The sequence below is a fragment of the Abrus precatorius genome, unplaced genomic scaffold (genome assembly GCF_003935025.1).
Source record: "Abrus precatorius isolate BTA unplaced genomic scaffold, Abrus_2018 Scaffold8, whole genome shotgun sequence".
Classification (NCBI taxonomy): Eukaryota; Viridiplantae; Streptophyta; class Magnoliopsida; order Fabales; family Fabaceae; genus Abrus; species Abrus precatorius.
In genome coordinates, this window is record NW_020874428.1 from 217294 (window position 1) to 359058 (window position 141765).

The 141765-nt window shown below is 31.2% G+C and overlaps 18 protein-coding genes across 29 annotated transcripts in view; 10 read left to right on the forward strand and 8 right to left on the reverse strand.

Annotated features, from left to right (window-relative positions):
* The first annotated feature begins 1216 nt into the window (after positions 1–1216).
* Positions 1217–4178, forward strand: LOC113847940 (protein ABIL2-like). The gene is made up of 9 exons (XM_027477275.1): positions 1217–1312; positions 1469–1551; positions 1664–1814; positions 2411–2510; positions 2897–2989; positions 3086–3128; positions 3242–3327; positions 3717–3865; positions 3991–4178. Exons 1-9 carry the CDS (start codon positions 1217–1219, stop codon positions 4156–4158), a joined length of 969 nt encoding a protein of 322 aa, XP_027333076.1. The 3' UTR covers positions 4159–4178.
* Positions 4179–8315: 4137 nt separating this feature from the next.
* LOC113847338 (calumenin-A) lies at positions 8316–11380 on the reverse strand. Its single transcript, XM_027476369.1, is given in 8 exon segments — positions 8316–8438; positions 8651–8747; positions 8905–9060; positions 9364–9429; positions 9567–9669; positions 10337–10909; positions 10912–11019; positions 11377–11380. Coding segments are annotated over 8 exon segments (1230 nt in total).
* Positions 11381–12805: 1425 nt separating this feature from the next.
* Positions 12806–16378, reverse strand: LOC113848254 (oligopeptide transporter 6-like). Its single transcript, XM_027477696.1, has 6 exons — positions 15935–16378; positions 15465–15562; positions 14780–15349; positions 14280–14538; positions 14005–14187; positions 12806–13414 (listed from the first exon to the last, which is right to left on the reverse strand). The coding sequence occupies exons 1-6, from the start codon at positions 16376–16378 to the stop codon at positions 12806–12808; spliced, it is 2163 nt and encodes a 720-aa protein (XP_027333497.1).
* A 3116-nt stretch (positions 16379–19494) lies between these two features.
* Positions 19495–23705, reverse strand: LOC113846503 (GTPase-activating protein gyp7-like). Of its 3 annotated transcripts, none has more exons than XM_027474862.1 (6): positions 23346–23559; positions 23056–23190; positions 22064–22199; positions 21924–21973; positions 21371–21424; positions 19495–21216 (listed from the first exon to the last, which is right to left on the reverse strand). In XM_027474862.1, the coding sequence occupies exons 1-6, from the start codon at positions 23546–23548 to the stop codon at positions 19971–19973; spliced, it is 1824 nt and encodes a 607-aa protein (XP_027330663.1). In that variant the 5' UTR covers positions 23549–23559; the 3' UTR covers positions 19495–19970. The 3 variants fall into 3 exon arrangements, with proteins under 3 accessions (XP_027330663.1, XP_027330664.1, XP_027330665.1); XM_027474863.1 differs by having other exon boundaries at positions 19496–21216; positions 23056–23229; positions 23346–23419; XM_027474864.1 differs by lacking the exon at positions 23056–23190 and having other exon boundaries at positions 19498–21216; positions 23346–23705.
* A 3842-nt stretch (positions 23706–27547) lies between these two features.
* Positions 27548–32423, reverse strand: LOC113847345 (pentatricopeptide repeat-containing protein At2g13600-like). Its single transcript, XM_027476380.1, has one exon. The coding sequence runs from the start codon at positions 32421–32423 to the stop codon at positions 29892–29894; it is 2532 nt and encodes an 843-aa protein (XP_027332181.1). The 3' UTR covers positions 27548–29891.
* LOC113847430 (protein yippee-like At4g27745) lies at positions 27640–29651 on the forward strand. The gene is made up of 3 exons (XM_027476531.1): positions 27640–27721; positions 27876–28006; positions 29283–29651. The coding sequence occupies exons 2-3, from the start codon at positions 27914–27916 to the stop codon at positions 29508–29510; spliced, it is 321 nt and encodes a 106-aa protein (XP_027332332.1). The 5' UTR covers positions 27640–27721; positions 27876–27913; the 3' UTR covers positions 29511–29651.
* A 2330-nt stretch (positions 32424–34753) lies between the features above and the next one.
* On the reverse strand, positions 34754–38613 carry LOC113848056 (40S ribosomal protein S15a-5). 2 transcript variants are annotated; one of them, XM_027477422.1, is made up of 4 exons: positions 38496–38613; positions 36558–36701; positions 35299–35459; positions 34754–35133 (listed from the first exon to the last, which is right to left on the reverse strand). In XM_027477422.1, exons 2-4 carry the CDS (start codon positions 36685–36687, stop codon positions 35035–35037), a joined length of 390 nt encoding a protein of 129 aa, XP_027333223.1. In that variant the 5' UTR covers positions 36688–36701; positions 38496–38613; the 3' UTR covers positions 34754–35034. The 2 variants fall into 2 exon arrangements, with proteins under 2 accessions (XP_027333223.1, XP_027333224.1); XM_027477423.1 differs by having other exon boundaries at positions 34942–35133; positions 36558–36735; positions 38496–38559.
* A 2934-nt stretch (positions 38614–41547) lies between these two features.
* LOC113847601 (dof zinc finger protein DOF4.6-like) lies at positions 41548–43113 on the forward strand. Its single transcript, XM_027476800.1, has 2 exons — positions 41548–41644; positions 42157–43113. The coding sequence occupies exons 1-2, from the start codon at positions 41621–41623 to the stop codon at positions 43009–43011; spliced, it is 879 nt and encodes a 292-aa protein (XP_027332601.1). The 5' UTR covers positions 41548–41620; the 3' UTR covers positions 43012–43113.
* Positions 43114–48579: 5466 nt separating this feature from the next.
* On the forward strand, positions 48580–52164 carry LOC113847427 (pentatricopeptide repeat-containing protein At3g24000, mitochondrial). 2 transcript variants are annotated; one of them, XM_027476528.1, is made up of 2 exons: positions 48580–48813; positions 48924–52164. In XM_027476528.1, exons 1-2 carry the CDS (start codon positions 48804–48806, stop codon positions 50840–50842), a joined length of 1929 nt encoding a protein of 642 aa, XP_027332329.1. In that variant the 5' UTR covers positions 48580–48803; the 3' UTR covers positions 50843–52164. The 2 variants fall into 2 exon arrangements, with proteins under 2 accessions (XP_027332329.1, XP_027332327.1); XM_027476526.1 differs by having other exon boundaries at positions 48771–48838; positions 48937–52164.
* A 5475-nt stretch (positions 52165–57639) lies between these two features.
* Positions 57640–60165, forward strand: LOC113847400 (rhodanese-like domain-containing protein 14, chloroplastic). Of its 2 annotated transcripts, none has more exons than XM_027476493.1 (6): positions 57640–58003; positions 58118–58164; positions 58879–58971; positions 59061–59199; positions 59285–59387; positions 60041–60165. In XM_027476493.1, the coding sequence occupies exons 1-6, from the start codon at positions 57784–57786 to the stop codon at positions 60153–60155; spliced, it is 717 nt and encodes a 238-aa protein (XP_027332294.1). In that variant the 5' UTR covers positions 57640–57783; the 3' UTR covers positions 60156–60165. The 2 variants fall into 2 exon arrangements, with proteins under 2 accessions (XP_027332294.1, XP_027332295.1); XM_027476494.1 differs by having other exon boundaries at positions 57725–58003; positions 59303–59387.
* A 7267-nt stretch (positions 60166–67432) lies between these two features.
* LOC113847016 (ATPase family AAA domain-containing protein 1-like) lies at positions 67433–73083 on the reverse strand. Its single transcript, XM_027475839.1, has 6 exons — positions 73079–73083; positions 72354–72581; positions 71526–71826; positions 68898–69056; positions 68431–68726; positions 67433–67918 (listed from the first exon to the last, which is right to left on the reverse strand). Exons 2-6 carry the CDS (start codon positions 72549–72551, stop codon positions 67700–67702), a joined length of 1173 nt encoding a protein of 390 aa, XP_027331640.1. The 5' UTR covers positions 72552–72581; positions 73079–73083; the 3' UTR covers positions 67433–67699.
* Positions 73084–80050: 6967 nt separating this feature from the next.
* On the forward strand, positions 80051–83543 carry LOC113847689 (metal-nicotianamine transporter YSL3-like). 2 transcript variants are annotated; one of them, XM_027476930.1, is made up of 7 exons: positions 80051–80420; positions 80551–80720; positions 80916–81013; positions 81095–81229; positions 81320–81509; positions 81607–81721; positions 82606–83543. In XM_027476930.1, exons 1-7 carry the CDS (start codon positions 80051–80053, stop codon positions 83541–83543), a joined length of 2016 nt encoding a protein of 671 aa, XP_027332731.1. The 2 variants fall into 2 exon arrangements, with proteins under 2 accessions (XP_027332731.1, XP_027332732.1); XM_027476931.1 differs by having other exon boundaries at positions 82618–83543.
* Positions 83544–86251: 2708 nt separating this feature from the next.
* On the forward strand, positions 86252–91684 carry LOC113847645. Its single transcript, XM_027476873.1, has 7 exons — positions 86252–86493; positions 86575–86677; positions 86885–87895; positions 88014–88076; positions 88161–88378; positions 89815–89933; positions 91518–91684. Exons 2-7 carry the CDS (start codon positions 86644–86646, stop codon positions 91612–91614), a joined length of 1542 nt encoding a protein of 513 aa, XP_027332674.1. The 5' UTR covers positions 86252–86493; positions 86575–86643; the 3' UTR covers positions 91615–91684.
* A 2464-nt stretch (positions 91685–94148) lies between these two features.
* LOC113874967 (protein FAM135B-like) lies at positions 94149–108435 on the reverse strand. Of its 5 annotated transcripts, XM_027513308.1 has the most exons (17): positions 108367–108428; positions 107164–107343; positions 106987–107072; positions 106311–106465; positions 104365–104429; positions 103547–103741; positions 103342–103396; positions 101975–102223; positions 101742–101875; positions 100118–100307; positions 99927–99986; positions 99618–99848; positions 96749–97007; positions 96465–96670; positions 95587–95637; positions 94678–94931; positions 94298–94561 (listed from the first exon to the last, which is right to left on the reverse strand). In XM_027513308.1, exons 2-17 carry the CDS (start codon positions 107232–107234, stop codon positions 94489–94491), a joined length of 2334 nt encoding a protein of 777 aa, XP_027369109.1. In that variant the 5' UTR covers positions 107235–107343; positions 108367–108428; the 3' UTR covers positions 94298–94488. The 5 variants fall into 5 exon arrangements, with proteins under 5 accessions (XP_027369110.1, XP_027369111.1, XP_027369109.1 ...); XM_027513309.1 differs by having other exon boundaries at positions 94149–94931; positions 107164–107542; positions 108367–108417; XM_027513312.1 differs by lacking the exon at positions 103547–103741.
* An 8902-nt stretch (positions 108436–117337) lies between these two features.
* Positions 117338–121052, forward strand: LOC113846377 (amino acid permease 6-like). Its single transcript, XM_027474553.1, has 7 exons — positions 117338–117474; positions 117733–117966; positions 118533–118626; positions 118713–118927; positions 119026–119168; positions 120238–120465; positions 120582–121052. The coding sequence occupies exons 1-7, from the start codon at positions 117390–117392 to the stop codon at positions 121005–121007; spliced, it is 1425 nt and encodes a 474-aa protein (XP_027330354.1). The 5' UTR covers positions 117338–117389; the 3' UTR covers positions 121008–121052.
* Positions 121053–124083: 3031 nt separating this feature from the next.
* Positions 124084–128658, forward strand: LOC113874993 (RNA polymerase sigma factor sigC-like). Of its 2 annotated transcripts, XM_027513369.1 has the most exons (7): positions 124084–124295; positions 124395–124534; positions 124993–125556; positions 125632–125862; positions 126707–126847; positions 126953–127153; positions 127733–128658. In XM_027513369.1, the coding sequence occupies exons 1-7, from the start codon at positions 124208–124210 to the stop codon at positions 128012–128014; spliced, it is 1647 nt and encodes a 548-aa protein (XP_027369170.1). In that variant the 5' UTR covers positions 124084–124207; the 3' UTR covers positions 128015–128658. The 2 variants fall into 2 exon arrangements, with proteins under 2 accessions (XP_027369170.1, XP_027369169.1); XM_027513368.1 differs by having other exon boundaries at positions 124115–124534; positions 127733–128557.
* A 633-nt stretch (positions 128659–129291) lies between these two features.
* Positions 129292–132415, forward strand: LOC113847714 (early nodulin-93-like). Its single transcript, XM_027476962.1, has 4 exons — positions 129292–129502; positions 130638–130699; positions 131701–131776; positions 132125–132415. Exons 1-4 carry the CDS (start codon positions 129388–129390, stop codon positions 132220–132222), a joined length of 351 nt encoding a protein of 116 aa, XP_027332763.1. The 5' UTR covers positions 129292–129387; the 3' UTR covers positions 132223–132415.
* A 3943-nt stretch (positions 132416–136358) lies between these two features.
* LOC113846833 (endoribonuclease YBEY, chloroplastic) overlaps positions 136359–141765 on the reverse strand; it is a 10816-nt gene continuing 5409 nt past the window's right edge. The window contains exons 11-13 of the mRNA XM_027475513.1: positions 137609–137797; positions 136864–137018; positions 136359–136514 (exon numbers count right to left, since the gene is read on the reverse strand). Of these exons, the coding sequence (XP_027331314.1) occupies positions 136475–136514; positions 136864–137018; positions 137609–137797 (384 nt within the window). The 3' untranslated portion in view covers positions 136359–136474. The remainder of the gene's footprint in view (positions 136515–136863; positions 137019–137608; positions 137798–141765) is intronic.

Consider the following 141765-nt stretch of genomic DNA (forward strand, 5'->3'; position numbering starts at 1 on the left):
ACAAGTTTCTCATAAATTTTTTTCTTTTCTATACGATTTCTTTATTAGCAAATTATTACTTTTTTCTAGTACTTACTTGTTTAATTAACTTGACTCAAATAATATGACATAAAGTTGATTGGATAATAGTGTCATTTACAATCTTCATTCTTTTTATAATTTCAAATATCAATTTCAAAAGTCCTAACATTATAAATTAAAATTTTATTTAAAAATACAAAAAATAGTATTATTATTGACACATCTCATTCATATTATATTTCAGTTAAAATATATGAATCATCTCAAATATATAAACAAATAATGATATAAATTAATAAATTACTAAGAAAGAGATCAAATAAAAATAATTTTTTTTGAGGGTGTAGATTAAAAAAAATTAAAAGGAGAAACCAAATAAAAATCATGAATGTTTTCTCTTAGTTATTTTTTAAAATTTTAATGTTATCTTTTATTAATAGATATTCTTAATGTCTTTGAATTAATCAATTAATGTAAATATTTTATTTAAAAAGTGAATACAATAATGCGGATGAACAACTTTAAAGTATTTCTTTTTTCCATTCTTTATGTAAATGGTTTATTATTTGCATGATTTCTGTCCCCTTAGCTCCATCCACTTTGGTTGAAAAGAAGTCAAAAACGCCCGTAAAGGTGAAAAGTAGACACTAGTGTGTACTAATCATTCCATTTTCAGAAATCAACGATAAGAAGCCATTCATAAAACTGCAGAAATTTGGAAAAATTCACAGAAAAGGACCCACAAGACAACAACAAAGAAAACCGAACTAATATTCTAGTTTCTGAGGATGTATCCCAACGTGATTTGCGCTCACTTCTCTGTGTTTTCTTTATCTTAATTCCGCAATTCTCTCTATGAGGTGTCACTTTCCATCTCCACCTTAGTGAAAAATCTGGTACCAAACCATTCAGGTGAGTGCTGGAATGAAAGAAAGGGTGGTCCACAACGTGCTCACTCTCTCTGACATTTTCAAATGGAAAGTGCTTTCACCTCTCTCATTCTATTTCCAACCAAGCTGAAAAACAAGCCTACCGAATCAGGTAACTGCTTTCCTCGCATGCCCAGTTTGTTTGAAGTAAACAAACTGTTTCTTCATCAACTCTTTCTTGTTTACAGTGGTCTCTATCCCTTCTTGAGCTGTGATTTGTTCATGATAAAAATAGGTACCTACACCTAGTTCCATTTCCTTCATTCATGGGGAAGATAGCAACGGAGCCTTTATCTCGAGAGCCTTCCAATTATGATGAGGTTTACATGCAGCAGAGCTTGCTCTTTGATGATAGTCTAAAGGTAACTTTGGTCTAATACTTCCTCTCTAATTTATCCTACACTCCAAAAATTGTTGTCTAATGCAACTGTTACTTTGATTTATATATAATAAAATTTGTGGGCTTCAGTAATGTTGTGTTTTGATAGCTTATTTTCTACTTCAATCTATATTGCAAGGATTTGAAAAATCTGAGAACACAATTATACTCAGCAGCTGAATATTTTGAACTCTCATACAACAATGATGACCAAAAACAGATGTGAGTTAGTTACCTTGCTTTACTTGCTGTATATTTATGCTAATATCATTATATCCTTTAAACCCTTTCCTTGTTTACTTTTCATTTTCTCTTACTCTCTTTAAGTTTTCAGAGTGGTTGAAACATTGAAGGATTATGCCATTAAAGCTCTAATTAATACGGTCGACCACTTAGGTTCTGTGACTTATAAGGTGAATGACTTGTTAGATGAGAAGATTGTTGAAGCTTCTGAAGCAGAGCTACGCTTATCATGTATTGAACAGGTATACTTAATCATTTCCATTCAGCGTCATAAAAGGAGAATCTGTTAAAGGAATGTTGTGTATAATTGCAAAGATAAATAATTGATCAATTTACTGCTAAGTTATAGGCACCATCAGCATGACTAATTAGGAGGAGACGTAATTGTTTGATAAATAAAAACTCGTTGGCTGACTCTTTTCCTCCTTTGTTGAGTGGCAGCATGTTTACAAAACATTAAATGTCACCAATTAGCGGCGTTGTACTTCACCAATGAGAAATTATTTTCTGAAAGATTTCAGCATGATATACTTATTGGAGAGCGTTGAATTCATTATCACGAAATAAAAAGGATAAAAAAAAACACTGAGATGGTTTATTTTCTATGGTTCCCAGTTTTGTCATGTCAGTATTAATAAATGAACTTGACAGTCTAAGGAAATTGTTTTTGATTTTGATTTTTCTTAAAGTATAGCAAGTATATTAGCATTCAGCTATAAGATGCTTTTTAGCGAGTAATGTAAATAAAATTGGGCCATGTTAGTTTGGTGAATGTCCCTTTGGAAAATAAAATTTTGTGAAGATCGTAACATTGTTTTTCCTTAATGTGGAACATTAGAGAATAAGGACGTGCCAAGCATTCATGGATCATGAAGGGCGTACTCAGCAGTCATTGGTGATTGGTACTCCAAAATATCATAAGCGTTATATTTTGCCAGGCAAGATTTCAAAAACATTATCTCCACCTCTATCTTAGAATTTTAAGTTATATTTAGATATCTAATGATGTATCAAATGGAAATATGGAATGTATGAAAGTTACCATTCTTTTCTTCGGATATTTTATGATGAAATGATAAAAATAATAGTTTCACCCCTTAGATGGAATTGAATTGAATGAGTGCCATCAGCTTCCATTCTATTTTAAACGATCCAAATAATGGAACTTGGTATCATTTTTTCCATTATACCCTTTTTCATCAATCTAAACATAATATAAGGGTAAGTTTTTTTAATTTTTCTTTGTTATATTATTTTATTCATACTACTTTTCGGAAAGCATGTCTAAGATGTTAAATGACGACTCTTAAATTGATAAATTCAGTTGGGGAGACCATGAGAGGGACGAGCTTCACAAAATCAAAATATATGGGATGCAGCCTAGATGATGAAGATGACTGGCATCACTTCAGAAATGGTATCTCGTTTCTCTTCCCTATTTTATTTCCACTTATTTAAGGTAAAATCTTAAACATAAGTCAATATATGTCTTATTCTGATTTGTATCCCAAAGCTGTTCGAGCTACAATTCGAGAAACGCCAACATCTACAGTAAGGTAATTGCAAATTCTGCATAATATTATAAGGTTAATCTGGTCAATGCTAACGTGGGTTTCCTAAGCTACAAAATCTTCTTGATACAGTTTTTTAATTCTTTATATCTATGCAGTAAAGGGCGTTCCCCATCACCCTCTGTACAACCTCAGAGACCTGGGGCTTTTTCATTCACTTCAACCATGCCAAAGAAAGATTTAGGTAATATGCACTTCAATAATTTTATATTTTATTGTTACTCTAACTTCTACTGTGTTCTTCCTTATTCCTTCTATTATGAATACAAAGGAGATTGATCTAGCTGTTGGTAGTGGGTTTGTGTTGGCACCTTAGGGCTTAGACAGCAAGTATTGATGATAAGTTATTAGACCTTGCATTATAGGACATAGGAGTATAGCAATTGAGAGGCCTCATCGTTAGTAGTAAATGAGTAGCATGGAATTAGGACATGATTTGGGATATTGTTCTCTTACCTCGAATCAGAGAACAATGTCCCAAATTCCCATTCCTATCAGTTTCATAAATTTTTTTCATTGGCACATTAAGGTCTAAGATATTATTATTTGAGCTACAATTCACATGTAATGCAGAGAAACGGACAGTTTCACCATACAGATTTCCACTTTTACGTACTGGATCTCTGTCAAGTAGGCCTACAACACCAAAGACTAGTAGGCCAACTACTCCAAACTCAATGAGGAGACCAACCACACCAGGTCCTTCTGATGAAAGATTAAGGGTAAGTTGAAGTTAATTTCTTCAAACATTGCAATAAGATGACATGAACCATGCTTCTTTTCTCTGTATATTGCCCCATAAACTCTCTAGTTTCTCTAATTGTGTCTACATTATGTTTTTCCCCAGTACCCTTCAGAGCCGCGCAAATCAGCTTCAATGAGATTACCTGTTGAGAGAGACATCAAAGATATAGAACAACACCCCAGTAAAAGTAAACGTCTCCTGAAGGCATTACTTAGCAAGCGCAAGTCTAAGAAGGATGAAATGCTATACACTTACTTAGACGAATATTGATCATAGTTTGATACAAACAGTTGCCTGCAGAAAGCAATGAGAAGAATTCATGGACGCGTTTTGCTTGCCAATTTTGCCTATTCCATTTCAGAGTGCTCTTCTTTGTTGCCTACTTATTTCATTCCTTTTTTTTTCTTTCCCTTTCCATTTTTTAAATTTCCATTTCTTTGTCATTGAATGATTATTTGGTATTCTTTTTTATCTTCTTTTCATTATTTTATCGGAATCTCCCACTGTTATCTTGTGTGATGACATAATGCAATTAGGAAGAACGTTGTCAACGCACTCACACTCTTAGACATATTTGTTTTGATCGGTCAACTTTTAAAAGGGTCGAAATTTTTTTTAAAAGCGTAAATCACGTGTAATCCTTAATAATATTTAAACAGTGATAATTTTATTTAATAATAAATTATATATAATAATAAATGTTTTTTATAACTTGTCACTTTTTTTTCTATTGGTACAAATTTGTGGATATGATATTCATAAAAAAGATTTTCGTGTCCCACAACACACTTCTTAAAAAAGAATAAATTTATGATACAATCAATTTAACCTTTTTAAAAATGGACCAATTATTTATAGTGTATTCTTAAAATTTTATTTATTTATTTTGTGTTTCATTTTTTTAAAAGAAAAGATAATATTGTTTTGTAATCAACCCAATTGGGTTCATTTATCCTTCATGCTTTAACCAGAAAAAACAAGTTTAACTTAATCGAAAATATCTGTGAAATTGAAGGGATGTTTACCTCTGCCGTTGACCTAGGCTCTTATGAATAGCTGAGCTCATATTTAGTTATTTACTTAGTATTATCATTCTTGATATTATTTGTAATTCTGTTTTAGCTTTCTTTAATCGTTTCTGTATGTATCGGTAGTTCTTTTATTTTTTCAGAAGAGAAGAAATAAAAGAAGAATCGATTTCACCTTCTTTCCAATTTTCTTATCATTTGGAGAGCTTAGTTTAATTTTCATCGTTATCATTGGGAAATATTTTATTAACTACAGTATTCTATGCTGCAACATGATGAAAATCATAGTACATTTTAATTGTTGATTCCTTTTACATACAAACAAGTACATAAATACATATACATAGAGAGAGTGATTCGTTTTAATAAAATCATTGCACATTTTAATTGTGACTGTAAAATATTTATTATCACTTTTCTTTAAATATTTTTATTGGTTAATTAAATTAATTATAAAAAATATTTAAATAAAAAACTTAAATAGAGAGTAGCAATAGATATATGTGACTAGTAAAAGAAACTCAAAATTATATCAAATATTGACTGAATAAAATATCCCTATGATCTACTTGCTAATCTATACAAGTGAAGCAATAGCCTTAAATTGTCACATGAATTGCTTTTTCAATTCTTATTTAACGCTATGTAAGCAATTTAAAATACTATTTTGGAAGGTTAATAGCAAAGTGAAGCTCTTTCTTGTTCACGTACCTTGTCCATTAGCGATGATAGTTGTTGGGTATTTATAATGGGAAAAGAGAAAGTGGTTGGTCAAAACTAGTTTGCAGAAAATAAATGCTTTTAGTGATTGTTCTAAAAGCTGTAGATGATGGTTTAATTGTGAAGGGTGAATAAAGGGTAGAGTTATAAAAAAATAATTACTTAGTCCAAAACGTTATATTAAAAAATTAGCTAAGTTGAGAGACAAGAAAAGTCAGAAAAAATTTGATTTGAAAAAATATTGAGATCTATTTACTATTTAGCTATAAATTTTAAAAAATTTCAGGCTGGTGCTTACAAAATGACCAAAATGTCCCTATTAACTTTTATAATGCAAATTCAGCCTTTACTGAATAACTTATACTAATAAAAGTAAAATTTGTGTCTTGAAAATGAAAATAATAATACAATACCATATTTAAATGTTTCTAAAAAAATAAAAATTTATTTAGTCATTTTTATTTATTAATACATAACACTTTTAACTGATGGTATTAATATTTAATAATTTCTAAAATATTAGTAAAATATTGTCAAATATCTCAATAAATTTATTTTTATATTCGAATTACATTTTAAAATTTATTTTTGTATTTTACTATAAGTATTAGTCCATATGCTATATATTAATGTGCAGTGTAGAACTCTTAAAAAGGAGTAAAAGTCAATAAAATTCTTTAAAATCATTATATATATATGAAATATGCTTGTTAGTAATATAAATAGAGATAATTAATTTGAGGTTAATTATATAAAGAAGTTAACAGTCTAGGATTAAGAGCTTTATATGTAGAGAAAAATAATCATGAAAAAGTAATTATGATGTAGTCAAACTTCCACCACATTGAGGAAAATGGAACCAAATTCTATAAAAGAAAAAATGATTTTTTTATGAGAAAAAAATTAAATACTTAAATATAGAATTTTAAAAATTGATAAAAAAATTATAAAAAAATTTTAATGATGTTTTTTAGTATTTTAAATTTTTTAATATTTAAAAAACTATTGCTGTTTATTTATTTTTAAATATTTTTTAAAAAAATTCGCTGATAATAGTTTTTAACATTTAATTTTTTTATATTTTTAGTTGTTGAATTTTTAAATCTCTTTAACTTATACTAAAAATCAGCGTTAATAGTAGTTTTTTTGAAATATTATATTTTCATAATTTTTATTCAAAATTCTAAAATATATATTATTTTTAAATATCGTGTATAAATAAAAAAAAATCAGGCAAACGTTGATCTTTTCCTCCTCCACCTCCATTTGGCTGAATTGCTCCGGCCTCCAAGACTCCGTTTCCCTCCATCTTGGTTCTATTTCCAAACTCATCTCCATCTTTTCTTCTTCTCTATCTCTAGTGGAGAGAGTATGACAAGCTCCATTTCCCTATTTTCTCACCATTCTTTTTGGTTATTCTCATGCTCTAGGTGAGAAATTTTATTTCTTGTGAGATTTGAAGCTTGTGGATTGAAACATGGTGTATTTGGAAGAAATCCAAAGAAAGAGTTTGACGCCCTTATGCCACCTCCCTCTCTCTCTCTTAGTGGAAATCAATTCTAAGGTAAGGGGAGAGCTTCTGCTTGTGAATACAGCGAGGTTGGATTCTTAGGGAGAGGTTCTTACCTTAGGAACCACTTGAGGTGATTGTTCATGAAGAAAATTTCATCATTAGATGTTAGGGTTTATGGAGAAAACAACTTTCTTTCGTATTTTGATTTTGCATAGAGCAAGAATGTTTGAGCTTGGTGCTTTATATATGGAGCTGAAGAAAATTTTGATTTTAAGAGGAGGAGAGAAAGAGATTTATTTGGTTCATTGGTTGCCCCTACTTGTTATCTAGATTTATTTTGGAACTGTACTTGCCCTTGTGCATGTTAGGACTCAATCATTATTGCCGGATATGGGTTTATTTTGGTATGACACTTGTAAACTATTCAACGGTCACCTTATACAATGTAGTATAGAACACGTTGAATATTGGTAGATAAGGTATAAATTGGCATGAAATGTGCATTATACATTGTTGAGTCAATCACTAGTTCTATTTGAAAAGGAAGGTTTGACAAGTTAATTCTCATCTACTGCTATATTTTGGTTCAAGTGTATGTGTTTGACTGTATGTGTTTGACTGTATGGGTGTTTATTTTGGTAATAAAAATAAAATATTAACTTGAAGTCGTCCATTAGAAGTGAGGACAATATAATAAAAGGAAAAAAAAAGTCTTTTCGCTATAAAGGAAACATGTTTCACTTGGTGCATACACTGAGACATAATTAATAATATCCTTATAAATTCCAAAAATGCAAAAATGATGCGAAAACAAATTAAATAGAATGGGTAAAATATTTGTGAACTAAAGCTAAGAAATCAAGGATACAGTTGTCAAAATTTATATTTAGGGATTACACAAAACAAATCCAAAACGCAAAGCTTAAAAATATAATCATGTAATACATTGTCATTTGTTGCACGTTTCTTTGAGGATCGACTATTTCATCAAATCGCCGGTGAATGCAAAACACCCAATGACTACCTTAAAATGTTAATTAGATGTACTTTTAAGAAGGGAGAAAATATTTCATTTTGGATAGCTGCTTGTGTTCTATATTTTACAAAACCAAAATTCAAAGAATAACTTTTCATGTTAAACTTTTCATGTTAACTAGGTTCAATCATCAAAGCTCATCATGATCATCATCGCTTTCTTGGTGGCCATCTGCATGAACTGTGTTGTAGAAATTATATTCATGATTAAGCATCTCTTCGAGTGACAACTTTTGGTCTTCATTATCATCGGCCTGAATCAAACAACCATCGATTTCACATATTCAAAACTACCATTATATATTTATGGGCATGTTGAGCTATAAAAGGAGTACAACTGCATAGTATAATTCACAATATTCAAATATGTTGCATTCTTTGGTACATCCTTAGTCTCATATCACTCCAATTTGGAGTCAAATCATGCAGCACACACACCCTTGCAATTCATATAAAAATAACTAACCTCATTTATTAAATAGTTCGTGAAATATTTAGCGTAGGCCAGCTCTCCAGGATATAGATAAGAAAGTATTGGTAGCAATTCTTCCGGCGACAAAAATCTGGCAAATACAAAATAATGTTAAATTTGGATCAACAAAAACAATTCCTTAACACTACACCATTGATAGCGTGAATCAAAGAATAAACATTTAGTTTAGAATTGTAAATTCTTTGGACAAACATAATTTTGACGCTGAAATTTAAAGAAAAACTTACAGGTCTTTGTTTACATCAAGCTCAGCAAATATATCGTTTGGAGTAGGTACATCCCCACCATTGGTTTCAAAGTCCTTATAACTTTCATATGTACTATATACATGGTCTTCAAATTCATTGAAATCCAGTTTCCCATCGACTTCATCGTCCATGCGCCTATATCATAAACGAAGCAATACATATGCTAAGCCAATTTACCCATGTATGTGGTTCTACAGGAAATTAGGAACTTAATCTACATAATGAGAATTGCATTTCCCACTTTACCACAAATCTAGTCCCTCCCCTTCTTCACAGTAAATGCGAATTTAAACTATGTGGTCTAGATAAATTAGTTACTCTCCGCTATTGCAATAATATTTCTTCTCTTCCCAAATTCCAAAGTAGTTCTAAGGAAAGGACAAAAATTACATGCATAGCACAAGTGATTTCTGTTTCATTTTTTGTAAGAAAGCTTACTTTAGTCTATCCCTCAACATCCATTTCAGCATTTCCTGATTTGTGCTGTCTTCTGGGTGCAAAAAACTACAAGGAGTGATGAATTTGTTGCATCAATTTCAGTACACCAAAAAAACAATTTCATTAAGATGGAACTAAAAAAAAGTATTGAAAACCAAAGAGAAAGGAGAAAGAAGATTAAAAGGTGATCAATTATTTATTACTCTTTAAGCTCAGTGAAGTTAAGAAGCCCATTGTGATCAGTGTCTGCAATATCAAATCTTTCCATCCACCATCCTGCATCGCCGTGCCCCATTTCTTTCTTCTCTGTTTTAGCATATACTTCTATTGTCAATTTGATGTCCAATTTATACACACTAACAATTGAATAACAAATTTATCATTGTAGACAACAACAGCATCAACCCATCCCAAAATATAGGGGAAAAGGAAAGAAATGAATCTACAAACTTTATGAGGAAGCAATTTTCAAATGTATGATTAATTTGAGAAAAAAAATGTCATTTGATAATTCATACTAAACATTAATTATAGCTCTAAAATCGGTATTACAAGTCAATATGATCCTTAATATTAAATTTAATTTGCCTCGGATAATTATCAACCAATTTGATCTAGCGAAGCATTATGAAAAAACAATTTAGTCTTTACTTTGTTGATTATTATTCAATTTGTTTCATAAATGCTAAGGAACAAATTGAGTGGTAATTATATTTAAAGACTAAATTGACTGATTTAGAAATGTTACAAACTGAATTTTACGTTGGTACCTCTTTGAGATTAAATTAATTGAAGCTTATCAAAGTTGGTGAGTATATTTGCTTTTATAATATGAGTGATCATTTAATAAAATATTTTACCTATAACAAACTACAGGTTTGATTATCTTTCAATGAATTTCTCTCCAGGAATCTAATCGACAACAGCATGGTTCAATTAGGAAAAGAGAAATCCAATGAAGGAAAGATATTACCTATATCCTTTTTTGAAAACTGAGGAAGGTACTCGCTAAAAGAGATGGCCAAATCCCCATTCTTGTCCTTGGAATGAAGCTCAGCTTGCGTGACATAATCTAATCTCTCTCTAGCTCGTTGAGTAATCCAAGCCTCTAACTCATTGAAATCAATAACCCCATCTTTTGGTTCTCTATCTAGCAAAGGGAACAAAATGATCAACCTTAATGTCGTGTTCAATTTACCAGCGGAGGTAAGATATTGATATGTCTCCGCAACATCACCAACTAATGTGGACATGCTACGAGGAGCAGCAGGCTCATGATGATGATGATGATGAATCTCATTCCCAACCTCTCTCTCAATATTTGTGACAACCGGATCAAAATTTGGTGCTCGCCCAAGTAGTTCATACCCAAACCTACGATTAAGGCGACCCTTTGGTTCCTCAAGGTTCAACGGCGATAAGAATATGAACAATAATATGGCGGTGGCTATTAGGGTATAAACCACCGCCTTTGACATCTTAAGACCGTTTCTTTGAGTTTTGAGGCTCAAAGAAGAAGGAAATATGGAGAGGAACCAAGAAATACTGAGAGAGAAGCATGAGAGGGAAAAACGGTTATTGATGGTTGGCGTTTAATTACAGATTCATAGGGCACTGCCCCAATATATATATCACAACACCTGTTATTGTCATTTTCTGTAATGTTTATTTATATTACAAATTCACATGGATGGCTCTAAATCCATTAGCTTGCATTAGCAATGTCACGTCTCCAACTTCAACATTTCACAGATTTTTTTTATCCACGCGCGTGTCAATATGTAATCCAATTCTCCTCCCTAATTTTATTTTTAATTTTCTAATACTTTTTTTAAGACTACCTAATCTTTTTATAATTCGCAATAATAATTTGTGCACTATATCATACATTTTCTTATATCAAACATAATTGAGTTGTTATTAAAAGCCATACACACGTTGATTTTTGTACATATAGATCTAAAATTAGAATCATATGATACCCAGCAGGTATTTAACTTCATATGTAATTACCCATTTTAAACTTAATATGTAATTTTCATCGGTAATTAACTTCATACAAATTGAAATATCAACTGTTGCTACTCTTCAAATTATAAATAGAGCAATTAGAAATTTTTATTTCTAGCAAAATGTTCAAGTAAATGATTCAAAATATAACAAACAGAAAAGTTAAAAGAAAAAGGAACATAACAAAAAGTAGAAGGGAAAGAAAAGAAGAAAATAAAAAGACTTAAGAAAACGTCTTGCAAAATACACTTGAGAGTAATGTTGAAAAACTCAAGGCTCCATTAATGGTTTGATAGATTCTAACTCAGTTTGTTTTATACCCTTCACATGTTCCTTTTTTTCCCTATATCTCACCACACATTTTCTTAATCATGGCCACATTATAACTATTAAAAATATCTTTTGATTCCTGCGTTGTATAGTGGAGACATGTCTAATAAGCAAGGCTATTATGTGTTTTCTGTAAGGAGAGCTGAGTAATTTATAAGCAAGTCTATGATGTCCACACAAAACATTTTAGAGGATGATGACAAGAGACTTTGTTTGGTTTAAGACTTAATTTCAAAAAATTTAAGACGCTATAATTGGGTTATGTTTAGTTGCTGTTACATACTTACTTAGATAATAAAAGATGAATTTTTTTTTTGTGCTCTTAAAAGTCCTTCAATTTTAGATTACCAACTTTTTATTTCTTAGGACAAGCAATGTTTACAAATAGAGAAGCTAAATATTTGGGCCCAATTGAAAATTTTACTAAAAGGATTAATAGTTAAATTAAAAGAATAAATATTTCATTATATAAAAACAAAATAATCATTGCAGATATTTAAATTATAAGGATGAGTAAATGAGTTTTTATTATTCACCATGAAAAAATTGAGTACCAAAAGTAACCAAATATATTTATTAAAAAAGTAACTAAATGAATAACCGATATCAAGGTACAATGCATGCGAATAAATAAAAGGAATACCAACACATCTCATTCGAGCATCTTTTGTATAACAATGTTTTCACACTGTTGTGCATTGACTAGGTATATATATACCACACAAAAGTTGAAATTTTACTCAAAAGTATATTTTAACCAAAAACTGTAATATATATTAAATTATTCATAAGGTTGTTGCCTTTGATAAATTTGATAAGCTAGATTTTCAACAAAGAAAAGGAGGATAACCATAATCTTTGACAACAATGGCACAAATATTTCCATTAAAAAATAGCATTTCGTTGACCACTAACAATATTAAGAAATTAAAACAGCTAATAATGACCTTATATGAAAAAGTAAAGCGTAAACGAACTTTAATAGTACTAATAGAAGTCAAATTTATCCTAAAGAAAAGTAGAAAAGCCAAATTGTTGTCAATAGGTTAACAAAACCCCAAGGTATCTATATGTACAGAATTGAAGGTAGTTGTGATGATGATCAGAAAACTGGGCAACCATCAACAACAATGCCTTTGGCAGTGGGACAAGAAGCCAAGGGGCACCCTTCTCCATTATTTCCCCACCAGCGAATGCTAGTGGATCCCAAAACAAAGAACAACAAGATTGCCATGAATGAAGTTCCAGCATCAAGACCACCAGACATGACATAGTTATAGCGTTTCCACCACTCTGGTTTGTATCTATATGCCACAAACCCTGAGAGAAACCCAACAAATATCCAACTTGTGAAGTTCACTGCAGTTGCAGGAGGCATAACTGCTGTGGAACTCAACAATACAGGCATGTGAATGAGGCGTATCCATTTTTGACTTGGAAATGCCTTGTGAGCAAGCCACACTAGAAGCGGTGCTATGGCACCACCAAGGAAGAACCAATTCACATTGCTATATTCACCTTGGTCTCCAAAGATTTTGCGTGGCCCAAGAAGACCCCAGATAACAGATGCATCATAGAACACATGGTCCATTGGGCAAGTCCAAGGGCTATTAGGTGGCAGTTTCGAGACATCACACAGGTGAGGAACTGACCCCATCAACCACCATGCTGTTACTGTGTATACAATCACTGCTACGATGGTTCCCACCACCTGCAATGCACCCAGTGAGCCAAGTTTAGTTTTTCTAAACATAGAACTGGTTTTCAATTTGAAAAACATTAATCCTCCTTTGCTATATGTTGGATTAAGGAAAGTAATAAATAATTCATGGATTCAGAAAAGTAATAAACAATTGAGTTTTCGTATATCTTCCTATTTGTCTTTTTAATAATCTTATTATTAATTTATTTTATTAAACAAACAAATATATGCATTTGTTATCTTAAAAACATAAAATATATTTAACATTTCCTTCGTTTAGTAATATCGATTAAGAGGACTTATAAAAATAGAAGTTAAGAGGATTTAGAGTTGTTCTAAATAATTTAATCTGTATAAAAATTATATTGAATTTTACTCAGAATAATTAGTCGTGTCACTGAGGCAGTGTATTTACAATATTAACTATTGAAATGAAGAAAGTTAAAATCCATTCCATTAATTGTTTAGGGGGAAAAGGTTAAATGTTTCGTTAGTATTTTAAAGCGTCAGTTAATATGGAAAAAAATATATATTTTTCTTAAAAATGACAATTGGTTTGAAACAAAGGGAGTAAGATAATATAATTGAACATAAATAACCTGTGCCATAAACATTATTCTTGGCGGAATCTTCATATAGTGACCAAGTTTGAAGTCTTGCAAGAATGTTAGTGCTTGACTCATGCTGATGTAACCATACACCTTGAAGCACATGTTGGCTACAGGGCGCTCTGGATACATGTAACCAATGATGTATTCTGTTATGACGTTCAAACCTGGTTGCTGTTAAAGCAGCAAGAGAAAAACACTTAGAAAACAATCTTTATCATCAATGTAAAATCAACATGCATTTTTAAGTTAATTGTTTAACATACCTGATTTGTAGTGGCTGTAATTATGCCAATTGGAAGAGTAAAGGAAACGGAAATCGCACAAGATAGTAATACACCCCACCAAGGCAACTGAAACGATGCCTTGTAGTACTCACAAGTAAACAAGATAAGAGCAATGTTCACCACCAAGATTATGAGAAACCACCACGTGGGGACCGATTTGTACCTCTTCATAAGTCTTGTGTGTACGTCCATTCTTTTACTGCCCCCAAAGGCACTTTTGCTTTGCTTCCATATATCACTGCATTGGGGGGGGGGGGTTTGCAATTGTAAATGGAATTAAATTAACCTTTTGCGGTGGAAGCAAAGAGAGATAATAGAATTAGACAACAAATGGTATTTGGGAGATTTTGCTAAGTTCATTCAACATGAAAAGTAACATCCTTAATTATTTGGAAGAAACCAAAATACTAATATATTTAGAAAGAAAACATATATATTTGTTAAAACCTATTAAAGTTTTAGAGTAGTGTAGTTAGTACCTTCCATTAAAGAGAAGAACATGCATGACAGTAGCAGAAAGGGTAGCAAATCCAAGACCATATGTCATTGCAAAGAAAGTGCTGAGATGTACAGGCCCAATGTTGGAATAAGCATCTCTATTAAGATGGAAGTTGGAATCAACAATGCGGGAAATGTCATATACAGATCCATTTGCCATGAACAGCTTGCTTGAAAATAGTGGGAAAGACTTGGCATTATAGGTATTTCTCCAATAACTTATGGGTATCATTACATACATTATAAGAAGAAACCCAGCAGTAATATTGGCTGTGGCAAACCATGGGCTAGCTAGAGGGCTCCCAAGGTAAGAGGTAATTGTTGTCCAATCCAACCCAAAAGAACCAATTCCAAGACCCTTCATGCCAGAACCCAATTGTTGGACAAGTATAGACTTGGAGCCAATCCAACACACCCAAGACACTGTTGACAATATGTTGAAAATATAGGTTGGAAAGACACAATAAGCAAAACTAGAGAACAAGACAAGGATGAAAAATTGAGTTCGGGTTGTGCTGCCTTTTACTCTTTCTTCCTTCTCATGTAGAGCCCTGAATTAATTTAAACATGAATCAGCACGTTATATATATATATATTATGATGCTATTTAAAAAATGTTATAAGATTTTGTTTGTTAAAGTGAAATAGAGGTATAAATTAAATTACCCAAATAAGGAGACTTGAACCAGATTAGAAGGCCACCACATTTCCCCTGGCTCGACCAGATACTTTCTAAAAAGCCCAGCCCAACCAAAACCTAGCATCTGCACAAATGCAACAATTTATTAAGCATCACAGATATTAATATAGAGGTATTTGACCCCAAAAAAAATATTAATAGAGGTAGAAACAGTTTGTGTAGATGTCTGCTGTTTGTCGATAAGAAAAAAAGATTAATGGAATTTATCATTGAAAATCGAACCTGTCGATGAATACGGTTCTTGTTAGTTTATGAAAAGAAATTGTAAGCAATATATTAATAAAAAAAAAGGTGGAGGAAGAGTTTAACCTCCTAACAAAGGATGGATGATAGTAATTAATATTAAAAAGTATGGTAGAATAATTACATCCTAAATTTAGTGAGACAAAAATTGTAAAAATGAAAGAAAATTAAAAAAAAAAAAATAAGGGGGAACCTGCGTGGTGAGCATAATAAGGAAAGCAGGAAAAAAGGCTAGAGGCCTTCTATAGAGCAACTTGACAGCAGTCAAAATATGAGTGGCGTAAACGGTTCCAGCACCGGCATTGGCAAATATGGTTATCAAAACATGTTCCTTGACATTAAAAGGCCCTGGATTCAACGTGAACTCAAACCTCGTGTTCTTGAAGAACAAACGTGTTGGCAATGTTCTTGCCATTAGATGGCCAATGGGTACTACGGCAATTTGCACTGCTATTGGACCCACACTTAAAGGCTGCGTTCTGTACCAAAAGAATTGATTCACGAAAGACAATGCCACACATGCAATGATTCCCAGAACCCACATTCTGAATGTGAGTATAGGCATGTTCGGATCATCGGTTTTGGGCACCGTTAGCTCCACTTGCTTTATTGGACACTCGTCGTTAACCTCGTCCATAGCTATGTGCTGTCGTACAAAGATGCTAAACTATCAAAAGAAAACTCATTGAGGTTACAAATATAGCATTTGTTTTCTTTTCATTATATATAAAAATACAAGAGAGAGGTGCCCAACCTAAGAGGGTGACAACTATAGTAGAAGAGAGAGTGTAAAAAGCAGTGGATAAAGAATACTTGGAAGTAAATCCTAAACCCTAAACTCAAGAAAAATATTATCTTCCTTTGTTTGTTAAAGAAGTTAGTTTATTTAATTTTTTATGGATTGGGTTGTTTTTCAATTGTAGAATCTGTTGTTTTCAGTTGAGGGAAACAAGATCTTTCTGTTGTGTTTTGAATGTTGTTGAAGCCCAGGTCATTCAAAACAGCCAAAAACATCTATAAGTTGAAACATCAAATGTAGCTTTTATAGATCTCAGTTTAACAGCAAAGCAACTTTATTTTTCTTTTGACCATTGTAGTTATCCCTCCTACTCCTTCAACGTGCCTCACTTTCACTCACTTCAATAATCAAAAGACAAGGTTGATTTAATGAAAGTTGACGTCGGTGAAATGTTCTTAGAACGAAATAAGTTAACCAAGGTTTTCTCCTCGACCTCGAGTAAGCAAATTTCTTCTTAATAATAACTATTTTTATTATCAATGATAAATATTTTGAAATACTAAAAAGTAATAATCCCTTTAAAAACCAGTACAGTTTCTCTTACATTGAAAGATTATTATAAAATTTCAATAACATTTTCAAATATATTATAAATATTTTACAATTTAATAACTAATAAAATTTAAAACAAATAAATATTTAATTTAAAAAATAAATATCTGATTATATTAACTAATATTAAAGTAGATCTAATATCTATTAGTGCTAAAACTTGTACTCTCTCTGCAATAGGATTTAGATGCAAACAGTCGTAAAAACAATATTTGAGATAATTCTTCTTGAAGTCAATAATATGCTACAAAGCTTAGTGTCAAGTTTATTATAATTTCTTTAAAATGGGTTAAAGGAGTAGGCCAAGAAAATTTTTCAATATAATGGTATTTTATTTTATTTGTTAAATATATTTTTCATTACATTTGCTCGATTTGGAATAATAAAAAAAAAAAGAGTGGATTTATGTTAAAAATGTAATGCAAAAACTCTCATTTTTTTCAAAAACGAATATTTCAACCTTAAGGAAGAATAATTATATATTGCATTCTTAGATGATTTAACTAAACTTTGCTTACGAAGTGTTATAAATAAATTTCACAAAATTTCCCAACTGCATAGGAGATAAGGGATAAGTAATTCCCTGTGATATTTTACGTCATAGAAAACCAAAGAATAATGCACGATTTTAGAGGTTCTAGGTGTTTTCATGATTTGGTATGAGCATGAGAATTTGATTACTCTATATAAAAATGTTTACTGTTTGTTATGTTCAGCTTTTAATAGAGTTTTATTATTAAGAAGAGTTTGTCAATTTAAGATCTTAAATGTATTTGGTACTTTAACATTACAATAAAATCGATAATTTTCAAACTTATAATAACAGTTTGTTAAAAAATAATAATAATACTTATTAATAATAAATTTAAGGAAAGGTCAATAATTACACTATCTTATTTACATTATTTTAAACTTTAGAGATTGATTGGAACATTTAAAATATTAAGAAAGAAATTTATTATTAAATCTTACAAAATGTGGACAACCAATGAGAATTATAACGATGAAGTTTATCTCGATCAAGTGTTTTTTTAATTAGACAAAACCATTTATATTATTTTTAAATAAATTACTTATAAAATTTTCAAAAAAAACCCATGCTTCCTAGGAGTTGACATCTAGCTTTATTATGTTGCAAGGTAGCTCAGATTGACTTATCGGCCACTACATCAGAAAAGATTTGATTACGAATGAAAAAGACAAACAAGATATGAATTTTAATAATACACAAAGGGTTAAAATCATACAATTTCCAAAAACTATAGCAAGTTACCATATGCGTTCAAAATCTTTACGTTGTTGATGTTTGTATTTCATTTCTTTCCTTTCTCAAAGAAAAGAAAAACATTTTTTTGTCTAGCAGTGATTTAACTCAAATACTTGTAATAATATTTGACAAACGACCTTATATTTATACAATTTTTGTGTTATAATTTGAAATTTTTTGGCTTCCAATCATTAAATTTTGTTTAAAACGATACCTTTTGAAATATAAAATTTAATATTTAATATATTTATAACAATTGACATATATTGACGTCATTTAGACTTATAAAACGATTATAATAAATTCAACATTGTATATAATTATTTATATTGAAAATTAATCATTAATAAAAATATAAACTCAATCCTTTTAAACTTCATATAAAAAAGGACTTTGTTAGTATACACTATTTTTATAAAAATATATTTTAATAAGCTGTAACTATAATTTCTTTAAAATACACTAAAAGCATAATTTACCAACATATTTTATCTAAGTGTATATTATTATTCATAGTTGCTAATATATACACTTATTTTTTAGAAGTATATGTTCCCTAGTAATACTTCAATTTTTTTTTTAAATACACTTAAGATATAAATTGCTAAAATACTCCTATAAAAAATTATTTATAAACTTACAACTTGCTGAAAATAAATAAACCAAGCATATTTTCACTATTTTTAATTTCCAAAAATAAGCAATTAGGTACCAAAATAAATATGTTTTGCTTTCAAAATGCATGAAAATGAAAACAATTTCAAAAACAAAAAATAAACGACACCTTAATCGGAAAAGTGTTATTACTTAGGTGGGGATACATTAATTACTTTGGTAGAAAGATATTAAGATGATGAAGTTCACATAATTTTAAGGATAATAATAAAAATTACGGACAATTTTTTTTTTACAATCAACTGCATTTTTTAATCCCTGTTAATTATTTAAGGGGTTCTGTAGACAAAGGGAAATGTTACAAGAGTAGTCATTTTCAAAATTAAAAAAGCAAATTTAATAGTGTTCTTGAGGTTCTTCAGAAAGAGTAGCGAGAGAATAAAAAGTTCAAAGATAATTTTTCCTACTATTCGTTACAATAATTTTTGAGAGACGCATGTTAAACACTTAAACCAACAATAAAAAAGGTGTTAACGCAATTAATTGATCCCACGAAAAACTCAAACTTACAGTTACTAATTCAATCGAATGCTAAAATAACATCGATTCCAGAATCAATTCAGTAAAAGTTCAACCATTTAGAATGTGATCTCTTCACTTACCCTTAGAAAAATAAGCATTCTGGTCAAGCGATAAATGGTTCGAAGACAATCAAAAGACATGCGAGTTTGCAGAGCCTAAGAGTAAAAGATCTCGTGACTTGAGTCAAAAAAACGACGACATTCGCAATTGTTGATAACATCCTCACATTAGCCACCATATTATCAACTCAAAATCAACAAATAAGCAGTGGCAAGTTTAAGCAACAGACCTTGGAATAATAAGCAATAGCCCTTGCAGCTCCAGTGCTTATTTTAGATGTAGAGGAGAAATCTGGTAGCCTAAGATAATATATATTTTTATGATAATATTGTAAACCAGTTTGCTATTTGCCTGTCATGATAATGATGTCTCTATTTTGTCATGAAGGTTGACAACTAAGTTATGTGCATCATCAAGCAGTTTCCAAATATCAAGCTGTCCTGACATGCTATTGCATTCCTTAATGATCTCATCCATACTGCTGTACTTCTCAATGATCAATTTCCTTCTCTGCAATACTGAAGCTGCAATTGCATAGAGCAATAAATCATCTGTTGGTGGAGCACGCTGCCTAATTCTGCTCCATGCAGATTTCCCAATACCTGCCCTGATTGCTGCTTGATCTGCCCACATTACTTCCCATAGGCAAAGAGTCTGTTCAAATGTCAATTCCCTTCGAAACATCACCACCACCATCCTATAGACAAAAAAGCAATCCTCAGCTTGAAGCTTCTCCAAATGCCTAAAGAGGTGGGCATCCTTAAACTTGATTATTTTTGCAACTATATCCAGCTGTCTACGAATACCCACCTCATCAAGCCTAAAATTTTGCCGTGCCTTCTTCATGAATCCAACAAAACACCAGAAAGCCTCATGATCCTCTGATATAACACTAAGTATAGGAGATAGCAGGTCACTCATACCCTGGCAGTAGCCAATTTCGGAGTCATATAGTGCATACGCTTCTAGAATAGCAACTAGTCGTGCAGCATGGAAGATTCTGCCAGCCTCTAGGTGACCATAATCCTTCAAGCCAACAACCTCAGCAGTACGACGAGCCCTACTGTCTGATACCACAGCTTGAGAGGGGTAGTATGCCATCCATTCTGCATTGGCACGTACCGCATCAAGTCGGATTATCCGTTGCCAGGTGGAAAAATCTTCTGAGGTTGGTAACTTTGACAAGACTTTTTCTTGGGGTGGAGAATAGGCTTCCTCTGAATCTTTGTTGGGATTTTTATCTTCCTGAACATCATCAGAAGGAACTGTTTGAATTACTTCAGGACCTTCTGACGAGTCTGAATCAGAGGAATCAGTATCCAGTGTAGAGACATCAGTGTTGTTGACATTAGCAACATCATCTCCTTCCAACAGGGAACTGGTTGGATTATCTGAATGTTCAACATCAGGGCTCCTATCTTCACTAGAAAGAGATTCCCTAGCACTGGCTGCATCATCAGAACTAGAAGAACCTGAATCTTTAAAAAGAGTTCCATCGTCTCCTTCGTAGCTGATTTCACCAACTTCATTTAACTTGTTGCCTTCATTGCTTTGCTTGAAGAGTTTCCGGCATTGCCTGCGAAGTTTCTCGTATTGCTTTCTGCGTATAAATATTTTCCCCATAAAATCAATATTATGTTAGCATTAAAAATAAAGGATATAAATCTGAAGTATAGGGAAACACAATGGATAGAGCACGAATAAAAAAATAAATCAATCACTTCGAGATTAAATCATTAAACTAGCATGCCCACCTATTTTGGATTCTTTTAACATCTCTTTCGTCTCTGGTGCTGTCCAAGTCATATCTGTTTATAAGAACAAGTATAATCAGTAGCCATATAAATGTTTTTTTAATTGAACAACTAAATATGTGCATAAAAAGAAAGTAAATAAAAAGCGAACCAATTCTAAGTTGGGCTGGAACGAGAACCTAGATGGGAAAGGGGGGGGGTTTACAAAAAAAAATACTTTGATGTAGATGTTATACTTTTTGAAATGTAGGGAAGATATCTTTAGTTAATTGTTCAAGGCTAATTTCTTTAAAGCAAATAAATTAACGAAATAAATATATATTTTTTCATAGTCAATGTGCTCAAAGAAGTTAATTATCTATTAATTCCTGACTCTAAATATTCTTAAATAAAGACAGAACAAGGCAATTGTTATCCTTCATAATGTGTGTGTATATATATATACCATGGAGCAAAACACCAGATTGAGCCATTAATTTAAAAGATAAATAGGATTCATCGTAAGTAAGCAAATAAATAAATCGTAAAGATCATCAGAAGACGAATAGCTTACGCTCCAAGCAGGAATGGCCAAACCTCAGCCCTAATACTAGGATCAACACCCTGCATCAGATATTGATAATGTAATCGATGCTGGAAAGAAACATGAGAAACACAATTTTAAAATACAAATAAAAGAATTGGTAAACTCACTCCACTGCGCACTCTTTTAAGGAGCTTAATTCCACCATCACAGAGTCTACCATCTTCTGTAAAGAAGCTTTTCCATTGATGAGGAGAAAGGGCATTTTTTCGCTTCCTATGTGACCATGGCGATTTAAGCCGACCCCTAAATATAAAAGCATAAGAAAAAGAAAATCAATTACTATTTCCAATACATAAACAAGCTTTAGAATAGAGAATAAGCATTCAACAATGATGAGAGCTGCAAAAAAGTACACGCAGGCAATTGTGTCCAAAAAGAAGTACACAAAACGATATTCTTCCATATTGAAAACGTAAACAGCACTGCTCTAGCAGAAACCAGGAACATGTATAAGCCAGTTATCGTTTTTCTTCTTTCCCAATTGAAGAACTTGACAAGCATCTCCAAATTTTAGCATTTTAGAAAATCTAGATGGAATACAGTTATCTTGTCAGAGATTCCACACATTTACTCTCTTAGTGTTTGTTGATTTTTGAGAGAAATGCTTTATGTAAAACTGTCTTAACTCCTTAATGATAGAGCCTTAAATGCATCCAGTGCCACATCCATTCAACTTGTGCAACTAACATTGACTTTATATGATGCTAAACAATAGTCTAAATTTATGATTGAAACTCCTATCAGTAGTGTAACCTCAGCATATTTCTTTTTATCAATTTTTAGTATAACTTGATTTTTGTGAAGGAAGGAGGTAGGAACCCATGTTCTCTACGTTTATAGGAGCGTGAAGATATTGCGAAAAAGAAGCGAACATAAACCATTAAGATTGCAATTTAACATAAATCAACGAAAGCAATCATAACTGGTGATCACGTTGCTTGATTTGAAATGGATCAGAGTAGAGCTGAAAAAGAGAATTAATTTATTCAACTATTTGAACAGTGAAGGGAAAATGGGGAGAGATCTGGCACGAAATAACACACACAGAGCAATTGAAGAATCTGAGTGGAAACGCAGCGTCTAGAGGAGAGGAACTCACCGATCAGAGGGTGAACGAGAGGAAGAAGCCGGTGAGGAAGAGGTAACAACAAATAGAACCGAACGCAAATGGGTCCACGAGGACGTCGTTGGAGAAGAAGGAGGAGAGGAATTCGAAGATGGATTACGACTTCGTCTACGAGTACGATGATTCATCTATAATAACAATTCCTATCTATATAATAAATAATTAACAAATATAACTGTACACATACAACCTTTCCCTTTTGGCTTAGTGAAACAGAATCAGAGTTAAGGTTATCGGAAGCTCTAATGTTTTTTCCGTTTTACCTACTGGCACCGTAGAAAATCACAGCCACAAGGGCCACGCCGGCGAGGGCGGTGAACAGAACCACCGGAGTGGAGGGCGACGCCGCGGCGGCCATTAACGAGAACGTGCACCTGGCAGCGCCACCGGCGGAGAGAATGGTGGTGTCGCTGTTGGTGTTGGTGTTGGTGTTGGTGTTGATGTTAAAGTGGGAGGATGTGAACATGGAGGATGGAGGAGGAAGAGGAGAGAGATGGAAATTACGGCGATGCCCTTTCTCTCTTATTCATACTCTGTTTCTTTGTGGTTAAGTGGAACGAACAGAGGAAAGGCGAGTTGTGTTGGGTTTTTGTCTCTGTTTGGTGACAAGACAAGAGATAGACGGATTGGAGATGAAAGGACTCTGTAATAATACAATCATAACATGTTACCCATACAATACAATTCTTAATCATTGTTTATATCATCTCCACTCACTATTCAATTTTTAAATCGTTTAAATAACGATCCAAACATTAAATTTACATTGGAAAATTACGTGTAAGATATATTTTGAGTTATAAAATACTAATTTATTCTTCATTTTAAAATAATGGTCAAAGGTTGAGATATACTCTTGCTAATATATTGAATACGGAAATAAATATATATAATTTAAATGCGGTATTATAAATCTAAACATATAGTGTACTCAATTAAATTTGGTATTCTTCTTTGTACACATACTTTTTTTAATGAAAATTCTAAATTATACGAAAATAGTAAGAAAAGTAAATTGTTAACACTATCTTTCAAAGCTTCTATTAAAGTTAAATTTAATACTCACATCAGTTAAGATGATTTTTTTTATTATATAAATTATAATTTTAATAAAATTATCATAACTGCTGAGTTTCAAATGATAGAATAATACTAATTTATTATTTTCAATAGTTCTTAATATTCCTACTTAATCTTAAAATTCTAAATTAATGCAAGAAGCATTAATTGAACTTTAATAAGCTCCGTTAAAGTACTTAAGGAACTATTTTTGTTGAAAACTAAAAAATTAAAACTACCATTATCAAGATCAAAACTACTATTATCTTTTATATTGTAAGGCAAAGAAAGAATCCTAAGGACACAAATACCTAAACTACATAAATTTTGCATTTATCATTTAATAATACACTATAAAATTAATTTTTTTTTTGTCCATCTAAACTATTTCATCCTTTGTTTCGATAAGGAATAGAGAATATCCTATGAAATTTTTTCCACAAAGATTTTGCACCAACACAACGTAAACTACATTAGTTGTGAATAAGTGGTGGCAAAAATCAAGTTTAAGGCCAACAACTTCAAACAAATGGATATTTATGTGCAAATGGAACTACCAAAAAGAAATCACCATTTTGAAAGGTGAAGAAGATGATGATGATGACGAAGTCAATGGTTTAACTAAAAAAAAGTCTTAACTATCTCCCAATTAATTGTTAAAAAAGGTTAAAGTTTTTAATTCAATGAAACTAAAATCTATTGAAAAAATGATCCAAAAATGATCATTACTATCAAAACAGTTAATACTACATAGGTCATGATCAAAAAGAGAACAAAGATCACTTGTTGCAAAAAAAAAATGTCTTCAAAAGCAATAGACAACTCTCAAACATCTTGAAGTGTTTGCTTTTACCGATACAATTCCAACACCAAACACTTACTTCACCTCCACAAATTCATCATTATTATCTCTTTCCATTGAATAAAACTTAAGAAGACCAACTGCCCAAAATATTGTTTGGAGCAAATAATGCCCAATCCTTATTTGTAAATGAAAAATTATTAAACTTCCTTCACTTTTTCATTAAATCATTGATGCATAAGAAGTGTTGAAAAGGTTGAGGTAGTGTTTGAATAGAATGAATGAATGAAAAAGTTCATCAAGCTTTTGAATAAACATTAGGGAGATGCATCATTAGACTGTCTACTAGTTTACTTATTGCTCTAGATTATCTGATTTCACATCCTTCACTTTTTATTCCTAATAAAGGCAAAAAAGTTAAACAATACTACACTCAACACTCTATGAAATCATACCATATTTATTAACTATTAACAAATAAAGGTTGCTTTGGTCTAAGCTCGATGCTCACGAAACTAATGTCAAACTTGTCACAATTAACTATATGGCTTGAATGATGGTTGAAGTGTCTTCTTCTCGCCTTTGTAGATAAACTAACTATAGATTTTTACTCTTCTCTCTATACATTTTATTCTATTCATTCTTTTAATTATTTTGTTTGTACTTTACCACTTATAAAAATCTACAAATGTTTTTATCTTGTTAGTTTTTGTAGCTAATATTTTCTTTTTGTTATTATTCTCTAGCTACCACAAATTGTACATATAAAATATATTTGTGTTTGTTCCTATGCATCTCCATCATCAATTCTTATCACCCTCAAACTCCAATCGTTTGTTGGAGGCAATTTTTGGAAGTTAGAGTTGATCATATAAAGCAACTCTCTCACAACCAACAAATTGTCACTAAAGACTTATTTGCTCATGTTTTAAAGTTGGAGTCTCTCATCTTACATAGACAATAACGACATATTCTTAAGGAATCTTTAAAGGAGAAAAAATATATAATTTTTTCTTTAATGTGATCTTTCTTTTCAACAGTAATTTATGAATATCCACATGATACATCAATAAAATATTCTCTGACTCTCATATCTATTGATCTAATAATCATACATATAAAGTTGATTCATACTATTTTCATATAGCTTATAACAATTACTATTTTTGCTCTAATTTAAAATATTTTGATAATTTAGGACTTTGATAAAGACAATAGTTTCAATATAAGTATTCTCTTGTAACGATTACTTTGATATAAAGACTAATTAGCTTTGATGTATTGTTTATCTAACATGATCAAATATTATTCATTAAAGAATAAAAAAAGTTGTCATAGTAAAAATAGGAAAGATTATTAATGCAAAGTTGTCTATGTTTTGATGAATGAAAAGCATTTTAACTAAGATGAACTTTCTAGTAATTTGCTTGTTTAAATATACTTGTAGCATTGGTAAGACAATACGACTAAACAATTAGTAAAAATCATATTTATAAGATGACATAAGATCAAATTAGTTAAACAATTCATGTCATTTATAAGATGATTTAGAAGACACTTCACATATTAAGACTTATTCAAAAACAAGTTAGTTCAAGTAAAAATTTGCATGTACAAAAATTGAAGTATTCAAAATAAATTTAAAATAATACTAAAACTTAAGAGTTGTTATTAAACATAAAACTATTATACATAATTTTCCTACTAGAGAAACATTAGTCTTCAGATTTCTGCTCTGAAACGGTGACATTCTTCTTACTGTTGCTGACGTGGCCTAACGTGAGAAGGGTACCTGCAAAAGGCACTCTGATGCTAAAGTCAGGATTTGGTTCTGAGTAATAAATGTTATTTAATATTGAAAAGTCAATATTTTACCTATACTTCTTACCTTTCTTTTATAGGTATTGTTATGGGCTAATGGGCTTGCTAAGTCAGCCTTGGTTTTAGCCCTTTAATTAAAGTAAATAATATTCTGATTATTACTCTCAATTGAGTTAATTACCTTCTAACCTAACAAGAGATGTTCGGTTATATTAGACCGAAGGGATACTCGGTTTCCTTCTTCTACGAGTAGGACCGAATAAAGCCTTATTCAGTACACATAATATTACGTTTATTTATAAAAAATAAAAATAAAATTTTCTTCTCATCCCTACAACTTCCACAAAAAAAAAAAATAAGTATTTAAAAGATAAGAAGTGTTTAGACATATAAAAGTCTTTACACACATCGTAAAACTGTTTAATAAATAAATCTTGTAAGACTAATGGACATGATAGTGTTTAACATAAATCTTGAGTACAATATAAAAAAAAAGTTATTGTAGAGTATATTTTTAATTTTGAAAATATTTGAAGTTAATAATATTTCATATAATGCAGGAAAAAATACTACAAAATAGAATTAAGATGTCTTTTAAAATTAATCTTAACTATTTTTATTAAAATTCTGAAAATCTAATTATTATATTATAAAACAAATAAATACTAAACAATTTTCTTTCCTATTCTTTTCACAGTTTCACTTCTTTCACCGCATCGAATCGACGGGACGGGGGATTCTCTTCTATAAAGATTGAATTAGCTTTATATATTTTTTATTATTCTATTTTGTTTTATAAAATTAATCTTCTACGTTTAGGATATTATTCCACTGTTTTGCAGAACTTCTCTTTTTCTATCTTTCTTTTTTTAATGTTTGTTCATTTCTCAAAATTTGCAATTAATGCTAGATCAATTTATATTTGCAGATCGTTGGGTCATCATTTGTTTGTTGTGGGTAAAGAAATTTTACTACTATCCCATTAACATCCCAATTTTTATTTATTGCAGGCTTTCTTCTAACCCTTTTGGGATTAGTATCTGATCTAAACCTCTTGTTGTGTGCTTTCCTCAGTCCTCTGTAACTGAGATTTTATTGTTTAATTTTTCAGAGCTGCGACGAGTTTAGTTTGAAATTGTTGACAAATTAATGGGGGAAATGATAGTGCCCCGTTTGTATTGTTGTTGTAATTGTAGAAACCAAGTGTCACATCACGATGATATAATTGCTAAAACCTTTCAGGTTCGTGTATCGTTCTTTTTTTATTATAATTCTTTTTGGGTTTATAAATTTGTGGAGTTTGGATGAGAATGCTAATTATTCTTAGATGATGGAATTTCAGGCGCTTTATTTTCTGGGTAGTTTGCTATCCTTCTAGTCCTAATAAAATGGTACTAGAAAATCTCGTCTTGGTTGTGCTTTGTTTTATTTTTGCTTTCCATCTTCAAACCTTGCTCCTCCATTTCTCAAGATTAAGTTGTATTGCGTTAAATAAGGGTTAAATGAAAATTTTAGGATTTTTTTTTGTTTTGTTTTGTGCGGGATGGAGTGGAAGTCAAGTTTTGCAAATGGAGGAAAGCAGGGTACGCTTGTTTTTTCAGTCATCATTGTGAGTGGATCCTGCTTCCAAAGCCAAGCATGTACATTTATTAAAAGGTGTTTGGTCTTACAGGGAGTTTATTTGGGGTTATGGAAATAGTTTAAGGAATTAAGCGCCTATTCAATAAGTTATTTTGAAATTATATTTATGACATAAATTTAACCTCGAAACTTTTTGAAATAAGTTAGAAATAATTGTTTTAGTAAGTTATACCAAGAAACTTAAAAGAAAAAGCTAAAAAGAGTCTATGAAAGTCATAAGTTATTTCTATAGGTAACTGCAAACTCTTCTAAATGGGCAATGAGACTACTATAAGCCCTTCTTAACTTATTTTGATAAGTTTATAGGTAAAACTTATCAAATAAGCTCTTAAGTTATTCGAATAAGTCTTATGGTCAAATTTATGGTTTGAGCTCTTCGTGTGTGACTGGGTGTACAAGTTTATGTAGCAAATGTTTGATTAAGGAATGCAGACGGTGTTCAAATTTGTGAAGTAAATAACATTTTGCTTTTTATTTTATGGTTGAAAGTTGGACTTCTCATTCTTTTTCTCTATATTAGATCGATACTACATACAGATATTGATGAATTTATTATGTATCCAAGTTCAATGCTGATTCATTGTAATAATAGATGAAAATGCCTAGTTCTAGGGGGTAGTGAGTTTCATTGATACCTGATTTATATGTTGGCAAGTGTTAAGAGTGAGGCTTGTGGTAATTGCGGCAATTCAGGTTGTGTATGCTGAAGACACATTTTTACCATCAATTTGCTGAAAAGGGCGTTTTCATATTTGAACTTTTACGTGTTCTTTAACCTTGGGTTTTTGGTTGATGAAACTTGCCTTTGTTTTAAGAGGAATATAAGTTTTTCCCGATCTTAGTCTGATATTCCTTTCATGCAAAATTTTATGAGCAGGGAAGAAATGGCCGAGGTTTTCTGTTCTCCCATGCAGTGAATATTGTGGTAGGTCCAAAAGAAGACAGGCATCTCACGACTGGCCTCCACACTGTTGCTGATGTTTATTGTGGTGACTGCCATGAAGTGTTGGGTTGGAAATATGAAAAAGCTTATGAAGCATCACAGAAGTACAAGGAAGGAAAATTCATACTTGAAAAATCAAAAATTGTAAAGGAAAACTGGTAGCATTCCCTTATAATTCTCTTTATTCCATTCATTCCAGTCTCGATGTTTGTTCATTCATACTTTTATAATGTACAGGAGGGTCTTGTCTTACCTTTCTAAAATTTGTCATTGTCTCTTAAATTTCCTTATTAATATTACTTGGAATTGCTTGAAGTGAGGTTGTAAGATAAGCATTAAGCTGTTTATTCCCAGTTCGTAAAATTGTGTATTCCTTGACTAATAGCTCATCTTGTTTCCCATTTTTAAAATTGGAAGTTTGTCTAGACTGTAACTCTTATTATATGATGAATTTTATATATGTAATGTTATTATGTCTATATAAGAAGCTACTGCATTTCTATAGTTGATCCAATTATGTTGGATATCCAATATTTGCTCATGTTATAAATGACTCGTATGCTTTATTCTAATCAAATTAGTCAAACTGTCCAGAAAAGAATATATCTCGTCTGTTCTTTTGTGAGCTTTATCACTAGCAAGAAACACATGAACCCCATCTCTATCTTCTATCCAACTGCATCCTGGACTCTTCTGCATTCCCATATCCTTCAATAATTGTCTAGTTTGGGCAAGATAATACCATTTCCCTGCAGAAGCATACAAGTTTGCTAACATAACATAGTTTCCAGTGTTATAAGGCTCCAATTCTATGAGCCTTTTTGCTGCAATTTCACCTAAGGCTACGTCATTATGAATAAAACAACCACCAAGCAGAGCACTCCAGGTCACTGCATCAGCTTCCATTGGCATGTTCTTGATAAGTTCATATGCTTCGTCAAGCTTGCCTGCACGACTCAAGAGGTCAACCATACATGTGTAATGCTTCAATGTGGGCGTCACATTGTAAGTTACCATCAAATCTAAGCATTCATGGCCAATCTCAATTGATCCAGCATGAACACAGGAAGAAAGAACTGATAGGAAAGTCACATGGTCTGGTTTAACTTTGCCAGCTAACATTTTGTGAAAAAGGGCAATTCCTTCTTCCCCATGTCCATGCATGGCATATGCAGTGAGCATAGCATTGTGGGACACCACATTCGGATTCGATATCCTGTTATAGGCATGATAGCAGTGCCTAATATCCCCACATTTTGCATACATGTCTACCAGAGCAGCTCCAATGTGAACATCTGAGTCATGCCCGGTTCTTATGGAATACGCATGGACCTGCTTTCCCCGTTGGATTGTAGCCAACTTCGAACATGCTGCTAAAATTATTCCAATTGTGTATATGTCAGGCCTTAAACTTTCAATCTGCATTTCAGAGAACAATTTCATTGCTGAATCATACCGTTTATGTTCCACATAGCCAGCTATAATACCATTACATGTATACACGTTTGGTTCAAAACCATCCCCTTTCATTTTCTGGAGAAGTTCTCCAATCTTTTCAGTTTGATCAATGTGGGCATACCCTGATATCAAAGCATTCCAAGTTGGAACATCTCTTTCACTTACATCATCAAATGCCATTTGAGCAGCTACTATGTCCTGGCATTTTGAGTACATTTCTACCAAAGCTCCACCCACAAAACTATTGGACTGCATACCTTTGACAATGGCCAGGGAATGAATCTCTTTCCCTCGTCGAATAGAAACCATATCAGTGCAGCCAGTAAGGACACTTCCAAGAGTGAAAGAGTCCGGTTCAATCCCTTCCTTCAGCAAATCTTGAAACAAGCTAAAGGCTTCATCAAGCAGGAAACTGTCCACATACCCTGATATCATTGCATTCCATGATATTCTATCCCTCTTTACCCCTTCTTGATACATCTGATCAAACAACTCCTTGGCCCTCAAGACATTGCCGTTTTCACAATAACCAACTATCATAGTATTGTAAGCTGCGGCACATTTCCTGGAAAACTTGGTAAACACTTTGAAAGCACTTTTCATATCACCACACCTCCTATACATATCCACTAACCCATTCACAACAAAAGCATTGGAGAAGAACTCATGTCTAACAACATAGCCATGCAGCTCTTTCCCAAGGCTTAGGCATCGCATCCTCGCACAAGCCGGAAGAACACTCGCCAGCGTTCGAGCATTCGGTCTCATCCCTGCATCTACTACCATTCTTGCAAGTAGTTCAATTGACTCAACATCATAACCGTTTTGCGCGAATCCGCCGATAACCGCACTCCAAGAAACAAGATTGGGTGCTAAACCACTCTCCCCCGCAGACATATTTTGCAAGAGATCTAATGCCTCATATACCAACCCATTAGCAACACAAGCAGTGATAATAGAATTCCACGAGACACAATCCCTTTGGGGCATTCTTTCTAGAACTTTCTTAGCCTCACCTAAGCTCCCACATTTACCATACATATCTATCAAAGCATTGCCCACATAAACATTCTTAAAAACCTCACGTTTCAACACCAACCCATGTAATTGCCTACCCAACCCCAAATCACCACCAAGGCCAAAACAAATCTTCAACACCACAGGGAACACGAAAAACTCCATTTCCTCTGGCACCCCTTCGTAAAGCAGTTGTTCAAATAAAGAAAACGCTTCCTCAAAGAGCCCCAGCTCAACGTGAACACGCAGGAGTGCGGTCCAAGAATGCAAGTTTTTAAGAGGCATTGTGTCGAACACGTGGCACGCGTTCTCAAGAGAGCCGTTACTGGCGTACATTTGTAGCAACTTGGTTGCAACGAACTGGTGGTCGTGAAAACCGGATTTGATGGCGTGGGCGTGAACCTGTTTTCCCAAAGTGGGGGACCAACAACATTCGAGAATCGAAGCGTAGGTTGTGGAACTTGGTGGGTCCTCGTAGAGGAGGGTCACGTGAGGGTGGTGGTGACGGGTGAGGCTTAGTGGTTTCGTTCGGTTGGTGGACGCGCGAATTGTTGGGTTTGGGAGTGGGTGAGTGAGGAGTTCCAGAAGCACAGCCTGCATGTTGAGATGATACAAACAATACAACACGCACCAAAACAACACTCTTTCATGGAGGAGACACAAAACTCACCCCTTTTCTTGGTTTTTTCTGAGCAGTATGAGCGTAGACACCACTACACAGTACTATATACTGTGTCGAGTGATCTTGTTATGTTGCTCATGCTATATTTATTCTATCCGCATTTAAATCACTTACAGACAAAGCGTAGAGTGATCTTGTGGTCCTATATATTGGCTCGACTTAAAATCGCTCATCTAACCAAGGTTATGGTCCTTTGTTTCAGCTTTTTAAAAAAGTGATTTTAAGGATTTATATGTAAAAGGGGATTTATTTTAATCTTCTTCTTTTTTTTTTAATAAATATCAGAAGTTGCATATTCTTTGTTACCATTATAAAAAGTACATTTTTAGAGTGCAGTTATAATTTCAGCTTTTTTTTGTCAAAGCTGTTCAAAACTTTTTAAAATAAGCTAAAATCAGACTAATTTCCACTTCTGATTTACCAATAATCTTAAACAAATAATCTAAAAAATTAAAGTGATTATTATAAAAAATGGCTTTATCGAGCAAAAATCTTAAAAATAAACGGGCCCATAATTGATGGTAACAATCTAGCGTAACCATATTGAAGTCCTTAGCTTCTCGAGCTCATTATTTTCTGTCACGACTATCTTTGCAAAGTCCTTTTTATGATTCAGTTTGTTATGCCTTCCCTCTTACGAAGCTATGTACAAATGTAAATATCATTATTTCTTCCTAAATCCTGAAGTTGTTATCAATGATAAACTTCTTTCGGTTGCTTTGATTTAAAAAAGGGTATTTGACAAATGAAAGCTGATTTTAATCACATTGATTGTTCTTTTGCTAATGATTTGACATCACATTTCACCTCTAAACTGTGTCCAGAGAGGAAGGGATGCTAAAAAAAATCATTTTCTCAGCCTGCATTTTGGTTTTTGCTAATTGATTTTTTACGTCATAACAGCCAATGCTGCCCCCAACAGCTCAGAATTATAGATTTTACTTATAGTCAAAATAACTGACAGAACTAAACATTCATTTACATAAAGATACAGAGGCCTTGGACGTTTACGCTTTAGGCCATAAAAAATAAAAAAAAACCTTTTATTAGTAAATCTACTAAAGAAAAATTTATTAAGCATCAACAAGATTAAGCACTCATCCTGCACCTTGCAACTATTGTCACCAATGAATCAATCCTGCCCTTATTGACACAACTCTTCAGTTCATAAATGCCTTCGTTGACTTTAAGGTCTGATATAACAATAATATCAAACCTTAAAGTAGTTATAATATCAATATAAGCGATGTTTGTTCGTCCGGAAAATTATGAATGCTGGTTCAGTTTGTTCAGTTGCAGCATAAAATGAGGCCAAGATATTAACTATATTTGCTTTAATCATAATTTGATTTTCTCTTACATACACTTTAATCTCTTTGATCCAAGTTACTGTCAGTGAAAAGAAGCATGGCTTTCATTTCATAGCAAGAAAATTAGATAATTAACAAGCATTTTACAGTCAAGAATAAAATGTCTAATATTCTAAAACTAGGATGATCTTGTATTATATTCCCAAGACATAGATGATGCTTGTGTTAGTTGCTAACTTATACTCTGAGATTAACTTCTTTGATTCCATTATGTGCTTTTGTATTCAGATTTGGGGTTTATCTTTCTGGGATATTATCGGTGGTTGCTATCAAATTTGAATTCTCCATTATAATTATCATTGTCATTCAAAGCAAAAGCAAATATTGTTTTGTGCTATTATTAACACGTTTTCTTTTCTTTCGAAGTCGCATGAAGAGCCTAGAAGGTTTCGGTTAAGGTGATTCCAAACTAGCAAGATATAGTGGATTTGTCCCAGACTTAGATGCTGACATTGTTTCTTCAACAGAAATGAATAATGTTAAGTGATTCATATAGGGATCAAATTGTTAGTGCTAAATTTAGGAATTAGTATATATTAATAATATTTATTTATTTTTTATACAAGTTGTCGGCTTCTAAGTACTCCAACAAATGTTGTTTGATGTATACATATTTTTATCAACTAAATCATGTTAACTTGTATTCATCATATATTATTACCTTCCATTGGTTTCTAAACCATTTAGGCCAGTAACTGCATGCTCAAATAGGAAATTAATAACGGAAAAAAAAAAATTAAATACATAATTCCACCAGCACAAAATTTTTTTTTTGGTAATTTTCTATCTAAAAGTAATTTTACTTTATCTTGTCCAAACAAGATCAACCCTTTTCTATTTACTTCTAAAATATCACGTCCAAACACAAATTAATTATACTAAAATCAATTCTTCTAAGCTTTAAACCAAATGGGCTCATAACATCCATTCATGTCTATTATACTATTTAACGAAAACAGGACTAATTTCCACAAAGCATGAAAGCAAATCCACCATACTCATTTGGCATGAACTAATGTAAAATTCTACAAGGAAAAAACAATAATAGAAGACAAGACATCCTTTGCTGAATAAAACATCGTCATCGAGTTCATCGAATGTTTATGAGGAAATATAGCTGACTGCAATAGCTGATCAAAATGACATGGTGATGATTATTTTAGTGAAAATAACCAAGAACCTGTCCACCTACGTTCCTTTTAATGGCTTCTTCATGATCCACAATACCATCAGGAGTTGTGACCACAACATAACCCCACTGCACAAAGAGAAAGAGAATGGCATGATTATCCTTTTCAATTTTTCTTTTCTCTTTATGGTCTTGAAACAAATTTAAAAAGCTAGCATCCGAAACAAACAGCATTTGGCATTCTTATATAAATTTTTAAATTTTATGAATGCTAAACATAAAAAACTAACCAACCTGATGTGTTGGAAGAGTACGCAATCTGTAGGATTCAATATCCCTTGCCTTGATGTCTTGTCGGTATGTAAGGGCCTTGCAATCGTTTATCCTACCATGCAGTTCAACTGTTATCCTCCCCACTCTATGCGGATCATAGACTTGAAAGTCTTTGATATATCCTATCAGGAGTTACCAAATTAGCTACAATTGTGCATTGTAGTGTTATCAGAACGTTAGAGGACCCTAGTTAAGTTTCGGGTTTTTCGTTTTCATCCTTCTAGGTAAGGAGATATTTCACATGCTGAACGTAAGATGTTCCTCTAAACGATAACTTTTGGAAAAAAAAATTTACCAGACCGGCGATGGAAGTCCTCTAAACACAAATTGAGCAGAGAAAAGGAATATATTATGGGATACAAAAGTTTCAGAGAGGACAGACATTTTTTTGTCATTGGCACTTTAAAATCACAAATCCGAGCAGTACTAACATCAATATCACACCCAGTAAAAATAAAGAAACACTTTGACAGTTAGAAAGGGAATTCATTCATTGTTGCCTCCAGAAATGGATAAGAAAAGTGATTTAAAATACCCAGGCAGTCAAAGGGGTTTGATAAAGCCCAAGCTAAGAGGCCCACAACTAAGTAAATGTATAGGAGACGGAAATATAGATGCAAATCACCTAATCAAAACCTGTAGGAAAGAGTAAGAATAGCTGCCCAGGTGCCAGTGGCATGTAGCACATCACACATGAGATCCTTAGTGAGGTAAATGTAAATAGGGCAAGTAGGCTGTAATTGGGACTGGAATAGTTCCAAGAATTGAGGTAAAAGATGATCATTATTCAAGAAAGAATTATGTTCTGCCTAGAAAGACTCTTTCTTGCAGAGTTAGAACACAAAAAGATGGTCTCCAACTAGTTCAATGCAATTCGAGAGGCACTCATTCTTTCCTGACTTCTCAATGGTTCTCTCTCTCACCCTCTACATATAGTCCATTTATACATTATTGCAATCAGACTGGACTTGCCCTTGGGAGAGCAGAGCACTCTCAAATTGCTCATTTCCTTTCTTTTGTATTTCCATGTTGTAAACACTGCTATAGTTTTGTGATCTCTGACAGGAAATATATGTAAATAATATTATCAAGTTATTGGCTTATGTTCATGTCTTGAATATTATTAGGTTCCAAATTTCAGGAAAAAGAATACAAATTTAAAAAGAGAGCCTAAATCCTTCAAACGAAAACCAAGTGTAGAGGAATGGAAAGCAAATTACCATGGTGCTTCATGATATGGAGAAAGGAAGAAATGACAGTGGAGATGGGCTTGAGCTCCACTGTAGCTTTCCCTCTCCTATCTGCGTTCACAATAGTCCTCAAAGCATCATTCAGTATCCTCCTCCCCATCCCTCTCAGACTCTCTGTAAGAATTTATAACAAAGTGTCATCAAATTCCTAATAGTCAAATGGAAGATAGGTGGACTATCAGTAAACATAAGAACAAGAATAAAATTAAGAAATGTCAAATGAATAACAAATATGATACATTGATCTTACAAATTCAAGCTTAAGAGAAAATTGACCGCTGAGAAGAGGAATCCTTCTACCCAATAGCTTCCAATCTCAGTGCAAAAAATACAAGCTGATATCCTCTCCACTTTTCTATAATTACAAGGTGAATACTCACTCTTATTATTATTATGTAAGTTATATGAATTGCTCTCGATGAGTAAAAGTTTAAAACTGAAAAAGAAAAAAGCCAACTTTTTCTCCCTTATGAATTCATGCAGAACCATGGGTATCAACAGAGCACAATACAACTATTTGACTCATCAAAATTAGAAATTGAAAATATATTAAGCAATTAGATAATTATTCCCAACACAAACTACAAAATTTTAGGGGAATCTGCAACAGAAGAGTAACTATGCAGACAATACAATTACAGTAATTATTGCATTCCTACCCAGTAATAAGCTTGAATAGTGATTCTTCACATGAATTTGAAAACAGTATTGCCAAGAATAAAGAGGAAGCAGATATCCCTGAATCATACACAATAATGAATCTATCATCCCAATATACAATTCGACAACATCACAAACAAAAATTAAAGGATGATAAAGAGGCCTCCTCTGTGTACATCATACACACATGCAGCAAACACAGAAAGTGATCTACTGGGTAAAATAGGAAAACTTTCATTTCAGAAGCACACTCTAATTATATGCACAGTTTAGTTAACGCATCTGAATATTCTGACTAAGTTGCCAATCAATTATAAACATGCATTATCCAGCTGACTTTACAAACAGAAAAGAGAGCAGAAAAAACTTCCACATATATAGTGGCATCCCTACCAATATGACTCTCACAGTTGAAGAAATTGCAACAGCATTCAGAAAACACAGATAAAAACTGCAAAAATTAAAATAAACAACTCTACGGCTGAAAGTACAGAACAGACAAGTGCAATCTCGCTCTAGTTGGAACTCAAATCAGTTTTCCTTACCTTAAAAACCTAACAATCCTTTTAGAACTTAAGACATCTACCTCAGACTCTCGGTCAATCATTGAGGATGTCTATGCTCTTTACTGTCCCTATCAACTACCCTGATTGGGTCATCAGCATTGTTCTGTCAACTGCTACACTTGTAGATTGTCCCACATCCTCCAACCATGAACAAGCTATCGGATTGATCAGTCCCATTAACCTATATGACCTAGGCAGACCTTTGCCAACTCATTCCAAACAGACTCACACGTGTCAACTCAAGTAACTACTCGTTCAGCTCAGGACTATCCTTCTAAATCACACTCACAGTTCAGTGGGACTGAGTTACTCAGATACCAAAAAGGTAACGCCCAATTTTAAGGTAGGTGTTACTTGTCTTTATTATCTAAAATATGATATCAATCCACACACATCCAGCTCAAAGGAACTTACAGAATAGCAATGCACAAATTTAAACATTTTTCAAATAAGGTCATATGTGTACTAATTCTAATCACAGGTACAAAACTAGGGGTAACTGGAATTGGCTTCGGTCTCAGTCGCAGAACACGGGGAAATGAAAAGTCGAACCAACGGCAGCAGGAACATATAGTTTATAATCATTTCAACAAATTATTGGGATTCGAAAACTCTACCCCATCGAAGATTCTCACTAAATAGAGACAAATCTTTACGAATGAAGAAGAATAGCTATACTCACCAGTAAAGGACTGAACCTCCGCGAGAAAACCTCACCGCCTCTCTCTCTCTCTCTCTCTCTCTCTCTGTGTGTGTATTACAATCTGTGTTTTACGCCAAAGCGCCTCCTTATTTTTTTTGCTCGTGACAAGAACTACGCAGTGTGTTTTTTAACAAGGCGATTCTGTTATCTATAATATTAAGAATTTATTTCAACTATTTAAAAATAATAATTTTTTATTAGAAACTATAAGTGTTTATTGTAATTTTATATTTATAATATAATAAATATTGTGAATAAAAAATATTATATTTTGATGTTTAAACTTAACTTTTAAGAGATAAAGTTAACAAAAGTGTTAATATTGTAATTCAATCAAAATTGAAAATATATCTTGTAATTTGTAGTAGTATTAAATATGTTATTTATTAAGATAAAATTTTAATTTTACTTATTTTTTAATTTTATTTAGATAAATGCTAATTCATTCTCTAAGAGCACTAGTTACAGAATTAAAAATATAATTTTTTGTTAAAAAAATATAATTAATAAACTTTCTTCGTAATTTCTAATCATTCAAAATACAAACGTACTTTTAAAGAATTTTTTAATTTTAATTTCTTAAGTAGTTCTATCAGCATTTTTTATTTACAAAATCCTTTTGATTAAAGGATTTTGTTATAATGGAGGAATTAATTAATAATAAATTTTTATTACAAATAATATTAAGATGCATTGAAAAATACAAGAGTAAATGCATTTTTATGTTTTAATAAATAAAATTATGCTTTTAATTATTTTACAATATTTTTACAGGTACTTGTTAGAATTTTTCTTAATTAAATCATACATATTAAAAAAAATTAAAATAATTAATATTAGTATTTTAAAAAATAATCACATTTCAAGTTTATCTCTTTTTAAAGTCAAATTTTATTATCATATCAATTGTAGAGTAGTTAGAAAAATTCAAGTTTATGAAAGGTAAAAATGTAAAAAAATAATAAATAACTCTAAAACTTTGAAAAAGCTCTGATATTAAGTACTACTAAAAAAAATTTTAAATCATCTTTTAAAAAATTAGAGAAATAAAAAGTAATGCTAAAAATATCTAAAGCATTATCTTTTTTTTTTCATAACTAGGATTTAACTCATAAATTGTACAAATTATATTTTAATTTTTTTTTAGTTTTAATATGATTAGGGACATAGAATAGTATTATTTTATAGTTTAAATATTAATGCATAACTAAATATTTTTACATAATTTATTTATTAATTGCAATAAGAAATGACTTGTTCAATTAGGAAAAAGTAGCATTAACCCTAATTGTTATGTGATAATTAATTTTTTATTTAATTTAAAATTTAGCTGTTGGTTTCATCTTGTTAGGGTATCCGACACTAGATTATTTTTGAAATTAGCATCGGATTAGCCAACATCAAATTGAGAAAAATCTACACTTGATTAGTAAATAAAAAAAATGAAAAAAATGGTGTCATATTGGATTGGCCAAACCACCAACAAAAAATATGTTATAATTGGTTGATTTGGTCATTGTTAGCATCGATCAAGCAAATGCTACGTCGTTTAGCATCAGCCTGACTTATGCTAATGGTTTGACAGATAACACAAAAACGTATTTTGATTGGTTCCAAATTTTTAGGGTAAGTTATCTATTTGTATTTGTTAATTAGTAAGTAATTTTATTATATACTATTCTGAATAAAAGTTGAGAGTAATTAATTACTTTTTGCAAGACCACACACTTCTTGGAATTATCATGATGAGGGGCATACTAGGAAGGCGTTTAAGAAGAAAGAGTCCAAATATTTTTCTAATATGTTGATATAGATGAGGGTAAAGGGAACAAGACCTAGCTGAATTGGGAATGAAGCTTGAAATGGTCTTAATTGTTGCACATTGAGCTAGTTATTATGACTTCTAAAGGGTATTTGCCTAAAACAAAACTCCAAATTTTTATTAGATATAGATTAATTCACTCTATTGCTAGTGTTGCTCAGAGTAAGGTAGCACTTTAAAAGGTACATATTTAATTCATCAAATTTTTGTTCATACAGCACCTATATGTGTTATGAACTTGTTTTCATATTTGCAAGCTCGGAATCACCTAAACTCCTCTTAAATATGATAAAAATGGGTTTTAATGTTTCACAAAATTTGTTAATAGTAAAACAATCTCAAGGACAATGACAGTTTTTACATTGTCAATTGGCATAGTATTTTACATTGGACAAATTAAGTTAAAGATAAGCAGATAAATAGTTAAAATATAAAACAAATAAATGACAAGTATAATTGCTCTATAATTCACTAACTTTATCTTGATTAGCAGTTAGCAAACAATGAACAAGAAGTTTATAATTTTTAAAAGATTACGTAATCCTTTTAAGTGATCGTGTAATTTTAAAAATATTTTAATTTATCATTTATGTGTAACATACATTCATTGTATTTCATATTAAGCATCAAACTTTATAAAATGCTATTTTATCATTGTACCACTTTATTTTAATTTAAATGCATGATATGTTATTTAATGTTTAAGTAACTATATACTGATAGATAATATACTTAAGAATGTATATTTCTTGGAAAATTTCACATAGCTTGTTGAGAATATCTCATGATTTGATGATTAGTTGGATAAAATTATTTTTATAAAAAATTAGTAAACATGTCCTTTTATAATATAAGTTTGACATTATATATATACATATATTAAAAAGAGAGGAGGTTAAAAGAGCAGACAATAGTTGATGGAAAATAAGAGGGAGGATATAATCAGCGGTTTCACAACATCTGTGATAAAAGAATCAACCGACTTTCCACTGTTATTGAACACAAAGACATTAAGGAAGAATATTGTTGACTTTGGTAAAATACTTTATTCTTAGTAGCCTTACATGCATGTACGCAATTTTCCCATTCTGTAATATTTTAGATTGAGTGCCATCAAAAGACTGTGCTACCCCTGTATATGCAATATAGCCAGCTAGTTGGCAAACACATGGAACCACCACTATGATCAAACTCTCTAAGCTTTCCACGCTTCCTCTTATGACCATCCTCTAAAGTTGGTGTTTTTCGTCTCCTAAAGACACTATTGCCTTTTTCTCTTTCCATGGACACAGCTCAGTGGGCACAGGTATTACAAGCCTTCTTTTGTTTTCTTTCCATATAATCATGAAACTTCTTCTGGGGTTGTGATTTTCAAACATAATTTGGAGTATTATGTTTTGGATTTCGTAAACCATCTTGATTAATTATTTCAAATTTTAAGAGAAATCGTACTTCTCTCATAACTTTTCAGCTTCCATGAGATGGTGTTCAGTTCAACATCTCCACAAAAATTCAATTTTAGTTGCTGTCTTGTAAAGATCTCTTACTGATTTATTTTTTATTTATTTTTCTGTTATCGAAAGCACTGCACCTTTCTTTTTCTCCTTTTTTTGCCCTTTCCACCATTGGATAAAGGAGTAAAGTACCCGAAGGAAAGTTACATAAATTTGTTCGCATTGAAGAATCTATGTTTCCTTGTCTTTTTTGTTTCCCTTACTCCTCCTCATGGTGCTTTCTTTTCCCTTAAGATTTTGAGTTTAGTTATGGTCTTTTCCTCTCTTTTTGTTTATATTATTTTCAATTTTGGTTATATTTCAGGGTATTGGAGTGGTTAAACCTATGGAAGGTTCAAAGCCTCCAATGATGGAGAAAAGGGCAAGACCACAGAAAGATCAAGCTTTGAACTGCCCAAGGTGCAATTCAACAAACACTAAATTTTGCTACTACAATAACTATAGCCTCTCTCAACCAAGGTACTTTTGCAAGACTTGTAGAAGGTATTGGACTGAGGGAGGCTCTTTGAGAAATGTTCCAGTGGGTGGAGGCTCAAGAAAGAACAAAAGACCAACACCTTTATCTTCATCATCACCAGCTCCACCGTCAACTAAGAAGTTTCCTGATCTTGCAACCCCACCAAATTTCCCTCAATCTTCATCTCAAAACCCAAAGATCCATCAAGGGCAAGATCTTAACTTAGCATATCCACCAGTTGAGGACTATAATAGCATATCTAAATTCATTGAGGTTCCTTACAACACTGAAGATAACAAGGGTGAAACTCATCATCACCACAACCTCCAAAACCTCACTTCCTCATCTTCTCAGTTGTCTGCAATGGAGCTTCTCAAAACTGGGATTGCTTCATCAAGGGGTGGTTTAAACTCTTTCATGCCATTGTCGGTTTCAGATTCCAATACAATCTATAACTCAACTGGGTTCCCTTTGCAAGACTTTAAGCCTGGCCTTAGCTTCAGTTTAGAAGGGTTTGAAAATGGTTATGGTGGTGGGGGTCTCCAAGGGATTCAAGAGGGTGCAGGGGCAAGGATCTTGTTTCCTGTGGAGGATTTGAAGCAACAGCAGGTCACAAAGAGTGCTGCTGAGTTAGGGCCAAATAGAAGTCAAGGAGATTCAACTGGGTATTGGAATGGCATGTTAGGAGGAGGATCATGGTAGTTTTCAGAGGAGGAAAGAACAAAGGGTTGTGAATCATTATTGTAGCCTATGTTCTTTTATTTTCTTAATTTTGTTTTTCGAGTGATCAGAACCGCTAACAAAATAGGGTACATGGCTTCTGTTTTGGTTATTTAATATCCATTTAAAATTTTGGTCTTTATTTTTTTATTTTGGCTCATTTATTTTATTTCCTCTACCTCTCAAACTTTTTCTTTTTCGTTGATATTTCCACCTATCAGATTTTGATCCAGAGGAACGTGTACATATACATATATATGTATACGCATGTGTAATTAAGTTTCCTTGTATTAATTTTTTGTTCGTTTGCAAGGTGTTTAGGCATAACCCATAACTCATTTTGCATTAATTTTTGGCTTTCCCACGTGACAACAACAATTGTTCTTGGGCTTTTAACCAGGATCTTCGCTCACGGTTTGTTTCTATCACAGCAAGAGTTGCCGTCAATACTATATTGTTCCTTGTTGTCACATGTCAGTTTCCAGGAGAGATTCTTCAGTCAGATACCTAAGAGTCAGAAGTGTACAATAATAGTTCGGTTTCAATTACATTAGTTAAGCTACTAATTTATTATATTTCTAGAGATTTAGCATAATTTTATCTGATATTATTTTATATTATTTTGACTTTTTTTATTCATACAATTGCATAAAAAATTAAGCATAACATATTGAATGAAGAAAATATAAAATATTATGGTATTATATTAATGTAAGAAAAATATACATTAAATAAAATATTGTTAAATCTTAAAAAATGTGAGCATAATTTATCTTTAATATAAATTTGGTATGATTATATTGGGTTTTTTCGTCAATATGAATCCTCGAAAATAAAAGTGGGTTCGAATGATGGTTGTCAAATCCTTTACAGCAAAAGTGGTCTCCCTATCTTTTTCTTTTTTCTTTCTTTATGGTGGCTAATAGGTGAGGGTAGTCAGATATCATTCATCAGTGCCGTCTTGATCTTTCAGATTTTGCATTCATGAAGGAGTCTTCAGATTTCACGAAGCAACGTAACAATCATTGCTAATTAACCTTTCGTAATTGCAATAGATCATCCAATGCAAGCTTAGCAAATTACAATATACCGACAGAACCAAGCATATGCAACATTACTTTATTCTTTGCCATGCATTTTTCCTACCTCTATATATTGTTAATTAATGTATGATAATGACTATCAACACCTTATTACAATACTTCTTCTTTTCTTAATGAAATTATACACTGAAAAGCTTATTAGATTTTTATTGGAAGTGGGTTTCCATGCCTTCCATGACCTCACACGATGGTCCCTTTTAAAATTGAAAGCTCACTTAACAACATTTTGCTCTAAATGCGTAGGTTATAATTTCACTCACTCTTTTGCCCCACATGGGCTTCTTTTCCTTTTCTTATATTGTAAGCCAAAGAAGCTGAAGCATGACTCTTTAGTCTCTTCCTTTTCCACCAGTGAGGGTCCCACAAACATTCCTCTTGGTAACCGTGTAAGAATAATATCCTCCTCCATGTATATGATGTATAGATAGACCTCATGCAGTTTATAATATATAATAATAAAGCTTTTGTCCTCATTATTTTAAATTATACAAACAATCATTTTTATTGAAAATTATTTATTCAATTTTTATATTTTTAATATGACAAACATTTATCATTTAATTTTTTAATGTTTAGAACTAATCTTGGTAATTTTTTCTAAAAATAATGTAATAATATTAAAATATTAATCGGTGGTGCCTTCGTTTTTCAGGCACACAATTGCATAGGTGATGGGTCTAACGTGTTAAGAATTATATAAAATAAAGGTCTACTGATTCACATAATGGGGTCGTCCATTTGGAGGTTCTATAATGACATGATCCAACCGTACAAAGCTTTTTTGTTTTTTAAGTGTATAATGGTGTGTATATGCACGCTTAATATATTACTAGTTATTGTCACATACATCATAGATCTTATAAATTATCATAACAATTAAAATAATTGTTACCCATCATATTAATAACAACAATGTGATTTAATTGTATTTATTTTATTATTTTTATTTTAAACTTTAAAATAATACTTTTTAATTCACTATACATCATTTTAGTCCTTAACATTATAGAAATCCATCAATTTAGTCTTTTTTGAAATTAAAGAAAAAGTCTAAAAATTTATATTAAAAAAATCATTTTGACTCCTAAAATTGTACACAACCAATAATTTAGTTCTTAATACTATTGATATCCATCAATTTATTTCTGAAAATTATATAAAAAAAAAAATAGTGCGTGGAATTATAAAACAACTGGTCATTTGAGTCCCTTAAGTTATTCTTTATTAAATTCATTTAATGACATTTTAAATGTGACAAGTTAAGTGTCGACATGATATCTTCACGACTACTAATGTTATTATAAATGAATAATTCACTTCACTTTCATTTTATGGAGGAAAAATCAGAAAGAAAAACACAATGGGGAGGAATGGGTTGCTAAATTTGTGTCATTTAATAAGAAGGATAGCCAATGTATGCACCATGTCAATACTTGAACCTGACACATTAAACACGTCATTAAATGAATTTGAAAGAGATTAATGGGAGAGTATAAAATCACTTATTTTGAATAATTTTGTGAACTAAATTTGATATAATAAAAAATTTATAATTAATAATAATAAATATTATTTTCCAACTTTTTTATATAAATGTTATCTAAATTTGAAAGTACTCATACAATAAGCAAGGAACTTGATAAAATTTCTTTTTGTGCCAGAAAATTATATTTTTAGGGTTCTGGAAAAAGTCTCACATATTTTATATTACTACGTAGCAAAGAGTTTATCATTCCTTATAAGCAATTTATGATGCATGGAATTGATGTGCGTGGGCATTGGATATATGAAACCCTAATGAACGATCATTTTCAGGTCTCCAATGATGGCCCTTTTACAATAGGGATTTGTACGTAGTAGACATGGCTGGCTCTAAACATAAATCACAGAAAAGGGCTATTATGCAGATAGCTGCGGGACCATATATGTGCATGAAGGTGATCATTCAATGTTTTTGTAATGGAATCATGATAGGCAATGTGCACTGTTCGGATTGGTTTGCTGCAATCTGTTTAGCCATTTTTGGAACAAATTTTAAGGGAGGCACAGGGAAGAATGGGTTAGGCATTTGCTTTTTGTAAGCTTATTCATTTTCTGGCAAATAATTAATAAACTTGATTTCAATTCCATCCTCAAAAGAAATATAATTATTACATTGCCTACTTCCCGAATTAACTCCATGAAAGATGCCTCTCAAATCATAACGTAGGCCCCATCCACCATTCTACTGCATATCTATTATGCTACTACTCCTTCTGATTTTTCTTTTTTATATATATATTTTAATAATATTTTTTTACTTATTATTATTATTTTATACAATTAATAAACAATAAATAATTTTTCTAATTTTATTTATAATAATTAATGCTTGGTTTTGCAGAAAATAATAAAATTGAATTTTTTTTTTATTTTTGTATAAAACTCTAAATGTCAAAGAGAGAGCAAAAAAACGTACGAAGTAGCTTATAATAACCCAAAATAAAAATATTAATTGCATCAAACTATGAGAAAAGTTCAGAAAATTTCATTTGACCAGAAAAATAAACGTTCGGAAAATCTCATGATCATTCGGTTAAATTGCAGATGCCGTTCAACTCCCATTAAGGTAGAAATGTCATATCCAAAAGTGACGTTAATTAATTATAAAATTTTCAAAATATTATTCGGCATTCGTCAAAATCTAACACCTTGTTCAGAAGTTTGGAGAAAAAAAATTTAAATGACTTAGGAATAGAGAAAAAAAATTTCATATGAAAAAAAAATAATGAAAAGTTTAATACGTAAATAACACTATTATCTTTATAGATAAATTTTTACTGTAAATCTTAGTACATGAATAATTAAAACTTTTCAAGGAGAATTAAAAAAAAAGAGTTAAGACAAGGGTGTAAAAGCATGTGTTTTTTAAATTTTTGGTGGCATGGGCGTAAATGAGGTGCCCTTTTTTGACTCTTTACATAGAGAGAAAATAGTAATTAAAAGCAAGGAGAAAATAAGAACTCATAGCATGTTAAGCCCTCTAGAGTGAAGTTAAAAAAAACACAAAGTTAAAGTGAGTTTTATCAGTTTTTCTTATATTTAATTAACTTAAAAACGAGAGTTAATAGTTACTAACTTATCTATTCTTTCTCTCTCCTGTTGAATGAATTTAAAGGATGTAGCTATAAAAAGGTTTTACTCACTGTTAAAGGCATTATGCATGGTAAAGTTTAGAAACTTGCGGTCCTAGACAAGCGCGAGTAATTTTGATAATTACTCGTCATTTAAACACTCTAATTAATTACCCTTAATTTCGAAACTCCAATTAATTCCTGTAATTACCAGTAGTTTAGTTTTAAGCCAACACGTGCTTCTTTTTTTCTTGGTTTTGACAATAATATTTTTGACACAACAATTCCATACATCTGAGCAATCAAGAAAAGAAAAAAATATATTCATGTGTGTTAGTGTGTACTATTCTAATATTTGGATTTAAAGAAAAATAGCAAGATTTTCAAACAATATTATTCTTTCCACTTGCAAAAAATGTACTTAAAAATATTCTAACTGAAAATGCCAAAAATGTAGATGAATGAAACATAACCAATATTGACCATGAGTTGTAAATTAATCAGAATCAAATTAATTTTTTTTCAAAAGATAGAACTTAACAAAACAAGGTAAAAAGATACATACATAATACGATATTAAAATTAAACAATCCAATCAAAATTTATCTAAGCTCAAGATAGAATATAATATTAAAAAGAATCATTTTAATAAATCTTAACTTTTCCCTTCTTGCATGTTATAGAAAAACACTAAATTTCCATTATATTTCAACAAATAGTTGAAGTTTGTCACATAAAGATATCTCATCTAATGTGTTATTTTAACGCCTCTCTAACTTTGTTTCTGCACATTGAGTGCATAATTAATTATAAAGGAAGTAGAAGACTTGGGTGACTTAGCAAGGTGGATGAAGGATAGTAAAATGCTTTAGTATGTGTGACAACCTTCACATTATTTTTGCTGAAGTAGATATAAGAAGCATGAAGATGATCTAGTAGTTAAGAACGAAACTTATACACTAAAGTTAGATTAAGCAAAAAGTTAAGATGAGTCCTAATCAAAGTTCTTAATTACTTTTAAGTTTAAAATACAAACATCTAAACAAAAAGTTAAAAGGGGCATAGTAAGGTATCATGAGAGTGTCCTCAAAGTTCCAACAGCAGTCATTAAAAAATTACTTCTCCCCAGATCAAATCTGCCTGAGGCTCTATTTGTAAAAGTAGCACAATCAATTTGAACCTTAAAAATATTAATGTCATTTAATATGCTTTGTAATTCGGGTTCTGCTGACTTGTAACTATTACTTTACTTTTAGAAATGATGTTTTATTCAGTAAGTAGAAAAATAATAGGGATCAAAATCTTATTTAATCCTGTTTATTTAACTGTATACCAAAGGTGTTGACTTATAATAAAAGTAACATGTACATATTTGTAACGTGGTTGAAGGGTTATGATGTTGGGTTTCAAATTCCATAGTCAATTAGTCATCTCGTAACCCGTATTGATCCAATTGATCAAACTTGATTAGATTTGAGCCTAATTGATCCACCCATAAAAGCTAAGAGTGAGTGTAGCTGAAATAAATCTTAAACAGATCCAAGAATTGGAAGAGGTGATGATCCAATGTAAAACTTCTCTCTCTGTTTCCAAATCATTGCTCCTATCCCCATATATGTCTAAGAATTTCATTATCATCGTTTGTCTCTTATTTTTTCATTTATCTCCCCAATTGCAGTTAGGCTTATTAAACGATATTCAGGTAGCTTTCCCTGTCGCACACTTTGGCAATCAACCGTTGCAGCCACTTTCTCAGACTCAGATATTTCAGCATGTATTGTGGACGATCGGAACCTTCTTGCTCCCACTCTCAACTCCAAAACCGGTCTTCACGTTCTGGACCTCATCGACCGCGGTTCGCTCCAACCGGACCGAACCCTTTACAATGCGCTGTTAAAGAGATGCACCCAGCTGGGGAAGCTCAAAGAAGGAAAACTAGTGCATTCTCACGTTCTCAATTCCAAGTTCAAAAACGACATCGTTATTCAAAACTCAGTTCTCTTCATGTATGCGAGGTGTGGCAGTTTGGAAGACGCGCGCCGTTTGTTCGACGAAATGCCCTGCAAGGACATGGTTACTTGGACCTCCATGATTACTGGCTATGCTCAGAATGAACGTGCCAATGATGCGCTTGTGTTGTTTCCTTTAATGCTCCGCGATGGGGCGAAGCCCAATGAGTTTACATTGTCGAGTTTGGTGAAGTCTTGTGGGTTTATTGCCAGTTATAATGATGGGAAGCAAATTCATGCGTCTTGTTGGAAGTTTGGATGTCACTCCAATGTGTTTGTGGGGAGTTCTCTTGTTGATATGTATGCTAGGTGTGACTACTTGGGGGAGGCGCGGTTGGTTTTCGATGAGTTGGGGCGTAAGAATGAGGTTTGTTGGAATGCTTTGATAGCTGGTTATGCGAGGAAGGGTGAAGGAGAGGAAGCTTTGGCTTTGTTTGTGAAGATGCAAAGGGAAGGTTATAGACCGACTGAGTTTACTTATTCGGCGCTTTTGTGTTCTTCTTCGAGTATGGGATCTCTAGAGCAAGGGAAATGGCTTCATGGGCATATGATGAAATCGGGTAGGAAGTTGGTTGGTTATGTGGGGAACACTCTTCTGCACATGTATGCAAAGTCGGGGAGCATTCAGGATGCAAAGAAGGTTTTTGATCGGTTGGTGAAAGTGGATGTGGTTTCTTGCAATTCGATGCTGATAGGATATGCCCAACATGGGCTTGGAAAGGAAGCTGTGCAGCAGTTTGAGGAAATGATAAGGGTTGGGATTGAACCCAATGATATTACATTCCTTTCTGTTCTTACTGCTTGCAGCCATGCTAGACTTCTGGACGGGGGTAAACATTATTTTGGATTGATGAGAAAGTACAATATTGAACCAAAGGTCTCGCATTATGTGACAATTGTTGATCTTCTTGGTCGAGCTGGTCTTCTTGATCAAGCTAAGAATTTCATAGAAGAAATGCCAATTGAACCTACTGTAGCTATCTGGGGTGCTTTGCTTGGTGCCTCTAAGATGCATAAAAATACAGAAATGGGTGCTTATGCTGCTCAGCGGGTTTTTGAGCTTGATCCTTCTTATCCAGGGACACATACATTGCTTGCTAATATTTTTGCCTCTGCTGGTAGGTGGGAGGATGCTGCAAAAGTCAGGAAGATAATGAAAAATAGTGGGTTGAAGAAGGAACCAGCTTGTAGTTGGGTTGAAATTGAGAATTCTGTCCACGTTTTTGTGGCCAACGATGTTGCTCATCCACAGAATGATAAGATTCATAAAATGTGGGAGAAGCTAAATCAGAGAATTAAGGAGATTGGGTACGTTCCTGACACTAGTCAGGTGCTTCTGTTTGTAGACCAAAGAGAGAAGGAATTAAATTTACGGTATCATAGTGAGAAGCTGGCTCTTGCATTTGCCCTTCTAAATACTCCTCCTGGATCCACCATACGCATTATGAAGAATATTAGGGTTTGTGGTGATTGCCACTCAGCAATAAAATATGTGTCATCGGTGGTGAATAGGGAAATCATAGTGAGAGACACCAATCGGTTCCATCACTTTCGTGATGGTTTCTGCTCGTGTGGGGACTATTGGTAGTGCCAATTTTTATCAACTGATCATAGAGAAGTATTGTGGGATAGTTAGAGAATACTATTCATTTATACCTTATTCACTCTGTTTCTGGTTTAGTTGATTTTCGCAAGATTCTCTTCTTATTATGTGATTTGACAGTTAATTTTTGCATGAACGTAATGTCTGAATCTGAAGGTTCAAGTAAATATAAGATATGAACGTGCTAAGGTTACAATATGCAAGGGTAAGTGTCTAAGTGAGACTTAGTTATTTAGCTTCTTATTTGAGGCAGAAAATCAGGTTATAGTATGAAATTATTCATTTATTTTTGTTCCTGAGATACGTCCAAAAATCATATTTTACCGGTTGTATACTAATTTCTGCTCTCTTGTACAAGATAATCTTAGAAGTCCCTTTTTTTCTTCTGTTTAGAATTTATTGTCTTTCAATAACTTTCCTGTTTACTATTTTGTCATTGTTTGTCAGTGCTTGTTGTCATTTGGTGAAATATTGGAGACAAACTTCCTGGTTTAGTGTATAGGATTTCTAGTAACACCACTAATAATGCATTCTGTTTGAGTATTCTTATTGAAGCCTATCTACAATTTTCGCTTGATGTGAGCTTTCATATCCTGTCATTCTATTTTAATAACTACCTGTACTTTATGCTAGCCTCAAATTGTTTTACCAGCATATTTATTTATTTATCTTAATTTTATTGTTCTTTATCAGTCTAATGAGCTGTGCTGTTTCTTTACAGTTTACACAGAAACATATTGCTGCCCATGGGTGACTTTTATTATTGATTCCTGTATTAACTGAAATCAGCTATCTATTTTTCTCTTCAGTGACTATAAAGACTGGCAAGATAGATAATTGATGAGTTCTCAGAAAAGGCATCACCTACAAATAAGCCCAAATTTGCTTTGCATCTTTTAAAAATAAAATGTTTCTTGACAAAAATAATTAAATCGTCTCTGGTAGTGTGTTGATGTTATTTGGTTGTTCCAGGTACAATATCTAATGTAAGTAACAACGGAAATGCTATTATAGTTGATTGCTGGGTCTTTCGCTCCCATTTTCTAGCTCTTTGATCCTGATAGTAAACTAGCACCAAATCTGATTTGACCGTCTGTCGATCCTTGCTGTTTAGCAGTTTCACTTCTTCTTAGCTGAGAAAAATTTGTTTCAAACCCTGCTTTTTTTCTTTATGCCACACCCCGAAGAATTGTACTTTATCAACAAAAATGCAGGAGCAAATTTAGGATATCTCTGTATCATTATTACAAGAATAAATGGAAACACAGAATTCCCTCATTAATGGAATTCTTGTGAATAAATTGATCAGTTTTGTATTTTAGAATCATCTAGTTGGTTCTGATTTGCAAAATCTCGAGTAGGGTCTTCAGATTAAAAAAAATGTTTATCAGGAAGAATGTTATAAGAGAGAAAATAATTGTGAAAAAAAGAGAATTTTTCACATTTTTCCCCCTTCGTTAGTCATTGTAGAAGGCAAAGTTAAGAACTTTGATAGTGCAGTAACCAGGCTTAACGTCATGTTCAAGAGAAATAAAACTAGGGGCTTTGTTCATGACAAACTTCATCAAATTTAAAAATAAAAATGTTCCAAACCGTGCACACACGGCCCAACAAAAAATTCTGCATGTATGAATCTCTCAGTGCAACAAGAAAAAAGCTCTTCAAATGTCATTTTGCTCCACCGCTTCTCTAATTACCAAACCAAAGAACAAGCATTTCACGTGACCTTTAGGTGGCACTGGCAGTGCTCTATGTCAAAACAAATAAGGGTAAGATCTAGTGACAAGCCCAAAGCAAAGCAAAGTTCTTAATAGGAGTTTGGTGGGTAACAAAATGGAACAAAATACAATTTCACGATCTTTTAGAATTTTTTTATTCCATTATATATTATTTGACCTAATTAAACTATGAACTATAATTAAATTTAAATTTTGTTCACTTCAATTTTTAGCGTTGAATTTAAGCTTCTCAAAAGTAATAAAACTATATTAAAAACATTATAGTTATAAAAATATGGTAAGTATTTCTTTATAAAAATTTATTATTTTTGAGTGCTTAAACCTTGTTTTAAGGACTGAAATTAACATTTTTTAAAATGTATAGAATGTATCCGTCATCGAAATCATCGTATCAAAGAAAAAATATCCAATTGTTCTCAACCTATTTCCTATTTCATATTAGTCACTATAAATATTATATTTCCTATATATATATATATATATATATTAACATACAATATATATGATATTTATAAACGTTATAATTCTAAATTGATTAAATCTTAGAAATAAAATATTTCTTAGGTTTCGTAGGTTATATATTATCATCATTTTATAGAAGGGTGTTTTCCATCATTACCAAGCCTTCAACTAAGTTAACTCGAAAATTCACTCCTTTGGTATGGATGGACTCCTGGAGTATGAAAATAGTTTTCGAGTACCAAAACAAGAATAAAATTTGAAGTATGCATGGAACATAAAAAGTCACAAGAATTTATTTGATGAAAAAAATTAAAAATGAGACAAAAAGGATTAATAAAATTAAAATATCACCTGAAAAATGGGAATGTTATGTAAATACATTTATTAGAAAGGCTTTTCATTTGTCTCACCTGATGATTAAAGAAGTAAAGTTGATAGAAAAGTTTAGGGATTTAAACCATTCTATAACATTTTGTTATGAACACTTTTTAAAGGACATATAATAATTTAAGATCTTGTGTTAGGGAAGCTCAATATATAGACCCATTTTTAAAGCATCTTAAAAATAAAATTTTCAAAGGAGAGATAAAAGATTTTGAAATAACAGACAATTAAAAAATCATGAATGAGAAAATACTTTTTGTACGAAATGATACGACATAAAAGGACAAATTTTGGAAAGAAAAAAAAAACTCACGAGAGTAAATACATCATACGTCCAAGAATTAGTAAAATGTATCGACCAAAAAGTACAATTATGGTGGCCATGAATGAAAGCCGAGATAGTTAAGTTTGTAAACTAATGTCTAACTTGTCAAAAAATAAAATAAAATTAGAATACCAAAGACTATAGGATCCCTGCAACCATTAGATATTCTTGAGTAGAAGTGGGATAACATCTCGATAAATTTTGTCATTGACTTCCCAAAGACATTAGTAAGAAATGATGGTATATGGATTATGATAGATGGATTAACCAAACTAACTCATTTTCTTTGAGTGTGAATGACTAGTCCATTAAATAAACAATACTAGTTTAATATCAAGAAAATTATGAGACTACATGACATACCCACTACCAATTTTCAGACGGAGACCTAAGATTCACATTTAAATTTTGGTTAATGTTACACATAACATTTGGGACTAAGTTGTCTACTATTCCCGAACTGATGAACAAATAGAAAGAACGATTCAAACCTTTGAAGATTTGTTTAGTGAGCGTGTCTTAGAATTCAAAGGAAATTGGGACATTTACCTTCCATTGATAGAAAGACTAAATTCAGTTTCTTCATTATTTATGCAATCAACAATTCAGCATGAACACACATAGTTTTATTTTGAAGACAAGCATTGTAGTGACTACTCCATATCTCGAATCAAAATTCATGGCATTCAACAGTTTCTTCAACCGATATTGAAAACGGCATCAAGGAAAAATTGATTTTGAAAGGGGATAGGCACATATGCAATGAAGCAAACAAGAGTGATATTGATTCGGCTCGTCTTAAGCTACATGGTGCTTGGTGATGAGCCGAACCAATACCACATCATGTCTACTAATGCAGAAGCCATTTTGTTCTACCAATGCTTCTATTCTTAGGAAAGAACAACAAACCCTCCTCCCTATAAATATGAGTAAACCAATATGGTGTCTCTGAGATAAGGAAGAACATAAAAGGATTAAGAATCTGGAACATTTATCAAGATCATGATTCACGAATATCACTGTCTATTCCCCTCATTATTTGTCAAATCTACATAATGGAGGACTAATTCTATTGTAACAGCTTGAAACTATATATGATGTCCAATTTGAATATCAAGGGGATTCCCTTAACACAACAGCTATCTTTAACATACCTCTTAAGAGACTTAAAAAGTAAAAACACTAGTACATATTTGATTTTGATTTATCGTGCAGTTTGTAAAGAAGGAATTTTAGAACCTTACCTGTTTATAGTTGACTCATGATAAGGTTCCAAATATAGTATTGATCTAGGTTGGGACCAGTTAAAAGCATAACTGCATGAAACACAAGTTGGTTGATTGCAAACGTGTAAATTCATCTGTTGAGATGGAGGAAAAATTAGCATCGTATTACCAATGCTAAGGTGGTCTAAATAACATGAAACTTAGTTTTCATGTAGTTAGTATGTATGGTAAATGAAGAAATGATCTTGCTAACTAGTGTATGTGGGCTACTGGTTATAATAAAAATATGTTTTTTTTCTTGAAAGTTATGTTGAGATATATTGAAAATGAAGGCGTATTGTTAATATTTTTACAATTACTTTTATTTCTTCATTAATATCTTAAGCGCACTGGTTAATACTTATCATATGTTAGATTTTACCTCACTTTTGAGATTTTAAAAAAGAAAAAACTGTATTAGGTGATTTTTGGTCTGCGATGGCCTTATATGGATATCCATTGGATATATTTGAAGCATCAAATCAATATATCCATGTGATATTAATAGTAGTAAAGGATCATCGATAAAGGAAAATCACATGCAATTTACAGTTAAGGATGAAAATTGGTCAAATTGTTTATAGGAGGGACTTATTATTTAAATAACTCAGGTTAACACTTTCTTAAGAATATATTTAGTTAAAAAAGTTAAATTTCAAGCCAGTCAAAAAATTATTTGAATTATTATTATTATTTTAGCATTATATTCTGATATTATATATTTGTTAATCTATTTAAAAACTTAAATTTACTGATCTATATATCAGTGTGTACCCATTGACTTATTTACAAATATATTTATAATTTTATTAAACAGGCCTTATTATAAAGTATTTTAAATAGACATTCATGTTAGATCAAAGTTTGCAAGGACCTGGCCATGTTTCAGAAAATGGCTTAAGACTAAATTTAAACTTTTAATTTGAAAAACAGATCATGTTTAAGCCTTATAAAAAGCCTAACTCGGTCGATTTTTTAGTGATATCAAGCTACCTGAATTCAAATATTTAGCATATATTTGATTTATATTAATTTAAAAATTTATAGCTTGTTTTTATCAATTTATTAAATTAAATTTTGGAAAACAAGTAATAAACTTTTGGTACTCGAGTGAGCGGGGGAGGAAACATGATTCATATTCTTTATTCTATTTTCCTCCTCATTTTTAACGTGCAAGTTGTGATTTTAGATACTATTTTAATTTATAAACATTTTAAGAGTGTTAATATTTAATTAACATCCGTCAGTCTATGGGTCTTTTTATATAAAAAAATAAAAAAATTACCAAAATATAGTATTTGTAAAAAAAATTACAAAAACATGATATTTTTTTTTAAAAAAATTACTCATTGGTAGAATTTTTTGGATAAAAATTTGTTAATAGCATTTTATTGAATATTTTTAAAAAATATTGTTTTTCAAAAATTATCACTGAAAATTTTTTATTTAATTTTTTTTTATTTTAAAAAATTCATCGTTGGTAAATTTTACTTTTTTATAATTTTTTAATACATATTTTTTGAAAACAATTTTTTTGGACAATTTTTCTTTCTTTTGTGTTTTCTTTCTTCATCTCGACCACTGATCTTATTTTTTTGCATTCTATTTTCATCTTTTCCTCCTTACCCCACTTCATCTCCTCCAATTCACCTCACCTAACATTCCTCCCTTCTTTCATCTTTTCTTTCTTCTGTCTCACTGAGTCTCTTTCTTTCTTTCTTTTCATCTTGCTCTACTCTCTTCCCCTCTCCTTCACCCTCACTCATCCTCTTCTCTTTCTCTCCTTATCCAGCTTTTTTCCTTCTCTCTGTTAGCTTTCTTTTGTTTTTTCTCTTCCTTATGCTCTTACTCTTATCTCCCTCTCAGCCTAGTTTTTTCGTCACTTTTTAGAAATTAGCTTAAACAAATTTTTTTGGCTTAACCAAAATTACTTTTTGTCAAATTCACTTAAGCGAATAGAAAACTGCAAGATGTAGTTTCTGTCAAAACTGTGTATTTTCATAATTTTTTCAAAAACACTATAATTTAATATTTATATTTTTCAAATTCCATATTTAAAAAAATTAAATCTCATTCTATTATGTCGCTTTCTCTCTGTGGCTTTATATTTTCTATCACATTTATGATTAATTTTTCCTCTTTCAATCTCTCTCTAAGTTTATACATTTAAATTTTTTTGAAAAAGGTAATTTAAAAAAGAAGAAAGGACACTTTCTATCTGAAATAAATACATTATAATTTAATAATTTTAAAATTAAAATAATAAATTAATAAATTAACATAAATATAAGTTATTAATTATTTATTCATTATCATAAATAATATATAATTTATCATTAAAATATATATATTTTCTCTTTATTTTTTGGACCAAATAATTATCCTAAAGAGGATATCAATTAACTATTTTGCTTGCAGATAGGGACAATGCTTGGTGTCCTGTTGATTTGGCATGCTACTACTGAATGCCCAGAAAAGCGAAAAAAGTGAACCCAACAAAAACATAAAAATGAAATGATATCCAAACAGGAAATCACTTCTAAAAACAGAGACCACAAATTCAGATTTCGTGTCGTAAATATCTAAAACAAACCCCTAACACGCTCCATTTTCCATTTACCTAACCAATTTTTCATTAGAAAAATAAAGCATAGATTTATATGCTCATCGCAACCACTTACACTCATTAATTCAACCATAGACCATTAAGTTATAAACTTTATAACAACACAGCAAAATTTTCTGCTAAAAATGGCTTCTTTTGCATCAGTTCCCCTACAGTACTCATCTTCATCGTTACAAACCCATTTGCATTCCTCGCTCTTGGTACCTTCTTTAGAGGGTGCACACGATTACAACTCATGGTTGGTGAGAGTGAGATCACAAAGATTACACCAACCAACGCAGACCACTGCAAGAGGGCCACAACTTAAAATTAAGAGTGCAGCAACAAAACCAGCAAAATCACCAGGTACATCATTGTTCTAAGTTACTTTCAGTTGTCACAACACAACACATTAAACAATAAACACATGATTCATCAATATTAATTGCTTCCCTTTTTCACTTTTCTTGGGGGTTTTAGCTGAAGAAGACTGGAAGGTGAAGCGAGAATATCTCATTCAGAAAAGGGTATATCTCCTTCTCTATTCCTTTGTCACACATACTGAATGCACAAACGACGCCAACTTTTGCATTGTTCCACAGTTCTTTCACATCTATCAAGCGAAGAAAACATTTCAATAACGCTATCATAAAGACATGTCTTGCTTGATCAATGCTAACTTATCAGCTTCTTAGTAAGTATAAAACACAAAAATCTTGATTCCTGAACTATCAGTGGTAATCTCTCAGCAGAGATCACATAAACTAGAATAATGCAATAGGGACGACAAAGGGGTAAATCAAATAATTACAAAGGAGTGTCAGTAACAGAGTTTAACATCTTTTTATAACATCTGGAAATTTATTAAATATTATAAACGTATAAGTAAAAGTTATTAAATTAGGAATGAGATCAGTTTAACTTGCTTGATTCTCAAATTTTAGGGATTAACTAATAATAAAAAAATGTATTTTGAAAAGGTATGTTAAAACATATTTGTTAATATAAATAATTATTACATGTATATAAAAGTCTTGTGTGTAAAGTTGAACAGAATGTGAATTCAGGCTTATATCATATGCAGAATGAATATTTAATTTTGAGTTAAACTATAATTGCATTCCTTAGAGTTAAATAAAATTTTATTTGATATTTTATCTTTTATAACCTAATGAAATTAGTTAAACCTTTGACAGAGTGAATGCAATTTATTCTTGATTTCAATGTGTACAATATTGCAGGTAAGGAGTGTGGAAGTAAAGGAAGCTCTGCGTCTTATGAACGAAAATAATTTTGTGCTACTGGATGTAAGGCCAGAAGCAGAGTTCAAAGAGGTGAGTGTTGTTCAAATTTGACTACATTTGGATTATTGGGTGGCTATGATTTGGGGAAGAAATATTGAGAAAAAAGGGAAAAAGTGTAGGCACATCCTGAAGGAGCAATGAATGTGGAACTTTATAGGCTAATAAAAGAGTGGACAGCATGGGACATTGCTAGACGTGCTGCATTTGCATTTTTTGGTATTTTTTCTGGTACAGAAGAGAACCCTGAGTTCATTCGGAGTAAGATATTAAACTTACCTTATCATGCATTATGCAAATGTTATTTTAATTTTCCTCTAAGGAAATATTTGATTGGTGCTTGCAGCTGTTGAAGCTAAAATAGATAAAAATGCAAAAATAATAGTGGCTTGCACATCAGGGGGTTCTCTGAGACCATCACAAAGTCTGCCAGAAGGTCAACAATCAAGGTATTCAATTATTTACTTTCTATCTTTCTGTACTGAGAATTAAGTCTTTATCATACATCAGAAATTTAACTTAACATTACTGAAAAGTCGTATAACTTTTGTGTTTTATTAATTTTAAAACATTCATATAATAGTTAATTGTCAAAATTCATTTCTTATGTTATGAAAAATAAACTAAAAACATCTCTCATTATACTCATAATACCAGTCTTATGCATATATATATAAAACTCGTGTGAAACAAGATTTTTATTTAACAAAATATGTATTTACTGTCAGTATATTCTAATTAAAAATTTAACTACTTAAGCTCTATCATCACTCTTATTTATTTAAAATACTCTTCTTATTTGTAGTTAATAAAATTAATAATAAAATAATTAGTTATTAATCATCGTTATTAGTGAGATAAGGCATGATTGATGTCGTTAATCGTGAACCAACAAGGGGATGCCAGATTAGCTGATAGCAACTGCATGAAATCCATTTATAATTAGCAAGTAGCTCTCAAATCCAAATTACTCTGCAACAGATAAAATACACTGCGGAAGTTGCTGTTCATTGGCATGCGATTGTTCGATTAGAAATGCTACTACTTGTGGCTCTTAAACCATTGATTGTGCTTTTAAGGGTAACAATTTGATATTTCACAGGTCACTTATAGCAGCATACTTGCTGGTCCTTAACGGTTATGGCAATGTCTTCCATCTAGAAGGTGGTCTTTACAAATGGTTGAAAGAGGGATTACCAACTGTTTCAGAGGAGTGAAGTTAGTGCCTAAAGTGTGCTTGTAGTTGTGGTATACCCTTATTGACATCGTAATTAATGAGAATGCTTCATATTAACGTATTTCAAGAAATGAACTCATGAACTAAAACATCATCGTTCAACAGGTGAGTTAAATTCAAAAGGCAATAAAAAATAACTGTCTTTATTTTTTGGTCGATATTGCTTGCATAAACTTCCCATCATCAACAAAGTTTCATCGTACAATTTGTTGTGAGGGCCCTTTTATTACTTACAACTTTTTTTCTCAAGTTTAATTATAAAAGAGGAGTGTAACAATAGATTCTAGTTTGATAGATTTTTTATGTACAAGATCGTCTTAGAAAGGCATGTGTAGAGCATTTTTTTTTTTTTATAATTTCTTGAAGAGTTATTTTTCTCTATTCTTCCAGGGATCTATGTCATAACTAAATATCTAAAACTTTAAACAATATGAAAGAAAGTTTAAAAAGTCATGATAGTAATATGAAAGATGTATCGATAATAGGAGGTATTCTTTGCCTTAAACTGATAACACACATTCTTTATGCAGATAAATGAGTTGGATACATGACAATTATATTACATTACTTAAATTATTATATAGATATTTTTATAGTCAATGTAACATGATACAAGATATGTTTTACTTTAAAGACAATTATTGTACCAAAGATAAAAACTCTAGACATTAGTCTTTATAGATAGATTTATGACTTGATGTCATAGTTGAATCATCAAAATCTATATCTAGATATTACCAAAAAAAAAAAAAAGCTATATCTAGATTATTTTAATATATTAAAGTCACGCTTTCCAGATTTGGATAAGGATATTAAGCATCTTGTATTATTATGTGTCTTTTTATCTTTATTATGATATTGAATGCTTTGATACCATCATCTGCCACGAGCCTTCAATATCATAACAAAGATAGAAATAGTCAGCACTTTCTGATACGATAGCATAACTCTTATGCATTTTTTTCATACTCGTGTTTATTTTTTCTATCAAAGTCATAATAAAAAGGATCGTAGCAACTGGATCATTGCCTAAAAGTTTTCTTATACACAAGATCTTCATAGAAAGGCAAGTGTAGAGCATATTCACTTTTAGTCAAGGACTAGAGGATAATCATCATAAATAAAGTTTTCAGAGAGAAACTTAAAAGAAAGACATGATATAATAGAAACACAGGTTTTATTTCAGATCAGTCTGCCCTCATAAAAGCTAGAGATCCTCCCTATATAGACGATGGAAGGCATACATTTTGATTACAAGATAACAAGTTTGGATAAGAATCTGACTTTTCTAAGAAAACTTTAAGAAAGCAAACAAACTAAAATAACTTTTCGTACGTGATAAAACACAGTTATAAAACATAAAGATATAATTGTACATGATAAAACACACTGATACGACAGAAAGTTACTTTTGCCAGCTTTTTTAGTCCTTAAAGATAGGTTCATAACTAGAAGAGAGGTTTAGATCTTCATCTGATTCTGATTCACAAATGTCTATAAGTTCTTTATTTGAATCTTGTGAATCAATCATCATGTCCGCTAGTGATGATCTGTCTTCATTATTTAGGATTACCTGTCCTTCTCTGTCCCACTGATCCATAATTTGATCAGAGAATGTCTTTACAGGTGGAAGTACTTGTTGAACTTTATTCAACATCTGATTATCATCAGGAACAGGAGGGCAAATAACATTCATTGGCTTAAGATTGGTACAGGTAGACAATACCTTGACCATATCTCTATGAGTTCCATTGATAGTGTGAAGATGGATGAATATGTTAGCTTGATTGAATGGAGTTTTATCTGGTTGAGAGACTTCTTCAATACAATTGTAGGTATTCCAGAATGAAACTTAATTTTGTGTGTATAACAATCTAAATCTGGGATGTTGAAAGTAAAGTTTATAGATAATGGCCACTAAGACGTTTTTGGAGAACTCTGATGGAGACAAATTTTCTTCTATATGCTTCTAGATTGTGATTCTCTCCATTTCTGCTTGAATATCTTTCTTCCAAGTTGAGATAGGTTGATACCATTGTAGGAACTTTCCTAGCAGGGTGGATTCATTCTGAGAGTTGTGAAGAAACTCAAATATCATGAAAGTAGGGAACATTATAGGATAATCATATAACAAAGAAACATATCATAAATACTAGAGATCTTTTTCGAGAAAAGGGATCTCCATAAGTAATGTAAAAATATTTTAAAAAGGGGCATCAGGATGAAACTAAGTTGGTTTTGGTTTGATGCCATGGTTATGCAAAAAGAGTGTTTGACAGTAAAATCATATTTGGAGAACCAATTCTTTAGTCTAAGAATCAAGAGACATCTTATTTTTAAACTCTAGAAGAGCGGGAAAATAGGAGTTATCCATTTGTACGTTAAAATTATGTCCTTTAAATGGAAATCAAATTTTTGGATTTCATTTTTTACTGCCAATATTTCCTTGAAAGTTATATGATAATGCTTCTCTAATTCTTTGAATTGTTCACTAGCATGTCCACAGTAAGCCTTTTTGCCATCTGTTTCTTTTAACAAGACAGCTCCTCAGTAATAGTCACTAGCATCTATCTATAAAATCTTCTTTCCTTTTCCAAAAATTTTCAATGGTGGAGAATTTTGAGCTATTTTCTTTAAATGATGAACAACTTTAGTTTGTTCAGGACCTTATGATGGAGGGTTTTTTCTCAAGAGTCTTGATAAAGGACTTGTATATTTAGTAACATTAGGAATAAAATCTCTAATATAATTCAAGACTCCTAAAAATTGTTGAATCTGTTTGACAGAAAAATTTTCATTAGAAAAATTAAGTAATTCTTCAGCAATGTGAGGTTGGAGTTGATAATTTTCTTGAAAAAATACATTCCTAGAAAATCTATCTGGTTTTGAGCCAATTGTATCTTCTTTTCAAATAGCATGATTCCATGGACATTGGCAAGGTCAAATAATTTATTTAAAAGAATCTTATGAGATTCTTTATCTTTTGAGAATAAGAGAACATCATCTATGTAGATGAGGATACTATCCAGGATAGACTCAAAAATTCTTGTCATTGCTTTCTGAAATAATGAGGGTGCAACCTTGAGACCAAATGGAAGTACTTTCTATTGATATTAAGAATTAGGAATATAGAAAGCAGTTTTATATTTGTCTGCTGGATCAATACTGAGTTGCCAAAAATCAGATTTTAAATCAAATTTTGAGAAAATCATGGCTTCTTTTATGAGGGTGTGAAGAGAAGAGATTTTTGGGATAGGAAACTTATCATCTTTGAGAAAATGATTTAGAGGCTTATAACCAATCACAAACCTCTTTTTGTCCCTTAATTTTTTTGATCTTTTTTCCACATAGAATGTTTTTCCTTGTCTTAAGAGTTCATTGCACTCTTGTCTGGCTAATTAAAGATCACTGAGACTCATTCCAAGATGAGTGGCTTTGGTGAGATTGATATCTTCATTGAGTTTAAAAGGAAGTTAGATGAAGAATTCTGAATTTTTTCAAATAGGATTTGGATGAGCAAAATTCTCATGTCCGTCAGCACATAATTCCTGAAGCTTCTTTTTTATTTTTGTATATTCTTCTAGACATTTTTTGAGGGAATAGAGTCTCAGAACATCAGTGTAGGATTTGAAATTTCTTTTGAATTTAATTCCCTTGGATAGTATTTAAAGCTTTTTTACAATACAGTAAGCATCCATTCCAAGAAGGATATCTTTGTTAAGAAGATGGCTTCCTATGACCTTCATCTAAACTATACAGTTAGGAAAAAACTTGATTCCGATGGGAATCTTTGAGATTAAATCAGTTTTTAAAAAAATTTCATCTACTGCTACAAATGAGGATGAATTTTTTTTTTTCCATACATCTCTCGGAAGAATATATGGATTCATCATTATTCTTTGGACTCTTGTATCCATATAAACAATGACTTTTATTAAGAATTTGGACTTCAACACAAGGTTGTGAAGGAGTTTGGGAAATACTTTGAATCTTTTGGATAGAATAAAGAGGAATATAATCATTCTCTTTATCAGTAGTATCCGAAAATTCATCAGAAGAATCTTGTATAGCAGAGACTGTATCTTGGTCAGCTTCTTCTTGTTCTGAATATTTTGATTCAATATCTTCTTCAACAAGATCTAGAGAATTTACTAAATTTTGGGCTTTGGAATCTTTATTAGGACATTTCTTTGCAAAATGCCCTTTCTTGCCACAAATGAAACATTTTGTGTTTTTATTCTTTCCCTTCTTTGTTTTTTTTCTTGAAGAATTTCATCCTCTTCTGCTTTTTCTTGGAAAATTTCTTTATCTTCCCTTTTTCTTGGATGAACAAACACATTTTTTGTCTTTGCATCCGATTTCAAGATAATTTTTCTTGCAAGCCATTGAAAATTTTGATTTTTGATTCATCACATCAGTGAAAAGTAAATGTTGTTTGTCAAGTTTGTCAAGAGCTTCTATGGTCATCTGATGGATCTGTCCGAGATTTAAATTGGTTAGATCCTTTCCTTGAGTAGTGATCATTTTGTGAATCTCAGGTTGTAATTCCTGAGGGAGAGAGATAACATAAGTGTTTTTAAGGCTTGTATCATTGTATTCATTAAAAAAGAGAAATTTTCTATCATCCTTTTATGGTGCTTGTCCAAATGACTTTTCTTTAGGGAGTATCATTTCATCTTAAAATAATCTTGTCTATTCTTTCTATCATAAAGATCCATATCTAGATTTCTCAACTTGAAAGAAAGATATTCAAGCTGAAATGGAGAGAGTCACAATATGGAAGCATATAGAATAAAATATGCCTCCACCAGAGTTCTCCAAAAATGTCTTAGTGGCCATTATCTATAGGTTATACTTTCAACATCCCAAATCTAGATTGTTATACACACAAAATCAAGTTTCATTCTGAAATACCTACAATTGTATTAAAGAAGTTTCTCAACCAGATCGACCTCTATTCAATCAAGCTGACCTAATCATCCATCTTCACACTATCAATGGAACTCATAGAGATATGGTTAAGGCATTGTCTACCTGTACCAATCTTAAGCTAATGGATATTATTTACCCTCCTATTCCTGATAATTATTAGATGTGGAATAAAGTTCAACAAGTACTCCCACCTGTAAAGGCATTCTCTAATCAAATTATGGATCAGTGAGACAGAAAAGGACAAATAATCCTAAATAATGAAGACAGATCATCACTAGCCGACATGATGATTGATTCACAAGATCTAAATGAAGAACTGTTAGACATTTGTGAATGAGAATCAGATGAAAATTCAAACCTCTCTCTTAGTCATGAACCTATCTTAAAGGACTAAAAAAGCTGACAAAAATATCTTTTTGTCTTATTAGTGTGTTTTATCATATATCTTTATATTTTATCATGTAAGAAAAGTTATTTTAGTTTATTTGTTTTTTTAAAGTTTCTTTAGAAAAGTCAAATTCTTATCTGAACTTGTTATCTTGTAATCAGAATGTATGTCTTTCATCGTCTATATAAGGAGAATCTTTTGTTCTTACGAGGGCAAATCGAATTGAAATAAAATCTATGTTTCTATTATATCATGTGTTTCTTTTCAGTTTCTCTCTGAAAATTTTATTTATGATGATTATCCTCTAGTCCATGACTAAAAGTAAGTATGCTCTACACTTGCCTTTTTATGAGGATCTTGTGTATCAGAAAACTTTTAGGCAATGGTTCAGTTGTTATGATCTTTCTTATTATGACTTTGATAGAGAAAATAAACACGAGTATGAAAAAAATGCATAAGGATTATGCTATAGTATCAGAAAGTGCTGACTATTTCTATCTTTGTTATGATATTGAAGGCTCCCGGTAGATGATGATATTAGAAAAAGTTATTAAAATAATCTAAAAGGATTAAGTATGACTTCAAAAAAAAAAAAGCAAAGTCATATTATGATGCAAAAGCAACCTTATAATTATTATTTTTTCATTTTATTATATTTCACATCCCAAAATAAAATATGGATATATACGATCATTATTTTTATATGACACTTTTCTTATTATTTGATCTTTTTAAATATAATTTTATTTTGTATTTAGATTTTCTGTCATATATTATCACAATAATAATTCTATTTCATTAAAAATAATAATTTTTCTTCATTTTAATTCACAAAAATCAATTAATAGATAGATAATAACTTTTACCTAAAATATCATGAATTGCAAAGCATATATAAATCATCCAAATTTTTAGAATAAATGTGTCTTTAATCAAATCAATACACCTTACATTATTATCTTAATTTTTTCATTCAAAAGATTAATATATGATATTTTCAATTTTTATATTTATATTTTTAATAAGTCACATAATGATGTAAAAAGAAAAATACTTAAAATAAGTTTGATAATATAGAGAGAGCAATACAGTCATAATTTGTTAAGACTTATATCACTTAATATAATTTATTCTATTATTTTTTATTTATCTTAAATATTAAAAATAATAACACTTACTATTTTAATGTTCATCAAACATATCATAGGACAAGAATTTATTATTCTCTTATCATATTTTATTTTTATCAATTTCTCAATACTATCATTTTTTTATTATATTATATTTACTAAACAGACTTAAATCATTTCATTATCTCCATAATTACGTATATAAAAATTCATATAGTTTAAACACTTGTAAATATGTTATTCAGATTTATATTTTTGTATTTTAAAAATATATTATATGTTAAAATAAAATAATGTTATAAAATATTTATTTATTTTATTTTATATGAAATTTTATAATTCATGAAAGCCAAGATTTGAACATGACACCAAAGGTCAGGATTATTTTTTTCATTTTTTAATTATAAAATATTGCAATTTATACCATCGTGTTACTACGTGTTATCCTTTTTTCTTTTTGTTACTTTCAAAACATAATTTTCAAAGGGTATGAAATACTATTTAAAATTAAATTTCAAAATTTATTTGTAAATCACTTTTAAATTTTAATTTTTCAGAATGTATCAAATGCATTTCTAAATATTAAATTTTGAAAGTGAATTACAAATAACTTATAAAATTTAATTTTCAAAAATATATAATCACTTCTAAAATTAAATTTTAAAAATAGTTCATAAATAATTTTAAAATTTTATTTTCAAAAAAGTATAAATATGCTTCCGGAAATTAAATTTCATTAAAAACAAAATGGATAGTGGAACCAAGTCACCAACAAAAATGTATATAGACACAAACACAGTATCGTGGAAGAAACAAAATTATCTTTGCATTAGCGAAATTTTAATCAGCAACAATAAATTTCTTAAAACAAATATTAAGTAGTAATCCACTAAGGATAATTACATCAGTGTCAACAAAATGCAATGGCCACCACGCATTTTTATACTCATCGTAAGATGCTTAATAACATTTACTGGAATTAATATAAGTATGGGATCGGTGCGTTTACAAACTTGGGGCTAATCTGCATTGACAGTCAAATAATGCTCTAAAGAAACTAAGAAAGGTAGCATTTTAAAGATCCTTGGCATCTGGCTGACGGTTAATCATGTGAGAAACAAACTTAGAGAGTTCACTAATTGCAGCTTGAACCTGATAGTCACCTGGTTCCCTGTGCCCTGTCCATCTTAGTGCATCTGCACTTAATCCACTGTATTCACTTGCAGCAACCTTTGTGTTCCGTGAAGTGGCAAGGACCTTCTCTAAATCTGTCTGTGACAATGGTCTAGGTGCCTGAACCATGAAAATTAGACATTTTCAGAAGCTATCAACATGACTATTCAATTTCCTTTTCTGGATGACACTATGCTACTCCTTGTTTCATTTTCCACTTCCATCCATCAGTTACTTAAATTATAAAAATAAAAGTAATGCAGACAAAATATTAAAAACAAGTTACATATAAAAAGACAAAAAAAAAAAAAAAAAACATTGCAGCTTCTACTCTAATAGGATATCATCAGAATATTTTTTCAAAAAAAAGCATGTCTATGAAAAGGCTTGATGCAAGACAAGCAGAAGTAAGTCATATCTGACATCAATTCATCTTTGCACAATTAACTAGTTGTTTTCATTGACCAGATACATGACTCCGTGCAAGCAAATATAACTCCGGGCTCCGGTTCAAAGAATAGCTTTAAAATAGTCATACTCAGAAAATATTTGTTTTTTAGTTAGAAAACGAAACACTGATATGAATATTAAACATCAAGGTAGAGGGGAAAGTAGTGGAATGAATCACTTACAGAAGAACTTTTCCCTTTCTTTTCTTCATCCAGCAGTTCTCTAATTGGAAAATAAGCAGCTTTCTTGCATAGGTCAAATATATCTGAACCAGTGTAACCCTCACATAAGTAAGCTATGTGGTCAAAGTCAATGTTTTCTTCAACCCTCTCACCCTTCAAGATAACCTTCAATATGTCAGCCCTCTCCTTTTGATGTGGCATGCCGATTTCAAACGCTTGAGGAAGACGTCGAAGTATTGCTTCATCAAGTTCTGAAGGACGATTAGTTGCAGCAAGGACCATAACCTGAGCATTCTCTACACACACACACATTAAAAGCACGAAAGTCATCACAGTTAAAAACCTGGTCCAAGTACAGATAACATAAGAATGCTAAATAAAGCTGCATCAATTGATAGTATCCTATTTGCAAATATTTTAAATATTTGACCCTCAAAAGAAAATTATATAACATGTTTAAAACTTACGATCAGTTGTAAAGCCATCCCATAAAGCCATGAATTCAGTTTTCATGTTTAACAAAGCCTCGTGATCTGTTGTGCGACGCTGACCCAAAAAACTGTCAACTTCATCAATGAATATGATTGCAGGCTGGAGCTTATGAGCTAGGCTAAATACAGCAGCCACTGAAAAAGAACAGCAGAACATCAATGTTCATCCAAACCAAAGACTTCAAAGGATAATTCAGATTGTGGTTGATTACTTGATTTTACATCAGTACGGTTCTCAACATTACTATCTCTGGTTCAAAATATAAGACCATTTTAACTACAGCAAACAATTAAGAAAAGGCAATTAGTATCATTAATGACATTAAATTTATCAACAATTTGTATAATTTTTTCAAAATTACCCTTAAGATTATTGGGTCCCATTTCCTATGTAATTAATTACTTTGACTTAATTAAGGGTATTTTTATAAAAAAAATAATAATAATTAATGTAAGAAATAATCTTATAAAAGGACCATGAAAACTCCTTGAAAAGGAACTTATATCTGGGATTAGAGGTAGTATTAATTATATGCATGAAATTGTACAATGACATCCACCAAAGATGTCAGAATCAAATCCTAACACAAGGTCCTACTACCTCTACAGAAAATTATATTCATAATAAATACACATGATAAGGTATAATAAGAAATTTTGGTTAAATGGGGATTTGGTTCTTATAATTAACACTCATTCACAAGTTAGTCCTTGTATAAAAAAAATGTTTTGATTATTGTACAGGTGTTTTATTACTTTTCCTGCTACCCTTGTTTTGATCCCTCTAAGGTTAAGTTAGTCATCATTAGGCTTACTGAATCTGCAAGGTTATTTTGGGGAATGGTTGAATAAGAGAAGCAACATATAGGGCTAACACCCATAGAAAATTGGGCCATTAAGAAACAAAAGTTGCAAAAAAGAAATGCCTCCCACTTACCATAGCAACCATCTCATGGATCAATGGTTAAACCTTAAGACAATCAACTGGGAGTGTGATTGAATATATGACTAATTTTGATAAACTTAAGCAGCTTAAGTGTGATAACTAGTAGGAAGGTTGGGTGACTGATAAAAATTTTGTTAATGGATTGTGCGATTCTATCAAGAGAGAGGTTTGCCTTCTATCTTCATGCATCCTTATGAGGCATTTTCACAAGGTCAGAGAAATTGAGCAATTTTTGTTAGTACCTGCGGTGAGGAACTATTTGCTCCATAACTCATTCATCTCATCCACCTATCATTACTTCCCAAGGTAGTGGAGTGTCTCACTTGTTCCATTTACCCATGAGTGCCTTTGTGACTATCACCTCAAACACCAATGATTATGGAAAGGCATATATCAGACTGATCCACAAACCAATTTCTTTAGCATCAAGTGTTTCCATTGTCATGACTCATGACCGAGGACATAGGAAAAATCAGTGTCCACACAGAAACCCCACCGTTATAAGAGATCCACCAAAAGACGATGAGTCAGGAGATTTTGAGGATGAGATAATTGAGTTGTTCATTTATGCTTCTGATGTATACGTTGTCAAGAGGACAACATTATCCATCATGCATTGCATTTTATCCACATCGCATTGCACGAGGCTTGGAAGCATACTAGCTTTTTTCTGTACCATTGTCCAAATTGAAAAAATCCATGCAAGCTAGTCATTGATGAAAGTAGTACTATGAATGCCATTTCTGCCCGTTTCCAAGTTAGGATTGACACATGACCACCATCCCCAGCCATCTAAGATTGCATGAATAAATAAGACTCGTTTGGATGTTAAGGAGAGTTATAGGGTTCCACTTAAGATTGACAGCTAGAGTTAAGATATTTATCATGTTTAACACATCTTTTCCTAATGATGGAGGGATTTCATGCAGTCCAACCTAAGACTGCCGGTAGTCACCCTACCTCAAAGACACGTCGACAACGATACATCAAACAAAAATTTACATTTGCTTACTCAAAGTTTGAGAAAGAAAGTCAATTCAGAGGTTACTATGGAATTCATTGAGTCATTGACACACGTTACCATGGAATTCAATGACACCCCTCCTTATAGTCTTGTTGAAGAACTTGATCAATTAATTGAAGAGTTTAAAGATATTATGCTGGACAACCACAAAAAGTGTAATTTTCTTCAACCGCTAGTTGTCATTTTAGGTTTCATTTTCAGCACTGCTAAACTTTCAGCCAATCCTGTGGGACGACTTTGCAAGCAGGCTAAAGTTTGCTGGACTAGAGGGTCCAAGCCTTTGTGGATGAAAACGTGTGGGAAGGATTAGTAAATCTCATTCTATCTAATTCAATGTGCTTTAACACTTCAACAAGTGCTTGATCTGCAATTCCACGAAACCATGTTCTAACATGGGAATGGGACCAAAGAAGTTGGTGCAAAGCAGACAATCAGTGATCCCATAATCTAGAGGACAATATTGACTAGTATGAACTCCATGATGAGATTATCACATCCTTTGATTCTAGAAATCATGTTCAACATTTTGAATATTCTGCATGAACAATTTGAATAGTCTGCATGGCTAGGTTTCATAAAGATGCAAAATAATCATTTGGAAGCAAATGAAAGGTAATAAACTTAACACACATACCAAGTTTTTGGGCATCACCAAACCACTTGCTCATCAGGTTTGATATCCTCACATTGATGAAAACTGCTCCAGATTCCTTAGCAATAGCTTTGGCAAGCATGGTCTTCCCTGTGCCAGGAGGTCCATACAACAGCACACCCTTTTGTGGTCCAAGAAGCTTACCATAAGAAAACAAGTCAGGTCTTTTTAGAGGCAGAATAACAAGCTCAAACAAAGCTTGCTTTATAGTTTCCAGTCCCCCAATAGAGTTGAACTCCACATCAATGTTGTCAGGATTAATAACATCGCACGCTATGACATCCTGTACAAGATAAAGGCACCAATTTGAAATACTCGATTCTCAACTCTGGTCCCTCCATTTTACAGAAAACCAGAAAATGTCTCTTTTGAAATTAAAGAAGGCCATTAATTATTTTAATATAATTCTGTTTATAAATGAATTTCTTCTTTCACCAGAAATTGGTCAACAATAGTTAAAGATTATACCGTAACACTTTCAGAATACTTGCACTGTGGCACATAAACCTAGAAATCCAACTTGGAATTGCGCGTAACACGCAGCGATAATAGAAGTAAAAAGATAATATCAGCACCATCAGTTATATTTAAAGTCAAAACTAGAGCTTAGCAACATAACAGCACGTAATTCAATTCCGTTCATTGTTGTCAAAGTTGTGCTCTGGCACTTAATATTCTCATTAAGCGCTCCTTCCTGATTTGCCAAGTTATAACAAATCCTAATGCTTGTGCAAAACCTTATAAGATACTGTTAACTAATTGAATTGATATTAATATTATTCCGTAGATGCCATAGAAAAGGGAACGTACCTCGTAAGGGTTAGTTTGAACGAGGGGGCGACCAAGGCGTTTGGCAATCTCCTTCTTGTGTTGAAGGGCCTTCTTCGATGCTTCGCGGGTTGGGTCAAATTGACGGAGACCAGCGAACAAGACCAAGCAACTCAGTGCTGCGCTTGCAGCGTACAGAACCAGTTCTTGGAGGATCTTCGACTCTGATAAACCCCCCATTACGCCTCCCTTTAGTCTTCTGATTTTCTTCTATCGTCGCTTCTCCTCCTCAGACCAAAAACTCTCTACCGTTCCCCACTTTTTGGTATCCTTACCATTTTTATTTGATCAAATTCCACCTATTTCATGAGTCGGTTTATTTTTTTCATTTTTTATTTTAAAATTTATTCTTTTTACAATTTCGTTTGTTATTGTGCTATGCTATTATGTTACTTTTTAATAGGTAATATTATTAAATTAGTAAGTTTCTTGACAGGAATATTATAAAATCAAAATAATTTATTTCAAATATTTATATTATATAAATTATAACTAGTAAGTCTCGCGTCTAAGTATATATATATAGAGAGGGCTTTTTATTTAAATAATACTTTTTTAAAAATAAATTCTTAAAATAAGATTTATTCGAAACTAATTCCGTGTCTGAACCTTTTTTTTGTTAGATCAGCAGCAGTATCGCACATGCATAGACGATAGCAAATTTTTATTATTATTTTAACAGAGTATCGTTCAAATATTACCGATACTACACCAAAAATCATGAGTATCGGATAAAATAAAACGATAACATATTTTTATTATTATTTTAATATATTATCGTCGTCTAGCATTCAAAACTCATATTTTTTTAATCAATTTTAATACTATCGTTGCAGATTAACCGATACTTATTTTTTATTATTATTTTGATATTTTGCCGCAGAAGTACGAAATATGACTTCTTAGAGCGGTTCCTTATGAACCGCTCTATAAAATAGAGTTAAGAGAGCGGTTCTTAAGGAACCACTCTCTTAAATAGAGTTATGAGAGCGGTTCGTAAGGAGTATCGGCGAAAGAGAGACGATAACCATTCAAAATGGACAGTCAGGGATAAATTGCGCCACGTGTCGAGATCGTACGTGTATCGACTCTGAGACGTCGACTAGCTTATCGTTGCTTTATGGGCGATACTAGTTGTGCCTGCCACACCTGGAATATTGGAACTGACGTCGCTCAAGCTTCTTCTTCTCTTCCCCTCCATTATAATCTCCATTAACGCCGGCGTTGAAGGTTTTTTATGCAAGTTTGCAAAATTTTTGTGTAAAAAGTTCATTTCGTTTGCATTATTCTCTGAAATATTGGAAGGTAAAAATTATTTTGTTGAATTGGTGATATTTTATTGAGTTTCATTTGAAAAATAATAACCAATTTCAATCTGTAATTTAGGACCCCATATTGGTGAACTGGAATAGTCGTTGTTGCTGTCGGCATTAAAGGTTAGAAATCTATATCAAATGCAGTTGCTTTTTTTTTATAAATTTTTTATCAGATTTTAGTAATTACATGTATGAAATGAAAAATCTGAAAGTTTGTATATGTAAAAACTGTGCATTTGACTTAGAACCGGGAAAAAATGATTTTTCTTATTATTTATTGTAATTTAATTTTCCAAATTTGTTTCTAAAGTGTAATTTATAGATATATATTAATTTGTTGAGTGTAATTGATATATTTATTAATTTGTGATAAATAAATTATATATAAAAATTGATTGATATAAAAAAAAATAGATATATAAGTAGTGCTATTTTGTTATTGGTTGATATATGTAATATTATGTTTAGAGAAAAAAAATTACAAACGTTATGATAGATAAAATACATTCAAATATAGAATTTTAGTTAAATCATAAAATATTAAAATACAAATACATATTAAAATACAAATACATAATTAGTAATATTTAGAAGATAATAAGATAATTATATTTAGAAATAAATATGTATTACGTAAAAGGTATGAGAAATTATATTATTAGTGTTGATTAGTAAAAAGAAATAATTAAAAAATGATATATTTTAAAAATGATTAAAAAATGGGAATAAATTAAATTAAATATATTAGGTTGTAATAAAGTGAAATTAAAAAATTGTTTTTGATTTAATATAAATAAAATAGGAGAAGTAAAATAAAATTAAAAATTTAAATAAAGTAATAATGTAAGTACTGCATAATTTTTTAAATTGTTGTAGAGTAAAATAGAATATAAAATGAAATTTTAATAAAACTAAAATTAACAACACTATAATTACAATGTATATAATAAATATACCATGAAAAGTTATTGTTCAAACTTTGATGCATAATAATTATTTACAAAATTTTCGTTAAAATTTAATATATAGATATATAAAAAATAATGAAATAAAAAATGTTGAAGAAAAGCACTTAACATGCAATCAATATCTTCATTATCACATATATCTAACATTGTGTATTGTCTAACAATCGGGTCTACTAAAAATCGTGAAATCAACCTAGATATAACTTGACTAGTAGACAATTTCAGTTTTGCATGAATTTTTCTTTTCAATGTCTCTAAATTTATTCCACATTCAATCTTAATCATTTTATTATTTCCTTCAAACGTAACACCTTCGTTACTTGAAAACATTCAACCGTTTCAATATACAATTATTACAAAATCAGTCATCCTACATCAACAAATTATACTACAAAATTAGAATATATATATTAATTTAAATGTTAATTGTAAATAACCTCATTCATATTCTAATTATAATTACAAAATTTCACACTTTTTCCTATATTTTAATAATTCACTTATACTTCATTTTATTGTATTAATCATCTTTTTAAATTTTTAAAACTTTCATATTTATATAATCTACATAATATTTATTGACTTATTACCTATTTGTGCATCCTAATTTACATAATTTTAACACTTATTCTTCTCAAATCCTATTAAATATGAAATTAATATTTCTTAATTTAATTAAAAATTACAACAATAACTAAATTTACAATATAGTAAATTTTTCATTACAAAATTTACACTTTACATGTGTACCATAATTTTTTCCTAATTTTTGTCCATAAATTTATTAGAATAAAATATATAAATACATACTCTCCAACAAATCTACATAAACATGATATTAAATATATTTAAATCCTTCCATTATTTTACTAATTTTAATTAATAAATTAATTTAAATTTCATACTAAAATTTTAACATTATTAATACAAAAATTTTATATAATTAATACCAAAATTTACTAACCTTGATACTTCTTCTCCTGCTTCTTGCTTTCTGTTTCCACTCCTCCAACACAAATGTACAAAGTGAAATTGAAGCCATCGTTTCCTTATATATATAGTCCAACCAATGGATTTTTACATGCACCGTGCCACGTGTTGGTGTAGCAATAGTATCGCTCCAGTCAAACCGATACAGCTGACGCTGATTGACTAGCGACAATACTATTGTCCACTAAAGTCCGATACTACTGCCACGTGTCGAATCTTAAACTAGAGCGGTTCCTTAGAAAAGTATTATTTAAGTAAAAAAAATGAATTTTGAGAGCGGGTCAAAAGGAATCGCTATCTATTATAGACTTATGAGAGCGGTTCAAAAGGAACTGCTCTCTTAAATAGACTTATGAGAGCGGTTCAAAAGGAACTGCTCTCTAAAATAGAATTATGAGAGCGGTTCATTTTAAACCGCTCTCTAAAATAGTGTTATGAGAGCGGTTCATTTTTAACCACTCTCTAAACTAGAGTTATGAGATCGGTTCATTTTTAACCGCTCTCTAAAATAGTGTTATGAGAGCAGTTTTAAAGTAACTGCTCTAAGAAGTCATATTTAGCATAAGTATCGGTTAATCTGCAGCGATAGTATTAAAATTGATTAAAAAAACATGAGTTTCGAATGCTGGACGACGATAATATATTAAAATAATAATAAAAATATGTTATCGTTTCATTTTGTCCGATACTCATGCGATTTTGACAAGTGTCGATTTTTGTTATAGTATCGGTAATATTAGAACGATACTTTATTAAAATAATAATAAAAATTTGCTATCGTCTATGCATGTGCGATACTGGCCTACATCAGCCCCAGACACGGAATTAGTTTCGAATAAATCTTATTTTAAGAATTTGTTTTTAAAATAGTATTATTTAAATAAAAAAGCCTATAGAGAGAGCTACATACTTTTAATTCAGAGCATTTTATATTTTGGGACTTTGATAGACTCTAAAGTTGAGTGTCATTTGAGAAGGATAGTACTATCCTTACTGCTCTTGGTTATTGAAAAGGATTTTTTATTTTCAAGTCCCTATCATTATCATCAACTGTTTTTATTTTGATTTTGATTATCATCAACCTTGCGTTTGATGACCCCTGCCTCTTTCTTAATGTGCATGTTGATGGCATTGTGGAAAGGTGTGGGTAAGGATTTAAGCCTTCGACATCTCCATGAATAAGAGTTTACTATCGACAATTTGTGGAAAATGGTGTTATGAGGTTAAAGGACTTAGGATGGGGCCACAGATGTGAGAGTTTCATCTTAGCCATGATTGCTCGTCATGGTGACATGAAAACCCACATATCACAGTGGACGATGAATTATCAATGAGCTTTTGCAATGGGTCTAACTACTATTGCACCTTTTTTAGTGATTCTTCTTATTCATTAGTTGCCATGAATGCTTGTTAGATGGAGTGTGTGGATTGTCAGTTTTAGGGGTTAAAAACCAAGTTTTCAAAATAACATAAATGTCCTCTAAGGATTATTTTACAAATTTAATTTATAGTTGTCAAAATTCAAAACATAAAATATTGCATTAAATACAAGTACAAAGAGATGTTTATCCTTGTCAACAACACACAATGTCTTTTTAACTCTTGAACTTAACAAAATTCACATGACACTAGACACTGATATTTAACATGTTCACAAAATTAGTTTACATCTTAACAAATTTTTTTGCAGAGAATAAATTCAAATGATGCAATTTTTGTAGTGACCAAATGCTTAATTAAGTCTTATAAATTTTAGTTATTAAATCAATTCTTACAGATATATATAAGCAATAAATTTCTAGCTACTAGTGTATAGCTTTCAAATAACTTCACATTTAAAAGCTCTCAATTTTAAGTTTGTTTTACCAAACTTGGTTCAATAACTTCATGTGTCATTATAGTATTTTTTTAAATTTATTTATCAAATTAACTCTTCCAAAATACATAATTATTACATTATTCTTTTAAATTTATGTTACAAAATTATAAGTGTTTATTTTGGATCAATATTTTTATTGAAAAAGTAATTTTATTTTAAATTTTTTAAATTTTATTTTATAAAAAATCAAATCTAAATATTTTTTTAGAAGTGGGTTTGAGTAACTTTTGAATTTAAAATTTTGTAATGTTTTCTAATTTTTAAAAATAAAATATGTTTAATAATTTTATTAAATAAAATACAACTTCTATTTTTATAAAATATTTAAAAATAAATAATTTTTATATATTTTAAAACTTATTTATTTAAAAATATTGATGTGATAATAAAAATTATGCTTAATTATTTCAGCGAACTAAGTTCAAATTTTGTAATATTTATATTAATAACTCATGAATTATTGACACATGTGTTTATGTATACTTAAATAATTATAATTATATTTTTATTTATTATTTTTACTTCAAAACTATAATTTTGATTGTTATTTTCCTACATGTATGTAAAAATATTTATCTCATATTAATTTTCAAGAGATGTATTTTAAAGAAATAGACATAATTTTTTTAAAAACATATCATTTTTATAATAAAATATTTTATTTTTATCTTATGACAATATCACGTAGATAAATTTTTATTTTATCATTATTTTGTTTTAATTTTCTGTATAAATTTTTTATTAAATACTAAATTAATAAATAAATATAATTCAAAGTTTGTTAAAAAAATATGTAAATAAGTTATAAACTTGTTAATAAATCAAACCTAAACTTCAAAATTTTAATAAGTTAAGCTAATTTTTATATTTGACTCATTTAAATTAAAGAATCAACCTTAAAAATTTCTTTTTTTAATGAGTCTATTATCATTCTAAAATATCTATTGTCACTCTTTTTAAATAAATTGTATTTAAAATACTCTTTTTATTGATTAATTAAATTATTAATAATAATATTTAAATTAAAAATATTAAATAAAGAGTAACAATAAATGCTCTTTTTATTTATATTTTTTAATAAATACACATTTTATTCTCTTAAATTAGCATCTATTATTTTAATCTATAACTTTACATAAGCCTTATTTTCGTTTTAAATTGTTTTAAAATACTCTTTTTATTTTATTCTTTACTGTCTTTGCTCTGATACTTTTTTAATTTTTAATAATTTGAATTAATACAAAATAGATTAAAAATGTGTAAATAATATATTGCTAGCATTTATTTGTTACTAACAGTGGTCAATTGCAATATTTAAAAAATATTTGTATCCATTGAATAAAATTAATAATTAATAATTTGTCATTAACATTGACTTTCAGTTACTGTTTCCTTAAGTATGCAGTGTCAATGTCTCCCGCGTGTGTATCGGTGGTTGATCTGTCATGAGTCTCTCCTTCCACATTTCGTGTGGAAGCCACACGCCAAACGCAAACAACATTAACGAATGACCCCTCTCTCTCTCTCTCTCTCTCTTTCTCTCTCTATCTATTGCTCAAAATTAGAGTTTTGATTCCGAATTCCCAGCCAAACGTGGCTGTTCAAATCATAGAGTATTTGTCCAAAAATAAAAAAGTAGGTTGGTTTAGTAGTGTAGTACAACAATTACAGTTTTTTCTTTCTTTTTTAGCACTTTGTAGTACCGCACACAACAATTTTGGTATTGTACTACAATGCAAGTTGCTGAGGTGTTTAATGTTTTGATTTGGCATGTACTTTTTTTCTTTTAGTAATGGGTAGCATAAATATCGGATGGTACTACTGCAAATCTTCGCCCTGCAGTCTCTTTTTTGGGGTTCAATTCCGACAAGAATTTCGAAGCCTCTGGTGGGTTTGTGAGATTTTCATGTTACGACTCATCAGGTGGTTTGCATCCAAACCTGAATGTGGCCCAAAATCCTAATTTGTTTGTGGGTCTTCAAATGCATTTGGAGGTGTCAGATTCTTCAGTTGTGGAAGTTTATGTTGATGCATGCCACTTTTTTTTGTCTTTTCTGAACCATTGGAGTTTGAATATCCCCTGTCGTTGAGCTCCATTCTTCTAACAAATCAAAAAGGAAATTTAAGGTATGGTATTTGATGGGGTTCCATTTCTTGTTTTATTTTACTTTTCTTTTAGAAATAATTATAGTTTTTGGGCAGAAGATTAACAGCTGTTGCTATTATACTCATTAAGGAATTAAAAATCGAATTTTTCTTTTATAAAAAAATGATGATTTTTTAACTTTATTTGTTTCCACACATTAGATGAAGAATTGTATTAGTAATCCTTGTTATAAAGGGCGACTCAACTCTGCATTTACAAATTATAACTTGTTATTCAACTTGGATTACAAGTTCGCTTTTGCAATTTGGATACTCTTTAAATACATGTAGCAATGGGAAGTTTTAGCTATCCTTGAGTACAATTGTTTCATTTCTAACAGTGTCACTTTCCTCGTTTTATTTTCTTTCAAGATTGATTCAATGGACACTACAAACAGTGATGAACTGAAAGAGATTCAGAATTTTGACAGTGATGACATTGAAAAGGCTGAACTAGAGGAGCCTGAGGACCAAAGTAGCATAGTATCATGGACAAAACAGATCACAATTCGAGGAATAATAACTAGCTTCCTTATTGGTATCATTTATAGTGTGATTGTGATGAAGCTGAACCTCTCAACTGGGCTTGTTCCCAATCTCAATGTTTCAGCTGCTCTCCTTGGCTTTGTGTTCATTCGAGCTTGGACTATGTTGCTTGAGAAAGCAAAGATTGTTTCAACACCTTTCACTCGACAGGAGAATACCCTAATTCAGACTTGTGCTGTTGCATGCTATAGCACAGCTTTTGGAGGTCGAGCTTTTCTTAAATTTTTGTGTAATACAATTTAAATTGCACTCTTTAATTTGATTTTGGACATACAAATGAATAACTCAGGGTGTTTGTGTATGTAGGTTTTGAAATTTTACTTGTTTATTTGTAGGTGGTTTTGGGTCTCACCTCTTGGGTTTGAACAGGAAGACATATGAACAAGTAGGGGTTGATACACAGGGGAATACTCCTAACACCAAGGAACCTGGAATTGGCTGGATGACAGCCTTTCTCTTTGTGACCTACTTCGTCGGGCTAGCGGCATTGGTTCCCCTTAGGAAGGTGTTTTTCTGGGAGTAACCTTCTATGATTTTTACTTGATTAATTGAAATGAATATATTTTTGGGTAATCAAAGGTTTGCTACTCTTGAAGTTTGTTAGTTTAATGTATTAATGTAGAAGTGATGAAAATTTCAGATGAATTTGGTTTGGAGTAACTTGGATTTTGTTGCTGATGCAATTAATGTTTTTTAATAGATGATGATCATAGACTACAAATTGACTTATCCAAGTGGAACTGCTACAGCTGTTCTTATTAACGGGTTCCATACTCATAAAGGAGATGACATGGCCAAGTATGAATCGGCTTTTATTTTGTTATTTATTAAACGTGGTGAATCTGTATACAATATAAAACTAAATTACATCTTTCACAGGAAGCAGGTCAATGGTTTCATGAAATTGTTCTCATTCAGTTTCCTTTGGTCATTCTTCCAATGGTTCTATGCTGGTGGAGATCAATGTGGATTCGTTCAGTTTCCTACATTTGGTTTGAAAGCATGGAAAAACTCGTGTGTGCTCTGATCTCATCCTTGTTCTACTACTATGAGTTGAACCATGAAATAATTGTCCATCACTGATTAAAATGTTTGAATTTGCAGATTTTACTTTGACTTCAGCATGACTTATGTTGGAGCAGGAATGATTTGTTCCCATCTTGTCAACTTCTCCTTGCTTCTTGGTGCTGTGCTCTCATGGGGTATTATGTGGCCATTGATCAGGGGACTGAAAGGACAATGGTTCCCTGAGAGTTTACAAGAAAGTAGTATGAAGAGTCTTAATGGTTATAAGGTCTAAAATGAGTTACAATTGAAGGACTATATCAGAACTAATCTGACTTAAGTTCTTCCATTTCAAGCTTTAACTTTCCCATATTTTCTTGATGCAGGTTTTTATTTCCATTGCCTTAATCCTTGGTGATGGGTTCTACAATTTTGTCAAAATTGTTTATTTTACAGCAACAAATATCCATGCTAGCATGGAAAGGAGGAATCACAAAACAGGTAATTAACTTGCTCTTATCATAAAAGTCCTACGCCAAATGTAAAAGACGATGCCATATCAAAGGAACAATTGATATATTACCAATAAAATGAGTATGAGAATTTGTTCTATGATAGGCCTCATACAGCTACTACTTCGAAGACAATGTAAAGGGCAGAAGAGAATTTGAACTGTGATAAGCTTGGACAGATGGAAAAAGAGTGTGGGAAAATGAGGGGCTTGGTTAGATAAAGATAAAATGGGAGGGAAGGATCTGGGAGACGTAGACAGTAATAGAGTATTGTGGAAATATTTAGGGTGGGTTGGGATACTACATGCATCTGTCTATAATGAGGTTGTCCTCTGTATTCTACTCTAATTCTGATATCCCTTTTTGTTTTTATATAATCAACTATGACTCAATTTGAGTAAGCTTATGCACAAGTACTTGTAGAAGAAATTAAAAAGATAAAACAAATAAAATTAATCTCATAAGTTAAAATTAACTTATGCTCTTCAATTTTTTAGAAGTTATCTCAATTAACTTTTCCAAAACATGAGGTGCATAAGTTGATTTAACTTATGAAAATTATTTTATTTGTTTTATCTCCTTATTTTCTTCTCCAGCAAGTACCTTTCTAGAAGCTTATCCAAACTAAGCTTAAGTACATGTTTGGTTATGTTTAATGTTCAATCAAAACTGCTTTTCAGCCAGACATTCTCTCCGCAACATTTTTTATGAACGTAAATTAAGCTAATTCAAACTTTTTTTTTGTTATATACTATAATTACTAAATTCATTTGGTTTTAAGACAAGCAAAAGTGGTCTAGGCTGAAGAGTGATTCATAATATCAGTGAGTCACATGTCTATGTGAAATCTAATATATATATTTTTCACTGCAGTTTCAATTTCAGATAACGAGAAGCACCAGCCTCTAGATGATGTTAAACGTGACGAAGCTTTTGTAAGAGAAAGCATTCCCATATGGTTAGCATGTACAGGGTACATACTATTGTCTTCCATTTCTATCATCGTTATCCCTTTTATTTTCCCTGAGGTGAAATGGTACTATGTGGTGGTTGCCTATCTGCTTGCACCAGCACTTAGCTTCTGCAATGCTTATGGTTCTGGCTTAACTGATATGAACATGGCCTATAATTATGGGAAAGTGGCTCTTTTTGTGCTTGCTGCCTTAGGTGGGAAAAGTGACGGCATAGTCGCCGGACTTGTCGGGTGTGGCGTGATCAAATCTCTTGTTTCCACCTCATCTGACTTGATGCAAGATTTTAAGACTGGCCACCTCACCTTCACTTCTCCAAAATCAATGCTTCTAACTCAAGCTATAGGGACAGCAATAGGTTGCGTTATTGCTCCACTCACATTCTTCCTTTTCTATAAGGCTTTTGATGTGGGAAATCCAAATGGTGAATACAAAGCACCATATGCCATCATATATAGAAACATGGCAATTCTTGGTGTTGAAGGATTTTCTGCACTCCCTCACCACTGCTTGCAGCTTTGCTGTGGGTTCTTTGCATTTGCTGTAGCAGCCAACTTGGTGAGAGATTTGAACCCCAAAAGCATTGGGAGATGGGTTCCACTTCCAATGGCAATGGCTGTCCCTTTTGTTGTAGGTGGATACTTTGCAATTGACATGTGTGTGGGTAGTTTGATTGTGTATTTGTGGCACATACTAAAAAGCAAGGAGGCAAGTTTGATGGTTCCAGCAGTTGCTTCTGGTTTGATTTGTGGAGATGGACTGTGGATTCTCCCTTCATCTATTCTTGCATTGTTTAAGGTTCATCCCCCAATCTGTATGAGATTCCTTGCAACCAACTAGAAGAAGTTAACATGCAGAGATGTAGTCAAATTGTGTCATAGTAATTGCGAGCATCACTCATAGGTAGTAACGAGTTAGTTTAGGTGGCTAGGGAAGAATAAGTATCAAAATGTTAGAACATTGTTAGGACAGGTGATTTATGTAAATACCTTTCTTCGCCTTCACAATTTTTTTTTGAACTTAGAAACTCTCAAAACTATTCTTATGACTCTTATAACAATCACATTGCATACGTGGTTCACTTTTGTTTAAGTCCTTTTATATATAGAAAAGTTATAAATTAGTCCGTATTATTTTTTAAAATTTTAACCAAATAAGAGTATTTATTTTTAGTAACCAAAACAAAATTTATGAATTATGTGTAAAGATTAAAATATTTTTTTATATATGGGAACTAAAAATATAATTTTATAACATATGAATTAAAATAAAATATTATGTTAAGTATTAAATTTAATATCACTATAATTTTCATAAAATATAATAATTTATTTATAAACTGCTTTTCATATAAAGACCAAAATATAAGTTTTTTTATGAATAGATTAAAATAAAAAATGGTATCATGTATCTTGATTAAATTTATAAATAAATAAATAAAATATAGTGTGATCATTTTTATTTAAATTAAAAATTGTAAAATAAATTTAAATCTTGGTGAAACAACTGCATGCTGTAGCCTTTTTGTCTTTTTAGGATGATGTAAATATAAGTTTTTTTTTTCTCAAATATTCTTTGAGTTTAAACATTTTTCCTATTTTAAATTAATATATTATTTTTCTCTAAAATTTTATGTATTTAAAATATTTTATAAAACATCTTACTGATTCTCTTATCAAATGAAGAAAGTAATTCTCTTAGATACTAATTAATATTTTATTTAAAATTTTCTGTCTCAAAAGAATCAACCTAGTTTTAACACATAAGATTAACATATGATGGGATGAGATACAAAGGAGTATAATTTTGTTAGTAGATTATGTCATTTTTATTTATAAACCAAGTGATAAATATTGAAATGCAAGTTGTCTTTAAAATACTTTGAAGGTAGCATAGATCAATGTTGACGATTATTTTAAATTTCTTGTTATGTTAAAAGGTTTTTTTTAAATGTAATTTGAGTTTTAGATAACGGTAAGATAAGTTTTATAGGTGAATTTTCTTTTTAATGAAAGTGTTATTTATAAAAATCTAATCATAGAATGTAAATTTATTATCTTTAAAATAAAAAGAAAAATGGTTGAGAAACTTTATTGTGACATCGTAATAGAAGGACAAGTCTCATTTATAATGTTGTTTCATAACCTCTACTTTTCTCTTTATTCTTTGGTAACTAAGTTACAAACTTTGTATAATTTGTGAGATATTTGTTCTATTTTGGAACAAATTGAAAAACATATATTATATTCTTCTTGATACATTTTAAACTTACCTTTCCCCTTTCACCTTTCTTTCTTGATAATTCTATTTTTACTCTGTCATAATATTCATTAACCATCTGATTGAATGAATGTATTAAATAAAGGAATCATTTATACTTCTTATGCTTGATTGATCCTACTATCGTATCTCGTATTCTCCTATGTTCTAACACCAAATGTCCAATGAAGCAAGACTCCTCAAAGGGTCTCCTACTACTTCTAATAGGGTTGGCTTGCATTTGGTATAATTTTTGTCACCTTCAAAAACATTGCTTCTTTCATGCATTGTTTATCATAAACATAACATGTATCTTTGTCACAAAATTAAATTCATGAAATAAACTTATTTAACCTTTAAATTACACAAATTATTTTTTAAGACACGATAAGACAAATTAAGATTTTAAAAATTCCTAAGTTACAAAATATAGTGCTTAATGAGTTAAATTGATCATTTTTTTAAATATTTAATCCAATTATAAAATAAAATGTAATTTAATTTGAATCGAGTCATATTAAATTTTAAAATCATTTTGATCTAATTAAAAACAATTTAGATTATATTGAATGCTATATTTTTTATAATTTAGGTAAAAGACAATAGATAAATTAGTTTATTGTCTCTTTTAGTAATTTTAATTAAAAGTAATTTTAATAAAAAAATATAAAATTAATATAAAAAATATGACACACAATTTTTTTAAAATAATATAAAATAAATATACTTATAAATATCTTCAAATAAAAAATATGTTTCTAAAAATGATTAATGAGATGTAATACAAAAAATAAAATTATGAAAAAATATTATAATTTTATGAATATATAATTATAAAAATATAAGTCAGAAATTAATTTTATCAATAGAGCAAACATTTTTCAAATTTTGAAAAATCTAATTCAATAGAACAAAAAATATTCAAATTTTTTGGTTAATTAATTTTTGATTAAATTTTTGTGATTTAGTTAATGAATTTGTGAGCGCTTGCTTTACATAATGGAGCCAATATCCATATACCTATTGCTTATTAGTACTTTGTTGTGCGATTTGTGTTTTAAAAGTGAGTATAATTAAATTCAATAAAATTAATTATAAATTGCTAAACATAGTGAGACTTGAGCTAGAATTAATATTTATTATAATTTTTATTAAAATATATACTTTTCATTGAAAAAGTGTGTTTTTTTTTTAATTCCATTTTCGAATCGATAAATGAAAACGTAGACGTTGTTGTTTATATTTGGTTTGGCATGTGAGGGTGGGACTAGACACATTTGAAACCGCGCTCAATCCTCTGCAAATTCAAAAATTCTTCTTTCTCTTTCCCTCTCCCACAATCACCACTTAGATCCATGTCTCAGGAACCCTAACCCACCAAAAATCCTTCCTTTTCTCTTTCTCCTCTCTCAATTCAAACACTAATGGCCCCACCTGGGCTTTGACTTCACGTTGGCTTTTCATGGACTAGGATTGCAATTCCGGAACAGCTTCCGAGCAATCTCCGTTGAAATTCCAATCACACTCCAAGGTTTGTTTTTTCCACTCTTCTTGCCTCTTTGCTCTCAAAACTACGCCCTTTCTGGTTCCTCATTCCGGTTTTGTGTTTTAGATCGTGGGTGAGAAGCGAGGAAGCACTCATCTTGGAGAGAAACAACACAGCGCTCGAAAGCGCGTCAAGATGAGAGATCTCGATTCCGTTGTTCACTCGGCGGGTATATTTCACTTTTTAGTATAACTACGTTGTTTTCAATTGCTAAAGCATCCATCTTGTTCTCCAAAGAATTGAACTTTTATTTATTTTAATGTAAATATCATATTTTTATATTTTGTGTATACATTTTTTTTCTTGCGTTTTCTATCCGTGGAGAGCCAGTCATCTCGTGAATGACATCAGTCTCAACAATAATTTGCAATTGCAGAAACTAATAGCAGTTGCTCGGAGTTTAAAAACGACAAAGAAAGCAAAATTCAGTTATCGTTTGATGACACGGATGCTCCTCAAGAAGAGAGAACGGGAAGGGACACGTTGCCGGAAGAGGTAAATCGTATTCCTAGGCCTTTGGATCTTAACACCGAAGCTTGCAAAAGTGGTGGGTGTGGTGAGAATTTCACAAAAAAATTCACTTCTAAGAAGCAAGAAAAAAGACAACATGGTAGTTTTGTTAACTTAAGAGGAATTAATTTGGATCTGAATGCAGAAGATGTAAGTAGCTCTGTGAATTTGGAACCGGCGAATTCCACTAAAGGAAGTGATGGTTTTAAGTCAAAGGATGTGTCGGAGAGTGGAAGCTGTGTTGGACCTTCAGAAGAAAAAGATCCCATGAGAATATGGCAAATGATGAAGCAACGTGGTTTTATGTCACCCTCTCTTGGAGGGGCTCCAAAACCTAAACGTGGGAGGAAAAGTAAGGAAGAAATGCTAAAGAAAAAGATGGAACTCGCGAAGAGAGAACAGGTTAACCGGTTCACAAAGATTGCTGCTCCAAGTGGACTATTGAATGAGTTGAACCCAGGAATTATAAATCATGTGAGGAATAGAAAACAGGTGCATTCAATTATTGAGGCTCTTGTGAGGTCTGAAAAGCATGAAAGTAGTAAGAGGGACCAAGAATACGTGGCTGAAGTGGGTAAGCATCATCATGGGGAGGGTACCCTTCATAGCTCTTCAGGGAGTAGACAAGCGAGAAAGTGTCCTGTGACAACGAATGACTCGTCGTCCTGGATTTTGGAGGGTAATGTTTGTGATCGTGACAGAAGCATTGTAGAGAAAGATAGGCTTAAAAGTTGTGCATCACAATCAACCCTTGTCGTGGAAGATGATCTCTTGGCTCTTAAATTGTCGTCTGAAACAAAGGCGTCAATGAGTTCGACCGTTTTGTCAAATGAGGAATCATCAAATGTCACCATGGTTTCATCTCTTTCCCTAAAAGGCTCGTACCCATTATTACCCTCATGCTTATGCTTTATTTTACAAAGAAGGAAAAAAGCCTGAGCTAAACAGGTGCTCCTTTGAGCCTTTGCTAATATGGAGACTTGTATGCTTTTCAGCTGCAACTGTTGCTTCCCAATGGTTGGAGCTTCTACATCAAGACATCAAAGGACGCCTTTCAGGTAATGCCATATTGATTTCAATTAACGAGGTTTTGGGTGGAACTGCTTACATGTGATTTGTGTCCTTATCCCTACAATTCTCAGCTTTGCGTCGTAGTAGGAGGAGAGTTCGATCTGTGATAAGTACAGAGTTGCCTTTCCTTTTATCGAAGGAATTTGCAAATAACGAAGAGTCTGATCCTTACATTACCAAAGTGTTTGCGGGACTTCCAACATGCAAAATAGCAGATTTGCATCGGGCGAGATGGACTGCTTTATTTGATCACATGGATAAAGCACTGTCAGAAGAGGAAAAACAACTTGTGAGTGCAAAATTGGCACAAGTTTTTCTTTATATGCTTTCTACGTTAATTTTCGACTTATTTTCGGTCTTGCAACACTATAATATACGATAAAGAATAAATGGGTGGGGAACAGGTTACAAAAAAATTATGAAAATAGTTATTATTTTTATAATTTTCTAAAACTTAATTTATGAAGCTCGGTTTTTATCAGACTTTAGACACGACATAAATAATGTAATAGACACCGCATAGACACAGCTCTTAAAAATCATATTAAAAATATTAATTTATAATATTAGTGTTCAGTCTCTTTATAAAAATATTTTAGAACAAAATTAAATAATATCTTTTAAAAGAAGGATATTCACTTTTTTAAATCAATATTTTATATTCTATTTTAATTAGAATTTTTAAAAGTTAAAATGAGTTTTTCTAATAATACTTACGTGTGTGGATTCATGCGAAGTCAGTCAAATGTTCGAGTTAAAAAAAAAATTATTTTTTAATTAAACACTAAATCAGAAGGGTTGAATAGATAAACAAATATAACGTGTTGGAAGCGATGACACTTCTGACAGAAAAGGTATTCGCACGAGAATGGGCTAGTTTCAACTTATTTCACTTCCGAAAACTTTTACACTTTCAGCCCCAACGGATTCGAAGCATGAAAGTGGTTGCTATTCGATTTGGTACCAAAATGGAGGCTGGGAATTGTGAAGAAGAACATTGGATCAAAGTTGCTCGTTTCGGGCGAGATGACATCGTTTCTAAACTCACCAAAAGTAGTGTTTTGTTTGTTGTCTATTTTCATTCAATATGTTTTCAATATTAGTTAAAAAATTACTACCCTTATTTTTCATTCTATTTTATGTGGTCAAAGTTTTGTGAGGGAAACGATATAAGCATTTTCTTGTTTTTCACCATTTACTTTACAAAACTTAGAGGAAGTAGCATGAAAAATAAATAGCATCTCTGTTATATAAATGAGAAAACATATCAACTAAAATAAAAACAAAAAATGAACTAAATGCTTCCTAATGATTCTGGTGGCAACAGTCAACCATCTTGCCAGGAATTGCTCAGAAATGCAGAAGGGGTGATTTTAATTGTGTTCACAATAATATTGATTAAGTTTTGAAAAATTGCGGGTAGATGTGGCTGTAATTATGGTTGTAGATCATAATTTAAAACACTCATAGAAGGTATATTTTTATCGGAATACTGTATCTGCAAAATTAGGATCCAGTTGATTTTGATTTTTTATATCTCTGTTTTCTCCTTAGGTTATGTAATTGTTGGTACCAAAGATATCTGTGGCCATGGTGAATTTGAATGGATACCTTGGAAGATGCCAAGTTGCTTGGTTCCTTTCAATGATTTGAGATAAAATTACTAACAAAGAAGTTTGTACCTCTTTTTATCTAGATCTTAACTTTCCTGGTTCATAATTTCAGGAAAGTTGGTTGACTCAAGTAAAAGAAAAGCAACTGCTATGTGATCAGGGCCTGCAAAATGTAAACTGGAGTACGGCTTTTGGTTTACAACAGCTGGGACATTCCGAAAACAACTCCAGGTAAATGTGTTGATCACCTGATATAAAATTGTATGATCATTGTGGACTTGGTACTTTTGCTTAAATTTTAAGTCTTTAAACCTGCACAACTTGATTTCTCTGTACATATAATATAGAAGAAAAAATCTTCTAATAATGATTCTATGACGAGAATTTAAGCTGTATTTGGATTTTTGTAGAGAACAAGACTCATGCCAATTAAACCCAATTTGATTTGCTTGTAGCCTTGTGTATTTACATTATAATGACAATCAAATTTTAATAATATTTTAATGGAATAGGAAAAATAATCGAAAGTACTCAACAGTCTTAAATAGTAAGAGGTGACAGGCTGATTTCTAGAAGTTTCTTGAAGAAATTTATTCAGTTTTTAACCATTCCAACATAAAAAATATAATTAAAGCAGATTGTTTGGACACAGTATGTGAAAAGAATGTGCAACTTTCAGGTCTGTGAACTTGGAGCTTAGCAACAATCTTGATAACTGATTGGACAAAATCTACATTTAACTGGACGATATACTCAGTTATTGTTTATGATTGTTTATATGCTTATGCTACTTTACTTCATCTTAAAGAAAGTCATCCGTTGGCTGCAAAATAAAAGTTTTCTGTTTGATTATAGCCATAGCTTGTTAATGAGGATAAATGTCTCAGAAGTTACAGTTATGCTTCGTTTGGTAGACAAAATAGGATAAGAAAGAATAAGATGATAGTTGGATAAAAACATGATAAGAGTAGGATAGACTCGTCTTATTTTACAATTGATGCATGTCAAAATAACAAACAAGATATATTATGTTATCCTACCTTGTCTATTTTGTCTATTTTTAACCTAGACCTCCCACAGAATAAAAATTACACTAGAGTTGGATATGATTAGTCGATTAGATAAGACTTATCATACCTTTTCATTCAACAAACACTGGAAATAAGCTAAGAGGAAAATTATCTATTTCTGTTCTTTTATCATATTCATTAAACAGTCTCTTATTCGCATAGGTTCTGATACTCTAGTTTCATCTTGTGCATTATTAGTAATGCTTTGCTATGTTACTAATGGATACAAGTTTAAATAACTGATGCCTTCCTTTCCATAGTGTCTTGAATTGGACTGCAATTTAGAGTAGTATTAAGCAAGCTGATGCTGCTGATCAATGTTTGCATGTAATTGCTTCTTGATGACAACTGAATTACTCTAAAAGATTGTGTAATCATTGCTACTGAACTGAAACAACTTCATGCATTTTCAAGAGACTACCAGTTCTGTTTTCTCTCATAGATTCTTGTAATGGACTGCAATTTCTGCTCTTGTGCAACTTATCATTGTGATTTGTGGTTAAGAATTACATATAAGTTTGTTGCTCTATTATTTTTGTTACTTCATTTTCTTGGTTGAAGTAATGAAATAACTGATTTTCCTTGTGTTTAATCATGAAATTTTGGTTCAAGATTTTAATAGTTTGAATTCATGTTTGTATTTGCCTTAGACACATTATAAATTGCTCAGTTTTCTACTGATGTATAAGTAGCACAAAGCCTATGACCATAAATTTTGACAGTTTTGATATTCTATAATGTGCAGAGCATTGGTATTAGATAGCTCAGAGAAAGAGTTAGCTGTTAATGCAGCTGCTGCTTCCATATATTCAACGTGTAATTTTCTATTATCAGAGAGCTAATTTATATTTGATGATGAGTTCATGTTTATTTAATTATGTTGATCTTTTCTTCTTTTTATCCTTAATGACTAGCGATTGCGAGTACTTTTTATAGTTGTAACACTAGTGGAAATAATTTATTCTTTCTTTTTCCATTGTTAAACCCTAAATGATACTATTTGATTGTAGTTAGATATCTCATTATTAACCATTTTCATTAACGATGAATATATGCCTCAACATCTTAATATGTGAATTGGGATTAAATACAAGTGTAAACCCTCAATTTGTTCCTAAAACTACAGGGCTCGATAATTTTAGTCTTTAGGATTTGTAAATTAAAATGTTAGTAGTTAACATTGGAGCACATCAATCACTTTTGTCCCTTACGTTAGTTGATGTCAATCTAGTGACAGAGATATGACCGCACATTAAGTTCAACATTATATCATAAAATGATTGTTTTATTTGGGATGGTTATCTTTCATTTTTGTTTGAGGTAACTCATCGTCTCCTCAACCTTTTTAACACTTTACAAAACTCATTACCTTTGTTTTCCATCATCGTCTTTTTTCACCAATACTAAATTAGGTCTAATTTAGATAAATTTATCAATAAATATTTATAGGAGTAAAAAATTAGTAAAATGAATAAAACTTTTACAAGTTAAAGTTAATTTATATTTTTTTATTTTTTGAGAATTTCTCATTTGTTTTCGTTAAAACTTAAAGAATATAAGTTATTTTTTACATATGAAAATAAATTTATTTTTTATATTTTCTTTTGTAAGGGCTTGTTTAAACTTTATTTAAATTGGGCCTAAGTGTACCGTGTTATTAGGGGTGTTTAAGAATCAATATAAATTTTTTCACAATGCTAAACCAATATAAAGATAACAAAATATTAAATGAATTGTTAACTAAAAGAAAATTAAGGACTAAAAATTTTGATTTTTTTATTCAGTTTTTGTATTCAAAATCAAACTACAGTGCAAACATATTAGTTTTTTTTAATTTATCTTTATATAAATACTAATTTGGAATATATTCTATTGAGTATATTTGTATATATATTTTTTTAAAAATGACTTTATGTGACTTTTAATTTGTAATTTAGACTAAGTTGTGAATAATAATGAGGTTTAATATTATATATATATATATATGTGTGTGTGTGTGTGTGTGTATGTATAAGAAAAGTTCTAATTTTATTTTCATAATATATTATTCAATTATCACACATAATCAAATATTTATTCAAGATACAATAAACTTTTTACTATAAAAGAATTTCTTTAAATCAATTATAAAATAAAGTATTTTATTTTATATATTAATTTATTATAATTATTATATTATTGGGTATTAAATCAACTGTTAGAAATAATGTTCATTACAATAATAGTTATGCCATAGCAACAACTTCAAATAATCATCTTTCAAACTTAAGCTTCCAATCTTCAAATCATCTCGTCATTGTACTACGTGATTGCCTTTACCTGTTTCATCTATAGGCTTATCACACAACCTGAACCTATAACACTAACGTGATTGTTGAAAGCAATAAAATATCAAATGCTCAGCCATTAGTACTAGGGGTTGATTCGTGTAAGTGAGCACCTTAAAGTATGAGTAGGTTGATTTCTATACTCGAAGAAATTTTAGGTGATCCGGAACCACATGGTTCTTGTCACTTGTATCTTATTTTTGTGTCCAAATTTTCACTTTTAAATGCATGTGTCATTTTGTTATTAGTCGGGACCATGGTAGTACAAGGCTGTACAATTTTCTTTTGGTACTTAAGATTGAAAGAATTATAGAATAATTATAAATGAGTTTTAACATCCTCTAGCTTGTTATTATGGATGATATTAAAAATCACATGGAATGACCACAAAAGGGTCAATTGATAAAGTTGAAAGTAAAATGATTAAGGAGAACAAAATTACTCAAGGTGTGGACAAACCTTCAAATATATGGTTGCATGTGGAGGACATGGCTTTGCAAATGTGTTTCCTATTTGAGACTAAGGCAAAACTTTTATGAGTGAGAAAAGTAGATCTTGATAATAAATCATACATGAATCAATATTAAAAGTTGTTAAAAAGTAACATGATTACTTAAAAAATGTTTTATTACTTTAAGTTTTAATCAATATTTTTTAAATCAAACTAGTTGGTCAAGTGTCATAGATATTTGTTCACGGCTCAAATTTAACTATAGTTGAATAAGTAATAATTAAATATGTATTTTAATTTTAATATTTCATATGTTAAATCTTATTTTAAAGAAAAATAATATTTATATTTATAACTTTATAAAATTTAAAATTACTCATAAAATATGGTTAATACTTAACAAGAGAATGGGAAAGGAAAATGTGTAGCACTAATTTTAGCATTTACATCCGCAAATGCAACAAAAGCAACACAATAATATATTAAGCAAAGGAGACAAAGTTAGATTAGAGAGGCACAGAAGGTACATACTAGGTTACGACCTACTAACTTGTAGCTAAACATAAAATATTAAGAAAAGGAGCAAAAAAATAACGTTAAAATTTGACCTAATCATATATGAATATAAGGCTGTCATGTTGCTTGGTTTAAAGGATAAAATCTTGATCTAAATATTTGTTAAAATTAAACCTAAAAGTGTGAATCTCTCCTTGCTATAAACAATTCCACTGCAACCTGATTCCCTTCCCTCAGTATGTTAATGGCTTCGGAAGTAACATTGTAAAAGCATGACATTAACAGTGATTTACCTAACCTAAAATAATTACACACTATTACTTCTGGAACCATTCCTATAGCTATATGTATATATGTGTTGCAAATAAACATCTTGAAGCCAACCAAATATGCAGCTTAGATGTCTTCATCCTCCTGCCAATTTACACATACCAAGGTGATTGCAATTCTTTGAATGACTTGTGACTAAAATCTGGCCACAACTGATATCTGATGCTGATAAGTGGGGCCAAGCTTATGTCAGTCTGAATACTTTAGAAAACCTTAATGCAAATAAGGCAAATGATAGGAACCTCTATCGAAATAGTTCTGGGAATGACCACATTATGAACCTTGCAAAAATGTCAGATTCCAGAAACTCAATATGTGCAGCTCGACCAATGAATGAGTTTAAATTCTTGCCATAGGTAGTGGCATCAAAATTGACATCACAACGCATGAAAACTCGATGTTCAGAGGGATTGGCACGAATTTGGTCCAAACAATCATTCAGCATCTCTAGGAACAATCTACTCTTCTTGGAATTGTCATGTGAAGCAGCTTGGCATGATTCAATTCTAGCAGAATGGTAGGGTACATAACCATCCTGAAAAAATACATAATCAGTTGGCAGCAAACCAATTAAATTCCTAAAAAGCAAGCATAAGATATAGCAGAAAACAAAAACTGGAAAAGGGAAAGAGGATTTACTTGAATAACTTAAAAATAAATACCTTGTTGTACAAACTCTTCCATAAAAATTGTGAGGGCTTATTCTCATGTATGTTTTCTTGCTTTCAAAGATTTGTTGATGAAACAATAAACTTATATTTTTTTACTGTTTCTTAGACAAATATTTGAAAACAAAAAAAAAATTGACAATAAAGTGGAATTTTTGTATTTTAAAAAGGGAAAACAAATTTTTTTTCTCAAACCAAATGACCCGTAGTATTTCATTTGACGTCAATTAGGAAAGATAAAATACTTCAGACATTTCAAAATCTTTCTAGTTTTGAATATAGATTGAGTTCCACAGCCAGCATTTTGGTTTCTATTTTGGATTCATCTCAGGTGCACCATGATCATAAGACACTTCGTAAAATTAATTATGTAATAGAAGATCAAGCTTCGCATGCATTTATAAATCCATCAATTAAGTCCAATTTTAAAAATCTCATATCCACAATATATATTCACTGCTAAGTGTGACAGTACAGAGCATTTCTAGAAATGATTTTAGGGGTCACAAGACAAGGGAAAACCTGAGGGGAAGATAGCAACACAGTATTCCTAAAATGATCCAAGGTCTTTTGCTGAAAAAGAAGAAACAGAGAAACGTAAAGTAATATTAGAACCTCATCAAAGTAATTAAATACATAAACATAAGGATGATCAAGGCCGCTGACGCAAAAAACTAATACTCCTGTTCAGTTTTAGGGATTTCTCAAGGAGACCACTCATTTTCACTTTAAAAAAAATTACTAATATGAACATTGAATTAGCCGTTGTCATCTATTTTTTATGCCAATGCATCTTCACTACAACCCCTGCTCATGTTTTACAGCCAACAATGTATGGATCAATTTTTTGGTAGAATTATTGGTACAAAAATTAGTAATTCAACATTAACACAATAACTTCTAACATATTATACAAAACATGGTTCTGGTAGCCAAAATTGAAAGTGCAGGGTCAGAAACATGCGTGGGAACACCCACAAACACACACATAACACTTAAATGTATCCTTTACATAACAGTGTATTTACAGTATATGTACTTATGAAGTATTGATTAACTTATTGTAGGATATAATTTCAAAGAAAATTAGCATTGGGTTTAGAAAAAGTCATTATGCCGATCATAGCCAGATTTTTCAAATCACATCAATGTTATGCATCATTTTCACATACAAGGAAAGATTACTAGATCAACAACTTGGATTTCATATCCAAATAGTTATTAAAGATTAAGCATAACAGATGCTTATAATATAATAGTGTTGTTGGTAACAACTAACAGTGATTACATATCAAAATAAGTTATTCAAGAGAACAATATTTTAAGCTTCTGGCTGATAAAAGTTACTTTGAGCTTATATGTGTCATTTGATTCCAACCTTGGTAGAACAATTTCCTCACCTTACACAACTTATAGAGAAATGTATTTTGGATATCTGGATCATCAGTGAAGGTGAGCTGACGAATACACTGCATGCCTTTAAGTTTCTTCAAAAGCCATAATCCAGAATTAAACAAAGAGTTTGAACTGTAAAGATACCCTAAATGTGGACCAGATACTGAAACATATGTATATAGATATCTTAGAAATGGCTCCATCATGCTTTCTGCGAAAATAGAACAGAGTTTAGCCCATAATGTCAAACAGATGAACCCCACCCATCACTTCAAAAATTATGACCTACCTGCTATCGCTGCTCTTATAATGAGGTTACCAATAGAATGTCCAACAAAACTTAACCTAATATCTCCCAAATTTCTATATCTTGAGGCTTTGTCCATTTTCTTTTTAACGAAAGAAATAACTTCCTGAGCTAGTCGTTGTCCCATTTCTCTGAAGTCTCCTGATGTTCTATCTTCATTAGCCTCAGACATAAGAAATTTTACCTCAGGATCTATCAAAAGCCATTGATTTCGAATAAGTCGTAAATCCAGATGATGCCCCTACAACATTTTAGGTGATGTAGAATAAACATTAAACCAAAATAAAAAATGATACAAACATACAATAAATCTGCCAATGTCATGCTTTGATGCAATTCTTTATATAGCCAGCCCTAAGCCTGGATAAAAGAGCATGGTTGTGTTAGGAAGTTGACAACCAACATAAAACTTTATGACAAGGATAAACCATGTTATTGTTTTAATGTTAGGTGTTAGAATAAGTATTTAGTTAAAGTAGATTACTTAGTTATCCATTAATTAGTTACATTAGTGAGATAGTTAGTTTGGTGAGATAGTTTGAATAACACATGTTGCCTATAAATAAAAGGGAAGGTTAAGATAAGGATAGCAGTTGAATTGAGAGAGGATTGGGTGGAGCCTTTGGGCATTGGGAGAGAACTAGATCTCTTGAATACTTAGATTGTACTGAACTTTCTGTTAATAAAGAGAGTTTTTCTTCAATATCTGAATCAGTTTCTATTAACTGGTATCAAGCTCTAATAAGAAAATAGAAGCAAAAATGAATTTATTAAAATCAAGAATCACAATGGCAGAGATGACGAAGAAATGGATCTTTTCTGGGTTGAAAAGATTCAGGGAGGTCCTATATTTGGCATGAGCAGAGAGCCTAGGACTGATTTGATAACAATAATGGAGGGTTAGGGTTTCGGTTTTATGAACAACCCACTTGATTTGATTTCTCCCATGAAGTTGAGTGGGTCAACAGCTGTAACAAAATTTTGCCTCTCAAGTGAGACAGCCAGCCTGCTCCTACCTGAACAACCAGACTATGGTGCATGTGTGGTGGCCACGGCTACATCAGAGATGGTGATGAAAGCAGAACAAGTCATCGTTCAACAATTTCAACACCAAAGCATAACTGGTGAGAAGGGAGCATGGACAAGATGGGAAGTTCCTAGGATAAGGCAATTTTTTATAATATTTTTAATTCAATCTTTTTTTTTTTCTTCTCCATTTGGACCAATCCACCTACTCAACTTCTTATATTTAAAGTTATTGGTGTATCTACTCCAACGATACTATTGGTCCGTATCATTATGGAAGAAGATTCGGGTAAAATATGCACTTCCTCGGGAATGAAAAAAAATCGATCTACTTTGATTTGGTATTTTGGCTTAAATTCTTTAACTCCTTGATACTCAATTTAAAAATCCTCTTTTTTAAAAATGGAATTTATTCCTATAGTCCTATATTTTGTAATTCCTGAACTCTGCGTTCGGTATTGAGGATCATCGAAATAAGCAAGCCCAACTCACTGATGTGGTTGAGTATCAAGAAAAAAGGGCTGTCTTGGAGCTCATGAACTCTCCCAAATTTCAAATTTTTGGTAGTAGTGAGTACAGTGCACAAGAAGGTGCTAGTATTGCAAATTTCCCACATTATTGTGGATGATGCTTTAGTCGAATTTGGAAGAAAGAATGTCTTAAGAGTTTCTTATTTGACCCAGGTGGAATTCATGAGGTTGAGGGTTAGTGGGCATATCACTACTGAAATCCAGATCAAGAATTTAACAAACCTTGCCTATGTTGTGTTCTTGTTGGGATGTGCAGAACTGGTAGATGAAATAAAGAAGCAGAGTGAAGGTTGAATTAGTATAGCAGCAGCAAGAGTGGGGAGGAAGTACAATACAGTTGCTATGTTTGGCAGTATCATTGATGCTATTGTCCAAAAGGTGGCCACTTCACTAGATGTTGGGCAACGGCTTGTTTTGGTGCTTCATGGGGAAACTTATGCTACTATTGCTTGCATTTCTAGTTAAGGGGAAAAGAGACAGTCAATTGTTATGCTTTAGAAAGTGGGACCCTTGTAGAAATAGGGAAAAAGAGACAGACAATTCTCTTCGCAGCTTTGGGTTTAAAACATGCAAGTGTGACTCATTTCTATTCATACTTTCCATTGCAAACTACTGTATCTACATTCTGGTTTATGTAGATGACTTTCTCATCACAGGAAACTCTCCTAACCAAATTCAGTAGCTTACAGCAAAGTTAAATTCTATCTTTGCCCTGAAGCATTTAGGTAACATAGACTACTTTGTAGGAATAGAAGTCAAAACATTTAGAGTTGGACCTTTTTTGCACATGAAAAATGTTATCAACAAAAGCCTTATTGTCTCACATTCCTGCTGATGATTAAATCGTTCATATTCAAACAAAGGCATTGGGGAGTACAATATTCTACTAATTAAGACGCAAACTTCAAGTAGTTGACCAATTTTCAATTACTCAGCCTAATTGAGTTTGAAGGGACAATGTTGTAAACTTAGAATTGTCATTTTAACTGTAATCATTTTAGAATATTCTGTTGTAACAAACTCTGTGATGTCAAACTATTGTTGCTGACAGTTCAAGCTAGGACTGTCTAGTCTATATAAAAAAAGTTTGTACTCTTTCAAGTTAGTTAGAAATTGAATTTTTCCCTTTCTTCTCTCTTTCCTTTCTCTCACTGTGTTTCTAACAACAACCAACCAGTGATTTACGTTTACTTGACCCAATCTTAATATAATAGGTTGGGTATATCCAACAAACTCGAGACCTAAATAAAATAAATGGTATTGTTTTGACAAAATTCCATTAGTGTATGACTTGCCTGAAATCCATGCACAAAGACAACAATCTTCAACACACGAGTACTACTTTGTGGTGCAGATGTCTTGCTTGCAGTGTCCAAGTTGAGACTGTTTATAAGTGCTACATGTCTCAAGTATGAATTTTCACTGATAGTACGTCGAGGTGCATTCATCACACGTTCCACACTCACAATTGGTATACGTGACGGATCTCCAAATATATGCATGTCTTGAATTGAACGGTTGTTTATCTGCATAAATATAATCCATTAATAGGCCATATGTATATTAAAAAGAGGAGCAGGTGGTCCACATGAATTGATAACTACCCTCATTTGTGCAATGCTCCTTCGATGAAGTTCTGCACGAGTAGTTGCAGTCTGAAGAGGCTGTATGATTTATCAGACCAAAAAAAAGATATCGCTTTTAGTTATTTGCACCAAAATTATGTTCACCAAGCTCCTTCTTTTCTAAGCAACTTTTCTATTATTAAGAATACATAGGAGGCACAAGTACTTACATCGTCAGATAGTTTCCACAAACTGGAAACTCTTCTGTGTACCCCACGATGGGAAGACTCATCACTCCCACTGTTTATATAATGATGAGGCATCTCAACCTTAGAGTACACCATCCATATTGACCATTCAGCTTTCCGATCCTTAGCCCATGTATCATGCAAAAATTCTAGAATCTTTGTTTTGTTCTCCCTAGAAACATGAATATTATAGTTGAGTAAACAACGTTACATTTTTTTTATATATACTAATGCATGGGGAATGAAAAATAACACATTATAATTGTCAGATAGTTAATTGGAGCATTCTCGTGTTATATGCATGTCAACATGTGAAATACTGAATGTAGATTTGTGTGCAGAAATATCATTTGAAACCAAGTATAGAAAACAATGAACGAGTGAAACAGAAGCTAATGATGACATTAAGCTGCTCCCAGACACTGTTCCATAATAGATCAAATGAGCAATTCATGATATATACTAATGGACTGGTAATGACAAATGACACAAATTATGATTGTGAGATAGTTAACTGGAGCATTCTCATGTTATAAGCATGTCAACATGTGAAATACTGAACGTGGATTTGCATGCAGAAATATCATTTGAAACCAAGTAATGAAGGAAACAGAAGCTAACGATGCCATTAAGCTTTCCCCAGAAAATATTCCATAATAGATCAAATGAGCAATTGAAACCTAATTATATATGCTTGAAAGAAACAAAAAAAAAATGATTAAATACCCATTTTATTCCCTCAAATTGCAAGTGTTTAGCATTTTAGTTCTTGAAGTAAAAAGGGGATAAAATGAGTTAAAAAGAGGTCCTGCACTTTAATTCCTGATTTTACAAAACGACATTCACTTTAATTTTTTTATATATATAAAACATTAAAAAATGAAATAAGAAAAAGACTAAAATGGGTGATTTTCAAAACATTAAAGAATAAAGTGAGAATTATATGAAGTTAAGGATTAAATTGTCTATGCTAACAATTTCAAGGACTAAAATGAGTATTTGCTCAAAAAACAATCTAGAGCTCCAAACCACATTATTATTAATTATACTTGTATCAAAATTGTTAAAAAGTTACAGAAAGAAAAAATAGATCATCGAATCAGATTCAAACGTGAAATTTATTGCAGCATGCATTTTGGTTAATTTTAATGATACATAATACTCTCTATAGTCCTTTTTATAATATATAAATAACTAATTTATCAAAACCAAAGTAAAGTAGTTATATATTATAAATTTATACTATATTCAATAAATACACATAGTATTAAACAATCAAATTAATAACTTATATATTCAATGAATGGATATATTTACTGTTAGAATCTCAGAATATTTGTTATAATCTATCAATAAATATTTGATTTTATTGCTGTCCATAGTCTGATTAAATTATGGGGTAAATATTCTGGAAATTAGGATATTAGTATTTATTGTGCTGATATTGTGATAGGATCTCCCCTATTTCCCTTTTTCTTGTAATATGTCATTATGCATATTATTTTCCCAGCCTTTGCAATTAATACATTTGAAAATGGGTCTATGCTTTAAGAAAAAAAATGCTGATAGTTGTTTTTCATAAAAAAGATTGAAGTAAAAAGCAAACCTATGGAACTTTAGAAATATGTTCCATAAATATGACAATTGATTTCCCACTGCATGATAACAGTACAGGACCTCTTTCTTTGACCAGGAACGAAGCTTTTTAGCTTTCAAAATATCTAGAGCACCATTTCCTCCCTGTACAGGAAGAAGCAATATAATAAATAAAATAATAAAGAACAACATGAAAGGAAAAACAAAATAGAAATATTTTGCAGAATGAACAAAAGCAAGGACCTCAAGACTATTTTGTTGCTTGCCTTGTCCTGAAATTTCAACATCAGTTGTGAACTGATTAGCTTGCAGAATAGAATTTAATAATTTCATATTATTCCTTTTTGATACAAACTCTGAAATATCAATAGCTTGATCAACTGCTTTGCCAAGTTTTTGTAATTCTTCAAGTAATATATCACGAGCTGTTAATAATGCTCTAACAAGCTTGACATTTCTCAACTGTATAGAGGGCGAGGCAACTTCTAAACCCTGGTTAGTGACATAAAAAAGCATTCTGTTAATGCCTGAATAATAACATCCAAAGAATAAAACCAATAGAACAAATATATAAATATCGATTTGATCCCTGATTACAACAATACAAAAACAAACATTTTCATACTTCCAATAAAAACATTTTTTAAATTTCATTCCATTTGTGGTACTGCCTTTCAACATTGTCATCTTATTTTTTATTTTCCACATAACTCTCTAAATCTATATTTTGAACATGACAATATTTCACATGAAATGTTATTATTCCCTGATTTAAACAATAGATTACATAAAAAGTAAAATTCTTAATTTCACTTTTGGTCCCTTTAGTTTGAATCATATGCAATTTTGATCCCTCTAGCTTTTTTTTAGCTAATTAGTCCATCTACTTTTCAAATTAAGTAAATTTGATCTCTTCATTAGTTTTTTCTACTTAAAATCCTAAAATTATTGTATTTTTTTGGCAGATTTCTTTTATATATTTATGATATAAAATAATTCTAAATATTTAGAAGTTAAAAGTTTCATGGGAATTTAATAAGAATTGAAAGATTTTATGAAATAAGAGATTAGGGAGCATATTTGCTTAATTTTAAGAGTAGAGGGACTTAATTAGCTCAAAAGAAACTAAGGGGGCCAAAATTGTAGAGTCCAAACTACAAGGACCAAAGCTGTACTATCTATCATCTGCGTAGAAAATAGGTTCAGAGAAGTTGTCAGCATAAAAGAGTGACCCAGACAGGAGAAGTCCAAATTTAGGATGTGAAGCATGGTTTTCGAGGGGAAAAATCTACATCAATAAGCAGTGCACAGATTTAGGTTGCTTCTTGTCAAGCTCTAGATACTGTGTTGAGAAAGAAGAAAGAGGAACAAGAAACACAGGATGAATCTGCGTCGTGGTTTACACCCCAGAGAATTTTTTTTTTTGTCATTAATACAAGAATAAGTATAATTAAAAGCAAGATTATACAAACATATTTACAAGATTAAAACTGTCCTATTACTGTATTTACATATTTCCAACAGATTTGTAATAAGTATTTTCAATAAAGCCAAATTGATTTGCTCTTCAACAATGATTTCGAAAGAGACATCTAATGTTTAAAACATACTTGGTTCAATGTGTCATTGCTTTTATCAGCAACAAATTCAGAATTGCGAGAATTGCTGAAATAAAGCATGTGATCAGGTTACTCTGTGTAATCAAACATAAAAAGAAAGTTGCAATCAAATATGCTCTTAAGTAAACTTCTCAAAAGAAATAAAAATTCTAAACTGAAGGTCTAATTGATTCATAATGAAGCCAACGGGACAAACCTGGGTACCTTCGATGTGGACTGGTAAGAAGCAGATTTCAGTAAACTGACATGTACGCTGACATCAACCAGCACTGCATGTAAAGCATCAAAATGTACAGGACAATATGAATGTAACCCTAAAAGAGCTTTAGGAGGAATTCGGAATTCATGGACAGCAGCAGGGTAAGCATCCAGAGAAGCTTGCAAATCAGCACTGCAGATGGTGCATTCCAGTCAGTGTTTCACTAAGGCCTTGTTTGGAAGTTTGAAGAAAGAGGACAATAAAGTGTTTGAGAGGTAAGGGAGGGGAGGGGAAGGGAGGTTAGACTCCTTTCTTGTTTGGATGTTAAGAACCCCCTAAAATGAGAGCACTCAAAAAATATAAAAGGGGTTTTGGGGGGAATTTAAAGATCCTTAAACCCCTTCTTATTTTTAAAAGCTATGGTTAGAAAACAATCATCACAAAATAAGAAAATAAGGGACATGATTAGATATCCCATTATATGTAACTGTAAATTAGGGATTCATTTTTATTCCTTCCTATTTATGATTAATTATGTTGTACTATACTATGTGATTATAAATACGATTCATGTGTGAACATATGGCCCACACCATTCATACACTTTCTCTCTACACAGTATCAACAGTTTAGGTTTTTCTCTGATCTCTGCTACAATGCTTTCTCTCTATAACTCTCAAATAAGAGGTCTCTTAGAAGCCTTCCCTTCCCCCCTAAATTGAACTTGCATACATAGCCCAAGGAGATATCAACCAAGAAGGAACAATTGTTTTGCTCCATATTAATAAGCTAATGAATATACTATTATCACTCACCCATTTTCAAATGTAGGAGCAAACATAAGCTCAAACTTCAAAATTACAGCTGTTGTAGGTAAAACCTGCAAATAAGAACCACAACAAAAAAGTTAAATTAGATAATATTGAGCAAAACAGCAAGGTAAGCATAGAATCAAATCATTCTATGTTCCTCTTGCTATAGGGATCCTGTTCCAGCATAAGAATTCAGAACATGATCTAATAGGATCAAACTGAAATTGTGTTGAGACTTGTATCATGACAGTTTTAAACTCCAACAAAGCCATGTTGGTGTGCGGGGCAGATCAAATAAAACACAGACCAACAAAAACTCTGTCCTGATCCAACAATTCAAAGATTTCAAACTATTAGGTGAAGACCCACAAATAGTTTTACATTACATTTCCAAGATGCACTCTCACACAAAGCATGGACAATGCAGCACCCCACCTACCTTGTGCTCAAATTCAACTTTTTTATTAGAACAAGGGGGAAAGGATCAAATTATAGATACCTGATCATATAGGCTGCAATACTATCATGAACTAATAATCCCTAAAAGTTAAGTTGTTAGATAAAGATACATTAGTGGTTTTATATTATATTACAATTACATCACAAATGCTGACCCAAACTTAAACGATTTTAATTGCATCCTGAGAACTAGTTTCACACAAATTCAAACCTAATTTCACCTATCCTGTCCATTCAAACATCCAACACTCCTTGTGATAGTGGTCTTCAACCTATGTCCATGGTGCTTTGCAACTTGCACCTAGCAATGAATTGTAACAAAGCATTGGATTTGCTAACTTTGGATCTCAGCTTTGTGACTCTACTCTGAGCAATTTGAAAATTCTTTTTTGCATTTGACCAATGCTTGATTACTATTTAGAATCAATATAAATTTGACCACATGCAAATCTCAATTTGACAAGCAAGTTCTAGCTGACATCATGTAGAAAAAATAAAATAAGTTTCTTTGATGCATTTGTTGACATAAACATAACATTTGAATAAGTTAATGAACTTGAAAATTAGGTTGGTTGTTTTGGATGTTGATTTTGGGAGCATTTTTGTTGGAGACATAAAACCAATCATTTGTGATTTGTCTGCACATAGCAACTTAAACTTTTGTGAGAGTTAGTCATTGACATTGTATCAGAGCCAATATGATCAAGAGGTCATGGGTTCCATCCAATATTAAAATTGCCTTCTAGAATATGGTAGAGTTGTTTTGCGCATAAACCATGCTTAAAGCCAAAGGGGCTCTTGCATATGAGGGCATGCTAGAGATATAAAACTGACCATGAGCCTTCACGTCTTCACCTGACAACTAAAGTATTTTGAGTTTGTCCTTGACAAGGATAGACAGAATATAGAAATATAATCTCCTTATGATGTGCAAGGGTGAGGAAAAATACAAATATGCTTGTTCCTTTATGTGCAATTCTTGCATTTCTTTGCCATGTCTAGACTGATTATATGCTTGTCTTAGAGGTTTAGGAAATATTTTGATTCACAAATATCAAGATTACAAAGTGGCTTTAAAAGTTTAACCAATTTTACACATGTTAATCAATTGTCATTATGAATAGGAACCCAATCAACTCTTGTTAGCAAGTATAATTGGCAGTAGCAAAGAAAGAAAAAAATATGGTACCCACAGCTGTTAAACTTGAAAACATAAATCTCAAATAGCCCTAAACCTGTTATATATTACAACTAGTTTGCATATCAACTAATTCATAGCCAATGAGTTGTGGATTTTTTCATTATCAAAAGTTCAGAACCACTACATACTAGCTGCATTTGTGCTGGAGTGTATAAACAATTTATGGGAAATTTGATCCTAACCTTCTCATTAGTGAGGTATTGAATTCAATACCCACTATTGGATTCTAACCATATTTCCTTTCCCCACAATACCCTCCAGAAAAAGAAAATGAGAGAGAGATCATCACCTCAAATCTACTAAGTGATAAATTGAATGAGATCATCATACATAAATGAATGTCCTGCCTAGCATATTTTATCCCAAAGGGCTGTGTTGAGAAACTATTGTCTGTATCATCAATCCTCCAAATACCAAATAAATTGCTAGGACCCAGATCAGGAGCTGCAATTAAGAACATTTACTATCTCATCAGTTATTATTAATTCAGCACATACAAAACAGCTTCTGTAAAAGTTTTCTCATGAAGAAATATGTAGGTGCGCAAAGAGAAACATAAAAGTGTGGAAAGTAGTTTCATGAATAACAAAACAAGTGGCTGAGAAAGGTCCTTGGCAAACAACAACACATCATGATTAATGGTGTAACAATTAGAAATTAATAGCCACTAGTTCCACCTTTTCAACTACTTAGGGCCTCAAATTAATATTGTAATGTCCAACCAAATGATAAAATACTATGCCTACAAGTTAATAACACAATTAAAAGAAAAAGTCAAACAATATGATAGTGTCAAACCAAATGATTTCAACATTTCCATTGATAGGCCAATTACACTACTCAACTGCTGGTTAAATAATTGGCAAAACTTAATTGAATACATGGCTACATAGGATAAATAATGATAACAAGTTTCCTCAAACACAAATACAAAAGTAATATAGAGCAATATTGTGACAAATTACCTTCATATTGAACAACTCTAGCTGGAATTCCAAAAGATATTGTTTCATCGTCCTCCCATCTCATAGTAATTTTAATCTGATACCATCTATGTAAAACAAAACATGCATTCAGCTATGTAACCTAGTCAGATTTCCAAACAAAAGTTACAAAAGAATAAAATAGAAATGGATGCATACCCTTGATGAAAAAGGTCAAGATTGTGAAACCTATGAATGTATATTGCAATCTCTTGTACAGCTTCCAACATAGCCACTGCCCTGATCTTAAAAGTGTTGCATTACATCAGGTAGCCTCTCTACTGGCCTAGCTTCTATCTTTCACCGCAACAAACAATCCTAGATATGCACTACGATAACCTGTAACACCACACATATATTTGTCATTATCTTAATCATAATCAGTAAATCCAAGCACCCCCTTTCAGTTCTTATCATATCATATCAATCACATATCACTAATTCTTGACCAAATTAAGCATATTTTGAAAAGAAACATTTGATTGTAATGTGTAACATTCACTCTTAGGCTCTTAGCACCCTCCATGGTCAACAAATGCTGCAGTGCAAATAAGAATAATTATGGGACACATCCTAAGTGAGATACATTAAAGACACGATAAAGGCAATGTTACACAAACAATCAGCATAAACAATCAGCATAGACCGTATATTTAGTAATATTAAATTGATTAATAGTTAAAAAAAACTATGAATATATGTTCTTCTCCACAGTCATTTCCATAATTTCAAAATTAAAAATTGTAGTTACTTTCTTCTAAGGTGGTGAACAAACTTTTATTATGCGGTCACCTCAATATGACTAACGGCGTGTTTAGAGGAGCTTACGGAGGGCTTATGAAAATAACTTATGATTATAATAAGCTTTTTTAGCTCATTTAATTAACTTCTTAGTATATCTTATTAAAATAAGCTCTTTTTTGCTTATTCTAGTAAATTCCATGATCAAATTCATACCATAAACTCTCATGAAAAGAACCTATTGATTAAGCGCTTAATTAACCTGCTTACCAAACGCACCCTAAAAAGTGAGAAGTGTCTGCAACGCATAATCGTGGAACTAAGTTCAATTCACATAATATGAACAGAAAACAAGGTCACCATACGTTATAAATGTTTCCATACATAGATATATCGTAGCAACAAATGATTCGAGATTATAAGAATTAAGTTTGTAAAAGGCACAGAAAAAACTAATATGGTGATTGATTGTGCGTAGTTAACCACGTTTTCACGCGCAAAATAACATGCATATCAAATAAGGTCCTTAACGAATTGGCAAGCACTGGAAATTCTGATAACGAGGCTTCGGGAAAAAGAAAATGAAAGTAAGAATATATAAATAGGAAATGTAAGAGAAACCTGAGATTGGGAATATATGTGAATTGCCATGGTTCGTGCTCTGTGAAGGATGGTTTGGTTGCTCGGAAAGGAGGTAGAAAGAAAGAGAGAAGGGATAAAAGAGGACGAGGATTAAAATCCTCTGGTTCAAAAGTTAGCTGTACATGGTGCAGTTCACAATCTGACCCTTCATTTTTCTAAATTATTTTTTAAAACTATTGCTAAAAGGTAATCACCATTGGATTATAACTGCATGCGGTGCGGTTTAGTTTTGAACTGTAGGGGATCCATTTGTAGAGGACGAACCGCACGGCGGGGTAATCTGGTTTGTTATTTGAACGGTGGCTATTCAACTCCTTTTGTTATTGTTGCACTTTCAATTTCGAGTCTGCTATTAAAATCAGTGATGAATTATAATTTATAATTCCTTCAATGACACACGATGAATTTATATATATTATTTCTTTATAAAAAATTATTAAAAAATTTAGTAAATTAGAAATATTAAATATTTTATTTTTAATAAAAACTTATAATATATTATTTTAACCTATAGCTTTAAGTACTCGTTACAAAAATCATTTATAATATAAATGTTCAAAATCTTATTTTTTGAATTTTTTTTTAGACGTACAGACTTTTCATACTTTCTTAATATTTTTTAATGACTTTCTAAATATAATAAAATTTGAACAAAATAATGAAAGAAATAATTATTTTTTATGAAAATACATTTAATTTGAATTACAATATATTAATGACAAACGAGGATTTTTAAATATGTGTTATAATGATTTTCTATTTAATTTTAATTGCAAGATTTATATTAGATATTTAAAAAATTAAGCCATGATATAAAATTAAATACATAATTAGTGTGCGCATTTTCTATGTTTGATTTTAATATTAATAAGTGATTAGAAATAATATTATTTTTCACTAAAAATAATATTATTTAGTTATTATAATTAAAATTAGTTTTTAAAATTAAATTATCATACATATACATTTTAATTGGTAATTATTTTATTAATATAAGAGCGATAGGAATACATACTCTAAAATATTATAAAAAATAATATTTCAATTAAATATATTAAAAATTATAAATATTTTAAAAAATATAGTTAAATTAATGATAAAAAAAATAAAACACACATAATTTTGATAATTTTTAATAAAATTTAATTAATAATTAAAATGTTAACGTTTTTTATTATTTGTATATTTCGCCATAAATTATGAATACTACATACATTGCTAATTGTACGTAACCTCTCACTGCCTCCTATTTTAAAGTCTAGGCCTACTCTTGTTACTTTTTCATTTTAAGTCAAGGTATAACCATGCTCACAAGCATGTTTCAGTCTCAAAACAAAATATTCTTGATTAAAATATTACCATATCAATATCTTTTTACATTTTTTAGAATCACACCATTGACAAGAAGCTTCTTTTCAACAAACTTCTAAAGGACAATCTTCCAATAATTTAATGAATCTTTCAAATCAATCAAAAATGATTTTTAATTAGGATTAGAAAATATCTTTTACTTTGAAAAATGTTTTCCTTTCAATTGAGTCAAAAAATTATTTTAAAAATATATATAGAGTTTGAAAGTTTTGAATCACGAAACCATAAAGTCATGAGAAAGAAATTAAATCCATGCAAGACATGAATTCAAGTGATTTAATACGAACTTAATACAAAATTGTAATATATAGAGATAAGAACTAAGAATCAAGTAAATGTAGAAGAAATAATTTATGGATTCATGAAACAAATATAAATAAGAAAATTTCTAAATAATGCAATGTGGTTTAAAATTAAGCAAGGTAAATGAATAAAAATCAAAAGATTCATGAAATAATTTTGACAAGAACTTCAAATAAACTCAAGATAAACATTAAGAACGCATTCAATTAAACACAAGAACATTCAATTTTAATCAAACAAACACGAATCAATAAAATCAAAGAATTTAAATTTAAATTTTATTTTAGCTTTGAAATTTGAGGAAAATTTATCTTTTTTTTTCATTCTTGTTCCATTAAGATTATTAACATAATATAAGTCTATTTTTTTCTTACCTTAATCATGATTATGAGGTAAGTTGAAGAAGAATAAATAAATTTTTAACAAGTCCAAGGACTCAAACTTGAAAAGTCCAAAAATTTAAAATGTAAGGTTTCTCATATATTAAAAATAAGGTGTTTCAAAATCTTACTTAAGCTTCAAGAAAACTTAAAAATTTAAAATCTCACAAGGTCAAGAAAGAAGTATGAGAGTTTAGTACAAAAAATATGAGTTCCTATCATATATGTAGGGTTGATGGGTGGCAATCTCAGAGTTATTAAGTGAGACTAATTGAACTAAATTGGTTTCGTCTAATTGTATTGAACCTGGATAGCCAACTTTCCATTAAATATTAACTAATTTACTAACCTCCTATTGAAATTCAAACTAGATGACATGCTAACTTGGATAAGTGTCTCTTTTTGAATAGTGACTATGAATGCTTAAGAAGATGTTAAGTAACCGAACGTCCATTTTCCTCCATTAATTTTATAGTTATTTCAGTTTCCATCTTTTTCCACCAAGTTCATTATCATGAGACCAAAAAGTAAGTGAAATGAGTAACAACAGACAACATATAATACATAAGGCATAGCTTAATAAACATCATAATATTTGTATTTTTTATAGTATATCTTGACCTTGGAAATTTGCTAATAATTAATGCAAATAAGAGGTTATCAGTATATTAAATAGAGATATTAGAAATATAGTTTATGGCGGTATAATTCAAATTTTAAAATTTTAGATTGAATTGAAAAATGATATAATAAAATATTTTTAATATTAAAATTTTTATTGATATATATATATATATATATATAAAGCAAATTTTTATCTTTAATTTAAAATTATAAAACTGATATGTAATTTTAACTTTAATTTTGACTCTTATTTTGTTCAATTTTTTTTATATTTTTCTTTCTTCAATTATAATATATATATATATATATATATTTAATTATTATGCATATAAATAAATATCATTGTTACAATACTATTATGAAATAATAATAATAATAAATCTAATAATAATAATAATAATAATAATAATAATACAAAATATTTATTCATAATATAAAAATTTAAGCTTTTAATTTAATATAATAAAATGTTTCATCAAAATAATAAAAATAAAATATTGTATTCTATATATTACAATGTTATAATTATTCTATTATAAAAAATATATAATTTATGGTTTTATAAACTTATAGATAACTGATTGGTTATTATTTTCTTATTATATATTTCAAGATATTTTATTATTATGATAATAAAACAATATTTTATCATTTGTATTTTTATTATTTTATAATATAATTATCATAATAAATATAAATAAAAAATAATAAGATAATAATAACTGATTGGTTATAGCTAAATTTATACAAAAAAATATATAGTAAAATGTTTTATTGTTTTTAATATTATAGTTTATAGTAATATTATAATAATTATATTTATATATATGTATAATAATTCAACAATATATATTATAGTTGAAGTGAGCAAAACATGTAAATAAAAATTATATGAAATAATAGTCAAAATTAAAGTTAAAATTGGATATTAATTTTTCAATATCAAATGAAAATAAAAGCTTACTTATACACACATGAGAAATATGTAAACACAATACTATGTTTTTTCTTTCTTTATATTTTATGTAAGAGAAAGAGAAGGTATAAAGTTTTCTTGTTACTTACAAATATTTAAAAATTAATATATTTAAAACAAGGATAAAACTGAAAGGAAAAAAAAAAACTCATATCATTATATTATTATATTGTATTTCACTTTATTATATTCCATTTCTATCTGTTCACGATAGATGTGTAAATGAAGTTTAAGTACCTAGTTCTTTGGTTGCCTAAATATTTTATTGGCTAATAGATGCTTTGCAAGGCTTTACACATATTCGATAAAATGTCTTACTAACAAGTTCTTTAAGAAAATTCATTAAGAAATAAAAACTAAAATTCTTATTGGAGATTAAAGTAAAAATTGCATTAAAAATTATAATGAGTATACATTTAAGAAGTTTTAAATACTTTTTTCTTTTAATATTTAAGTAATGTATTGGTTATATTTTTTTGATAGATAATAGTAACTAAAAATTAGCAACGATGGAAAAAATTCTTGTATATAATATTTAAAGATAATATATACCAAAATGTAAAATTTTAGAAAAATTTATGAAAATTCAATAATTGAAATTAGTTAGTTAATTTTAAAATTTATATTTTAATATATAATATTTTTTAATTCTATACTAAAATTAAAGGTTTTGTTAACCTCAACGCTTAAGATTGAAAATAAGTAACTAATAATAGTAAAATTTATATTTATTATATTTTTATAATTTAATACAATAACTAAACCCTAAACCTAAAGGTTAAGATTAAAAAAACCTAAAATTAATTGGATAGTTGTGAACGCATAAAAATTATTGTTTGAAATGCATTGGCTATTGCGGCCATTACACGTATCCATATAGAAAACAAAAAGAAACGTGTCTATTAGTTGGCTTACCTAATACAGAGGAAAAGAACGGATTAATGACTATGCTTTTGCCAAATTGCCATCGAAAATAATTAAGTATCAGTGTAGAGTATAGATTATAGAGCCACAAAGATTCTTTTCAAGGAACACTCCTTTTACATTGCACACACGGGTTGTAGTTCTGTCCGTGAAGTGAATGATCATCAAACAATCATAAAATATTCCGCAGAATCAGATTTGTCAAAATGCATTTAACCATCTTGTAAGAATTTCACCATTCGTTTTTGTTCATTCATTGATTAACAAAAGGAACCAAATTGAAGGAGATCGATGTGGGTGGTAGGAAGAGAATAGCATCCCAAACCTATGGCATATGCTAGTGGCATGCTGGTGAGACTCTCAAAGACTCAACTCCACCTTAGAGGGTTATTATTATGGTCATACCTACTTGAAGGAGATCGATGTTGGTGGCTTCAGTGAATTTATACCCTCCGTATGTATACAAAAAAGCGATGCTTTTCCTTCCATTTTTTGTGTGTACCTGTTTATCCTTTTCTATCTGTATACTAACTAACAATAGTATCAATAAAGTGGAAAAAAATGATGGTGCTGTCCTTCCAATGATAATAATAATAATGCTGATGTCGCACGTTTTCAAAATATAATTTAAAGCATAAGGATAAATTCGTAAGCATTCTTTTTTGTGTGTTATGGCCATAAGTACTCTCATGGTTCTTTTCTATATGTCTTTGATGGATAATGTGTACGCAAGTTCGCGGTGGTTTTGTATATATTTTCATTGTAAGTTCTTCAAGGTGTGGATAGCAGTTAAATGCAAGTGTTTGAAAACAAAGTTTTATTATTGTTCAGACGAAAACAATTGGGCTGTCTATACCATATGGGATAAAATAATTTTGAAAAAAATATGATAAATATGGTATAATGTGACAGAAAAATCTAACAACTGATATTAGAAGTACACCTTTCAAAATTAAAGAGCAATTCACTAGAAAAGAAAATATTGCTGACCCTTAACATATATGTCCACGTTCAATTTGCACGGAAGTCCAAATTATTGACTTTTGACCTTTGTAGTGTCACTTGGTCAAACCACGTTTTCCCCCTCTCCTACCCACGTGTCCTCCTTCTATTTGGCGTGGCTCAACCTCTTCTCTACGCATTTGACTCATCGTCATGCCTCTTCTTTCTTACATATTTCACAATTCCCAATTTAGATGGGAGAGGGACATTTTCATCTCTTACACAAATATTCTCTCCTTTCTTGTTCTTGAAATTATTAGAAAATTGAGTCTAAAGAAAGGAAAAATCTAACAATACATTCTTTTGTTTGTATACATTCTTTATACATATAAAATGGGTCAAATTTTTTGTTTTATAAATTTATTTTAGCCTTTTGAATTATTGATCAATTAAAAAGTGTTTTGAATTCAAATCCGAACACACTAATCTTTGCCTAAAAGACTACTAAGTCTCGTGTGAATGTTATGTATGGCTTTGGGATTTCCTCCGATGGACAGTTTTCAGTTACAGTAATTACCTTTTATGTTTTGTTTGCTTACTTTTTATGTTTTGTTGTTATTTTGAAAATTGACTTGGGTGGGACTTGTTCTGAACCTGATCCTCGAGGACCACAACGTAAAAAAGGACAAGAAATCGTATCTCCGGTTTTGAAATTACGAGCGACTAAGCTTGTAATTGATAATTATTCCATCGGCTCTGTTTTTGAGTTTGAGTTTTAGTAGTGTAAGTAGTGTTAGAAAAGTTTTGATTTATAAGAAAGCTTATAAAAATTTAAAAGTATTTAATATTTTTTATATTTGTCTTTATTCATTATTAAATATTCATTACTATGTGCTTTTGGTTCATGTGAAGAACTAAATGTATTCTTTCAAACTTGTTTGAATTTTAGATAAACTTTCAATAAAATTCTGATAAAAAAATCAATATAAAAATAAATAGAATTAGAATTATCTTATTTCCAAAAAGTCATTGGTTATCTTCTTTGATAAATATTATTTTAAAAATTGAAATAAAACTATAAAAAAATAATTTCGAAAAAGTTCAGTTGTTGAGTCCTTTTCTCAGCTGTCCTCACCCACGTGTATGGGGGGATTTATACTCAAAACTTTTTAATAGAATATGGAAAACGTTGCCCTCTTTGACGAGTGTCTACAGATACACGGGATTGGGTTTGAAAGAAGACAACTGAGTATGGACCACTCTGTCTTTTAAATTTGTCAATACCAAGATATGTCATCAATTCAAGTCTTACAGATTACTTCAAAGCGTTAGTTGGGTGAAATCAATTTTATTATCATATTAAAGAGAATAAATATAAATTTCTTATAAGACTCTTTGAATTCTATGATTTTCTCTGCAAAAAAAAAAAGTGATACAGATAAGCACATATACGCAGAAACTAGAGCAAGAAGATAGTGATGGATCTGTCCTTGCAATAATTTGAATTGTCATATTTTGGAAGTCATTGCTGTTGTCACGGCGTCAACAGAAACCACCCATTTGGGGCATCAAGTGGAGGAAATCGATTCCGAAACTTTTAATCAGCGTAATGGAGATTATATCATGAAATTGCAGGGTGTTTAGCAGACATCATACCATAGCAGAGACGTGCACATGTTAATAATACCATCATTATATCTCAATTATATTTACATAATTCTTTCAGCGATGCTAGGCACAGCGTATCAAATTCATCCTAATATATGGAGCTCTTGTGACTATAAAGCACCAATATGATATGAAATATAAATTACAGAATATGGTACTGTAATAATCAAAGGTATTTTTTTAATAATTAATTTAATAACAGAGTTTGATTTAATTAAAAAATCTTACAAATAGAATTAAAGGGAGTGTAAAATTAGTTAAAAAATTATAAAACTGCATTAAAAGGTATTTATACAATATTTAACGTAAACACAAGTATTAAAAAGTATTAGTGTTTAGAAGTGTGTGCTACCACGCTTCTTAATCATATAAGAATGTGAAAAGTGAAGATCAGCGTAGCACTAGTATTTTGTTTCTCTGACCTCAATTATAGGAAGAAAAACAGAGAAGAGAGGTCAATTTTGACGACTTAAACAATATTAAAATGAAAAAATAGTGAGAAGATGAAGTTAGGGAAAGGAATAAAGGTGTCTTAATCAGAGAGGCATGACTAGTGGTGATAAGAAAAAACAGTGTCCAAATGGATGGACATAAACAAAAACACAGAGTGACCAGCCAGACCACCTTTGATGGTCCACATGCCTATGCCTATGCCTGTAAAAAATTCGATCTTTCTTTCAACCATTTAAATTCACATTTCTCTATCTTTTTCTATCTTTTTAATTATTATTTTCATTTCTTAAAGAGAATATTATATTATATATACAATATCTTCAAAATATAAAAGAGTTTATAATTTTTTAGTTTAGTAATTAAAAAATTTATAGACATACAAAATAAAAAGCTTTAGATAAGTAATCGAGCTTTATTATATTTTTTTACTATTTTATACGGTAAGTATTTGATACAAAATATTTTAATTTTTTAATCTTTTATTCTTATAAATTCTTTTAATATACTAAATAAAAACATATTAAATATATTTTTAAATGAAAAATATAGACTTTTTTAATTTAATACTTACTTTGTTAAGTAGTAGAAAATTACTAAAAAGATAAGTAATAAAAAAATGAAAGAAATCGGATAGATAAATGATTTTTGTTAAAAAAATTATATGATATTATATAATAATATGCATTGATAATATTAAATAATAAAATTGTGAATAAAATTTATTATTATTTTTAATCATACTCTTAAATATGTATTAAAAAACCGTTTAATTCAAAATATATACATTTATTATGATTAAAAGATAAAAAACATTTAATAACTTATTTATTTAATAAATATTCCAGGAACTTCAATATTTAAACTTTAAATTGAATAATATAAAAATATAAGAATTATTTATTTTAATAATTTTTACTATTATTAATTATTTACATTTAATTTTAAAATTAAAATTTACTTTTTATTTTTCTTTGGCACTTTACCTTTTATGTAAAGTGAGCCACTTTTTGTTCAGTAAATTCCTGTTCCTGAGCCATCGTTGAATTACATGTTGCCACGCAACAAACCCTTGACTTCTCGTCTCTTCTTTCTCTATTTAATCCATGTCATATCTTTCTCCCAGACAATGCCATTCTTTGCTCTTTTCTCTCATTCCAATATCTCTGCTCCTTTCACCATTAACTACTATAAAGACCCTTTCAATATCTAAACACCAACAACAGGCCAATATACTATACACACACTTGTTTTTATATATCTATCTACTCCTTTTCATTCTCTTTGTGTGTTGGCCACTCACTGAACACATTTGCACTCACTAATAGAAACAGAGTGTCAGAGTCTTTTGGTCGGTTTCAGAGATGAACAGCATGCATATAGAAACCCCGGAAACACTTGCCGATGGTGGCAAAAACTTTGACGATGATGGACGAGTTAAAAGAACTGGTATACTTTTTACATATATATTAGTTTATTTTTTTAAACATTTGTTCAAAGACATTTAATGTTATTGTTGATTATCACGTTTTAATATACATAAATTTTTATTACATGTCATTAGTCGCAATCGCATACTAAAAATATGGTGTATTAATACTATCATACCCAAACTTTTATTGATTTTTTCTTTAAACTGTTACTTAAGGGTTGTAATATGAATATATGATATATAATATGGTTTTTGTTTTGGTTGATTAATTGAAGGGACATGGGTGACTGCAAGTGCTCATATTATAACCGCTGTGATTGGTTCTGGAGTTCTGTCTCTTGCATGGGCAATTGCGCAGATGGGTTGGGTGGCTGGCCCTGCAGTACTCTTTGCCTTCTCTTTTATCACCTATTTCACTTCCACTCTTCTCGCTGATTGTTACCGTTCACCTGACCCTGTCCATGGCAAGCGAAACTATACATATTCTGAGGTTGTCAAAGCTAACTTAGGTAAAAATAAATTTTAAGAAGTGATGGTTATCTTCTGTTCTTATATTTTAATATGATACATCTATTTAACTCTATGATTCTTTGCTAATTTCTATATATCTACCGTCACTAGATGAGTTCACCATTTGAATGTGATTGATTATGTTGTATGGTTAAAAGTTGTCGGGACTTGGGGCTTTTTATATGCTGTTTCTATTTATTGCCGATGCCAATTATAAGTCGTAGTTTGTTTTGTTCTTGATAGATATGCCACGTTACTAGGAATACTCATTTCCCATGGTTTTGTACCAAATTGTTCACTAGATATGCCACGTTACATGAAAATTTACCTTCAAAACTCATTAATGAATTTAAATGCTTATTGTTATAAGGACACTTGTTAAGTAATTAAAAGTGATTTTTTTTGCAAAAAAATTATTAATTCACTCTTATCATGATTTTTATGCAATCCCAACTTTATTTTGAATAAAAAATTATTATTGATTCCTGAATGAGTCTCTAAGATACTGATTAGTAAGATAAAATTAAACTTGATGCGCCTCTAATTTATGACCTTGTGTTCATAGGAGGCAGGAAATTTCAGCTGTGTGGATTAGCTCAGTATATAAATCTTGTTGGTGTAACCATCGGCTACACAATAACTGCATCGATTAGTATGGTGTAAGTTTCTGCAAGAACTTCTGACTAAAGTGTGTGCTTTGACATAACATGTTCATTTTATTTATTATATGATGATAATTGATTAGGGCGGTGAAAAGGTCGAACTGTTTCCACAAACATGGGCATCAAGACAAGTGTTATATATCAAACAACCCATCCATGATCATATTTGCCTGCATCCAAATCTTTCTAAGTCAAATACCAAACTTCCACAAGCTCTCTTGGCTCTCAATCGTTGCAGCCGTTATGTCTTTCGCTTATTCTTCCATTGGCCTTGGCCTCTCCCTAGCCAAAGTCTCAGGTAAACTAAGACTCATTCTTATGCACTAATTAATTAAGATCTTAAATTAAGTTACATTAACTGAGTGTAATAATAAGATGCAAACATCATACTTGAAGGTGGGAGCCATGTACGAACATCCTTAACAGGGGTGCAAGTTGGGGTGGACGTATCAGGATCAGAGAAGGTTTGGAGGATGTTTCAAGCTATTGGTGACATTGCCTTTGCTTATGCTTTTTCTAATGTGCTCATTGAGATCCAGGCAAGTAATATTTATGTTTTATTTATTCTTTGCTAATATATATTCAGTAATTTTTGCATAATTATTACTCAAATAATTCTAGAGTTTTATGAATTTTAAAAGTGGGTGAATATAAATTTGTGTGCATGTCATTAATTATATTTAGGAATGATACAACTCATATAATTGAAGGATTTTTATTTCAACACCAATAATAGTAGTATTATATTTATTAATAATATATTTATGAAATGTGTGCCTGACTTAAAATTGATAGCTTCATAACGCTATATATAGTCAACTGGTACGCATAAACCAACTGCTATTTTTGACCACTGTTTTCTTTTCTTTTTCTCCTTGTGTCGTTGACTTATGTTACGTGCGATGCATTGCATTCTTATCTAAATACATTTATTATTTAGGACTGCATAGATCAATTAATAAGAACCATGACGTAGTTTGGATACATTGAATATTAGACTTTTCCAATTAACGAAGCCCAATGATTTGCTAAGGCTGTCTGCCTTGTCATGACAAGGACTGCAGAGGATGCACACCTTCTCTCAAATTAGAAGCTTTTGTTTTGTTCAACCTCCCAAATTAGAAGCATGTCATTATGAGTCTAAGCATAGACGCTCCCATCTAAAGTCTTAGCATAATCAAATTAATTTCTTTTGTGGGATGGGAAATTTTTGTTATTAGTTAATCTAATTTAATTGTTTTTCCATCATAACGAAGGAATTCATTCTTATAAAAAGTTGAGATTCTGAACATAAATCACGTCACTATGAACTTACTTTTGAATAAAATTAATTTTATAAAATTAAATTTGCTTGGACTTTAAGCTTGCGTATGAGCTCGTCTATCTTGTAAATGGTGCCAAGGTCAATCCTATTTCCACCTATCTATGGCTAGTGGATAGTTAAGATTCCTTATTTACTAGAATTTGAATTTGAAACCGTATTGGAAGAGTGACTTCCTTGTCACGTTGGTTTAAGAAACTTATAAAATTTGTATTATTATCAATGGCATCTAAAGGTGTATAGTTTGCAAGCTCACTAAAATAGAAATGTGGTCCATACTGTTGCAGGATACCCTAAAGTCAAGCCCACCTGAGAACAAGACAATGAGGAGAGCAAGCTTGATTGGGATTCTGACTACAACATTGTTTTATGTACTATGTGGGTGCTTTGGTTATGCTGCATTTGGAAATGATGCACCAGGAAATTTTCTCACAGGATTCGGCTTCTACGAGCCCTTTTGGCTAATTGACTTTGCTAATGTCTGCATAGCAGTACATCTAATTGGGGCGTACCAGGTAAATAATTTCATGTCATAAATATTCGACAAGTTTATAATTAGAATTAAAGCATTTTCTACCGCATTGTACGGTATTGGTAATAGTTGTTCATCATTTCATGCATGGGATTTCAGGTTTTTGTCCAACCAATATTTGGATTTGTGGAGAAATGGAGTAAAGAAAAATGGTCAGAAAGCCAATTTATAAATGGAGAGCATCCTTTGAACATTCCTCTGTGTGGAAGCTATAACGTAAACTTCTTCAGAATAGTGTGGAGAACTGCGTATGTGATTATCACAGCTGTTTTAGCTATGATATTTCCATTCTTCAATGACTTTTTGGGACTGATTGGTTCCTTATCCTTTTGGCCATTGACGGTGTATTTTCCCATCGAGATGTACATTAAGCGGTCCAAGATGCAAAAGTTTTCATTCACCTGGACTTGGCTCAAGATACTGAGTTGGGTTTGCCTAATCATTTCTATTATCTCAGCTGTGGGCTCCATTCAGGGCCTTGCTCAACATCTCAAAAAGTACAAGCCCTTCCAAACACAACAATGATACTAATCCTTTTCTTTTGTTTGATCCATCTTGAGAGAGACTAGTAAAGATGGAAAAATTTTCCTACTCCATCTTAATATTGTTATAATTTCAAGATTCAAACTCAAGACTATTAATTAATAATACCCAGTTTGTAATTTTATATGTTTTTTCTCTCTCTTTTTCGTTAGTTTTTCTTGTCTTAATAAATTAGTAGAAAGTTGCCATGTAATGTTAAGTGCTTATGAATAGAGAGAATACATCTTTTAGCAGGAGTATACATCATGTGCACCTTCACAAGCAATAGCATAAATTCACAAATCACTCCCATGTCATGCCACTTTACAAATAAGCTAATAATTTATAATTGATCATTAAATTTTTAATTATTATTTCACTTATATATATATATAATATAATTTTTTACACTAGTGTAAATATAAAAAAATTTATACTTGATTTGAGTCTTTTATTTAATTTATATTTAACAGTCAATAAAATAATAAATTATAATCTATTAAATATAAATTAAATAAAAGACTCAAATTAAATGTAAAATTTTTTAAACTTATAACTACTGTAAATTTTTTTTTATTCCTATATATATAACAAATATAATTTATTTTTTATTTAATTTTATTTTAAAACATGTTCATTTCAAAATATACATATATTTTTTAAAATAAATGTATTAGTTATCAATTTTATATATAAATTTTTATAAAATCAAATTTGACAAAGTTGACAATAATATTTATAACTATTTAAATTTTAAATCAAACTATTACATGCTAAAATTTCTTATGTAATAATTTCTATTATTTCTCATAATTATAAAATAAAAAAATTCTTAAAAATTTTAAAATTTCAAGTGAGAAGATTAAAATGCTCGATTTACAAAACCTTAAATTAATGTTTTGATAAGGATTAACTATTTGGATTAAGACTTAATAATCTTAATTTAGGAGAAGCTAGATCAATTAATAAAATTGTAAGTAAAATATTTAAAATACCTTCACTTACAGAAGTAAAATTATGAAATTTTCTCTAAAATAAGAAATATCCAAAACATTTGCTTATAACTATGAGTAACTTGCAAAGCAAATTTTTAGGAGGCAATGACAGCCACCTTTCTTCGAGTTGAAGGACCTCTAAAGGCAGCAAGAATATAGGATTTTGGATTAAAATATTGCAATTTATCCTTAAGTATATCCTTAGAAAATCATTAGGATTTCATCCTTAACTAACTAAGTTTTACATCCTATTTTCTTTTCTATTTAGGATTGTCATTGAAACTTAATAAAATATCCAAGACTCTGTAAGAAATAAACTTGCAAATTTGGTTGGATAAGGGAATAAGGAAGTAACAACCTAACCATGGAACCAATGAATAATTGGAAGCTTTGAAGGTGGAAAATAATGGAAGAAAAATGAAGGGACAACTACTTGGAAGCTTTGGAAGTGGAAAACAATGAAGGGAAATGAAGGAACACCAATTAACATCCTTCTTAAGCATAGACAACTACCATGAAGATCAAGAAGACGACATTTTTCATGGTTGGATGAGAATTAGTTAGGATTCAATAGAAGTTAAGAGTTATGTAAATAAATTTGATTCGAACCAAATTGAGTTGATTCTATTTTATTCTATTAACTGAATAATCATGATTTGGTCACCTTTTTTAACTATAAATAAAAGCTTATAACTAAATTCAAAACTTGCACCAAAAACTTTAAACAATTATTTTCTTTCTTACTTAAAACTGGGCTCTTGGCAAGGTTATGAACCTTTGAGATTTTCTTGAAAATTTTCTTAAGTATTCTTAATAGTTTCAAATCTTGAAAATTTTGAAATACTTTGCTTCAATCTTTGAGAAGTCTTGCACCTTAAATTTTGAAGCTTTAACTTTAAGAGTCATTGGACTTGTGAAGTTCAAAGCTAACATGAAGATGAGAGGAGAGAGAGAGAGAGATAAAATTCTAATTCTAATAAAGATATGAGAGATGATTGATAAAGATATTTTTTTTATGTGAATTATTTAGTACAAAAGAGAGAAAAGAAACACAAAGTTAAGATGAAAGGAGAGAGAAAATCAAGAATCTTTGTGACAAACAATGAACACAACATGAACAAAATTCTAAATTCTCCCTATTTTTATGGAATTTGATTTTTTTATTTTATTGTCAAAATGAAAAAATTTAATTCATAAAATTTTAATTTCTTCTAAAATTGAATAAATCACTTTAAGTATACCATTCAAGCATAACCTAAATATTTTAATTGCTAAGTGAAAAATAATATCATGATTTGTTTGAATACTTTTTAAATGAAAGAAGCAAACTCTTTTTAATTTTCTATTGATATTAATTAATTCTATGTATGGGATCTACAAAATAACCTATGTTTATCAATATTTCATAATGTAAAGAAAACAAATTATTCTAATTATTTAATAATATCATTTCTAATTACCAACAACAAATAATTTTATACATACTCGTATACACACTTATTTACATTGATGACTAACTAGAAATAAATATTTTTAGAATATAATATAAGATAAAAATAAATATGCAATAAAATAGTTGGGTTGATTAAAAAAAAGTATATAAAAATAGTTTTATTAAATTAAAAATATGAATAACACAAAACTTTCTGAAGAAATTACCATTTATAATATATATACTCTTTAATTTAATATTTTAAAGATAAATACATCATCAAGAATTTTTTTTATAAATTGGGTTATTAAATTGACCCTTTAAAATTTAAATCATTATCACGCCAAATTTTAAAGTTTCTATCACCAATCTTTCGTTACTATGTTAATTCTCATCAAGTTTGATTTTGTAAAATTTTATACTTTTAACAAAAATTTAACTTATAATTACATTAAACTCGTTTTTTGCGATATTAAGGACCAATACAGTGATACAACACTTTTAGACGAATTCGGCTTTTATTTTTTCAATAAAAAAAACGTGTTATTGGGCCTAACAATTGTTTGAGCATAAAGGAGCCCATGGAACCGTTTTGGAAAAAAAAAAAAGATGGAAAATATTGGAAGCATTGCGAGGGAGATGAAGGACTGGTGGTGGGAGTGACAGCAGCGCCATATCCACATTTTAATTCATTCTCTTTTCTCAATTTCATCGAACATTTCAACTTTGATGGACTCTTTTCCTCTATCCCTTACTCAACAACGCAACGTAACACTATGGGTTTCGGTTTCGGTTTCAGTTTGAATCCCAGGCTCAGATATAACCTTCCTCTTCACTCTCCTCATTCCTTTACCACTTCTTCTGGTCACTTCTTTTCTTTTCTTTCCTTTTTGTTTTACCAATTCTCATTATTATTAATCCTTTCTTCTCTTTTCCTAACTTTTCTGTTGAATTTTTATGCAGCTGGAGTCAGGCTATCTCTGCCCTCCACAATTTTTGAGGAAGGAGAAACTTTGCTGAAAGATTTTGGAAGGGTATTTGCATTTTCGGCGTCAGGCTTAGAAACCCTGCAACATGATTCATTAGGAAGAGAAGAAACCAAGGTTCACCATATTCCTTTGGGACAAGCCTTACAATTTTTATTTTTTTTTTAATTTGGTATTAATCGTGCTTCTGGCGTTATTATTTTGGGATTTGACTCTTCATTCTTTAGAAAATATGAATATATTTGATTTGAAATAAACTGTCTCGTAAAATTAATTAAATTTAGGTAAATTTTAATCTCAGTCTTTTGTGGTTGAGTTTAAGTAACCAATAACAGTATTATTTTATTGGAAAGAGAAGCACTTGTTATATTTTTATAACTTTAATATAATAAATGTGTTTTTTCTTAATAAAAACTTCCTACTTTTGGATACTTAGACGTAACTCTTAAGGCTGAGACTAACAAAACTTTAAATTTAAACTGATGATGAATATATCCTTATATTCTCACCTTAGAAGAGTTAGATCACTATTTTGATAGCTAAAATAAAAGTCTTACAAAATGTTTGTTTCCTAGGTAAACAAAGGAAAGAGGTCACTGAGTAGTGTACATGAAATGATTGATAATTCCCAAATGCGTTTTGGAGAGGTATCTACCATCTCTACGAAGTTTCAGTCATTCAGGGATACACATTTTCGTTTGTTAATGGAGAACCTAGGTGTTTTAGAGGAAACTTTTGCTGATTCTGAAGCACTGAGGCTGGAAAAGGATATTATATTGCAACTAGAAAAGCTTGGTGCTCTTGAGTTGTTCAATTTTTGCCTGTCAAAATCTCTTGGAACCTCACTTGTATCAGACTACACTGATGGACTTGCTGAGCAAGTTGAAGAGAATGAGAGAAACTGCAAAGTAGATGACTACAAGGGGAAAGTTTTTGTTCAGTCTAGCAGGAAAAAGGAAACTAAAACAAAGAAGAGGGCATTTGTTCCCACAGCTGTTTCCTCTCAGTCATTGCCTTTGAAAGCTAGTCAGGAAGATCTATCACGTTTCTCAGCTTCATTTGTTAAAACAGCATCAAATACTAAAAATAAAAGAATAATGGTTGCTAAAAGGGAGGCAGAGATGTCAAAAGGAGTAAAGGTTAGTTTATTGTCGGAAAGATAGTTATATATTGTAAATTATTTATGTGAACATTGAAATTTTGTACTACTCTAGGTGCTAGCAGAATTAGAGAAAATTAAAATAGCTATAGAAGAGGATACCAAGCGAGCAGCAAGTTTGAATAGCTGGGCAGAAGCATCTGGAGTTGATGAAAAGGTGCTACAACAGCTATTGCATCATGGCCATTATTGTCAAGATGAGCTCATAAGGAGTACTCGTACCTTAGTTCTATACCTTGCCAGAAAATACAGGGGTATGGGAATAGCATTGGATGATTTGCTTCAGGTTTGTTCCAAATGTCGTTTCCTGGTTTTGTTTATAATTTGTTATTGTCTAGGACAAATTACTATTTGGCTTTTACCTATTTGTTCACTTATCATATATAGTTGTGAATTATATTACAAGAATCTGAGTTTCCTAATTAAGAACTGATATTTTATAGAGCTAAAAATGAACAACTTGTGAGAATTAAAATTACTGCAAATCATTCAAGATATGTGTGTAATATGAGGGTGGGATGGACATTGGATTGATCATATCAGTTCTTTCATGCAGATATGCATAGGTTAAATTTCACTTTTCCCTTCATGAAGTTTTTCATTACAAAGTCAATGTGGATAAACTTCTCAACAATCACGTATAGGAGAAGAAAATAAAATGAAATTTTTTTCACATAGGTTAAAATCAACACATGTACCTCAACTTATAGAAGCTAGAAGAGTGAGCTTTTGAAAATGTTGCGGTATATAAGTTGATTTTAACTTATTTGAGAAGTTTGATTCATTTTTAATTTTTTCTCCTATAAGTGTTTGTTGAAGAGTTTATCTAAACTAGTTCTAAATCAATTTCAGTGCACCCACAATTTATGCTCTTGAATTTGTATTCTCAACTAGATAAAATATATCCATGGAAAAGATTGTGTTCTGTGGATTAACTGCAAATAGAAAATTATTAGTGGGAAAAAAGAGTATTGAAACTTAGAATTTTTAGTGAAGAAAAGTATCCATCAATGTTTTCATGATGTTGACTAAAGTAGAAATGTATACTAAACTGTAACTGTCCACACATACATGAATCCTCTTTCAACTACCTTCTTATTAACCTACATGTTCTTAATCATATTTCATAGGCTGGATATGTAGGGGTTCTCCAAGGAGCAGAGAGATTTGACAGTACAAGGGGGTACAAATTCTCAACTTATGTGCAGTACTGGATAAGGAAATCAATTTCAAGAATGGTGGCACTATATGCACGAGGAATTGTAATTCCTGTATGTTCCTCTTTTGTTTAGGAAATTGTTTCTTTGTACCTGTCTCATCCAAGACTAACCTTGAAGTTGATCCTTGTCTTCTTTTCCTCTTCATTATCTTTTTAGTGGTCATTGAACAGGGCAATAAATGAGATCCAGAAAGCTCGAAAATCCATGAAAAGTACCTCCATGAAATGCCCAGATGATTATCAAATTGCAAAGATGACAGGTCTTTCACTTGATAAAATTAGATCAGCTAGCAATTGTCTGAGAATAGTCGCTTCAATTGATCAGAAGGTGGGGGATTGCATTAGTGTAGAATATATGGTAAGACTATGATTCTCCCAATCTTTGCCTATCTTTGTCTTTGATCCCCTGTACATGAGTGGGAGTATGACAAAGGCCTGTGCTTTTAGGAAGAGGAAAAGAACATAGAAGATAAATTACTCCCGCCGAGTTCATTTCATTAATAAACTCCTAAGGAGCATCCAATGGGAAAACAACATTTTCTTTCCTCTTATTGTTTTTTTTCCTCCTTATGGAACTTAATTGTTCATGTATGTTGGTATCTTCATGTTTTGAGAATGCTTTTGCTGAAATCACTTTTTGAGATCTGTGGTTTCTAGTCGTCCACCTTGCATCACTCTAGTAACTCAACCAGGTTTTTCTTTTAGTTTTTCATATCCATTGATAATCATAAAGTATACCATATTCCTATTGGGGTAGCTGGCTAATAGGTCTCCATCGTATAGTTCTTATTATGCACCCAGTAATATGATGTGGTGACTTTATAACCCATGCAGAAAAATGTTAGATGTCTGTTTGTTAGGTGTCTGCTACTACACGAAGAATTATCCTATAAATATTATTATCAGAAATAAACTTTTTCTGGCGTTAATGGTGCAGGAACTTATTGCTGATACGTTAATAGAGAATCCGGAAGAAGTTGTCATGAAGCAGCACATGAAAAAGGACGTACATGATCTGCTGAAAGGCTTGAACTCTAGGGAAAGGCAAATATTAATGCTACGCTTTGGCCTTAATGATAATCAGCCCAGGTCACTTCAGGACACAGGGAAGGTTTTCAAAGTGAGCAAAGAGCGGATAAGGAAGATAGAGAAAAAAGCTCTAACAAAGTTACGGAATGAAGCAACCAACTCAAAGTTAAATTATTATTTGGATCCGTAGTATATCGTTGGTCTTTGGTGAGCTTCAATAGTTCCTTCATTTCATCTGCATATGAAGGATGTGTAAAAACTCTTGGTCCTGAATTGGTTTGATGCATTATGTATCAAAGTTCCTTAACGGTTGTCATCCTCGTGACTAGTTTCATGGAAAAGTATTATCAGTTGTTGCCAGTACAGCATTTCACATGACAAGGATGTTTTGACTACATAGAAGAGAACCTCAAACTCTGTGATGTTAATGATCTCTCCAGTTTCTTTGCTGGTCATCCATGAAATCATGTAATAATGCTTAATATCAATGCTCTTGATTTGGCCTAGGGAATGAATGACGTAGCTTCCTCTGAAGTAATTTTTGTTTTTCGAACTGGTAGGAGGCTTCCAACACTAGCTGTGTGTTTCTTTGGCAACTGATCTGAATTCTTGTAAGATTTGTGGTAGTCCATTATGTATATTCAATATAATGATATATTTGTAAAAATTTGTAGTAATTATTTGTGCTACAAAGAAATTAAGATTTTAGGGAATGAAGATATTTTTTATACATCTAAAGTGAGAGTTTTTTATGTCTCTTTATTTTTGTGGGGTATTTTTGAGATGCAGTTTATATCATGAAAAAAAAGAAAAGAGATATGTCAAAATTTGAATCACATTCACAGATCAACATTACAGTGGACACTGCTGCAACAATTTTTTTAAAAAAAATCTTAATAGAAAATCAGGTTAGAAAGTGCATAGCTCTAATGAAGAATTGATCTATTTTTGTTACTTAGAGAGAATCGGAGAGGATCAAGGAAATTGTTTTCTAACACTGTAGCAAGCACTTCTTTAAAAAAGTATTTGTTACTTTGCAAACTTGAAAAATTATTGTATATTCTCTTTATATTAATAGTTTTTTTTTTAATATTTTATATATTAAAAAATATTTACATTTTTAAAATAAATTATTAATTTTATTATCTATTAATAATTATTTTACGAGTCAAAGGACCTTAATTTATGAGTTATCGAATAAATTACTTTTAAAAAAATACAAATTGTAAAAAATTATTATGAGGTTACAAATAGGTAAAAAAAAAATGAAGTGAAAAAAGCAAAACCCAATTTCTCACTCTCGCACACACGAACGCTGACGTCCATGTGAAGTCCATTTGGGCTTTGGACCCAAAGCTAGCCTAACCTGGCCGACCACAATGGACTAACAGGTCCAATGTCAACCACGACCAGAAACAAAGAATCTGAAATGTGAAAACTAAATATTAATAAAGAACAAATAATCTTAATTCAATTTTGTTTTGCCTATGGTTTGCTTCGATTCAAAGAACGTGCAACAAATAGAAGACAATCTCTGTTAAAGTGAACCGCAACACAGACACAATGGGTATTCCATCGGAACTGAGGGACATGTTCATCTCCAACAACAAAAATTCTTTCCTCATTGCTTCTCCCGCAGAGAAGAGGAAAATTTTGCGGACTAAGCAATGTACTAGTGGTATTCTCTATTTTCCTTTTTATTTTATTCGTTTCACACTTTATTTTTTGCTTTAGAATTATTTGATCTAATATTTAGATTATTTATTATTGGTGGATCGTTGCAAATGAGACATTGGTTGCTCTTTTGCATGGTATTGGTGGTGTTGTTTGGGAATTTCTGATTTTTCGGAATTCTCTTGGTTACGCTGGAGTGTTGAAAATCATTTCAACTGGGTAATTTAGTTTGTGGATCTTCTGTTTCAAAATCTAAACATTTGAGGAAAAGGTTTCTTTTAAATTGCATAAGGGAAATGACTTTCATTTCTTTTACTTAAATTTAATTTCGAAATAAGGGTAACATAAAAGCGGAGGGGTGTCCTTAATTAATTGGTAGTTAAAAGGAAAGCTTAGGAAAATAATATTGAGAGGTGATCACGAAGTCAAGAACTATTACTTGTTTTTATGTTTTTGCTGATTCGGAGAATGAATGTTAAATTATTTTTTTGAAATTGATAATGCATGTTTCGCTGTTCATACATCAAATAAGTCCTTGTTTGTTTTAGTTAATTAAAAGGTCCATGAACCAAACCTAAACACGTGTTCTGGATTAACCTTTTTATCTACATTTGTCCTGCCAAATGTGAAGACCCTTGCTCATTTAACACTACATCCAACCACTAATGTAGTGGCTCTAGCTCATTTAACATTATACTCAAGCCATACAGCGCGTTACTTTTGGGTAACAACTTAGTACTAGCACAATATTGTTGTGTGTAATTCATATAAAATGTTTTGACAAGGTTTACATTGGCTGCCGAAGGCCTAACACAACCCTTATCTTTTACCTGAGCTTGGGATAGGCTATGGGGCCATAGGTGGAGTTACATCCCAATAAAAACATGATTCAAATTAATTTATGCATGTATCTGAATCATATTCCACAGTTTAAAATCAAATTTATCAAAATCAATTCTACTTTCCTTTAAACAAAACAAGCACTAATGTCTATATTCCTCTATCTCCAAGATTTTCATCATCAAAGTAGAGCATGTGTAGGCTACATATTTTCTAAGATTAGTATGATATCTTGTCAAAGGGTGCAGATCTTGAGAAATATGAATTTTGTGTCTTTGGGTCTTTTTCTTATTATGCAGAAGGTGTGCGTGCTGGATTCAAGGCAGCTTCCATTGCTTGTGTTGCCAGTGCTGTGCCTACGGTATGTGATTTTTCATTTTGAACTCCAGCAAATAAAGATGCTCTGCTATGATTTTAATTTTTAATTATAAAGAAAATTTCTATCGAGCAATATTTATATAGTGCATGTTTTGAAATACGTTTGAAACCATGTAAACATGGATCCAACAGAGAAGCTACCACCAAGAGTATTAAAGTAAACGTGAATTCATGACCCTTCAAAACTAAGTCCAAAGTCCAAACATACACATGGTCTTCTGCTTGCAACTGTTTCTTATAATAATGTTCTGTATTTTGCCTGCTTATGGTTTATGTCTGCTTAAATTGGTGAAAGTGAAAGAAAATCTTAGTGTCAAAAGTTAAGATTCCACCGTTTTTTATACTGCACACAGTTTTACCCCACCAGTTGGCATTACGTGCAAATTACCACTGAATTTTAAAGTTGACCATGTTTAACCCCTTTTCTTGATTTTCCTACCATGTATTGCTATCAATTGAGCTCTCTGCGCAGTTGAGTTATGACATCAGTAACTCAAGGATGCTTTTTGTACTTAAATATTTTAACTAACAGCTGTAAAACAAGTATTGAACAGTTTGAATCTAATGGCATAGAACATTCTGCCTTTCTCTATCATTTATCTCTCTGGCTACTTGTATAATGTAAGAATAGGAATCTTTTTGTCCCTCACCCTAATATACTAGTTTTAATGCCTCAAAAATATTGTTGATTGATTAAACTTTCATATGACTGATTTGACTTCAAAACCAATTACCTTTCGAAACATTTTGTTTTTGGGTTACCAAAATCTGAAACCTGATTAAAAATATGATTAAGAAATCTGGCACTCTGCAGCTCTCTTATATGTTCAAAACCTTTTGTTGAAGATGATACCAGTTATGCTGAAAGACAACCCTAAATATTGTTTGATTTCTCTATTATACCATTCTATGCCACTTTATTAATGAAGGCTGGCCTACTAAAGTTTCTTTCTTTATTTAATGTTGCATTTTCCGAATTTTCAGTTGGCTGCAGTTCGTATGATTCCATGGGCAAAGGCAAACCTGAATTATACTGCTCAGGCACTTATCATATCTGCTGGTATGATCCCAACCTAAAAGAACCAAAGATCTATTTGAGATAATGCTATCCTATTTTGTATGTAGAAAAATATATTTTTTCATTAAGGTCTGCATCATCTGAAATTGGCTTCAAAGCAAGAAGAAATAACTCTTAATGTGAGCTTATTAACATAAACATATTCATGATTTATGCACTTAATGATGAAAAGGCTTGCCTCTTTTCCATAATTCTATGAAGGAACAGAGCTCATCTTTTTGCTATTGATCCACTCGTAAATGAAATGCTGACTTTTATCCTTCAGTTTGACTATAGTTGCTGTGTTTGAATACATATTAAGTTTAACACTGGGTCCTGGTTGGTGAACAGCATCCATTGCTGCATACTTCATAACTGCTGATAAAACTATCTTGGAGTGTGCAAGAAGAAATGCCCAGCTTGAAGACTCTTTGAGACACAGTCAATAATTATACAGTTATATCTTAGAAACTGCAGTAAGTACCATCGTTGGTCTTGGTGCATGATGGTGCTACTTCTTGTAACTCACTCAGCAGGCCTATTGCAAAGTTTGGTTTATGGGCCTGTTTCAGATGGTTTTGAATGTGTTTACCCTTAAATAAAATGCTTTTGTCTTGTGTTAGAGACATTTGAAATTGCCGCTCCCTGTGATTTCAGAGGTTGTAAATCTAATCTTCGCTTGACTTTAATTGCCATGAGCAGTTTCACAACTAATTCATTCTAATTGCATGTTATTTTACTCCTACACTCCTATGGCCCAACATTAACAGAACAAGGGTCTAATGGAATGAGTTGAGTTATCTATAAATTATTTTTATTTGTCAATAGCTCAATAAAACACATTGCTTACCAAAATCAGGTTTGACCTTGAATTTAAACTCGATTGTGTAATTGTACTAATAGTGATATGGGGACACCCAAGAAGGCTTAATATTCTAGTGGTGCTTCCAGCCTTTTCACAGCCTGATATCCAAACTGGGTGAAAGATCATATTTCGCGGCCTATTAAGTAGCAGACGTCTGCACACTAAGCATTCTATACCTACGCCTAAGTTTTATATAACTAGCAAAAGGTCATCACATAACGTATGCTATGCAATCTATTTCTTGCTATTACTTTGGTGGCTCAAATACTGACTTGAACTTTGAAGTTGTTTGCATGTACACTACCTCGTGACCCTCACTTGTTCTTGCACAGGTGCAGTTGCAATTCTCTCCCGAACCTCATTGGACTCAATCCTATTGAGCTCACCAGAGTGAAACCAAATTAAAAAGCATGTTTGGAAATTATTGTTTTAGTCACTTCTTTCTAAAACCATTATTGAGTATGTTTAGTAATATAAGCTTATAGCTTTTTTTTAAGTCAATAAGGTAATAACAATGTTTGGTAAACAAAAATAAAATAAAATAAAATAAGGAAGCTTATGACTTTTAAATAATTTACAATTGCACAAATGACTTTAAAACATCTTTTTTAGTTATTTAATATATTTTAGTTAATTATACAACTAGTTTTTCCAAACAACTAATCAATTATAAGCTACATGTTATAAAATTTTAATTAATTTTACTAATCAAAGCTGATTTATGACTTTACATTTTAAATTTAACAATTCATATAACATCTAATGATTAAAATTTATTTGATTACAGAAGTTATAAGTTAAACAAGAAAATTGGTAGTTAATAATTTATTTATTGCATTTACTTAATAATAAGTAAATATATTTAAAAAATAATTTTATTTATTACTGTCGGTCACTTATATAATTTTAATTTTCAATATATACTCTTATTTTTATAATATTTTCTAACATAAAATGTTGGTTAAATTGCATTTACAAAATAAATTCTTTACGAAAATATTAGATAAAGAAAATGATAATGATTAATGTAATAACAATATATAAAAAAAAACTTCAAAACACATTAGGAAAAAAAATGGCAATAGAATGGTAAATATGCCAATTCATTAATCTAAGGATTAAATATGCTTTTTGTTCTTCATATTTTAACAAACATTTTGTTTTAGTTTCTTTAAGTGAATATTTTTTGTTTTGCTTTTAATTTTCCCAAATTTTTATTTTTAATTATTATTGCTAATTTGGTTCACTAAAATGCCACCAAATGTTAGCTTTTAGTTAGATTAAGACGGTTAAAGAGATTAATAATATATGATTTTTTAAATATAAGAACCAAAAATTAAAAAAAATTGTTTAAAAAGGATTAAAACAAAAAATATAGCTACAATGTAAGCAAGCTTCAACCTTTAGCTATCATGACGTGCGTAGAACTCCTTTGTTCATCTACAATCCAAATAACTAATGATCCACCACATTTGCAATCTATTTTGGCAAAACTATGGGTCTTTCTTAAAGAAAATGACTGTTGCTATGCCTTCAATAATACCCACACCACAACATTTGGCTGAGAAAAATTGATGACTTTTATTTGACATGCAAATAGCAACAAATAGTGCTTCTTCAAATATGGACATTTGTGTCTTGCTTGCTAAAATGGCCGTCTAGAGGAATATTCTGTACAGCTTGGTTTCAAATTAGATGGGTGGGGGCTTCTATAAATTCAAGAAACTTGGTGTGCACATTTAGTGGAAGACCAAATATCTATATTCACGAAGTGGATAGTGCTTCGCAAAATGCCTTTGGATTTTATTTGTCTTGTTCTAACCTAAGCTTCGCCACTTAGTTTGGTAAGACTAAGACCCAACACACCAACCAACTGTGGTCAATTCATTGAACTTCCAAGATCCCATTCTACTAAATTTCGTTTGTTTTTAGATACCCACAAAAAATATGACAAGACATGGAATTGGATATACAGTAATGGCCCATCTTATCCTTGGAATCCACATTACGTGTATATAAACATCCCACTTCATTCTGTTTTAAGGTTCATAAGTAAATGAAGATTGCCAAGTTGCTTGCTCTTTGATGCTTTGACAACCTCAATGGAAACAAACAAGAGAACCAAAAATAGTACTAACGTATCTTTCGTAGCAAATGGTTACTTGAATGTTGAAGAAGGAAACAGCTATAGTAACCTTCTTGTGTCTAAGGAGTCAGTTGAATCTGCATCTTCACCACACTTATCAGATGCATCAACATTTTCATTCTCATCATCTGTTGAGCCTCTAAGTGATTTTTCTGAGCTTTTGGCCCAACTTCCTATTAAGTAAGTGTCTTGAGGAAATTGATCCTAGCCTAACGTTTGTTTTTGTTACATTGATTTGTTGGCTCAAATGAATGGCTTTCTACTGTTATCTGCAGGAGGGGGCTTTCCAACTACTATAATGGAAAATCCAGAACCTTCACATCCCTCTCAAACGTAAGGTGTGTGGAAGACTTATCAAAGAGAGAGATTCCTCAAAAAAAGAAAGCACATAAACCATTACACTGTTCCAAGTCAAATATATCAAAGAAGACTGGAAGGAGCTGTTTCAAGTCTTCCTTGTCTAAATGGAAATAGTTTCAGGAGAATTCATTATAAATGATGTTATATTAACATTTGCCATAAAGAGCAAGGCTCAATACTTAAGGAAAATCCGTAGTATAATTTTATATTATATTCAGGATAATTCATTTGAAATAATGCTAATATTAACATTTGCCATATAGACAACGCTCAATATTGACAATCTCGTGCTTCAGATTTTGGTTATCTTCTGTAACGATAACGTATGTATCACGCAACAAAAGAGTTTTTTTAAGATTTTTATGAAAATTATGATATTATCTTATAAAATGGATCCTTTGCAGAATGCAGTTCCCTCCAGCCAAAAACTTACCTAAAGTTAAATGTATGATTAATTAATCATAAAATATTATAACATTTTATAACCTTTAGATGAAAATCGAAAGGCTGAGATTTTGCTGCAGGGGATCCAAGTCCTATTATCTTATGCCCAGGCTTGCATAGAAAAAGAATTGCTTGAAACAAGGATAGAAATCAATGTTTATATATTTTTTACACAAAACTCTTATTTTCGTGTTATACTTCAAATGAAACCTTTATTTTTGTATAAAAATTATGTCAACTTATTACAGATTATGACCAATTACACAAATATCTTCTATTTTATAAATATATTGCATCTAAATCTTTCTACGATAGTAAAATTTTAAATTATTAGACATAATTAGGGTACTATAAGTAGTTCTTCCTTACACTCATTATCTTATTCGTACCATATTTTATTATAAGTCTGTTTTTCAAGGTTGAGAATAGCGCAAATACCAAATTCTTCAGAAACCACACATATAATGAGTTGGTTACTTATCTAGTCTGTCCTCTTTGTTGGCATGGAGTCTCTCCCTTTTTTTTTCATTTTTCTAATGGTTTAAAGTAACTAACCTTCCCTCAAGTCAGCTCAATTGATTGAACTATAAAACATGAGTTATGGGTACATAAATTCAATTTCCCGCAATCTACCCCTTTCTTTTGGTATCCCCGATTCGCTTTATCTATAAGACTTGACTATGCGCCTCTTTGAATCAAATAAAAGTAAACAAGGACTTTCATTTTCTAGAGAGTACTAACATTAATTTGTGTTAAAATAAATCATAGTAATTTCTACAAAAATTTGACAATCAAATTGAAAGGTAATAAGATTAGAAAAACTCTAACTAAACAAATAAGAATAATTGGATACTTTGGGTTTAGGTCAACTGGCACGTCGGCATGGCTACATTACTCCAACACCACTAGTTTTGTGGTCCCAAAACCTTTCAACAAAAATGCCTAAGATCAACAAGGCAAAGGCATAGAGCCAAAACAAATTCATCAAATTATTCAGGGTAACAGCCTGGACTTTTCATAACTCATATAGTAGAAGGGGAAGCATAGATGACATATGCCTTTAGGCATAAACCCTATGCAACCATTATAAAGGATTAGTTACAAAGTCTTCTGATGATTGTGATGAATGACGACATGATATGCTTTCTTTTGCTTCAACCTTTTGGTGAAGGAAAAATAAATGGGGAAAAAAAATTAATCAGGGGTAATAATTTAAACCCCTATAGAATTAGAATGAAATGTTTATTGTAGCCTTCAGCTCCTCAAAATGCATACCGGTAGATGGCATCTGCTACGCCATCTTCATCATTGCTTAAACCAATTACGTTAGCCACAGCTTTGGTCTTCTCTGCTCCATTACTTAGTGCGATGCCTAGAGAAGCCAGCTCAACCATCTCAACATCATTTTCCCCATCCCCAATAGCCATTATCTGCGTTTAAGAAATTTAGGGCAAAGAAAAAGATGGAAGTCAACATAGACACACTAATATATTATAAGATTGACACTCATCAGCAATACATTTGGAATATCTCTGTTTTGTCCACTCAACTCAATGGATGATAATAAAATTCAAAATATATATGCTATGCCACATGAAATGCAATCAAGAAATTAGGTCCTGGAAAACTTGACTAGAATCTAAAGGTTTGCATTAGATTAGGAAAAAAGTATGAAATATCATTCAACCGCCTATATTATTTTAACTCAAATATTACCACCCATTCAATATATGTGAATAATGTTACTTTCATAGTCTGGGAGAGAGACACGGGTTGATAAATTTCATAAGTACTTATAAGCGAAGAAAATAAAATGGATTAAACTTCTCTCAAAGGTTAAAATCAACTTACGCTTATTAGCTTTTGGAGTTGTTGAAAAATTTGAGCATAAGTTAAACTTATGCGAGAAGTTTAATTTATTTTACTTTCTTATTTTCTTCTCCTATAAATACAAATTAAAAAGGTTATCCAAACTGAGTCAATACAATAAATGTCAAAGGTAAACAGATATTCGGGGTACCTCATTAGCAGTAACCCCCAAATGATCCAGCAGCACTTTTACTCCATTCCCCTTCGATGTTCCCAAGGGTACAATTTCCAGCATATCTGGCACAGCTTGAACAACTGTGGCACGACCTTTTGTTGCATCTGACCAGTATGGACGTAAAGTATCAGCCACCCTCTGGTCAGTATCTAAGAAAATCATTTTCTGTATAACCGAATGCATGTGTCAGCAAAATCTACAACTGAAAAGTGACATACAAGCAATAACAAATAATAACCAAGTCTTTTCTTACTAGGTGGGATGTCCTACGATGATCAAACAACACCATGATGTTCTATAAAAAATCATATCAATTGAAAATTATTACCTCTAATCTAATGATTAGATCAATGTTATCAATAACAGATGGCGGCTCATGGCAGAAACCAAAAAAATTGCCATAAAGTTATAGCAGCTGCCATAGCAGATTATGACTGATATAATAAAATATATAAAAAATATAATAGGTCATAGAAATTTGATATAAATACTCAAGATTATATTATCATCATTCTAAGTAACAGTGTAAAACAGAAAAACATTGCGGCATGGATGTTTTATTAAACAAGAAATGCTAAACAGAGCTTGAACAGCAATACAGAGGATGAATAGAAAAATAAAAAACAAGAATGATCAATGAATAGTAAAATAAAGCTCAAACAGAAAAGCAAAATAGATCCCGGAAAAGCTGATTTTTCTGGTGAACAGAAATGCAGAGACACCGAAAAAATTGATTTTTCCAGCAAAATGGAGTGGGTTAGTCGGTGAGAATGAGAGAAACTACCACTTGAGGTTTCAACTTTTCGTGCAGAGAGGAAGAGTGTGGAGGAAGATGAAATATATGTTATATGAAAGGTGAATGACCTTTCTACCCTTAAAAATAATCAAAACGGTGCGTTTTAAAAAAAACAGAAAAGAGTTTCTTCCTTTCCCCAGAATAGAAACACAAGCAGTCTAATGGAACAGAAGAGAAAGAGATCTAAAGAGAGAGAGAGAGAAAGAGAAATCTCAGCAGAGAACAGAGAGAGAGAGAGATTGCAGGGAGAAGAGAGGAAAAAGCCTTAAACTTTAGAGTTGGGTTGTCTGGACTGGGTCGAGTTGCTGGCCCAAACTTGCAAAAAAAAAAACCCCCATTTTTCTACCAAAGACACCATATTTCCACTGTTTCCATCATGGTTGCCATTACTGCCATGGCGCTGCCACAAAGATCCACCACACCAAACTTGTAATGGGGTCCTTCAAAACCGCCACGCCATTCTTTCATGGCGCTGCCATAACCGTTTTTTAACAACACCAGATTAGATTATCCTCCATTTGATCTACTCTCTTTATTGGGACTTCTGCAAGTCTTGTCCATGCATACCCAAGCCACCTAAGCACTGTTTCTACCATCTGTTCTATCATAGGTGCTACCCAACTTTTTCTCTAATGCATTTATTCTTAATTCTTCCTTGTCTATTATGCCCATCCATCCAAGGCAACACTATCATCTCTGCTACATTGAGCTCATTCTCTTAATGACATTTTACCACCTAATAATTCAGTTCTAAAAAACATCACAGTTCTTTAAAGAAACTTTCCCTTTAAAAATTTCCAAAAAAGAACTACAATTAAGAACCTAATTCAATTGTTTCTTCTAGCTCTAGCAAAAGTGACACACACAAGCATAATAAAAAAATTGGTTTAGTTCTTAAACAGTTCTTCTTGAGGACACGGTGCAGTCAAAAACAAACTTGTATGCAATATTTACTTATTAAGGGCATATTATGAAACTTGTATGCACCCTAAAAAGGCTATAGAAGAGTCAATCCCAAATTGTGAGCAAAGCGGCCAACCCTAAAAATGCTATAGCAACATAGCTTATAGTGAGATGACTGCTATTTTGATGTTCTAAGTATGCCTAATATAAAATTAATATCCAGAACAAAGCAAGAAAATAAATACAGAGAAAAATAAAAAACAGATAAGGAAATAAAAAATAGAGAATTGGTCACTGGAAAATGTGCAAGTTTATTTCGTCAGAGATGAAAATGACCAGAAAATGTCTGGGTCACGTTGGAAGTTTCGCTGGAGTTAAAGAAGACAATTAGAAAACGTTTGAGTCATGTTGGAGATGAAAAAGATAACCGGAGAATAACTGTCACGTCAGAAGCCCCACCGGAGATGGATGAAGGACACCTGAAGCAAGAAAATGTTGCTAAGAATGAAGATGGGAAAGAACTAACCAAAGAGAACTAGAGATGAGAATGAGAACTTAGGACTCGTGAGAAAAAAGAAGATATCAGAAATGCAAAAAGGGGGGTGAAATCCAAGATTACCCCTATTTAAAGTCATCCAGCATTAAGAAAGGGAGGGTAAAGTCTGGTTTGGGCAAGGGATGAAATAGTGACTACTATAGCTGTGATTTGCATGTGATTTGGCTGCTATTCACAATACAATGACCACTCCACTGAAACGCGACACTACAAGCTCCTCATAGCAGCGACCTGCCACTCCTCTGTGATAGAGGCTGCTATGGCCAGTATTGACTAATGACTACTATGTTAGGATGCTGTCAAAGACTGCTATTCTGATGTATAAATATTGTTAAGATGTCCCACATTAGCTAAGAATAGAGCCAAAATACTTCTTATAAGGAATATGGTAGTCCTCCTATAAACTAGCTTTTAGGAGTGAGTTAAGCTCAAGTTTTTTAATATAGTATCAGTGCCTATCTAGTTTGAATGTTGGGCTGCCCACAGATGTCTAGTCCTAAACGTGAAGAGAATATGTTAAGATACTCCTTATAAGAGATAGGATAGTCTTTCTCCTATGAACTAACTTTTGAGAGTGAGTTAGATCCAAGTTTCTTAATAGATATCTTCTCAGATATTTGACCTTAAAACATGTTTATGGCAAGCCAAACAAGGAGATTAATATGTCACAACTTACTACAATGTCATCATCATGCTTTGGCAAGAACTAAATCAATCTTATAAAGATAAATGGGAGAATCCTAATGATTATGTATTATACAAGAAAGAGAGGAGAATGACAAAGTATATATGTTTTCAGTAGGACTCAATCAAGATTTGGATTAAGAAAGAGGAAGAATTTTCAGCAGAAAACCTCTTCCTTCAATGTAGAAAGTATTTTTTGAGGTTAGAAGATAGGAGTTTAGGAGAAGAATAAAGTTGTGCACTATTGAGTCCTTAAAGATATAAAAAGGGAAAAGATTTGCCTTAATAGTAAAGGGAAAAGATTTAGCGGGAGAAAGGAAGAATCCTTGGTGTGAACATTGTAGAAAAGCTTGGCACACAATGGATGAAAGGAAACCATGTAATGTCACTATTTCCTTCATCAACACAATAGCTAGACATCGTTTGCTATTAACGATGGATAAGAGCAATAAAGTGCACATATATGCTGAGTCTATCTACAACCACCAAACTTGAATCCACCCCATTTACTCTTGGATGGCCCTTGATGAAATCCCTGGTGATGTCTGATCACACCTAGTGTTATATTGTTCAAATGGCTTTCGTGCCCTAAAAATTTCCTTGAGATAAACAGATTAAAGGAATCTCTAGCTGCTGAATTTGATTTTAAGGACCTTGGGATCTATCAAGCTTTAAAAAGAAAGTTTTACAGTACTATAATACGACCAGCTATCCTCGTAGTAAATGCTAAGCCTTAAAGGAACCAAAAAAAAAAAAAAGATTAACAAAATTGAAAATAGTAAAGTAGATGAGTGGACAGACGAGAAATGATAGCATACAAAATGATGATATAAGAAAGAATATTGGAATAACACCTATAGTAATAAAGATGAATGAAAATCGTCTAAAGTAATTGGGTCATGTGCAACGAAGACCTTTGAAGGCGCCAATAAAGAAAGTGGATTACATTACTCTTAATCTAGTAAAGACGGGTCCAAGGAGACTCAAGAACTTTAGGCAAAGTTATTAAAAGAGATATTTTGATTAACTAAATTATTGAAAATTTGATTTTTAATTGAGTTCAATTGCATCGTATAATCCATATAACCAATGTCACCTAATGAGATAAGACTTGATTGTTGTTGTTGTTGAAGTTGCAAGATCTAGGCAGGGAATAGTTGTTGCTCAAAGAAAATATACATCTTAGATCTTCTC

What these genes read in the sequence shown, in the direction of transcription:
- LOC113848254 (XM_027477696.1), bottom strand. Translation starts at nt 16,378, where the DNA reads ATGGACGAGGTTAACGACGAGTGTCCAATAAAGCAAGTGGAGCTAACG. An exon ending in TTATTATGCTCACCACGCAG is followed by an intron (nt 15,563 to 15,934) that starts GTTCCCCCTTAT and finishes GCATTTGTGCAG; the next exon opens with ATGCTAGGTTTTGGTTGGGC. An exon ending in GTTCTTCTCTTTAATGGAAG is followed by an intron (nt 14,539 to 14,779) that starts GTACTAACTACA and finishes CCCCCAATGCAG; the next exon opens with TGATATATGGAAGCAAAGCA.
- LOC113848056 (XM_027477422.1), bottom strand. Translation starts at nt 36,687, where the DNA reads ATGGGGAGGAGGATACTGAATGATGCTTTGAGGACTATTGTGAACGCA. An exon ending in CCATATCATGAAGCACCATG is followed by an intron (nt 35,460 to 36,557) that starts GTAATTTGCTTT and finishes AACTCCTGATAG; the next exon opens with GATATATCAAAGACTTTCAA. An exon ending in GTACTCTTCCAACACATCAG is followed by an intron (nt 35,134 to 35,298) that starts GTTGGTTAGTTT and finishes CTCTTTGTGCAG; the next exon opens with TGGGGTTATGTTGTGGTCAC.
- LOC113847016 (XM_027475839.1), bottom strand. Translation starts at nt 72,551, where the DNA reads ATGGGGGGTTTATCAGAGTCGAAGATCCTCCAAGAACTGGTTCTGTAC. An exon ending in GGATGGCTTTACAACTGATC is followed by an intron (nt 68,727 to 68,897) that starts GTAAGTTTTAAA and finishes GTGTGTGTGTAG; the next exon opens with AGAATGCTCAGGTTATGGTC. An exon ending in AGAAAGGGAAAAGTTCTTCT is followed by an intron (nt 67,919 to 68,430) that starts GTAAGTGATTCA and finishes TTCATGGTTCAG; the next exon opens with GCACCTAGACCATTGTCACA.
- LOC113846503 (XM_027474862.1), bottom strand. Translation starts at nt 23,548, where the DNA reads ATGTTCACATCCTCCCACTTTAACATCAACACCAACACCAACACCAAC. An exon ending in TCTCGTTCACCCTCTGATCG is followed by an intron (nt 22,200 to 23,055) that starts GTGAGTTCCTCT and finishes TTTTATATTTAG; the next exon opens with GGGTCGGCTTAAATCGCCAT. An exon ending in TTAAAAGAGTGCGCAGTGGA is followed by an intron (nt 21,974 to 22,063) that starts GTGAGTTTACCA and finishes TATCTGATGCAG; the next exon opens with GGTGTTGATCCTAGTATTAG.
- LOC113847427 (XM_027476526.1), top strand. Translation starts at nt 48,804, where the DNA reads ATGATCCAATGTAAAACTTCTCTCTCTGTTTCCAA. An exon ending in ACTTCTCTCTCTGTTTCCAA is followed by an intron (nt 48,839 to 48,936) that starts ATCATTGCTCCT and finishes TAGGCTTATTAA; the next exon opens with ACGATATTCAGGTAGCTTTC.
- LOC113847430 (XM_027476531.1), top strand. Translation starts at nt 27,914, where the DNA reads ATGGGGGAAATGATAGTGCCCCGTTTGTATTGTTGTTGTAATTGTAGA. An exon ending in TAATTGCTAAAACCTTTCAG is followed by an intron (nt 28,007 to 29,282) that starts GTTCGTGTATCG and finishes TTTTATGAGCAG; the next exon opens with GGAAGAAATGGCCGAGGTTT.
- LOC113847689 (XM_027476930.1), top strand. Translation starts at nt 80,051, where the DNA reads ATGGACACTACAAACAGTGATGAACTGAAAGAGATTCAGAATTTTGAC. An exon ending in AGAGTCTTAATGGTTATAAG is followed by an intron (nt 81,510 to 81,606) that starts GTCTAAAATGAG and finishes TTCTTGATGCAG; the next exon opens with GTTTTTATTTCCATTGCCTT. An exon ending in AAGGAGGAATCACAAAACAG is followed by an intron (nt 81,722 to 82,605) that starts GTAATTAACTTG and finishes TTTTCACTGCAG; the next exon opens with TTTCAATTTCAGATAACGAG.
- LOC113847940 (XM_027477275.1), top strand. Translation starts at nt 1,217, where the DNA reads ATGGGGAAGATAGCAACGGAGCCTTTATCTCGAGAGCCTTCCAATTAT. An exon ending in CTGGCATCACTTCAGAAATG is followed by an intron (nt 2,990 to 3,085) that starts GTATCTCGTTTC and finishes TGTATCCCAAAG; the next exon opens with CTGTTCGAGCTACAATTCGA. An exon ending in CTTCTGATGAAAGATTAAGG is followed by an intron (nt 3,866 to 3,990) that starts GTAAGTTGAAGT and finishes GTTTTTCCCCAG; the next exon opens with TACCCTTCAGAGCCGCGCAA.
- LOC113847714 (XM_027476962.1), top strand. Translation starts at nt 129,388, where the DNA reads ATGGGTATTCCATCGGAACTGAGGGACATGTTCATCTCCAACAACAAA. An exon ending in GACTAAGCAATGTACTAGTG is followed by an intron (nt 129,503 to 130,637) that starts GTATTCTCTATT and finishes CTTATTATGCAG; the next exon opens with AAGGTGTGCGTGCTGGATTC. An exon ending in GGCACTTATCATATCTGCTG is followed by an intron (nt 131,777 to 132,124) that starts GTATGATCCCAA and finishes GTTGGTGAACAG; the next exon opens with CATCCATTGCTGCATACTTC.
- LOC113847645 (XM_027476873.1), top strand. Translation starts at nt 86,644, where the DNA reads ATGAGAGATCTCGATTCCGTTGTTCACTCGGCGG. An exon ending in CAGAAGAGGAAAAACAACTT is followed by an intron (nt 88,379 to 89,814) that starts GTGAGTGCAAAA and finishes TCATAATTTCAG; the next exon opens with GAAAGTTGGTTGACTCAAGT. An exon ending in CATTCCGAAAACAACTCCAG is followed by an intron (nt 89,934 to 91,517) that starts GTAAATGTGTTG and finishes TATAATGTGCAG; the next exon opens with AGCATTGGTATTAGATAGCT.
- LOC113874993 (XM_027513368.1), top strand. Translation starts at nt 124,208, where the DNA reads ATGGGTTTCGGTTTCGGTTTCAGTTTGAATCCCAGGCTCAGATATAAC. An exon ending in AGATGTCAAAAGGAGTAAAG is followed by an intron (nt 125,557 to 125,631) that starts GTTAGTTTATTG and finishes GTACTACTCTAG; the next exon opens with GTGCTAGCAGAATTAGAGAA. An exon ending in GCATTAGTGTAGAATATATG is followed by an intron (nt 127,154 to 127,732) that starts GTAAGACTATGA and finishes TTAATGGTGCAG; the next exon opens with GAACTTATTGCTGATACGTT.
- LOC113846377 (XM_027474553.1), top strand. Translation starts at nt 117,390, where the DNA reads ATGAACAGCATGCATATAGAAACCCCGGAAACACTTGCCGATGGTGGC. An exon ending in ACTGCATCGATTAGTATGGT is followed by an intron (nt 118,627 to 118,712) that starts GTAAGTTTCTGC and finishes ATAATTGATTAG; the next exon opens with GGCGGTGAAAAGGTCGAACT. An exon ending in ATGTGCTCATTGAGATCCAG is followed by an intron (nt 119,169 to 120,237) that starts GCAAGTAATATT and finishes ATACTGTTGCAG; the next exon opens with GATACCCTAAAGTCAAGCCC.
- LOC113847400 (XM_027476493.1), top strand. Translation starts at nt 57,784, where the DNA reads ATGGCTTCTTTTGCATCAGTTCCCCTACAGTACTCATCTTCATCGTTA. An exon ending in AATATCTCATTCAGAAAAGG is followed by an intron (nt 58,165 to 58,878) that starts GTATATCTCCTT and finishes ACAATATTGCAG; the next exon opens with GTAAGGAGTGTGGAAGTAAA. An exon ending in CCAGAAGGTCAACAATCAAG is followed by an intron (nt 59,388 to 60,040) that starts GTATTCAATTAT and finishes GATATTTCACAG; the next exon opens with GTCACTTATAGCAGCATACT.
- LOC113847601 (XM_027476800.1), top strand. Translation starts at nt 41,621, where the DNA reads ATGGACACAGCTCAGTGGGCACAG. An exon ending in ACACAGCTCAGTGGGCACAG is followed by an intron (nt 41,645 to 42,156) that starts GTATTACAAGCC and finishes GTTATATTTCAG; the next exon opens with GGTATTGGAGTGGTTAAACC.
- LOC113847345 (XM_027476380.1), bottom strand. Translation starts at nt 32,423, where the DNA reads ATGCAGGCTGTGCTTCTGGAACTCCTCACTCACCCACTCCCAAACCCA.
- LOC113874967 (XM_027513308.1), bottom strand. Translation starts at nt 107,234, where the DNA reads ATGTTGGAAGCTGTACAAGAGATTGCAATATACATTCATAGGTTTCAC. An exon ending in AGCAACAAAATAGTCTTGAG is followed by an intron (nt 101,876 to 101,974) that starts GTCCTTGCTTTT and finishes CTTCCTGTACAG; the next exon opens with GGAGGAAATGGTGCTCTAGA. An exon ending in TTCTCTATAAGTTGTGTAAG is followed by an intron (nt 95,638 to 96,464) that starts GTGAGGAAATTG and finishes CTTCTTTTTCAG; the next exon opens with CAAAAGACCTTGGATCATTT.